At 45.1% G+C, this 142,830-nt stretch overlaps 4 protein-coding genes and 1 long non-coding RNA gene across 10 annotated transcripts; 1 reads left to right on the plus strand and 4 right to left on the minus strand.

Annotated features, from left to right (window-relative positions):
* Positions 1–10,560: 10,560 nt before the first annotated feature.
* Positions 10,561–15,378, minus strand: LOC128418388 (ly6/PLAUR domain-containing protein 3-like). The gene is made up of 6 exons (XM_053398014.1): positions 15,217–15,378; positions 14,657–14,777; positions 13,524–13,661; positions 12,310–12,495; positions 11,436–11,567; positions 10,561–10,922 (listed from the first exon to the last, which is right to left on the minus strand). The coding sequence occupies exons 2-6, from the start codon at positions 14,733–14,735 to the stop codon at positions 10,636–10,638; spliced, it is 822 nt and encodes a 273-aa protein (XP_053253989.1). The 5' UTR covers positions 14,736–14,777; positions 15,217–15,378; the 3' UTR covers positions 10,561–10,635.
* Positions 15,379–29,269: 13,891 nt separating this feature from the next.
* On the minus strand, positions 29,270–97,775 carry LOC128418380 (ly6/PLAUR domain-containing protein 3-like). 4 transcript variants are annotated; one of them, XM_053397996.1, is made up of 5 exons: positions 97,544–97,740; positions 41,382–41,537; positions 35,260–35,445; positions 33,972–34,103; positions 29,270–31,112 (listed from the first exon to the last, which is right to left on the minus strand). In XM_053397996.1, the coding sequence occupies exons 1-5, from the start codon at positions 97,620–97,622 to the stop codon at positions 30,736–30,738; spliced, it is 930 nt and encodes a 309-aa protein (XP_053253971.1). In that variant the 5' UTR covers positions 97,623–97,740; the 3' UTR covers positions 29,270–30,735. The 4 variants fall into 4 exon arrangements, with proteins under 4 accessions (XP_053253971.1, XP_053253970.1, XP_053253968.1 ...); XM_053397995.1 differs by lacking the exon at positions 97,544–97,740 and adding an exon at positions 46,610–47,121 and having other exon boundaries at positions 33,972–34,100; XM_053397993.1 differs by lacking the exon at positions 97,544–97,740 and adding an exon at positions 46,610–47,120.
* Positions 51,679–84,399, minus strand: LOC128418386 (uncharacterized). 3 transcript variants are annotated; one of them, XM_053398010.1, is made up of 5 exons: positions 84,254–84,399; positions 58,091–58,246; positions 55,336–55,515; positions 53,925–54,062; positions 51,679–52,085 (listed from the first exon to the last, which is right to left on the minus strand). In XM_053398010.1, the coding sequence occupies exons 1-5, from the start codon at positions 84,330–84,332 to the stop codon at positions 51,760–51,762; spliced, it is 879 nt and encodes a 292-aa protein (XP_053253985.1). In that variant the 5' UTR covers positions 84,333–84,399; the 3' UTR covers positions 51,679–51,759. The 3 variants fall into 3 exon arrangements, with proteins under 3 accessions (XP_053253985.1, XP_053253984.1, XP_053253986.1); XM_053398009.1 differs by lacking the exon at positions 84,254–84,399 and adding an exon at positions 60,098–60,186; XM_053398011.1 differs by lacking the exon at positions 84,254–84,399 and adding an exon at positions 58,711–59,060.
* Positions 59,319–61,561, plus strand: LOC128418392 (uncharacterized). The gene is made up of 3 exons (XR_008331695.1): positions 59,319–59,547; positions 60,035–60,239; positions 61,389–61,561. It is a non-coding gene; the product is annotated as an uncharacterized LOC128418392 (long non-coding RNA).
* A 4,495-nt stretch (positions 97,776–102,270) lies between the features above and the next one.
* On the minus strand, positions 102,271–114,884 carry PLAUR (plasminogen activator, urokinase receptor). The gene is made up of 7 exons (XM_053398002.1): positions 114,583–114,884; positions 112,395–112,505; positions 110,438–110,584; positions 108,887–109,048; positions 108,614–108,751; positions 107,722–107,868; positions 102,271–103,504 (listed from the first exon to the last, which is right to left on the minus strand). The coding sequence occupies exons 1-7, from the start codon at positions 114,629–114,631 to the stop codon at positions 103,242–103,244; spliced, it is 1,017 nt and encodes a 338-aa protein (XP_053253977.1). The 5' UTR covers positions 114,632–114,884; the 3' UTR covers positions 102,271–103,241.
* Positions 114,885–142,830: the final 27,946 nt, after the last annotated feature.

Below are 142,830 nucleotides of genomic sequence, written 5' to 3' on the forward strand. Positions count from 1 at the left end.
CTCTCAATGAAGTTTTCCATTGTCGAAGGCTCGCTGCTCTACAGCACCGTCTGGTGTCACATTTTAATACAGTGGTACCTTGGTTCTGGAAGTCCGTTCCAAAACCAAAGCGTTCCAAAACCAAGGCGCACTTTCCCATAGAAAGTAATGCAAAATGGATTAATCCATGGGTAGGCAAACTAAGGCCCAGGGGGCGGATCCAGCCCAATCACCTTCTAAATCCGGCCCGTGGACGGTCTGGGAATCAGCGTATTTTTACATGAGTAGAATGTGTGCTTTTATTTAAAATGCATCTCTGGGTTATTTGTGGGGCATAGGGATTCATTCATCCCCCCCCCAAAAAAATAGTCTGGCCCCCCACAAGGTCTGAGGGACAGTGAACTGGCCCCCTGCTGAAAAAGTTTGCTGATCCCTGGCATTAATCCGTTTTAGACTTTTAAAAACAACCCCTATAACAGCAATTTAACATGAATAAATAGCAAAAACAATTTTACATGAATAAATAGCAAAATAAATAGCAAAAACAGGCAGACCTCAGCGTAACACTCAAAATGGAAGTGTGGCCCTCAAAACAGAAGTGTGGCCCTCAAATCGGAAGTGTAACACTCAAAATGGAGCATGTTTGGGTTCTGAAAAAGGTTTGTAAACCAGAACACTTACTTTCAGGTTTGCAGTGTTTGGGTTCCAAGTTGTTTGAGTAACAAGGCGTTTGAGAACCAAGGTACCACTGTAACACATTTTTAATGATATAAACAACCAGTGTAGATCCGTCGTTGGGTGGCTTTAAAAGAGGATTGGACAAATTCATGGAGGAGGAGGCTATCAAGAGTTACTTGCCACAACGACTATGCTCTGTCGCTAATAAGAGAGGAAGCTATTCAACAGGTGAAGCTGCAATTCCATGCCTGGGACAGGAGCACCTGTGAAATTTCAGCCTATCACATGGCTGTTGACAAAGTACAGTAACTCTGACCCCCTGCTCAGCAAGAAGCTGTGTTCCCAACAATTCCACAACTCAGTTTTGGGAACTCCAGGATGTAAATTCGAAGAAATTAACATCCTAGTTGCCTAGACAGGTACTGTTGTAATGATAAACCTATCTTTAAATTATTCACTTTAAGAAAAACAGCTGGAGAGGCTTTTTTATTATTGTTACGGGTTAGGGTTAGGGTTAGGGTTACCTGGCTGGCAGTTAAATCTGAACTGGTTTGTCTTGCATGTGTCAATGTGTTCCTCTGGGGTTGTGGGTGTGTGGGAGATAGAATGGGCCAAGGCTATAATCCTGTGAACTTTTCCCTGACAGCATATCCAATTAGACTCATTCAAACTGACTTCTAGGCTAATCTCATGTCCTACTTAACAGAGGCAGGTCCTCTGTTTTGAAGGACTCTCAGAGGACAATTCTCTGCTTGAAGATTTCCTCTTAAACTGTCCAGTTTAGATGTTATTTAAAGAGAAGGATAGAAAGGAGCAAAAATTATAGATAAGTGTATAGTATTGTGGAAAGTATGGGTCCAGTGATAATCCAGTGGCAATCTGGAAATGCCTGACACTGTTGGATAAATTGAAGAAGCTGAACTTGTATAGATCTGATTACAATTGGGATGGGAAGTCATTGACATCCCTAGGCACACCATGCTCAACACATCATACTGGGTTGTTTTCAAATTTAGACTCCTACTTAGAGTAGGCCCATTGAAGTTAATAGACATGTCTGACTTGGGTCCCTTAATTTCAACAGGTCTACTCTGAGTAGAACTTAGTGGACTACAACCCTTTGCCTGTATGGGCCAATCCCAGCTATGGTGACCTTTTTGAAGGATTTCCAAGCTGGAGGTGGGTTGTGGGGCAGTGAAGATGCCACTATAGCCAGGGGTGGGAGAGTGATTCTCCTACTGGCTTTTGCATCTCATGGGGCCAGGTGGGATCTTGGGAAGGTGTGGGATTGCAGGCCCTTTAAATGGGCTGGCTCTGCCATTGGCCTCTTGCAAGTGCTTCATGGATGATGGAAATGGCACATCAACTATCAGGGACTGGCTGGGTGACAAGGAGTGGTGGGAAGCTTCAGCTAAGGAACTCCCTAGGGAAGCCACAGAGGAAGAAGGGTCAGGCCAAGGGGAGGGGTGGTGGGGCACAGAAGACAGATCAGAGGAGGGTGGAAGTCGGGAGGTGAAAGAAACAGGGGGCTTGAGTGAAGAAGAAGAAGAGCCCCAGGCAGGGCCACACTTTATGCTCAGGAACTGAAGGAGAGGACAAGGAGGGGCCAGATGGTGCCACAGCTTAACAGCAGCTGCCTGGTCTCTCTGCATTGAGCTCCCTTTCCCCTTTGACTCCAGAGTTTTACATGTAGCTGAAAAGAAAGGTAGACAAGCTTGAGGCCCCCTCCCTCCACCTGCTGGAGTTTGTGCCTGCTTGGAAGACATCTGGAAGAGGAGGGTTAGAAGGAGGAGGAGGCGCCAAGAGCCAGTCTTGGGAACATCTTCACGGAGGCAGCTGTGCCTGAGTGATCTCTGCTGTATGCTAATTTCCTGAACAAAACTGCTGGCTTTCCTTTGAGTCACTGAGTCTTCCTTCTGACCTGTGGATGAACACACTTTCCTGCCAGCCCCTGACATCAACTCAACATTGACCCTTCACCAGTTACCATTTTCCCCATCAGTCAGAGATTAAGGGTTGAGACCAGCAGGGGAACCTGTTGGACAGCTTCTGCAGCACCCAAAAAAGCACTCTTGCTTCCTCTAGCTCCTTCCTCCAACTGTTTTGCATCCAAGGCTATTTCCAGTAACTTGGTGTCTTCCTTCCTTCCTTCCTGATGGAAAGGTAATTGTTGTAATTAGGAGTCATTCTATCTGTTATACAAAACAGGAGGAAGTAGACCCAGGCTGAGGAACATTTTCCAGCCTGCCAGACACATTCCTTTGTGAGCAAACTTCTGGGGGCTGCATTCCAGTGGCGGGTAGGATCAGATGCAGTGGTGGTTGGTGGCTATTCAGACTGATAGGACAGAAGACAGGGAGGCCATTGGTAGATGGAGCCAATGAGAGGCACAGCCAAGTAATTCTAATTTTTCTCTCCTTCTCCTCCTTCTCCCTGCAGAGTTCTACAAGTAGCAACACTGAGCAAGTCTAAGAGAAATGTGCTGCAGAGATGCTGCTCCCTGGGCTGGTTGTAGGTGGGAAGGCAGGCAGGTGGGGGCTCGCTGAGGGCAGATTGAGGTTGGTAAGGGATTGGTGCATTCCTCCTAATGGACTAGTCTCCATTGGTCAGATGTAAAAGTGGGCAGAACGATAGATGTGAGAGCATCAATGTACAACCTCCCAATACAGGGTTGACTTCAGGTGTTTTCTAAAAGTTGTGTAATTCTTTATCTCCGTGGCATTTGAAGGGAGGGTGTTCCACAGGGAGGGCACCACTACCTAGAAGGCCCTCTTCCTGGTTCCCTCTTAGCAAACATGTTCTTTCTTACTACTGTGAGGTACAACTCATCTCTTGCCAGAAGTCTGTCCTCAACAATGTTAAGACCATGGTCCAAGAGGCCAAAGCTTTCCTGATAGCAGCACTTGCCCAGCCAATGATTTAATTTCAGTATTTCCCCCTCTCTTCCTGGACCGCAATCTTCAACAGGAAGGAGTGATAAAAACCCACCCGTGCCCCAAGGCCCTTCAGCTTCCTGCTCTGTCTCATTTGCTATACATTGAAAGCTCTATCTGGCGGTATCATTTGTATCTACATGAATCATTAGGAAGGGGTGGTGGTCAGTGGACTTTATAAAACTTGAGAACTTCTCTGTCTCAGTCCCTCTGTCACCTACCACAATCACACATCTCTTGTGCAGAAAAGGCAGGTGACTGAGTTGGATGGGGCTGAACAATGCAGCATAAGCTTTATAGGAACAGTATTTTCATTCTGACATCACAGATCCTTTGATGTAGTAGGAATGGGGAATCTGTGGCCCTTTGGATATTGCTGGGCTACAAATCTCATCATCCTCTGACCAATGGCTGCCTTGGCTGGGTTGGAGACCAGCAACAACTTGGCAACCACAGGTTCCCTGTCATTGCTTTAATGACTTTAAATCCACCATTGGATGGAAGAATGTTTTTAACTTTAATTACTTTTAGGGTATTTTTTTAAATAAAAGTGCTTTTAGGTTTTTGTCATTTTTAAAAAGAATCTTTTAACTGTTTTAGAATACTGTTGCTTTGTTTTTATTTTAAAATGGTGCATTTGTTGCCCTGGGCTCCTTGGGGAGGAAGGGCAGGATATAAGTTCAATAAATAAATATATTTAAGCTCAAAAAATAATATAACTCAACAGATGTGTCTTGAAATGGTTGCGTCTAAATGAATGTTTTGTTGTTTTTCTTTAAAAAAATACACTTTAATTAGTTTATTAAGGCACTTCATTAAACCAATTAAATATTTATATTGTAAGTGGTGTACAAAAAGCAGTGAAGTAATAACTGTCAATTATAAAGGGGGAAAGATAAAATCAGCAGACTTTGAAAACAGGTATACATAACCAAATGCCATTTGCTGGGAATTACAAGTAAAGAGAGTTTCAGTGCTCAGGTTCTGCTTGCAGGATTCCCAGAAGCAGCTGTTTGGTCTTGATTAGATGGACTTTGGGCCTGATCCAGCGAGGCTCGTCCTATGCTCTTAACTAAATTATATGTCTGGACCGGCTTGCTGAAGTAAAAAAAATAAAGCTTATAGCAAGTGTCTAAAACAGTGCAATATTTTTTTTAAAGACATGTGCTCTGCTTCTTTTTCAAGTGGACACCCAAAGCAAAAGAGAAGAAATTAAGATACATGTGGAACAATCTGTTTGCTAGTGGAATCCATTAAAAAACCCAAACCTGATAAAATGAAATTTTATTATTGAGATATTTGTAGAATAAATGTGGAAGAAATTCTTCCATTCTCCCCCTTCTTCTTCTTCTTCTTCTTCTTCTTCTTCTTCTTCTTCTTCTTCTTCTTCTTCTTCTTCTCCTCCTCCTCCTCCTCCTCCTCCTCCTCCTCCTCCTCCTCATTTTTTCTTTTCTTTCCTTTTTCTTTCTTGTTTATATATGTGTGTGTCTGTGCTTATCTGAAATATATATGTATATATGTATTTGTACTTTGTAATAATTATGCTAAATAAAATTTAATAAAATAAAAAAACTAAAACTAAAAAAAACACCTGCCAGTGAGCCATAAAATGTGGGCCAAATTAGATGAGATATTGGTCTCTGAAGCTAGTTGCTTTTTTCAATTCCATGCAGCTGTTAATTAAAAGAACAGGAGCCTCTCCATCATCCTTTGCAATACTATTCAAGACTGTGCTGCATGCATTTTGGGGCAGGTGTGGCCTGACATGCAAGAAAAAGATAAGCTACAGAACCATTAGAAAACAAAAAAACAGGAGCCTTTTTCCTCCCTGTGCCTCTGGCCGCCACATTTATCTGTGACCCAGACTCACCCAGGTAGTACAGGAAGCTGCGCAACTTGAAGTATGTCCTCAAGGAGCCTGTGAGAAAAGGACAGGTTTGGATTGAGTCACTTCTGTGCCCAGAAGCTGACGTGGTGAGGAAAAAGAAAGGCGCTGTTGTTTGAGATGTTAAGTAAGAAAGCCCAGCCAGAACTAACCTCCTCCATCCCCATGATGAGTGTGTTCCAGTGGAAAGCAAAGCCAAGCAATTGTCAGTCTGGAGGCGGAAGGAAGGAATTGGAAATGTCTGGAAAATAATACAGCTGAAACCATGTAATGCAATTATTTGAAATTTTGCGCTGCAAACAGGACTAATGAGTATGGCTGCTTGTCCTTGAGCTCCACAGTTTATTCTAGTTTTAATTTCTCTTGAATAGTTTTAAAGTCAGTTGTCTCGGCAGTTAATGTTACTTGCATACAGGCAAGGAGCATATCTGTTTTATCTGCTTTACTTCAACGTGGGCTTAAAAACCATATATTTTAATTGGAGGATGGGAGCCGGGAAAGCAGCTGTTTTGGCTCGACATTTTTAACTAATAAGAAACTGGTAAGAAATTCTTAGAAAGCCATCTTTGCCAACAGACACTCTGCAGTTTTAACATGGCTGTTACATGAGCACAGGCCTGTATCACTTCAGTCAAAACATCCAGAACTCCATTGCCAAATTTCGTCCAGAAATCTATGCTGGACTATTGTCACTCAACAAGGAAGACAGAAGTAACGGCAAAATGATTGTGGCAAGATGAAATTAATATGTCCTATATGGACAGCCCTGGTCCTTTACATTGTGAGTATTCCAGTAATGGGGCTGGAGAGGCCTTATCCCAAGTACTGTATTGGCCCGAATATAAAACGCACTTCCCCCCAAAAAAAATTTCAACTGTGAAAAGTTAAACTGTGGCTTAAATTCATGACCTTACAAAAATTGGCTTTTACGATATCGCTCCCGTCCTGTCCCGTCCGGAACTCCCCCAGCCTTCCCCAAAGCTGGGTAGGAAAGAATGCGGGGAGGGGGAAGACCGCCGGCATCGCGGCACAGCTCCCCCTCAGACCTCGGGTTAAGAACTTTGCTTCAAGATGAGAACAGAAATTGTGCTCCAGCAGCGCGGCAGCGGCGGGAGGCCCCATTAGCTAAAGTGGTGCTTCAGGTTAAGAACAGTTTCAGGTTAATAATGGATTTCCAGAATGAATTAAGTTCTTAACCCGAGGTACCACTGTACTCTCCTCAGGCCCCACTCCTCATCACTAGCGGAGGAAGAGGGGGCAGGGGGAGCACACTGCCCACAGCACCACAATCCATCATCGCGGCTGCCCCCCCCCCGTGCTGGGCGCTGCGCCCCTGGTACATGCACCACACACCTGCAGGCGGCGTGACACGCCCCTGTGGGTGCTGTGCCACACCCCCGGGATGCACGCCCCACCCCAGGATGTGCACCAGCCACGCCCCCGCCTGCTCTACGCCCTCTGTGCTGTAGCATGAAGCTCCGCCACTGCTCCTCACCAGCCCTCAATATGTCATTGAATTCTGCAAATGCCTCTTGTTTGTCCGGATATAGGACAGAGGAGGATGTGTGAGTGTGTGCAGAAACTAGCACACTGTGCAAAGATAATGTTTACATTTGTTGACCCACCAATAGGGCTGAGTCATGATATATCACCAGCTAACACTGCGATATACTGATATATCTGAAATAATGATGGAAATATGGGGAGGCAAGCAGGGCAATGTCCTAACAACTGCTGTTCTTTAGAGGTCTAAAACTGATACATTTTTACTTACCTGTAACATATTGTTACAACTGTTATTTTATGTTGTTGTTGTTGTTCAGTCATTTAGTCGTGTCCAACTCTTCATGATCCCAGGCACTCCTGTCTTCCACTGCCTCCCGCAGTTTGGTCAAACTCACCTTATTTTATAGTACAGAGCAATAGGGGCGGCAGGAATCATGAGAGAAGTGATGGTCAGCTTCGCAGTTTTCCCCACATCATGATTTTTTACATAGCACACACACACATGTTGATTCATGATATATTGCCACGTTGAATATTATGAAAGCGTTACCACGATGTGGACAGCAAACTGATTTTGGCAATGTAAACACATCACCCAGATCTACCCACCAATGTCTGCCTCTGGCCTGCCCACCAATGGCACATGACCCTCCGAACGTGGTCAGGATAAGGAAGGTTCCCTTCCACTCTTTGAAGGGCTATTAGAGGACAGTGATATACCAAGGATGTTGGTGTTGTTTAGTTGATTAATCGTGTCCAACTCTTCGTGACCCAATGGACCAGAGCACGCCAGGCACTCCTGTCTTCCACTGCCATCTCGTCCTCTGTCGTCCCCTTCTCCTTGTGCCCTCAATCTTACCCAACATCAGAGTGTTTTTCCCCAGAGAATCTTCTTTTCTCATGAGGTGGCCAAAGTATTTGGGCCCCAGCTTAAGGATCTGTCCTTCCAGTGTTGATTTCCTTCAGAATGGATAGGTTTGATCTTTTTGCAGTCCTTGGGACTCTCAAGACCTACCAAGGATGGGGAACTGCAAACATGGACTGTCTCGGGCAAGTAGGAACAGTTGGGGCATATGCTTCCCTGTTGGGTTTCCACCTTTCAAATCACTCAAGATTTGTGATCTTCCAGATGTTGGTGGACTCCAACTCCCATCAGCCTGGGCCAGCATGGCCAACAGGAAGGGAGGATGGGATTTGTAGTCCATTAACAGCTGGATGGCCACAGCCCTCCACCCCTGCTTTAACGAAGAGCACTCCCAGAGGGTAACATTCAGATCAGGCATAGAAACCCGCCTGGTAAACTTGAGAAATAAACTTGCCTGCAAGTGAAACCTGTCTCTTTCGAACATGCCGTTGCGTAACTTGTGCAACCTGACATCTCAGGCAGCTGGCCCTGTTTCAATCAAATTAAAAGTGCTTACTTTGATTAATGGCTTCTGGTTTGGAGCTGAAAATTCTGAAGACATGGCTAGTGAAGGAAGACTGAACTAGCACTGTGACCTAGCTGAGCAGGACAGAGTTGGGGGACCCCTCCTGCTGCCCAGAACTGTATTCCTTAGAAGGCAACCTGGGGAGGTATTTATACCAGTGGTGGGCGGAGCCAGAGGCAAAGAAGTGGGAGGAGCAAGGAGTGTGAACTACATTCCAGCTGTGCAAAAGTCATTCAATCTCCACATCCCTGTATACACACATCTCCACCCTTCCTCCAGAAAAACAAGAGGCATTTCATAGTTCAAGTGTACATGTCATTCCATCACTTGAGGAGGGTGCGAGTCAAGAACAGTGAGGGCTGCAACCTGAGGATAAGGAGTACAGCCTTTGGAAAGTCCTGGGGGCCACACAGAGACATTTGGTGGGCCGCATTCAGCCACTGGGCCTGAGGTGCCTCATGTCTGTAGTGGAGCAATACTTGTCTTGCCTAAAATCACTGCTGAACAGAGTCTGCTTCTATCCCCCCTTGGTGAGTAAACATTTTGTCCCTCTTGTGGCATTTTATTTGCAGGGCATTTGCAATTATTTCATTGCATCTGTTCCGCTTAACAACATTATATTATTCTTGTCTCTCAGTCTTACTCCTGTTTGAAGAATATGATGTAGTTTTTATTGCATTGTGTTGAGTGAAGAGTGGATTTTTCAAGGAAGGAAGGAAGGAAGGAAGGAAGGAAGGAAGGAAGGAAGGAAGGAAGGAAGGAAGGAAGGAAGGAACATCTTCCATGTGTTACCTTTGCCCTCTAGTTGTAGGAACATAGAATCACAGAACTGTAGTATAGATTACCATTGTTGGAAAGGATTACCATTCTTGATATTGTCACAAAAGTTGTCCCCCCCTATCTGTCGAGCAGTGGCAAGAGCCCATGGGGTTCCAGGCACTGACTCAGAGTCTGTGGTCCTTTGGAGAATTGAGACATGACGGAGACTGTTGTAACTTTAATAAATATGCTTAATTCACCTATTTACACCTTAAATCTGCATGGAGGGAGCCCAGATCTTACAGAAGAGTCCTTTCAAGAGGAAGTCCAAGGCATCTCTCTTCCCCAGCCTTTAGCCAGCCTGTCCAAGATGGATGCCAGTCCTTCTTCCTTCTTCTTATTCCCAGCAGCATTTGCTCAAAACTCTCTTTTCCTGTCACCTCACACCCGGTTCCCCTGACAACCTTCCAAACCCCCAGCCTCTGTTCACACCTCAGGGCAGGGGGGAAGGACAGTTCTCTTGGCCCTCTAGAGCCCCCTTTTCTTCCTTAATGGCCCTAGCTTGGCTAGGTCATTTTGCATAGGCTAGGTCTGTAATTCCTCTGCAGCTTCAATTCTCCCTTCATATCCCAAATAATCAACATCTTAGCATTTATTAATGTCTAGGGGTCCACCAAAATCTATAACAATATTACAATATTGAAGATGTAGTTTATGGGTTGTCTCCAATGCCAGTCCTATGGAGAGTAGTCCTATTGAAGTTAATGGGCAAGGCTATTAACTTCAGCTATACCAGAAGGAGCGTCTCCACTCCCGCTGTTCAGCCTGGACACTGGTCCAGCGCCGAGGGCCTTCTGGCGGTTCCCTCACTGTGAGAAGTGAGGTTACAGGGAACCAGACAGAGGGCATTCTTGGTAGTGGCGCCTGCCCTGTGGAACGCCCTCGCATCATATGTCAAGAAAATAAGGTTCTATCTGACTTTTAGAAGACATCTGATGGTAGCCCTGTTTAGGGAAGTTTTTAATGTCTGAAGTTTTATTCTGTTTGTAATGTTATGTTGAAAGCTGGGGCTGGGGAAACCCAGTCAGATGGGTGGGATAGAAATAATAAATTATTATTACTATTACTATTACTATTATTATTATTATTATTATTATTTATTTCCGTGGATCTGCTCTGAGTAGAAGTTAGTTGGGTATAGCCCTTAGTATTTTGCCACCACAGCCCAAATCTGTGGGGTCTTGGGAAGCAAACAAATTGCTTGGTTTTGGGAGGGAGAATCAGACCCCAAGGTGGTAGTTATCCAAATAAAATTTTATTTTATAGATATGAGCTATACATCCAATTGGTCACTGTCTTGGAGCCCTAACTCCCTCCCTCCCTCCCTTCCTTTCTGCTCCACAACACATCCTTGCCAAACCCAAATGCAGGTTCCAGCAGTTCAGGTGCTCCCAAACCCCCTTCATCACCCCCATATCCCGAGCATGGTGGCTCCCAGGACTGCCAGGAAAGGGCAAAGTTGAAGACTGAGCCCTTGGAAACCTGACCCATAATGATCATAAGACAGGTATGGGTTGGTGGTGCTCCTCACACCATAATTGGTTGGGTTAATTATCTGACTATTGCAATTGCTGCCAGAGCAACACGACCCCCACTCGCTGGTGATATTTATATTACTGGTGAAATCAGTTCTCATATCAATGCAGGCTGGGCGCTGGCAGGTTCTGAAGATCATTGATGTTCGGAGGCCTCCTGTTGATGTTTGGAGGGAAGGGAAGAAAAGAAAGGCACAAAACGTTAGGCATGAGGGGTGTTGCCCCTCTTTTCCCAGCATGCAGTGGGACGCCACAGGGAATTGTGAAGAACATGGAGCCTGAGGCGTAACCCACACCCATGAGTTCTTAGGGGGCAGGGCCCCCTTCACCTCTGAAAAAATGGCCTGTTTTGCCTTAGAGTGGCAATTCTGAGGGGGGAATCTGTGGGAGGAAGTTAAATTCTACAAGGGAGTAAACTCTTAACTGACATAACGTTTGGTTTTAAGAACTATTTTAATTATTTATTTTATCTCTGTAATGTATTTTATAATCTTTTATGTATTTTATCTTCTGTAATGGCTTTGGCCACACACTCATAAATCATATTTGCATAGGTTGGGAGGTTGAACAATTAATTGCAAAGAATGCTTCCCAACAAGTCCTGTTAAGCAGGGGGCAAAATGTTTTGTAGACCAGGAGCTGTGGAATAAATTTCCTAGGGTGAACTCACCTACTGAAATGACCTTACTGCCATTGTAACATCGGTTGTAGCCCCTGCCGCATCTCATAGTCTGCTGGAATATTCCGTAGTAGGAATGATCAAAGCCTGAGTAACACTGGTTGGAGCTGCTTATTTCAGCTGCTGCAATAAGAAATCAAAATGAAGAGCAAGGGGCCCGTTGAGCATCACTCACCCCATTAAGCTGCTAATGTGGGGCTGGGTTGAAAAGGGTGGCTCCATAGGAGGCTCCCCCATTATTCTGTCTCTTCAATAATGATTGGGGGGGGGAATCTTTCGGTTTGCTTTGCATATCAAAGTGAACCTACTTAATTTTCCCTTTACAAAGCAGTCAGTACCTTAATTGTACTCAGGGTAAACCCATTTAAATGAATACATATGAGCATAGGTCAATACGTGAAGAAAAAAAGCTATCCTTTGAAACCCAAACTTTCTCGAATTTTGCATTGCAATTCTCTAAGATAGAATGTGTGCGAATGTTTGCACATACTAGGAGCTGCTGCCCTAGCCTTTCTCCACTTGCCAAACCTGCCAGACTCTTTGTCAAACCCCCACACCTGAGCACGTCCCCTCCCTTTACCCCAGCTCACCCCTCCCCTACAGCGCACCCCATGTTCCCACTCCGCCAAACCTTTCCCGTGCTCTCGCAGCTAAATTACACCCTAAAGCACACCGTCCTGTACATTTCTTGAGAAGCGGGGTTACCTTTTCTTTGGCATAGGAGCCCAAGAGTTGGGGAACAGGGCTGCTTGCCTTAGAAATCTCCAAAATTGAATTCTTCAAGCCTCCCTATTGACAACCAACCACCCAACAAGTGAAACTGTGAGTTTTCACTTAACGGTCAGGTGGCCTTTTAAAAAAATACCTGTGTCCTCGATAGGGGTCTTGGGAACCTTCCACTTTATCGAATGCCCGTTGCAAAGGTCACCAAGACAGTAGCTCTCATCGTACTGGACGGCAAAGTGTTGGTCACCAGAGAAACTTGATATGGGTCCATCCCAAAGGTCCTTGCTGGCGCAGCCTTTGTAGCCCATTATCAAAAGGTCTTTATCTAAAACGAGGGTGGATACATATATACAAACAATAGATTGATGCAGTGGCAGGGTGTTCCAAAGATCTTACCTTGACCATTTTTACTCTGGGGGTGAGGTGATTTGGGTTATGTGAGTGCCCCTTGAAACTGCTGACACAGTTCTTCCTGCTTTCTGCTTCTGCCTGTTTTTTGGGGGGGAGAGGGCACACTTCCTGGCTGTTGTTATACCTCAGAAGCCTAATAACAGGGTTGGAAATCAGCCCACAGAAAATCAGCTAAGAATTTTCTTTATTAAAAAAGAAAGAAATGGAGTACAGGGATTTGTACAACAATCTGCAAATAGAAAATAAAATGAATCAAAACATGTTTTGAGCACCTCAATTCTGAAAGCATGCAAAGCATCATTTCAGGCCCCAGTTAATCCCGCTGGGAATTTGAGGGGTTGTAAGTAATTTCATGAGGGACGCGGGTGGCACTGTGGCTTAAACCACAGAGCCTAGGACTTGCCAGTCAGAAGGTGGGCAGTTCGAATCCTTAAAGACCTTCTTTGGAGGTCTTTAAGCAGAGGCTTGACAACCATATGTCAGGAGTGCTCTGATGGTGTTTCCTGCTTGGCAGGGAGTTGGACTCGATGGCCCTTGTGGTCTCTTCCAACTCTATGATTCTATGATTCTATGAATCCCTGTGATGGGGTGAGCTCCCATTGCTCGGTCCCTGCTCCTGCCAACCTAGCAGTTCGAAAGCACGCTAAAAGTGCAAGTAGATAAATAGGTACTGCTCTGGCGGGAAGGTAAAAGGCGTTTCTGTGCGCTGCTCTGGTTTGCCAGAAGTGGCTTAGTCATGCTGGCCACATGACCCGAAAGCTGTACTCCGGCTCCCTCGGCCAATAAAGCAAGATGAGCGCCGCAACCCCAGAGTCACTCACGACTGGACCTAATGGTCAGGGGTCCCTTTACCTTTACCTTTAAGGTAAAATCCTTTCAAAAATCTATTCCTCTTAATAATCTAGCAGCCACACAGGATCCATCTGACAGAGCAGCACTTACCTATAGTTAATGTAAGTTGTGCAATTATGCAAACATTCTCAGCACTGGAGCAGTTTCTAATGTACTGCTCTGATGTATAGAACTTGAATGTGGGATGATCTATGTAGCTGTAGTGATAACACTCCAAGGCAGAAATTCCTGAAAAGAAGTGTGGGGAGAAAGGGTATGAGATGCTGGAGAAGCTATTAGCAATGTCTTTCTGCCTGGAAGTCATCAGGGACTAGAAATAGGTTTCCCCCTTTAAAGTGAAAGCAGAAGTTCTTAGGGGGCAGAAATTTGTGCCAAGTGCCTGTTCTGAACCGCAGGCCCAAAGGAGGGGCCTGAGTGAGTGGTTTCATGTGTAGATATCAAAGGAGGATGCAAAACTATCCCAGAATGGTCAGTCCTAGAGCTTTATTAAATCAGAGGTGGATGGGACTAGGAGGGGCATCTAGCCCAATGCCAGATGTTGGGTTCCAACTCACACCAACACAAGTCAGATGTAAACTGACAAAACAGAACAATGCAACCAAATAATAGGCATTAACACACACCCCCAAAAAGGTATTGTAGTTAACCAGAACTTAACCTAATACGTTATTTATAAAAATGGGGGTGGGGTGAAGTTTTCTACATGGGTACTCATATTTTCTTTTCCTTCTTCATTGTGTCTTATCTTACTCTGTGCACTTGTAATTATGTACTTTATATCTTTTAATGAAGAATATAGAAAATAATAATGGAAAAAACCTACAGCACAGTGTAGGTTTGAAAGTAAAGTTTGAACAAATAAAAAATAAAAAATGGGTGGAGGCAGACAGCTCCATGGGGACTGCTTTTACTGCCCTTGCTTAGAGGCAGGATACAGATTCTTGGCTGACAGCTGTCACGCAGAAGAAAGAGCTGAAACATCCCCTCCCCACTACTCCCTCTTCAGCGGGAGGGGAGCAGAAGGCTCAGGTCTTCTTCATTTTCTGCTTCTCCATGGGAAAATTTTCCCACAATTTCAAAAAACACTACACTAGGTTCCCCCTTTCTGAACTTTTTCCATACACCTTAGGATTCCTTCTTGTTTCTCCGTGCAAATCTAGTTGGCTCCCACCCAACCACCCAGGTCTGCAACTAGAGGACATCCCAATAGCATTAACTGGTACCTGAAATAAGAAAGGTCATTGCCAGAAGTCCTTGCAGCACAACTGTTGCAGCTCTCCATCTCAATGCGACACCCTCCATGGTCTGAAGCCGAGAGGCCCTCCAAGCCAAAGAACCAGTTTCCTGATGAGTCGTGGAGGAAAAGGAAAAGCAGTCTATGATCTAAGAGAGTTGGGCCGTTTTGTTATATATATATCAGTCACAAATGTGCTAGGTAGAGCTTCACAGGAGGAAATTCCCGAGGAGATAGGAGCAGTTCTGGTGATGGCAGGATTACGCAAAGAAGAAAGCAGCTGTGCAATAGGGGCAGACCCATATTTTCATATTTATATGGAGCCCCATGTGAGCCCCTGAGTGATGGCCAACTAGCTGAGATGGTGCAAAGGGAGGCTGGCGTCTCTTGCTCTCCTCGCCCACTTCTCCCATCCTATCTTCCTCTCTTTTTCTTCATCTAATGTTCTCTCCATGACAGAAAGAAATTAAAAATCACAAAAACAGTCGGGCGGATGTCTAGGGGTTCCCACTCCCACTCCCCTTTCCCACCCCTCTTCCCCCTTTCTACCTATTTTTCTCAAGCAGAAAGACAAATTCAAAGCTTCAGAAATCCTCCCCTCTCTTTCCTCAATCTCTTTCTCCAAAACAAAAGAAAAGCAGTAGACTTTTAAGACATGGGACGATGCAGAAGGAAGATATCAGTATGAAATGGCATTGCCAACAGGAACTGTACCTTGTAATAATTGGACTTGACAATCTTTGGACTTGACTATCCTTGGACTTTATGACAATAAAAACATATAATAGTAATATGATATCTTATTGCCACCAGGAACAGTGCTTTGCAATTTTTTAATGACGATTAGATTACAGTTTCATTATATATAATGTTATGTTACTTTACAGCCAGTTACGTGTGTGTTGTGGTATTCTGAACTTGATTTATGCAATGAGGCAATTGTGGTGTGTGTTGACCTAGTCATTTGCCATGGCTGTTTCTATTGATATAATTTAGGTAACCAATGAGGTCACATATTAATCGTTTGATTATTACAATATAAAAAGTGGAGACAGCAATGACTATTTAGCAGGTGAAATCTATTTATGATTAATTTACACTGGATAAATCTTTAAAAAGCTAAGAAATACTAATGAAGATGTAAAAAACTTAATGTACTAGATCTCTGCTAGTTGGATATCATTGCGATTATGTTCCTTTAAGAATGGTAGATTCTAATTGCCTGTACCTATTGATTATTACTTAGAATATTTTTGATTGACTTTGGTGTTCCTGGGGTATGCATTACTTATTTCTTCTATAGATATCCTGTGTTGTCTGAATTACTGCAAAGAAGGTATCCTTTCTTGTAACAACAGGTGTTTAGGTAATTAATGATGTTACAATCTCCTAAGATTAATTTATACTTTTATGTTCAACATTAGGAAGTGGAGACCGCAATGACCATTTGCCATATGGGATCCATTGATGATTAAGCCTCACTGAATAAGTTTGATAAAGTTGTAATAGTGTATATAAATGAAGATGTGGAATACTTATTTTAAACGTTGTGAGTTTTATTCTAGTGTCTTTCTGTGTTTACAATGGTTCTCTATATATGATATGAATTTACTCCCTTCTCTCTGGAATGCTTGGTCACTCTAGTTCCGGATTCTCCCGGTGAGCTTTGACAGTTCCGCATATTCCACCAGCATCGTCTGCCATTCTTCGATTGTTGGTAACTCCTGCTGTTTCCATTTTTGGACTAATAAAATTCTAGCAGCTGCTGTGTATACATAAACAATTTCTGTTCAACTCTTGATATTTCCCCACCTAGCATTCCTAACAGAAAAGCTTCAGGTTTCTTTGGGAAGGTGTACCTGAACATCTTTCTTAATTCATTGTAAATACTGTTACAAAATAGTTTAACTTTATCACACGTCCCCCACATATGTTATAAATCCCCTTCTTACATTTCCAAAAATGCTTATTACTCATTCTATACATTTTTGCTAGTTTAAAGGTAAAAGGACCCCTGACCATTAGGTCCAGTCATGACCGACTCTGGGGTTGCGGTGCTCATCTCGCTTTACTGCCCGAGGGAGCCGGCGTACAGCTTCCGGGTCATGTGGCCAGCATGACTAAGCCGCTTCTGGTGAACCAGAGCAGCGCACAGAAACGCCGTTTACCTTCCCGCCGGAGCAGTACCTATTTATCTACTTGCACTTTGATGTGCTTTCAAACTGCTAGGTTGGCAGGAGCAGAGACCGAGCAACGGGAGCACTCACCCCGTCGCGGGGATTTGAAGCACCAACCTTCTGATCGGCAAGTCGTAGTTGGTAGTGATCAAATACCATCTATATATCACTTTCATTATATTTTCATTCAATGTCATGCCTGCAGTAAATTTCATACCCGTATTCCATAACCTTGACCATTTATCAAAGTCAAAGTTATGGACAATGTCTATTGGCCATTATATCATTACTTCCTTAGTTTCCTCATCTTTTGTATGCCATTCTAGAAGTAACTCATACATTTTAGATAGGATTTTTGTATTACTTTCCAGCAATTCGGTTTCCAGCTTGGATCTAAATTTCTCAAAGCCATTCTTCCTTTTTTTCTTTTTCAAATACATCATTAATTTGTTGGTACTGTAACCAACCTGTTAGCTTATCACATGTTTCATCATATGGTTTCATTTTTAACACTTTATCCCTTTCTATTAGCAACTCCTTATATGTGGGCCAATTACCTTTCATCTTTAACTGCTTGACTGAAATTGCTTCTGCTGGTGAAACCCACCATTGGTGTTTTATGTTCTAATACTTCTTTATCCATACTTCATACAACGGTTTTCTTATTGCATGATTCAGGAAGCCTCTGTGAACTCTGACTTTATCATACCACAAATATGCATGCCACCCAAATCTGTTTCCATAACCTTCTAAATCTAATATGTCTGTATTTTGTAGTTTCATCCAATCCCTTAACCAAGTCAACAAGATGCTTCATAATATATATTTAAATTCGGCAGTGAGAATCCGCCTCCTTCTTTTTTATCTGTAAGAAGTTTATACTTTACTCTAGGTTTCTTCCCCTGCCAGATAAATCTTGACAATGCTTTTTGCCAAACTTTAAACTGTCCTGTTCCACTGATCATTGGGACTGTCTGAAATAGAAATAGCATTTTGGGTAGCACATTCATCTTTATCACAGAGATTCTTCCCCAGAATGACAATTTCAGTCTATCCCAAATTTCTAAATCTCTTTTAATATCTTTCCACACAGGTACATAATTGTCTTTAAATAGGTTTATATTTTTGGGAATCAACCAGATACCCAAATATTTTACCTTTTTGACCACTGTGATTCCTGTTTTATCTTGTAATTCTTTAATTTGTTCCTGATTCATATTTTTAACCATCATTTTTGTTTTGGCTTTATTTAATTTAAAACTTGCCTATTGCCCAAACTCTTCAATCACTTCCAGTGCTTCCATTACACTGGCATGTCACTCTTCTAATGTTCTTTCTCTTCTAACTATATTTCTCTCATTATCTTTCAATTGGTGCCCAGGAAGAAAGTGTTGGGATACTGCCAGGGAGATAAAGTCCATCTGATGCCCCCAAGCTCGGTGCCGGACGATCCATCAACCTCCCGTAGTCAGGCAATATCAGCAATTCAGCGACACTAAGCCTCAGGCTTAGTGCACACTATAACAGCAGAATTCACACAGCAAAAAGTTGCACAAGCATGAGAGCAGGACATGCATATTTACAGTTTATTAGGCGTTGGTCAGAACAAAGGAGACATGACCGTCTGCTCCGACTGCTCAGGCAAGACAGCCAAAAACGAAACGAACTTACAACATAAACATCCTGTGAGACAGGAACTTACGCAGGCTGTTATACAAACATCCTGCTCCCTTTTAAGGTGGAACGGAAATATCCTAACATCCTCCCCCTTTCCGTGTAACCTGTAGTACCTGTGGTTCAACCCAATTGCAACCTTTGTGCGTAAACCTTCAGTTGTTCTCTGTTAACAACCTTAGACAACAGATCAGCAGGAATTTCATTTCCTGGCATGTAGGACACCTGAATGAGTCCTTTCTGAATACACTCTCTTGCACGATGTAGCTTAATCTGCAAGTACTTGGTTCTTTGCTTGCAACTCTCTGAGTTCAGCAAAGCCAAACAAGATCTATTGTCTTGATACACTTGTATAGGACATTTCACAGAAACCCCAATGTCCTTAAACAGTTGCATCAACCATTCACAATCCATGAGTGAAAATGACAGAGCATTGAGTTCTGCTTCACAGGAACTTAGGCTAACTGTTGTCTGCTTTTTGCACAACCAGTCAAACAGGCAGTGGTTGTACATGTAGCATACTCCAGAAGTGCTTGTACCATCCGTGGTGTCACTTCCAAAACTTGCATCTGCAAAGATTTCAAGACCTCCAGTCTTCTGACTGGTGAACCTCAGCCTGTAGTGCATAGTCCCTTTCAAATACCGGGCTATGCGCTTCAGAGCTTTCCAATCCTGAACAGTAGGATTGTTAGCATGTCTGCTAAGCAGGTTAGTGCTTACAGCAATGTCAGGTCTTGAACATCTAGCAATGAAATTCAACTTGCCTAGAATGCATCTGTACAGCGTTGTGTCAGAAAACGCTTCAGCAGTACTGTCTACCTGGTAACCTGTCACCATCGGTGTGTCTGCTGGGTTTGCATCAACCAAATTCAACCTGGTTAATACATCAGCAATTTTCTGTGTTTGGTGTACCAGAAAATTACCTGCTTGGTCCCTCTCCACCTGCAGAGAAAGATAGTGGGATACCTCACCAAGATCCTTCATGTCAAAGTGCTCCTTCAGCTGAGCTAGGGTGCTTTGGTAGAAAGCCTGATTCTTCCAAAACATCAGAAGATCATCAACAAAACATAAACAATACAGTTTGTTTTGCCCCTCCTTCTTGACAAACACACATGGATCAGCTTTGCCCTGGTGAAAACCTAGAGAAAGCAACGTTTCAGTGAGTTTTGTGTTCCAACACCTGGCACTCTGCTTGAGACCATACAAGGATTTCCGCAGTTTACAGACCATTCCCTTCTGTATCTGCATCCCGTCAGGTGGAAGCATGTACAGCTCCTCCCCCAAAATCCCGTACAAAAAAGCTGTATTAATGTCATGATGGGAAACATGCAGTTTCTCCTCCGCAGCGATCTTGAGCATCAGCCGAATGCTCTCATATTTGACCGTGGGTGAGTAGGTCTCGTGGTAATCCTGCCCTGGTACCTGTGAAAAACCTCTGGCAACCAATCTGGCTTTGTGTCTGACAACCTTGCCATTCTGGTCTGTCTTGGCCTTGAAGACCCATTTGCTGCCAACCAGTCTCATTCCTGGGACTACCGGTACCAGTTCCCAAGTTTGGTTCCTATTCAAGGAATCAACTTCAGCCTTCATGGCATTAAGCCAAGGCTCAGCATCTTTAGAGGTTAACTCCTGGACCTCTTTGAAGCTTGAAGGTTCCCACACCTTCTCTGAGCTACTAAGAACAGCAGTTGCCATCTTAGCAAACTCATCAGCAAATCTCTTTGGAGGTTTGCCTTTGGTCGCCCTTTCAGACCTGCGAACCAGACGCAAGTCTTCTGGACTCATCTCCTCTTTCTTAGGAGAAAAGTGACCAATGGTGAACAGTGGTTCTTCCAGTTCATTGTCAGACTCGTCAGATGGTCTGACTGAGGCCTTTGCGCTCTTGTAGTCTGCTGTGTCATCACTGTCACTGACAGCAGCAGCAGCGCCGCCCACTGAACTGGAATCCGAACTCTGATCATCATCATCATCATCATCATCATCATCATCATCCTCAGTTTCCTCAGCTTTCTCAGCATGATCTGCTTTCTTCACATCACCTTCATCCTCCTCTGGGTAACTCTGGAAAATTCCCACATTTTCCCCCCACTTAGGATTGTACTCAACACTCCTTGTGAACTTTATGGATTTAGAGTTAGTCATCCATACCCTGTATGCACCTTTTTCGTACCCCATGAACAAACCATGTGCCCCACGCTTCCCAAGCTTGTTGCTTTGTGGGGTGTGTACCCACATGTCAGAACCAAAGATTCTCAAGTGCTTGGTGTTAGGTTTCTTACCAAACATCTTCTCATAGGGAGTGCAACCAATAGGTGATGACAGTCTGCGATTAAAACTGTAAACAAAATTCGAGAGAGCTTCCCCCCAAAACTTCTCAGGGAGGTTGGCATCATGCAACAAGGTTTTTATTCCTTGCAGCAACGTTTGATTTGCTCTCTCCGCAAGCCCATTCATCCATGGCGATCTAGGCGTTGACAAGTCATGCTGGATTCCCTTCTCAGTCAGGAAAGCTTCAAACTGCTGAGAAGTGAATTCCCCGCCTCGATCAGTAAACAGACAACCAATACGTTTACCGTGAGCATTCTCCAACCAAGCACAGAATGCCTTGAACTTAGGAAATGCTTGCGATTTCTGCTCGAGCATAAACACATGAATGTACCTGGAAAAAGAATCAATTAGAACCATGAAGTACCTTGCTCCTCCCAAAGAGGGCGTTAGAGGACCTACCAGGTCTGCGTGAACTAGCTGGTAGGGTTTGGAAGCCTGCCTGCTAGACTCCTTGCCTTTTGGAGCAACCTTCACCTTGTTCTCTGCACAAGATACACATTTCATGTGAAATTTGCAAGGTTTGATGTCCAAACCTTCAACCAACCCAGGCATCTTGGCTAGCGCTTGCCAAGAGAGGTGACAAAATCTGCGATGTGCATCATGAATGCATCCTGCATGAAGAACCTTGTTATTTTGTGCAACACAACAAGTATCAGCATTAGACATAGCAACACCATTGTCATCATAAGTTAGACAGAACAAACCATCCATCAACTTTGCATGCAAAATGTCCTCTTTGCCTTTTCTGATGACACAGACAGTCCTCTTGAAGGTAATTTCAAAACCACGCCGATTTAGCTGTGGGACACTAAGCAAATTGTCCGCAGCTCCTGGAACAAAAAGTACATTGCTAATGGTCGTATTCAGACTTGCAAGTTTCACAGTTCCAACTCCTGTAGCTTGCAAAGTCCTTCCATCAGCCAGCTGGACCTCTCCATCTTGAGGTGTGAAGGAGATAAACAGATGGCGGTCTTTGCTGAGATGGCGCGTGCAACCTGAGTCGACTATAAACCTGGCCTTCCCCTTCGAAGCAGATTTGCTGGCAAACAAAACCTTGTTTTCCACCAGCGTGGGCTGTTGCAGCTTGCCTTTAGCCTTTGGTGAAGCTGTGCCAGCTAACATAGCCTTGTTTTCCACTGGCGAGGGCTTTTGCAACTTGCCCCCCTGCTCCTGGCCATCAGACGTGCCTTTAGCCTTTGGTGGAGCTGTGCCAGCAAACATAGCCTTGTTTTCCACTGGCGTGGGCTGTTGCAACTTGCCCCCCCGCTCCTGGCCACCTGCAAGCATCTTGCTCTGTTTACATTTGGTCTTCCGGCCTTTGCATAGGCTCTGACCTTGGTTCTCACGAGAAACAGAGCTCTCAGCTGCCGACTCCTTGGCTCCCCCTGGAGGCTGGAATGCTGCCTGGGATGACGTTATAGTCTGCTCCCGCTGCAGCTTGCAATCGGTGCCCTCAGCATCCCTGCATTCACTAGCATTCTGGGAAACAGCCAGGACCTCCGATGCATTCAAACACTGGGCTGGGATTATTGGCTGGTGGGCCTTTTTCAAAGCATCCCACATGTCACGTGCCGTGAGATTTCCAGCAAGCGTCTTTATTTCCTCCAGAGAGACGGATAAGACAATAATATCCATGGCCTTCGAATCCTGGCCCTGCCATTTCTCTGTCCGAGGAACTGGAGTGGCCTCAAATACAGTATGCCAGACTCCAAACTGGCGCAGCAAACTCTCACACCATCTTGCCCAGGTCTCATAATTGTCCCGATTTAATTTAGGACACTCAGCAGCTTCAGAGGCTTGGAAAAACTCCATTCCAGCTTTTTACTTTAGCCGTGAGCCTTTATGCGTTCTAAGACTTCTTATCTCGGCAGCCCATAAATCACGATGCCTCTGGCTCGGCTCCCAGGCCAATTAGGCCAGCCGGACATCAAAGAGGCTGCCGCGGCAACAGAAAAGCCTCTGCTTTCGCTTTTCCCACACATACCTCAGCAGACTGTCGCAGTCTTGCTCTCCTGCAAGTGCCGTGAATCTGGGCCCGAAACCTGTTGTTGGGATACTGCCAGGGAGATAAAGTCCATCTGATGCCCCCAAGCTCGGTGCCGGACGATCCATCAACCTCCCGTAGTCAGGCAATATCAGCAATTCAGCGACACTAAGCCTCAGGCTTAGTGCACACTATAACAGCAGAATTCACACAGCAAAAAGTTGCACAAGCATGAGAGCAGGACATGCATATTTACAGTTTATTAGGCGTTGGTCAGAACAAAGGAGACATGACCGTCTGCTCCGACTGCTCAGGCAAGACAGCCAAAAACGAAACGAACTTACAACATAAACATCCTGTGAGACAGGAACTTACGCAGGCTGTTATACAAACATCCTGCTCCCTTTTAAGGTGGAACGGAAATATCCTAACAGAAAGTCCACTTGTCAGAGACATGGTTGGCAGAGAGGAGTCTGCAGAGGGGGAGGAAGAGGCAGAGGAAAACAGGAACTTGAGTTGTTCTCACAACAAAAGTGAGATAAGCCCTCCTCACTCTGGATTGCTGCCTGTAAGTTTTTGCAGCAGCACAGAGATGAAGGAGCAGGATGCAGGTGGTAGTAGAGGACTGGATTCAACTCCAGAGGAGGAGGAATTGGCTGCACCTGAGTCTCCAAAGAAGCAGGAGGTGGAGCAAGTGATTAGAACAGAGGAAGACCAGCAGGAAGTGGGGGCAGGCTTGGAGTATATCTGGCCTTGGAAGGGGCCGGAAGCCAGTCAAGTCAACTGACTCTGACAGTGAGGACTGAGTTGTGGGAAGCTCGGATTGCTGAAAGCCTGTTGTTGAGAAATAAACTATTCAAATTGCTAGCGTGTCGCGTCTTGTGTGAGAGAAGTGCTAAAGAAGATTGATCTTTACCTTTAAATTCCAAAATTAAGGAATTATGATCCAAGAATGTCCTTGGCAATATCTCTGTACTTATTGTTCTTGGAGCTAAGTCCTTGGGAATCCAGACTTGGTCTACTCTACTAGAACTGGATTTGAATCAGAGAAAAATGTGAATTGTTTTATTAATGGGTTTTTTAAGTCTCCAAATATCAATTAAATCATGATTCTCCAGCAATGAAAAAAGCCTTTGGGAGTTTCCCCAGGTTTCCCTCCCTTTTGCTTGACGTTCTGTCCATTTCTAACAACACCACTCCATTTAAATCACCCATCAAAATTACTTTCTGGTCCATATGGTCAAACAATTTTTCCTCCAATTCTTTATAAAAGTCTGATTTCTGCTCACTTGATGCATAGATCCCAACAATGATAAAGTTGTTGCCTTGCTGTGTGACTTGGACCCCTATCATTCCCCACTCATTGTCTTTAAACAATTCTTTTGCATTGTGTTTTCCTTTAATGTACAAAACCACTCCCCTTTTATTATTTACAGCTGAAGTTACAAATGCATTTCCCAATCTTTTATTTATTAGAACTCTTCTGTGTGTTTTTTAGCAACACGTGTTTCCTGTAAACATTTTTTAAAAATCAATAAATGTTTGATTTTATTTCTTTTCACTTTCTAATTAAGTCTATTAACATTCCATGATAATGGTTTCACCGCCATTTCTATATCCAATTAAAATAATTTTATTATTATGATTGGGATTCTTCCTCTTCCTCTTTATCTTCTTCCAACTGTTCTCCAAGTCCAGGTCTGTCCTCCTCCTTCCTCCCCAATTCTTTGGCATATTTCCTCCAAAATTTGGCCGTATCCTGTGGATTCCTGATCTTGAATTTCTTATCTTTGTAATAAAAGGAGATTCCTTCCAGGTACTCTCAACGAAATCTAATTTTATTCGCATTTAATGTTCCAGTAATTTCTTTATAAGAATTTCTTTTCTCAAAAATCTGTTTGGGATCTCCTTAAATACGATTATTATCTGTTCATTGATACATAACTACTTTTCCTGGCTCATTCTCAAGATGGTATTCCTCAACTCCATCGAGTTAAACATTACCAGGCAATCTCCTGGATATTTTTTTGCCTTAGCCTTGGGGGAATGTGACCTTTATTCTGAATGCATTTACTATGGTATAGTCAACATCTTCATCCTTTAACTCTAACCATTTTGCAATTTCTGTAACCAGTTTTATTCTCACATCCTTCCCTTCCTGTCCCAGGATTCCTTGAAATTTCAAATTTATTTGTTTCTTTCTCATCTCGAGAAATGCAAGATTGTCTCTCAGGACCGGTGTTATGTGGTTGGCAGCCACTCCCAGTCACCAGTCTAGCTGCCGCATTCTGGATTAATTGCAGTTTCTGGGTCACTTTCAAAGGTAGCCCCATGTAGAGTGCATTGCAGTAGTCCAAGCAGGAGATAACTAGAGCATGGACCACTCTGGTGAGACAGTCTGCAGGCAGGTAGGGTCTCAGCCTGCGTACCAGGTGGAGCTGGTAGACAGCCACCCTGGACACAGAATTAACCTGTGCCTCCATGGACAGCTGTGAGTCCAAAATGACTCCCAGGCTGTGCACCTGGTCCTTCAGGGGCACAGTTACCCCATTCAGGACCAGGGAGACCCCACACCTGCCCACCCCCTGTCTCCCAAAAACAGTACTTTTGTCTTGTCAGGATTTAATCTCAATCTGTTAGCCACCATCCATCCTCCAACCGTCTCCAGGCACTCACACAGGACCTTCACCACCTTCACTGGTTCTGATTTAAAAGAGAGGTAGAGCTGGGTGTCATCTGCATACTGATTAACACCCAGCTCAAACCCCAGATGATCTCTCCCAGCGGCTTCATATAGATATTAAAAAGCATGGGGGAGAGGATGGAACCCTGAGGCACCCCACAAGCAAGAGCCCAGGGGTCTGAACACTCATCCCCCACACCACTTTCTAGACATGGCCCAGGAGAAAGGAGCAGAACCACTGTATAACAGTGCTCCCAGCTCCCAGCCCCTCTCGACGGTCCAGAAGGATGTTATGGTCAATGGTGACAAAGGTCGCTGAGAAATCCAGCAGAACTAGGAAACAGCTCTCACCTTTATCCCTAGCCCTCCGGAGATCATCGACCAGCGCAACCAAGGCAGTTTCAGTCCCATGGTGAGGCCTGAATCCCAACTGGAAGGGATCCAAATGGTCTGCATCCTGCAGTCTTCATTGGAGTTGTTCAGCAACCACCCACTCAATCACCTTGCCCAAGAATGGAAGATTTGAGACTGGGCGATAGTTGGCCATACTGGCCAGGTCTAAAGATGTTTTTTTAAGAAGCTATTTAATGACCACCTCTTTCAGCGCGTTTGGGAATGCTCGTTTCACAGAGGGAAGCATTCACCACTCCGCAGAGCCCATCGCCCAGCCCTTCTTGGCTTGCTTTTATTAGCCAGGATGGGCAAGGATCAAGGAGACAGGTGGTTGGTTTCATGCATGCAAGCAGCCTGTCCACATCCTCGGGGGTAACGGATTGAAATTGATTTCACACAACTTGACCAGACAGGGGTCTAGCACTCTCACGCCCCGACCCTGCTCCCACGGAGGAGTCTACCTCCTTCCGAATCTGAGCAACTTTATCTGCAAAAACTTTGCAAAAGCATTGCAGGAGATCTTGGGGTCCCTACCAGGCCCCGGTGAAGAAGGTGGTTCCAATAGATTGCAAATCACCTGAAAGAGTCTCCTGCTGCTGTTTTCTGCAGATGCAATAGAGACGGTGAAGGAGGCCCTCTTCGCTGTTGCCATTGCCACATGGTAGGCTCGACGTTGAGCTCTAGCCCGTCTGATTCAGAATGAGTTTTCCACCACTGGTGCTCTAGCCATCTCAACAATTATTTGATTGCCCTCAGCTCCAGGGAAAACCATGGGGCTGCCCGGGCTCCATGCAATCGGAGAGGGCGCTTCAGAGCCAGACAGTCAATAGCCCTGGTTAACTCCACATTCTAGCGGGCCACCAGGGAATCAGCTGAAAGGCCATCAGCTTGGGATAAAACATCCCTCTGGAAGCCAATTGGATCCATTAAGTGGCGGGGGTGGACCATCCAAATCAGTCCCACCTCCCTGCAGAGGGGAAGGGTCACGGAGAAGTCCAGTTGCACCAGGAAGTGATCTAACCATGGCACTCCTTTTATTTCGCTTTTACTTAGTGTCAGATCACCAACATCCGTAGAGGTAAACACCAGGTCTAAGGCATGTCCGCGGCTATGAGTTGGGCCAAACTTATTCAGGGATAGCCCCATGGAGGCCACGCTTTCCACAAAGTCCCCGTGGAACCTGCCCCAGCCATTCTATTGGCTGAGGCCCTCTCCCAGGCAGCCTTAACCCTTCCCCTTAAAAACCCCAATTGTTCAGCCAAACCTTTTGTCCCTCTTGGGGGGTTTTATTTGCCAGGCATTTGCAATTGTTTCATCACATTTGTTCTACTTAACAACATTATATTATTCTTGTCTCTCAGTCTTACTCCTGTTTGAAGAATGTGATGTAGTTTTTATTGCATTGTGTTGAGTGAAGAGTGGATTTTTCAAGGAAGGAAGGAAGAATTCAAGGGTCATCTTCCATGTGTTACCTTTGCTCTCTAGTTGTAGGAATGTGGAATCACAGAACTGTAGAATAGATTATCATTGTGGAATGGATTACCATTCTTGATATTGTCACAAAAATTGTCCCCCTCTATCTGCCAAGCGGTAGCAAGAGCCCATGGGGTTCCAGACACTGACTCAGAGTCTGTGTTTCTTTGGAGAATTGAGACATGGCGGAGACTCATAGCTTTAATAAATATGCTTAATAATTTTTACACTTTAAATCTGCATGGAGGGAGTCCAGATCGTACAGTAGAGTTCTTTCCAGAGGAAGTCCAAGGCATCTCTCTTTGCCAGCCTTTAGGCCGCCTACCCAAGATGCATTCCAGTTCTTCTTCCTTCTTCTTATTCCCAGCAGCATTTGCTCAAAACTGTATTTTCCTGTCACCTCACACCCGGTTCCCCTGGCAACCTTCCAAACCCCCAGTCTCTGTTCACACCTCAGGGAGGGCGGAAGGACCATTCTCTGGCATTGCCACTGGCCCTCTAGAGAAGCAGGTAGCAGCAGGAGGCCCCATTAGCTAAAATGGTGCTTCATGTTAAGAACAGTTTCAGGTTAAGAACCGACCTCAGGAATGAATTAAGTACTTAACCTGAGGTACCACTGTATCTGTTTTCAAAAATGAAAGAAAAGCAATGGCCACCAGTATTTCTCCAGTCAGAAGAGGTGTCCAGCTCCTCTGCCTTAATTTGCAACACAGAGAGCAGAGCAGAGAACCCAGGAGTCCTGAGTCTCACTCTTCCCCAGCCGCTAGTCTCCACTCCACTCCTTTCTCAACAAGTAACTTAGTGCCTGATTCAGTACTCAGAAGCAAGCCTTGCTTTGTTCAGTGGGACTTAATACCCAGACATCAGAATGTAAGAAAATGGCCCCATCGAGGCCAGCATCCTGTCCTCACAGTGGCCAACCAGAGGCCTGTGGGAAACCCTCAAGCAGCAGCCAAACAAAAGATGACTTTCCCCTTCTTCTGTTTGCAGCAACTTTCAAAAGAGAAGGTCCTCAGTGGTGTGGGGAAAGGCACTCTGTGTATGTTCAGAGGCGGTCCATGTAAAACTTCCCTAAACAGGGAGGAATCCTAGGCCAGAGGTCCAAATTCAGCCCTCCAGAGCCCTCTGTATCGGTTCCTTATGACCAAGAGTCGGCAAGGTTTACCTCGCCTGGGCCAGTTCACTCCAGCGGTGATCCTTCTGTGGGTCGGAATATGTGTGTGTGTGCGTGTGATTTTCAGTGTGTGATTTTTGGCATCTGTGTCTGTGCAGACGTGATTTTCGATGTCTGAGCAAGCGCAGACACAATTTCCAGCAACATAGAAGTATGTCCCTGCTCCGCACTACGCCGGTTTACCGCGGCGCACGGGGACTCTCTGAGCAGGTGGCTTGGTTTGGGGGCAGCTCATGGGCCGGTTAAATAACCCCCATGGGTCGCTTGTGGACCATTGGCCTTAAGTTGCCGACCCCTGCTTGTGACTCTCCCCAGACGGCACTCCTCACCAGCCCTGCTTCAAATTCTCCTTGGTAGAATCTACACACATCTAAAAAATACTGTGAGAATGCTTTTTTTTAAAAAAAAGTTTTGCATTGCCAATGGCCCTCTAGGGCCACCTTTTGTTCCTTAACGGCCCTAGCTTGGCCAGGTCATTTTGCAGAAGCTAGTCCTGTAATTCCTCTGCAGCTTCTATTCTCCCTTCATATCCCAAATAATCAACATCCTAGCATTTATTAATTTCTAGGGTTTAGGGGTACCACAAAATCTATAGTATTATATTGAATGTGTAGTTCATGAGTTAGTCTCAAATGCCAGTCCTATGGAGAGTAGTCCCACTGAGGTTAATGGGCATGGCTAACTTGGGTCCATTGATTTCAGTGGCTCGGATCTGCTGATGAATGAATGAAATCTTTATTGGAAAAAGCTATAAGCCATCACAATTGGTCACGATGCGTAGAATACAAATAACTGATTTAAAACTGAACAACAACAACAATAGCAAAGCATACATACAAAAATGCAAAAATTACACCTGCATAAGTTAAGCACGCCACTTCTCACATTCCCCTTATGATACCTGTCTTGGTGCCTAGCTCTCAACTTACTTGCAGCCAAGGCAAATTTTGCAACCAGTGCAGTAGTAAATAAGTTATTGCCAGCCAGCAAAATAGAGATTCGCTCAAGGGGAGTTCAGTTAGAAAGAAAGCAAAGGATGCAATCGAGGAATTCTTGTCTAGGGGACAAGGGCTTATAAAGGGCATCATAACAAATAGTGTTGAATGTCCTCCATGTCTCACGACTCACAGATGCAGAGCCTTTGGTACACAGGGTATTCCCATTAGATATGCAGAGGGCGTACAATGAAGACGCAGAGCTGTAAATGCTTTTCTAAATGGTTCCAGCATGAGATTAATAAAGTCCTCCTCCAGCCCAAAATATGTTTTATATATTGGATACCACGATGTGTATGCTATCTGGGAAAGTGAATGAAGGTTCCTCTATTTAGAGTCAGAATAAATTTTTTCTTTGATGTGTTGTTTGACTCCGTTAGAGGCAAAATTTGGTAGGGATTCCACATCAATCCCATAATAATGGAGAATCTTACTTACTGCCCAAGAGCTTTGGGGCATAGATTGCAATTGCTCTAAGAAGCATTTTTTAGGGAGCCTAGTATTACTCATGCTAGCCAACTTCAGCCAGTACTATATGCTACATGTACACTGGTTTGTCAGGAGATTAGCCCTGGTTCAGCTCTTAAAAAGGGGGCCGGTGTACCTTTGGGGACAATCAACAGTGACTTCAGGAAAGAGTTCTGCACCACTTCTAATGGGCGGCCATTACTATATCCCCAAATCTGTGCACCATACAATAATTGTGGCACAATCTTCTTTTGAAATACCTCAACTGTGGGGGCAACTATAACCCCCCCGAACTCTGGAAAACCATAATGAAGAGTGAGAGGATTTCAATTTAGCTGTGAGTAGGTGTGGCTTCCAGGACAGTTTTGAATTAAAACCCAAGCCCAGGTACTTATAATAGCATTGTTGTTCAATAGGTTTATTGCCTGAGTAGAACTGAATTGGGTATAGCCCTTAGTATGTTGCTATCACAGCCCAAATATGTGGGGTCCTGGGAAGCAAACAAATTGCTTGGTTTTGGGAGGGAGAATCAGACTCCAAGGTGGTGGCCATCCAAAATAAAAAAATTATATATATATATGAGCCATACATGCAATTGGTTGGGATTGATCACTGTCTTGGAGCACTAATTCCCCTCCCTTCTTCCTTCCTCTGTGCTCCACAACACAGCCCTTCCAAACCCAAATGCTGGCAGTTCAGGTACTCCCAAACCCCCTTCCTCACCCCCATATCCCGAGGATGGTGGCTCCTAGGGCTGCCAGGAGAGGGCAAAGCTGAAGGCTGAACCCTTGGACACCTGACTGCACGGGGCCAAGCCATTCTGTACGTACGAGTTTATCACTCTCATCCTCATCCTCATCCTGATCATAAAAGAGGTTTGGGTTGGCAATGTTCCTCACATTATAATCTATTTTGACAGGAGCTGTTGGGTTGATTCCCTTGTTCAGAATGCCAACCTCCTCCTCGTTGCAATTGCTGCCTGAACAACAAGACCCTGACTCGCTGGTGATATTTATAGGGCCAAAGGATTGGCTCTCAGACACATCGCAGGCTGGACGCTGGCAGGTCCTGAAGATCATGGATACGAGAAGGGGTCCTGTTGTGGGAAGGGAAGGGAAGACAAGAAAGGCACAAAATGTTAGGCATGAGGGCTGTTGCCCCTCTTCTCCCAGAATGCAGTAGGACGCCACAGAGAATCCTGAAGAGCGTAGAGCCCAAGGGGTAGCCCACACCCATGAGTATAGTGTGACCAAGGCTCAGACAACGTGCCTAACTTTTTATTAGGGGGCAGGTCCCCCTACATCTTTGAAAAAGCGGCCTGCTTTGCCTTAGAGTGGCAATTCTGAGGTGAAAATCTGTGGGAGTAAGTTCTTCAGAGAAGCAAACTCTGAACTGACATAATGTTCGGTTTTAATTATTTTAATTTTAACTATTTTTAAATTAAATTAAATTAATTATTAAATATTTATTCTAACTGTGCAATGTATTTTATTCTCTTTTATGTCTTTTATCTTTTGTATTGGTTTTGGCCACAAACATAAATCGTATTTGCACATAAGTTGTTTATTTTAAAGTTATTGTGGCTTTTTTTTTTTTACATTTGATCAGATTGTTCTTATTAATGATTGATGTTTCATTACTGTCAGGGGCTCAGGAGCAGAAGCACAGGGGAGAGAGGAAATGGAGAGCGAAGGGGAAGAATCCGAGGGCAGCGTAGGGGAGTATGACAGTGACCCGAGAGATTCCATGAGCTTCTCCAGCGAATCAGAAGATTCCCAGAAGGGGGCGCCAATGGTCAGGGCAAGGGGGGTCCCAGGGGGGACGCACCAGAAACAAGGGGCCAGCGGGGACTCCCAAAGCAGCAGCGGGGGATCAGGACCAGCTTCCCCACCAGAGCGTAGTGGGGGGGAAGAGTCACATGTGTCAGGACCAGCGTCTCCTCCAGCGGGGAGAGAAGATGAGTCAGGGCTGACCACGCCTCCATCGGAGAGTGGGGGAACGGAGGGGAGGTCAGTTACAGCTAGCCTCCCCGAAGGGGGAAGCAGTGACAGCAGCAGTGAAACGGTCAGGAGGAAGGTTGCCGGCTGGGCGCGCACGCCAAGTTCAAATGTACAGGCAGCAGACAGCAGGAAACCCGGATTGGGAACCAGGTCCTAAAGCCCGCCGGAGGCAGGGGGAAGACTCAGGGGACTCAGCATCAGAAGAGTCTAGGAAGGGCAAGACCCCGACGGACAGGCGGAACCAGAGGAGGAAGGAGCAGAGGAAGAGGTGAAGCAAGGCTAGAGTCTTAAACTGGTGTCTGGGGGGAGGAGATTCAGACGGAGCTTCAGCAGTCTAGAGTTTGAGACGTAGAGCTGCACGCTGCGGCTGTGAAAGCGAAACTGAACTTCAATAAAGACTTTTGTACTTAACAACGAAACGGCGTTGGTCCTTTGTGAGCTGGGACCTCAGGCAGCTCTGACAATTACGTTTTTATATGTCCTGGAAGCTGCCCAGAATGGCTGAGGCAACACAACCAAATGGGTGGGGTATAAATAATAAAATTGTTGCTGTTGTTGTTGTAGTTACATGAAAAGGAATACATCTATGTCATCTCCATCAAGGGGCCTCAGGCACATCTGAACAGGGGTGAGATACATTTATTTCATTTAGAAGCAGCTTGTCACATCCCAGTTTTCAGTGTGCCAATATTCTCAAAGTAGGTTGCAGGTGATGATATTATTATTATTATTATTATTATTATTATTATTAGGCACCATTAAGATGCCACATCATCAAAACACCCCCTGCAATCAGTGGATCAACCTCAAAGGGGAATAAATCAGCAGACAATTGCTAAACTAGAGAGAGTACCACAGTGAAGCTGTAAATCTGGCTTCACTAATTAGGTGCCATTCATATGTCATGGACTCAAATTGCCATCAGCCCCAGCCAACTTCTAGAGGGCACTAGAGCTTGCAAAGGCTGCTGTCAAGAAAGCAGTCTTCAAGTGAGAAGAAGGCAGAACAGTTTGCATTCTGCATCTGCTATCGGCCACTTGCGACCAAGTGCCAGGATGGCACCTGACATCTCCAACAACTGGAGGAGGTGTATGCCTGAGGATCATTGGATCTCTACTGTTTCCACACACTAATACCACATCCTGTAGAATTCTGTCCGTTATATTTTATCTGCACAATCAGAATGAATTTCAGGAACCAAAATGCTTTTTCAGGAGCAGGAGCAGCGAACAACGTTCTAGCTAATTGTTTTCGCTTGTCTTCACTTACCTCATCCCACTGCCCTGCTCACTGCTGTGAAGAATATTCTTACGTTACAAATGACCTGTGTCACCATTAAGAAAAAGAGGTAGGAAAAGGCCAAGATATATGTGGACTGTCCCTAGATCTAGTCAGATGTTTAACTGAGAATCAATCACAGTCAGTCCATCATTTGAAGACCAAGACTTTAGAGCCGTCTTGCCCCCAAATGGAAACCGGACATTCCTTTTTTGCGACTGTCACCTTGGTTTAAGGAGCCATTTGGCACTTTGATTATATATCTTGAGTTTCTAACACGTGGGCAGGTGAAATTGTTTTGACTTTGTGCCTAAAACTTAGGTGCATTCCATAACCAATTTACCATCATGCAGAAGGAAGGCCTTGTTTCTGGTCACCAACCATCACTTCTTGAATTAAAGCACAAACACACCCTTTAAATAATGTATTTAGAAGAGAAGGAGGGCATTGGTATGGTAAAATTAGAGGATGTCAGGAGATGAGCAATTTCAGGCTCCCTCTCCACTTTCTCCCATAATTTGAGCATTGCACCCACCTAATCTCCAAAGGAAAAGACACCTTCATAGGTTGGGATGTTGAACAGTTAATCGCAAGGCATGCTTCCCGACAAGTCCAGCAGGGGGCAAAATGTTTTGTAGGCCAGGAGCTGTGGAATAAATTTCCTAGGGCGAACTCACCTACTGAAATGCTCTTGGTGCCATTGTAACACCGGTTGTAGCCCCTGCTGCATGTCATAGTCTGCTGGACGGTTTCACCGGGGCCCCAAGCAAATCCTGCGTAACACTGGTTGGAGCCGCTTGCTTCAGCTGCTGGAATAGGAAATCAAAATGAAGAACAAGGGGCCTGTAGAGCAACACTCACCCCATTAAGCTGCTAATGTGGGGCTGGGTGGAAAAGGGTAACTCCCTTTTATAGGATTCCCCCCCCCCCTATTATTCCGTCTCTTCAATAACGATTGGGGGTGATATTTCGGTTTGCTTTGCATATCAAAGTGAACCTATTTAATTTGCGCTTTTCAAAGCAATCAGTACCTTAATTGTACTCAGGCTACAATTGTACTCAGAGCGAGAGGACATTCGATACAAGATGTTAATAAAGAATGGATAGTATTTAAATATTATCTCAATAGTTACTGTGATAACTAAAGTCTCCTGGCAGATATTGAATGAGTCTTGTAACATAATGTAACGGTGGAGGTGGAAACTATGTAAAAAACAAAATCAAAATGCAAAATAGTACAATGGGTATAGTCGGAAGGTTTCTTTTTTCTTAACATACTTTTTCTACTTTTTCTTTTCTTTTCTTTTCTTTTTCCCCTCTTTTCAATGTTTGTACTTTGTTGTATTATTTGTGGTGTGCAATGTTTGTATTTTGTGTATTTTATGTTATATGTACAATAAAGGAATTTTAAAATAAAAAAAAAGTGCTCAGGGTAAACCCACTGAAATGAATGTGTATGAGTATAGGTCGATGTGTGAAGAAAGAAGGAGCTATCATTCGAAATTCACACTTTCCCAAATTTTCCAAGGCAGTTCTCCAACTTATAAGTGTGTGCTGACGCCCTTGCCTTTCTCGACTTTCCAAACCCACCAGACCCTTCATCAAGCCCCACACCTGAGCAAGTCCCCTCCCTTTACTCCTCACTCACCCCTCACCTAACCCCCCCAGCTCATCCCTCCCCTACAGGTCACTCCATGTTCCCACTCCCCTCACAGCTTCCTCCAAACCTTTCCCATGCTCTCACAGCTAAATCACATCCTAAAGCACACTGTTTTGTACATTTATTGAGAAGCGTGTTAGCTTTCTTTGGCACACAAGCCCAAGGGTTGGGGAAGCGGGCCATTTGCCTTAGAAATCTACAAAATTGAATTGTTCAAGCTATTGAAAACCTATTGGCCATCACCCACACAACAAGGGAAACTGTGATTTCTCCCTTAACGGTCAGAATTCCTACTAAAAAAATACCTCCGTCCTCAATAGGGGTCCTGGGAGCTTCCCTCGTTTCTGTTTTCGCATTGCAAAGGTCATCAAAACAGTAGCTCTCGTTGAACTGGATGGCAAAGTGTCGGTCACCAGAGGTTATAGATTCTGTTTCATTCTTAAGGTCCTTGCTGGCGCAGCCTTTGTGGCTCACTATCAAAACTTCTTTATCTAAAACAAGGGGAGATGCATATATACAAACAATAGATTGATGCAGTGGCAGAGTTTTCCAAAGACAATTTTTGCTCTGGGTGGGGGTGATTTATCATGGAACTTTGAAGTGTCAGGCATAGCACTAATGGCTTTAGCCCAAACGTAGCAGAGTTTTCCTGCACAGCGAAGAAGCTAGTTGAGGTGGAAATGACTAGTCAGCTAGACTCAGAATAACTATTTACAGGATTTATTAAAAGGAAAAAATAAAACCAGCAGAGTTTCTGCATACAAAACAAAGCAAAATAAATCCTTCCTTTCTCTCTCTCTCTCTCTCTTAACCACACACAGCACTCCTACTCCTAACACACCCCACATCACACTGTCCTAGCAATCCCTAGATAACAGAGTTGAGTGCTGGTCGTTAACCAATCAGAGTAAGTAGTTTCTAGGTCAAGTTGACCTTGGCTTTCTGCCAAGAGTAAATTGACACTGCCTTGAGTTAATTGTGTGAAGCCAGAATCTGTAAGTTTCCCATGAGAACCAATTAACAGAAACTCAACACCCCCTCACAGATTCTGCTGGACAATTAACATCAAATACACCTATGTAGGAGATTATTTTTCCAGCAAACCTAAACCCTTGCACATTCGTTTGTTCTTTACCTTTGCCAATGGTTTAGTTAACACATCTGCTACATTTTGTTCACTTGATACATAAGTACAGGTGATTACATTGTCTTGTACACAGCAACACACATTTTGGTATTTTACAGAGATATGTTTGGAACGCGATTTGAAACCCTCTGTTTTACTTAAGGTTATACAAGCTTGATTATCAATGTGAACTTGTACTGGTTCTCCACAATTTACATTTAAATCTGTTAACAAATGCTTGAAATAAATCACCTCATTGCACAATTCACTCAACGCGGCGTACTCTGATTCCGTTGATGACACACTTACAACGTCTTGCTTGCGTGACCGCCAGCTGATTAAAGCTCCACCGACCATTATGACCAGTCCTGTGACAGATTTTCTATCCGGCAAATTTCCCCAGTCACTATCACAGTAGCAACTCAACATTTCATCCTCTGAAGAATTTAATTGTAACATATAGCCAATTGTCTGTTTGAGGTATCTCAGAACTTGTTTTACCCCTTTCCAGGCATTTAGTGTGGGTTTTGAGACCAATCTACTTAATATGCCTACTGCATAGCTAATATCAGGTCTGGACCACTGTGCTAGATACAATAAACTTCCAATTACAGAATGATATACATCAGGATGTTCAAATTCAGGACTCTCATCTGTATGAAGTGTTTTTATGAAACCTGGATCCATAGGCACCACTGCCCCTTTGCAATCCTGCATCCTGTATGTAGTCAGTAGTTGTTTAACTTTGTTCTGCTGACTAATTAGGCAGCTGCCATCTTGGGCCCAGCACACTTCCAACCCTAGATATGTCCTAACCGGGCCTAAGTCTTTCACTTTGAACTTACTGGACAATTGCTTGGCAAACCTTTTAGTTTGTTTATCTGTTTTGCAAGCATACAATACATCATCTACATAAATCAGACAAAACTCTTGATCACTGCCTGTACCACGTACATAAACACAATTGTCAGCTGTACTCTGCTTGAAACCAAATGACACTAAGGCCTCATGGAAACATTTGTTCCAAGACCTTGCAGCCTGTTTGAGACCATATAGAGCTTTGTTTAATTTCAACACTCTATTGGAACCTGTCTCATAACCAGGCGGTTCGGCTAGATACAGGTCTTCTGATATTGATGCATGTAAATATGCAGTCTGGATATCAAAATGGTTTAACAGGAGTTTTCTCTTTGCTCCAAGCGTTAAAATCAGCCTTACACTGTCCCCCTTAGCAGTAGGGGAAAAAGTCTCGTCATAATCTTTTCCAGGCCTCTGAGAGTATCCTTGAGCCACTAAACGAGCTTTGTATTTGTACTTTCCTGTCACCAGAGGTTTAAGTTTGTACACCCACCTGCAGCCTACAATCTTTGCCCCCTCAGGCGCTGCTACTGGTGTAAAAACCTTGTGCTCATTCAGAGAGGACATCTCTTCCTCCATTGCCTGTTTCCAGAGCTCTGCCTCCTCTTTTGGTAACTTTAACACCTCCTGAAAACTCTTGGGTTCTGCAATCACACTAAACACATTTGCAGTATCTGGAGAAAAACGCACTGGAGGCACTCCTTTGTTTTGTCTTTTAGATCTTCTGGGAGAAAATTTTTCTTCTGACCCACTTTCCTCCTCAGAACTATGACCTCTCTTTTGTTGCTTAACAACTGGTCTTTGGGCAACTCCACTTTCTTGAGAGCTCTTATCTGAACTTTCCTCCCCCTCAGACTCTGATTCTCTATGTTTACCTTCAGAGTCATGAAGCTCCTGGGAAGGTTCAAACCAAACCTCAGTATTGGCATGTAGTCTCTCCCAGCTACTATGTTCACAAAAACTGGCATTCCTGGAGATCACAATGCCATTTGTCCCTTCAGCAAAGCGGAAACCTTTTCCCAGCTCCTGGTAACCCACAAACACTAACTGTTTGGTCTTAGGATCTCCCTTCTTCCTCATTTGTTTTGGAATTAACACCCAGGCTTTTGATCCAAACACATGCAAATGGTCAATTTTGGGTTTTTTCTGAAACAATTTAAAGTACGGAGTTGTACCTATTGTTTGATGAAAGAGCCTATTTTGGAGATAACACGCGGTGAGCATGCTCTCCCCCCAATAAGACATGGGCAAATCAGCATCATCAAGCATGGCAAACATCATGTCTTGTAAAGATCTGTTTTTTCGCTCTGCAACGCCATTCTCCTCTGGGGAAAAAGCGTTCGTTTTTCTATGCCCAATGCCACGCTTTTGTAACCAATCTCTAAAAGCATTTGACATAAATTCGCCACCTCTGTCCGTCTGAATCCTTTTGAGTTTAATGGACAGAAATCTTTCCACAGATGCCACCCAGCCTTTAAACTTAGTGAACACGTCACCCTTATTCTTCATGGGAAAAACCCAAGAATAACGCGTGGCGTCATCCACAATTGTTAATGAAAAACACGATCCACCCCTGCTTACAGCAAACGGACCAATTACGTCCATGTGAACCAGCTGTAGCGGTGACTCACTAACTCTGTCACTTCTGGGGTAAGAGACTCTGTGGGTTTTAACCTTTTTACAAACATTACAATCAAGGTACTTGTTACAACTCTTTAAATTACCCCCATCAGCCAATTCAGACATTTTTAGTACACTTTTCCAGCAAGCATGCCCCATTTTCCTATGCAATAAGTGCACACAGTTGTCATGTATAGCTTTGTTATTCACTGCAGGCTGAGATTTACTGACTACTGCTGCAACTTGAGATCCTGCTTTAAGCCAAAACAAGCCTCCCTCTGACTTAGCAGTGCCTAAAATCTCACCAGCCTTCTTAATAATGCAACTGTCTCCTTCAAAATGCACTTTAAACCCAGCTTTTAGCAAACAATCTACAGACATCAGATTGCTCCTTAATGACGGCACACAAAGTACATTTTGCAGGCATTCACGAAGACAAGGAACAAAAACTGCACCCCCCGAAATCACTTTGGAAGTACTTCCGTCTGCTAGAGTCACCTGGCTGCGCTGTGCTGAGTTCTTGGAAACAAACAATTCATCTGAATTTACGATGTGCCGAGACGCTCCCGAATCGACCACCCAGACAGCTTGTTTCTCATCAGCAATCTTGACCTCGGCGGTCACCAGCTGAGCCGACTGTTTTTGTTTGAAGAACTTCTTTTTCCGCTGCTGCTGCTGCTGCTGCTGCTGCTGATCTCGTCTCTGCTCCTGCACCGGCAACTGAGACTTGACCAACTCCGGACATTGTCGTTTTAGATGCGCTGAAGACCCACATCGGAAACAACGCCTAACAGCAAACGCAGACTCCTCACCGGCACGCTGCTCTTGCTTCACCCCTGGCACGGCATGAGAACTCCTTCCAAACCGCCCGCCTGTAGAAGCCTCTGCAGCCAACGACCTTTCTTGCCTCTTCTGCCATTCTTCAATCAAACGCCCAGTAACGTAACTGATTGATAAATCACGCTCCTGTATGCCTTCTAGAGACAAAACTAAATTATCCCAGCTTTCCGGGAGAGAACTCAAAATAATAGCCACCTTCTCCTGCTGGTCTAATGCACAGTCTCTTTCCTGTAGCGCAGCAAACTTTAACTGTAAACTGTGTAGGTGTTCCTGCATTGTAACCCCAGGCTGTAACATTGCCTTGTACAATGCCTTGCGAATGAACAGCTTGGAAACCGCTGTCTCACGCACATGGAGTTCTTTAAGTGCTTGCCACACACCTCTAGCTGACTTGATTCCCCTCACATACGGCAACTGGGAATCTTCCAGCCCCAAGACAATTGTGGCCCTTGCTCTTTGGTCTTTATCGAGGTCTTCATCATCAGGCTTCACAGGAAACTTACTCACCACTTGCCAGAGACGATCCCTCTGCAGCACTGCCTGCATGCGTTCCGACCACAGCAAGTAATTGGAGTCATTCAGACGCTCAAAAGCCATCTGAACTGGTTGTGAGGCCATCTTGAGAGCGATGTCCCTGGAACCCGGAACCAGCTACTCACGACCACCGAGAGAGAAAACAGGAACCACAGCACCCAGCACTCACACGCTGCAGCTGTTGTCCTTGTGTCCGCTGCGTCACCAGCTCACCACAGTCAGGAACCAGCCAGTGTCCATCTGCTGCACCAACAGGAACAACAACTTCTGGAACTACTGGAACCAACGCCGTTGATGCTGACACCACCGCAACTCAGGCTGGCAGCACAATGCCCATAACCTCATGGAACTTTGAAGTGTCAGGCATAGCACTAATGGCTTTAGCCCAAACGTAGCAGAGTTTTCCTGCACAGCGAAGAAGCTAGTTGAGGTGGAAATGACTAGTCAGCTAGACTCAGAATAACTATTTACAGGATTTATTAAAAGGAAAAAATAAAACCAGCAGAGTTTCTGCATACAAAACAAAGCAAAATAAATCCTTCCTTTCTCTCTCTCTCTCTCTCTTAACCACACACAGCACTCCTACTCCTAACACACCCCACATCACACTGTCCTAGCAATCCCTAGATAACAGAGTTGAGTGCTGGTCGTTAACCAATCAGAGTAAGTAGTTTCTAGGTCAAGTTGACCTTGGCTTTCTGCCAAGAGTAAATTGACACTGCCTTGAGTTAATTGTGTGAAGCCAGAATCTGTAAGTTTCCCATGAGAACCAATTAACAGAAACTCAACAATTTATACATTATTTGGTTTCTGCTATCACATTTGAAATAGGCATAGTTCTCTGTGATGTCAAAACCCAGACAAACTTACAGAAGGTCACTCTTGTAACACTACATTGTGGACAGGAATCTGTCCCTCCAGATTTAATAGAATTGTAGAGTTGGATAGGACCACAAGTGTCATCAGGTCCAATGCCAAATATTGGATTCCACTCACATCATCCCCAACCAGCATGACCAATGTTTAGGGATGGTAGGGGTTGAGATCCAACAAAATCTGGAGGGGCCAGAGGTCCCCTGTCTCTGCACTAAACTCTGGCTTAGTGTTACATCTGAACTGGGTCTGTGACAATTCTTAACAATAGCTATGGGTTTTTTTATTATTATTTAAAAAGAAAGCAATGGAAGAGAGGAGTTTGTCCAAAAATATGCAAATATAAAATAAGAGGAATCAAAGCACATTTTAAGTACCTTAATTCTGAATGCATGCAACGCTTCATTTCAGGCCCCAATTCAAGCCTGAAATGATGCTTTGCATGCATTCGGAATTAAGGTACTTAAAATATGTTTTGATCCACTAGGAATTTTAGGGGTTGCAAGTAATTGCATGCTTTTCCTCTGTCAAAAATCTTGCAGCCACACAGGATCCATCTGGCGGAGCAGCACTTACCTATAGTTAATGTAAGTTGTGCATCTGTGCAAACGTTCTGAGCACTGGAGCAGTTGATAATGCCACCCACTGCGGAGACATACACTGTGGTGTTGCCCTTGTGCGGAGTGAAATGATTCACGGTGTTGGAGCTATGACAGCTCAAGGCAGAAATTCCTGAAAAGAAGTGTGGGGAGAAAGGGCATGAGATCCTGGAAAGGCTATCAGCAATGTCATCCTGCCTTGAAGTCACCAGAGACTAGAAATTGGTTTCCCCCTTTTAACATGAAAGCAGAAGTTCTTAGGAAGCAAAGATTTGCACCAAGTGCCTGTTCTGAACCGCAGGCCCAAAGGAGGGGCCTGAGTGAGTGCTTTGATGAGTGGATACCAAAGAAGGATGAAGAAAAAAAAGCCAGAATGGCCAGTCCTAGAACTTTATTAAAGAAAGATGTAAGCTCACAGCACAGTGTGCAGAGCCTCACTGCCTTCACAGATGTGGGACGGACTCTGCAACAGTGAAATGTTGACATGACTAGTCCACACCCAAGCAAACTTTCCTACAGAATGGATACACAAAGCAGCATGCATCAGTTTTCTCCAAATGTCCCATCACACCTGGCCAGCAAGGCCATAGGTGGCAGCTATTGAAAGCTTCTCCTCTCTCAGTGCGTGTTGGTGTTTGAAAGCTCAGTGGCACCTGGTGCAATGCCAAAATTTGGCACCTCCCTGCCAACAGCCTTTGCTTGGACTTCATTCAGCACCTTGAAATATACTGGAATCCCTCTTTGTCCATGTACTGGCATCTGCGTGCAGATGCAGCAATCATGTGAGTCAGTGTTTGCTGCTGAACAATACATCCAATTGCAGCAGAAACCTTTGCTGTCTCCTTCACGACAGCCAAACACCCCAAGCTCCAAGTCCACATGTGGTATTGGAACATCCTGGCACAATGGAGACAAACCAGCTTAGGAGTTCCAGGGCCACGCACAGTAGGATAACAATGACCACCGCTATCTGCTCAGGGGCAGCCTGCTAATGGGCAAACATATATTGGTTAGGCTCAATCCTACATCCTCTGCCAGCACCAGCATTGCACTAGTAGCTGTCCCAGCCATGCTCAGAATTTCAGGGGCCAGCAGTTGGAGTTCAGCCCAGTTCCCCCAGCCTGATAGGGCAACGTCTGCAGAGCTTGCAGGATCAGTTTTGTTGTTGTTTAGTCGTTCAGTCATGTCTGACTCTTTGTGACCCCATGGACCAGAGCACGCCAGGCACTCCTGTCTTCCACTGCCTCCCGCAGTTTGGTCAAACTCATGCTGGTAGCTTCGAGAACACTGTCCAACCGTCTCGTCCTCTATCGTCCCCTTATCCTTGTGCCCTCCATCTTTCCCAACATCAGGGTCTTTTCCAGGGATCAGTTTTACTTCTCCTCAGTAGTTGGGGTCTATGATGCACCTGAGTAGTTGCACTCCGTCCAGGGCCCATATAATCAATTGTACACCAGGGTGCATTTTCCACACTCGAATAATAATAATAATAATAATAATAATAATAATAATAATAATATACCCCACCCATCAGATTAGGTTTCCCCAGCCACTCTGGGTGAACCCAACAAAATATAATAATAATAAAAAAGTGATAAAACATCAAACATTAAAAACTTCCCTAAACAGGGCTGCCTTCAGATGTCTTCTAAAAGTCAGATAGTTGTTTATTTCCTTGACATCTGGTGGGATGGTGTTCCACAGGGCGGGTGCCCCTACCGAGAAAGCCCTCTGCCTGTTTTCCTTCAACATCACTTCTCTCAATGAGGGAATTGCCAGAAGGCCATCGGAGCTGGACCTCAATGTCTGGGCTGAATGATAGGGGTGGAGATGCTCCTTCAAATATACTGGCCCGAGGCCATTTAATATACAGGAACTGGAAAAGCCTTTTGCTCTTCCACGGCGGATCCCCTCCCAGTCTGTCAATTGTTCAGCAGCCATACCGCATCTTCCAGAATGGGGGCCCACTCCTTCAGGGATTTGGGTGACCCAGGCAGAATTCGGAATTGCTGTTCCAATAATACGCTCATGTATTCTGTGGCTCTAAAGCATGATACACAGTACACAGCTGCTCTCCGAGAAGTGGGTACCGGGTTTCAGTTCCTTCGAGGAGCTGTTGCTGAAATGCACCCAGCCCACTGCTCATTTTGCCCTCAGCGAGAGCCTGCAAATGAGTAGCTTGTAAAACAAGGGCTTTTGCTTCCAGCAAGTTTCACAAGCTGCTACAATTCTTTCACTTTGTTTCCAGAAAAATGCCCATTGCAACCCATCCTTTCTTTTCTCTATACATCTGTTGGGTGCCACCCTGTGCCCTACTATATGTCCCCCAGGACACACATAGAATAAGTGTACCCTTATTTCACCTCAATGGTCCTTGACCTTTGCCCAACTGCTTGGCACTGCAGGCGGTCTTGCATATCGTTAACACACCAATCCAGAAAAGTTAAATCATCAGAGACAAGCATGGCATACGATAAGGAAACATAACTGACCTTGGGGCAGGGCTTGGAACATCCCTAGAAAAAGCGAATAGGTTTTGGGACTCATGAGCAAGGTGAATATACTAAAAAAGAAAGCACTACCTAATTCATCTACAATCTGGGAAATTTTAATGTGCCCCCTGCTCCAATGTAGTTGCTTGGCTGCCGCAATTTTAAAAGCAAAACTTGAAATGTTTGTAATTTTTTTCTGTATTTCTGTAATTGTGTATTCACGTGTTAAGAGTTCTTGGCTTTTAATTACTGTTTTACTGAAAGGTTAGAAGTATGATTTGGGTCAAAATAATGAGAATAAATTTGAACCAAAATAAAAAATAAAATAAAAATGAGTGGAGACAGACCGCTCCATAGGAGCACGCTTCACAGTTCCTGGTCCGACTGCTTTTACTGCATTTGCTTAGAGGCAGGATACAGAATCTTAACTGACAGCTGTCACTCAGCGGAAAGAGCTGAGACACCCCCTCCCCACTTGTCCCTCTTCAGCAGGGAGGGGAGCAGAAGGCTCAGGTCTTCTTCATTTCCTGTTTCTCCCTGGCTAGGTTTTCCCACAATTTTAAAAACACTACATCAGGCTGCTTAGCATTGCCTCTCTACTGAGTGCCAGCATGAAGCAAGTCAAACCACATTCACTTTCCGGGAAAGCTCCTGGGGGACATGACTCCACCTTCTCTTTACTTGACGCTGCCCAGACCTTCTCCTCCTTGCAGACAGGGCTAAACTGACGTCATAAAGACACTCCCCCCCCCCCCAGCAGCAGTCCCAAAACAGACAGAGGACCCTCCCACTGGGGTGTGGCTGCTCATAGAAGATTAGTATGCATCCCAGCAGAAAAACAGATTTCAGCACAGACAGGAACAGCCAGCCCACCATGACCACTGTGTCCCTTCTCCCACAAACTTCAGTTGTCAAACTTAGTCCCTTGAAGGCAGTGGTTATGGCTGCTGGATCTGGCACGACAACGAACCAGTCCAATGCTTTCAGCTTAGTCAACCGCTGACTCCCAGTCCAGCCAGATATTCGCCACCCAGCTGTTGCATCCCCTAGCCCACCCCATCCTCATTTTGGCATCCTGCCAACTACGTCAATTGTCCTGAACCGCAGGCTCAGAGGAAGGCCTGAGCAATTGGTGTGACGCAGGGATACCAAAGAAGGATGCGCCAAACAATAGAATGACCAGTCCTAGAGCTTTATTAAAGAAACTGATAATACAACATGCAGAGTCTCACTGCCTTTACAGATGTGGGACGGATAGTGCAACTGTGAGAGGTCGTCATGACACCCAAGCGTTCAGCCCGGACACTGAGATCCAGCGCTGAGGGCCTTCTGGCGATTCCGTCATTGCGATAATGAAGGTACAGGGAACCAGACAGAGGGCCTTCTCGGTAGTGGCGTCCGCCCTGTGGAACACCCTCCCATCAGATGTCAAGGAAATATGCAGCTATCCTATTTTTAAAAGACATCTGAAGGAAGCCCTGTAGTTTTTAATATTTAAAGCTGTATTGTTTTTAACACTCGATTGGGAGCCGCCAGAGTGGCTGAGGAAACTCATCCAGATGGGCGGGGTATGTATAAACAAACAAACAAACAAACAAACAAACAAACAAACAAACAAACAAACAATAAAACATTCACACAGCCTATATGCGCAAAGCAACATGGGCTAGTTTGCCTAGCACCTCCCATCAAACCTGGCTGGCAAGGCCATAGGGGGCAGCTATTTAAAGCTTCCTCTCTCTCTGGACCAGCATCCCACAGCCCACAGATGAGCACAGCATCAAAGCAAGCGAATTGCCATATATCAGAGCAAGTGAATATGAGCATATAGGAGCTCATTCTCTCAAGAATTGCCAATTATTTGGGGGGCCGACTACCAATACAGCATTTGCAGGCCTTCTGGAACACTTCTCCTTTGGTGGTTCAGCATAATGCCACACCCATTAACATGGATGTGCGGCACAATCACAGAGTACACACAAAGTCATCTGCTTTCTCAATTAATGATCAGTTACAGCTCTTTCCTTCTTTAAAGAGCTGAGCATCAAAACATAGTGTCGTGGCACTTCCAGATGGGCTAGTTGTCTCAGTGTCCGGCTGTTAACCTGAACTTCCTAGTGCATTAATCCTGTCATTTTTCTAACCATGCAAAACGTCTCCTTAGTGCTCCATAAACTGATTTTATTTTGCATTAAGAGTCTCATGCTCTACCAGCTAAGCTGTCCAAGCTCTTGAGAAGAACAAGAGAAGTCAAGCTGAAAGGCAGGTGGGTGGACATCCCTGTCTCCTGTAGTTTAACTTTGAACTGTGTGAAGAAGGTCTTTTATCTGTCCGGAATCTGCCAACTTTCAGTCTCGCTGGGTGTCCACGATTTTTAGTGCTTTGAGACACACACACACACACACAGAGAGAGAGAGAGAGAGAGAGAGAGAGAGATGGTTCTCTACCCACTTTCTCCATGCCACACACAATTCTTGAGCTTCTATCCTTTGAACTCTTTCTCATATTTTCTCTAAACTAAAAAGTCCCTAGTGCTGCAAATTTTCCTCATAGGAGCGTCATTCCACCCCCATGAACATTTTTGGTCATCCCTTTCTGAACCTTTTCCATTTACCTTGGAATTCCTTCTTGTTTCTCCGTGCAAATCTAGTTGGCGCCCACCCAACCACCCAGATCTGCAACTGGAGGACATCCCAATAGCAATAAGTGGTACCTGAAAGAAGAAAGGTCATCACCAGCAGTCCTTGCAGTACAACTGTTGCAGCTCTCCATCTCAATGCAACACCCTTCATGGTCAGAAGTTGAGAGGTCCTCTGAGCCAAAGAACCAATTTCCTGATGAGTCGTGGAGGAAAGGAAAAGCAGTCTATGATCTGAGAGAGTTGGGTTGTTTGGCTTTATCGTGCACAAATGTGCTGGGTAGAGATTGACAGGAGAAACTTCCCAAGGAGACAGGAGCCGTTCTGGTGAGGACAGGATTACGCAAAAAGTAAGAAGGTTGTGCAACAGGGGCGGACCCATATTTTCATATTTATATGGAGTCCCATGTGAGCCCCTGAGTGATAGCCAACCAGTTGCGATGGTGCAAAAGGAGACTAGCCTCTCTTGCTCTCCTCGCCCTCTTCTCCCATCCTATCTTCATCTCCTTTTTCTTCATCTCATGTTCTCTCCATGGCAGAAAGAAATCAAGAATCAGAAAAACAGTTGGGCAGACCTCTAGGGATTCCCACCCTCCTTTCCCTCCCTCCTTTCCCCTTTCCATCTATTTTTCTCAAGCAGAAAGACAAATTTGAAGTGGGGGGAGGGGACTGCCCAAAACAGCTTGCTGCTACCACTTCTGTCTCATCTCCCTGGCTCAGTGTCCTGTGCTGGGGAACTGCCCACCCTGGTCTAAATCCAGCTTTGACAACGGACTTCAGCCAACAGACCAGGAAAACAAGAGTTGTTAGAGGCGAAACATTTCTGCCCAGAAAAGTCAAGTAAATGAGCATGCACACAAGTGGTGTTTAGCCATAACGTTGTGTTGGTTGAGGATCAATAAACTTTGTTGGAATCCTTGGGATTCTTTGGGTGCATAGCTTCTGGATAGCTCAGCTGGTTAGAGCGTGGTGCTGTCAATGCCCAGGTTGCAGGTTTGATCCCCATTTGGGATAGCTGCATATTCCTGGACTAGATGATCCTCAGGGTCCCTTCCATAGCTTCTGGATAGCTCAGCTGGTTAGAGCGTGGTGCTGTCAATGCCCAGGTTGCAGGTTTGATCCCCATTTGGGATAGCTGCATATTCCTGGACTAGATGATCCCCAGGGTCCCTTCCAACTGTACCATTCCACAATTCTATGAGAAAGGTAAGTGGCTTGTTCTGGGTGGGGGCCGCCCTGTCTCTGAAGGAGTAGGTACAATGAGCAATGAATACTCTGCAGTTGGAACCGTTTTTACATGCCTGCTACATGAACATAGGCCTGTAGTGCTTCAGTTAAAGCATCCAGAACTCCATTGCCAAATTTAATCCAGAAATACATGCTGGACTGTGGTGATTCAGCAAGGGAGGCAGAGGTAAGTATAAAGCAATTGTGGCAACAGAGACTGTGGGATGCCTATCCTGGCTGCTTTATTTACCACCATAAATAGCACGAGCCAAATGCCCTCTGGATAGAAAATGTGTATGATAACCAACTCTGGAAAGCAGCTTGTCAATATGTTTTAGGTTCTTCTTATTTTCCAGAACTGAGTTCTGCTTTGACTTTGAATAAGTGTCAACTAAGGGATTGGCTCTTCTGGATAGAATCCAGAATGGACCTACAACTTGTAGGAAACACCAATTTCCCCCTTGGTATCAAGGGCATTTTAGACCAAACTCTCACTAGTTTCCTTAAGAAATGCCTTTATTGAGCTGCATTTCTAAGTGATACCCACCACACAAACAAGCAATATTATTAGTAGTATTATTATTTATTGAATTTATACACCGCCCTATACCCAGAGGTCTCATGGCGGTTCACAGAAAAGATCAACATAAAAACCGCACATATATAATCAAAATAAAAACAACAACCCAATAACACCTTCCCCCCCCCCCAAAGAGCCACATTTTAAAAGGGCATAAGATGTCAATCAGAACAACCAAAGGCCTGGTTAAAAAGGAACGTTTTTGCCAGGCGCCCTAAAGGTGTATAGTAAAGGCACCAGGCAAATTTCCCTGGGGAGAGCATTCCACGGTTGGGGAGCCACTGCAGAGAAGGCCCGTTCTCATGTTGCCACCCTCTGGACCTCTTGAGGAGCAGGCACATGAAGGAGGGCCTTGGAAGATGATCTCAGGGTCCTGGTGGGTTCATATGGAAAGAGGCGGTCCTTGAGGTGTTGGCACAGGTGTTGCAGGTCACTGAAGCAGATCTCCCACCCTCCATGTCTCTTGGTCCTATGAACACCGTGAGACAGTACTCCAGTCCCTGCTCAAACGATCCTGCTAAACAACCTTGAAATGCCTTCATTTGCGAGGCCTGTTTGTGAATACTTGAAATAAATAAATAAATAAATAAATAAATAAATAAATAAATAAAGCTTTTGAGAACTCCCAATAGCAGCAATGAGCATAGATACACAGAAAATAGTAGCTCTAGATTAGGGTCTGCCATATTTCAAAAACTGAAATTCCAGAAATAAAAGCTTTATTTATTTTTGAAAAATATAAAAATAAAATTTTGATTTTCAGCTATTTTTAATGCAATTGGCCGAAATCTAATCTCATACATGCAGATTTTCCCAGATATTCCAACACTTTCTGCCCGGACACTGTTTACGAGGGCCAAATACCGGCTGTGTCTGGGAAATTAGACGGGTGTGTGGCTATGAGGATCCATAGCTGTGTAACTATCACTACTGAGTGAAAACAAGAGCATTGCTATGCACAGCTGTCCCTATTTAATCATGCTGCAAATAGGGATGTTCTGTCACTTTCAGTTTTCTCCATTGCCCATTTATCTATGATTAAATTCAGCTCTCCACTTTACAGCTAGCCTTTTATTTCAGGGGCGAGCGATCCTAGGCCAGAGACCTCTCTATCTATTCCTTATGACTCTCCCCAGACTACACACATCACCAGCCCTGCTTCAAATCCTCCTTGGTGGAATCTACACACATATTAAAAAATGCTGTGAAAATGCTTGTTTTAAAAAAGGTTTTGAAAAAAAATACATCAAATTTTCCATAGCTCACCATCACCATCTAGTGTGAAATTTCTTTACTGCACTTTACAACACACATTTTCTTTTGTAGCTATATAGCTGAGCCCCTTGTCTGTTTTCGCCTGGCTGGAATGTGTCCCTGGACTGTGTTGGGTAAGTAGGAACAGCTGGGACATATGCTTCCCTCTTGGAAGCACACCCAACCTGAGAAATAAACAGCAAACTTGAGAAATAAACTTGCATTATAAAACATCCATTGTGTAACTTGTGCAACCTGACATCTCAGCCAGCTGGCCCTGTCTTAATCAAATTATGGCTTCTGATTGATGACTTCTGGTTTGGAGCGGAAGATTCTGCAGACGTCACTGGCAAAGCAACACTGATCTTGCACCATGACCTAGCTGAGCGGGACAGAGTTGGGGGACCCCTCCTGCTGCCCAGAACTGTATTCCTTAGAAGGCAACCTGGGGAGGTATTTATACCAGTGGTGGGCGGAGCCAGAGGCAAACAAGTTGGTGGAGCCAGGAGTGTGAACTACATTCCAGTTGTGCAAAAGTCATTCAATCTCCACATCCCTGTATTCACTCCACCCTTCCTCCAGAAAAACAAGAGGCATTTCATAGTTCAAGTGTACATGTCATTCCTGCAAAATCACTTGAGGAGGGTGCGAGTCAAGAACAGCAAGGGCTGCAACCTGAGGATAAGGAGTACAGCCTTTGGAAAGTCCTGGGGGCCACATAGAGACATTGGGTGGGCTGCGTTCAGCCACCAGGCCTGAGGTGCCTCATGTCTGTAGTGGAGCAATACTTGTCTTGCCTAAAATCACTGCTGAACAGAGTCTCCAAAGGCTGCTTCTATCATTGTAAACCCCAATTGTTCAGCCAAACCTTTTGTCCCTCTTGTGGAGTTTTATTTGCCAGGCATTTGCAATTGTTTCATCACATTTGTTCTACTTAACAACAACATATTATTCTTGTCTCTCAGTCTTACTCCTGTTTGAAGAATATGATGTAATTTTTATTGCATTGTGTTGAGTGAAGAGTGGATTTTTCAAGGAAGGAAGGAAATGTGTTACCTTTGCTCTCTAGTTGTAGGAACATGGAATCACAGAACTGTAGAATAGATTACCATTGTTGGAAAGGATTACCATTCTTGATATTGTCACAAAAGTTCTCCCCCTCTATCTGCCAAGCAGTGGCAAGAGCCCATGGGGTTCCAGGCACTGACTCAGAGTCTGTGTTCCTTTGGAGAATTGAGACATGGTGGAGACTGTCACAGCTTTAAGAAATATGCTTAATTCACCTTTTTACACCTTAAGTCTGCATGGAGGGAGCCCAGATCTTACAGAAGAGTCCTTTCAAGAGGAAGACCAAGGCATCTCTTTTCACCAGCCTTTAGCCAGCCTGCCCAATATAGATGCCAGTCCTTCTTCCTTCTTCTTATTCCCAGCAGCATTTGCTCAAAACTCTCTTTTCCTGTCACCTCACACCCTGTTACCCTGGCAACCTTCCAAACCCCCAGTCTCCATTCACATGTCAGGGCAGGGGGGAAGGGTGGTTCTCTTGCATTGCCACTGGCCCTCTAGAGCCCCCTATTGTTCCTTAATGGCCCTAGCTTGGCCAGGTCATTTTGCATAGGCTAGTCCAGGAATTCCTCTACAGCTTCTATTCTTCCTTCATATCCCAAATAATAATCATCCTAGCATTTATTAATTTCTAGGGTTTAGGGGTCCCCCCAATCAATAACATTATATGGAATATGTAGTTTATGAGTTGTCTCCAATGCCAGTCCTATGGAGAGTGAGACCCATTGAAGTCAATGGGCATGGCTAACTTGGGTGCATTGATTTCAGTGGGTCTGCTCTGAGTAGCGCTTAGTTGGGTATCATTAGGGTTGCCATACATCCGGCAACAGTCGGCAGCAGTGTCTTGTCGGAAATAGGCAAAATGTTTGGGAAAATCCGGGTGTATGGCAGCCCATGTTGGCAGTGCTGTTTTTGCAAATTATCCATAAGATTAGCTCAAAAAGTCTGGATTTTCAACATTTGAAATATGACAGCCCTAGCTATAGCCCTTAGTATTTTGCCATCACAGCCCTAACTCCCTTCCTTCCTTCTCCACAACACAGCCCTTCCAAACCCAAATGCAGGTTTCAGCAGTTCAGGTGCTCCCAAAGCCCCTTTCTCAGCCCCATATCCCAAGAACAGTGGCTCCTAATGCTGCCAGGAGAGGGCAAAGTTGAGGGCTGAGCCCTTGGAAACCTGACTCCAGGGTGACAGGCTCTGTTGCATGTCCAAGGTTAACATCCTCATCCTGATCAGAAAAGAGGTTTGGCTTGGCAGTGCTTCTCATATTGAAATAAAAGCCATCATCCTTCCAATTGCATTTGCTGCCGGAGCAGCAAGGCCCCGACTCGCTGGTGATATTTATAGGGCCGAAGGACTGGCTCTTTATAACATCGCAGGCTGAGCGCTGGCAGGTCCTGAGAATCATCCGCACGGAGCTGGATCCTGTTGTGGAAGAGAAGGGAGGACAAGGAAGACACAACATGTTAGGCATGGAGGGCATTGGCCCACTTCTCCCAGCATGAATTGAGATGCCACAGGGAATTGTGAAGTACATGGAGCCTGAGCGGGTAACCCACATCCATGAGTTATTAGGGGGCAGGGCCCCCACACCTCTGGAAAAAGAGGCCTGTTTTGCCTCAGCGTGGCATTTTTGAGGTGAAAAGTTTGTGTGAGTAAGTTAAATTACTCCGGGAGGCAGATTCTGACATTGCAGCTGGTTGAACTAGATGACCCTCGGTGTCCCTTCCAATTCTACAATTCTATGTTCTATGATTCTGTAATGTTTGGCTTTAAGAAGTATCTTAATTGTTTATTTTAACTGCGCAATATATTTTATTCTGTTTTCATTCTGCTTTGTGTTTTTTATCTGTCACATTTGAATCTGAGTAAGATCCATTTATTTCATTTAGAAAAAGCTTGTCACATCCCATTTTTCAGTGTGCCCAAATCCTCAAAGCAGCTTGCTGCAGATTAATAATAATAATAATAATAATAATAATAATAATAATAATAATAGATGGTATAATTAAGACATCATCTCACCAAAAGGCCCCTTGCAATCGACCGATCACGCTAAAAAGGGAATAAATCAGAACACCATTGCTAAACTTGAGAGGGAGCCACAGTGAAGCTGTAATTCAGGTTTCACCAACTTGCGGCTGTCCATATGTCATGGACTCCAACTCCCATCAGCCCCAGCCAACTTCTAGAGGACATCAGGGCTGGCAAAGGCTGCTGTAAAGAAAGCAGTCTTCAAGTAAGACGTGGGCAGCAGGGTTTGAAATTAGCCAGGCACGTTTTGCACCTGCTATTGGCTACCTGCGACCAAGTGCCAGGATGACACCTAACATCTGCACCATCTGGAGGTACCAGGCTGGGGATCACTGGATCTTGACTGTTTTCACACACTAATACCACATCCTGTAGAATTCTATCTGTTATATTTTGATCTGCACAATCAGAATGAATTTCAGGAACCAAAATGCTTTTTCAGAAGCAGGAGCAGCGAACAACATTCTAACTAATTGTTTTCGCTTGTCTTCACTTACCTCACCCCACTGCCCTGCTCACAGTTGTTAAGAATATTCTTACGTTATGAATAGTTCATGTCATCATTAAGAAAAAGAGGTAGGAATAGGCCAATATATATGTGGACTTTCACTGGATGAAGAGATTTTTCTTCTTTGAGAACTTAAAGTTCTTAACCTAGCTCAAGGTGGTCATCTGAACTAGCCAGGGGTTTAACTGAGAATCAATCACAGTCAGTCCGTCATTTGGAAAATAAGACTTTAGAGCAAGTAGACATTTTGTTTTGGCAACTGTCACCTTGGTTTAAGGAGCCATTTGGCACCTTGATTATATATCTGAGTTTCTAACACGTGAAATTGTTTTGACTTTGTGCCTCAAACTTAGATGCATTCCATAGCCAATTTACCATCATGGAGAAGGAAGGCCTTGTTTCTGCCCACCAACCATCACTTCTTGAATTAAAGCACAAACACAGCTTTTAAATAATATTTTTAGAAGGGAAGCAGGGCATGGTATGGTAAAATTAGAGGAGGTCAAGAGTGAAGCAACTTTATCCCATAATCTGAGCATTGCACCCACCTAATCTCCAAGGGAAGAGGGGTGTTGAACAGTTGATGCCAAAGTATGCCTCCTAACAAGTCCTAGCCTTCCGCAACCACCAGGTTCTGATGGTGGAAGTGAGCCCAGCTGGTGGAGACGGGGAGTATTTTGGAGGGCAGGAGCTGTGGAAGAAATTCCCTAGGGCGAACTCACCTCCTTCATCTAGTGCAATAGTAATGTTCATGCTGCCTTGGTAACACCGGTTGTAGTCTTTGCTGCATTTCATAGTCTCCTTGATGCTTCCACTGGAGCCCCAACCAAAGATAAAGTAACACTGGTTGGAGCCTGTTACTGGAGTAAGAAATCAAAATGAAGAGCAAGGGGTCTGTAGTGGGTCTGTAGTGGGTCTGGATCAAAAAAGGCCACTCCCCTTTGTAGGAGTCTCTCCCTGCCAAACCCTTTGCCAAACCCCACACCTGAACAAGTACCTCCCCTTTACCCTCACTCACCCCTCGCCTATCCCCCCCCAGCTCACACAACCCCTGCAGTGCACCCTATATTCCCACTCCCCTCATAGGTCCCTTCAAATCTTTCCTCATGTTCTCGCTGCTAAATTACACCCTAAAGCACACAGTCTTGTACATTTCTTGGGAAGCAGGGTTACCTTTTTTATAGCACGTAAGCCCAAGAGCTGGGGAACAGGGCCGCTTGCCTTAGTAAAGATAAAGGGACCCCTGACCATTAGGTCCAGTCGTGACCGACTCTGGAGTTGCGCGCTCATCTCGCTCTATAGGCCAAGGGAGCCGGCGTTTGTTTGCAGACAGTTCTGGGTCATGTGGCCAGCATGACTAAGCCGCTTCTGGAGAACCAGAGCAGCACATGGAAACGCCATTTACCTTCCCGCCGGAGCGGTACCTGTTTATCTACTTGCACTTTGACGTGCTTTCGAACTGCTAGGTTGGCAGAAGCAGGGACTGAGCAACAGGAGCTCACCCCGTCGCAGGGATTCGAACCGCCTACCTTCTGATCGGCAAGTCCTAGGCTCCGTGGTTTAACCCACAGCGCCACCTGAGTCCCTAGCCACTTGCCTTAGAAATCTCCAAAATTGAAGACAGTGGTACCTCTGGTTAAGAACTTAATTTGTTCTGGAGGTCCGTTATTAAGCTGAAACTTTAGCTAATGGGGCCTCCTGCTGCCGCCGCGCTGCCGCCGTGCTGCTGCTGCGCGATTTCTGTTCTCATCATGAGGTAAAGTTCGTAACACGAGGTACTACGTTCGGGTTAGCGGAGTCTGTAACCTGAAGTGTCTGTAACCCAAGGTACCACTGTACTTCAAGGCAGCCTCCCTATTGACCACCTCCTGCCGAACAAGTGAAAATGTGAGTTCTCATTTAACGGTCAGGTGGCCTATTAAAAAAATACCTCTGTCTTCTATAGGGGTCTTGAGAACTTCCCTCATTTCCGTTTTCGCATTGCAAAGGTCATCAAAACAGTAGCTCTCGTCGAACTGGATGGTAAAGTGTCATCTTCAAGCTTCCCTATTGACAACCACCCACCCAACAAGTGAAACTGTGAGTTCACACTTTCCTCTCTGGTGGCCCTCAACACCCCCCCCCCAGAAATACCTTTGTCCTTGATAGGGGTCTTGGAAACTACCCTCGTTTTCGCATTGCAAAGGTCACCGAAACAGTAGCTCTGGTCGAACTGGATGGCAAAGTGTCGGTCACCAGAGGTGATTGATTTTGTTTCATCCATAAGGTCTTTGCTGGCGCAGCCTTTGTAGCTTATTATCAAAACCTCTTTATCTAAAAGGCGGGGGAGGGGGAGAGATGGATAAATACAAACAATAGATTGATGCTTTGGCAGGGTGTTCCAAAGACCTTACTTTCACAATTTTTGCTCTGCGGCTGATTTATTTTGGTGGGGTTAGGGTTGCCATATTTCAAAAACTGAAAATCTGGACACAAAAGTTTCTGTTTGTTTTTGGCCAAAGTTGTTAAGCCTTTTTGTTTTGCCCAAAGTTGTTGATGCCCGGATACAGTCGTACCTTGTTTTGTGGCTGGGATCCGTTCTGGAGCCCCGGCTGGTAGTCGAAAAGGATGCAGGGCAAAGCGCCGTGTCTGCACACACACGTGGAGTGGTTTGCACTTTTGTGCATGCACGAAGCGCGATTTAGTGTGTCTGTGCATGCGCGAGAAGCAAACTCAGAAGTAACCCATTCTGGTACTTCCGGGTTTGCCTCGGACATTCGCCAGAATGGATGCTAGACAAGGCGGACGTTCATGGAGGTATTGCTGTATTCCAGTGATTTCTACCCAGACACTGTTTGCGACGGCCGAATTCCAGGAATGCCTGGGAAATTCCAGATGTATGGGCAACTCAATGCAGGGTGGGGTGGCTGTCAATCCCCCCTTCCCCTCCCGCTGGTTCATGTCTAGCTTGGTGCCATGGGTGGGGGTAATTTTGGTCATGTGAGTGCCCCTAGAACATGCTGATAGTTCTTCCCACTTCCTACTTCTTCCTATTTCCTCATGACACACTTCCTGGCAGCTGTTTACCTCAAAAGCCTTATACAGCTGTGTTGGAAACCAGCCCAAGACTGTGACCAAGCATCTGTGGGCCACCTGCCTGTCCTGTGACGCAAGGGGCAGAAGGAATACTGGATGGTGCAATGTGTGTGGCTCTTCCCATAGAACGGCAGTCTGCATTCTACCCATGCAAAATCCAGAGCTTTTCTACACTCTCACATCTCCAAATCCTCCTCTGAGGCAAGTAAGATGCATATTCATTTCAAGCATGCAGAACACAAGGAAGGGCTGGAGCCAGAATGGCGCTTTCCCAGAGGAGTAAAGAAAATGCTGAACCAACTTAGGAAGAGTGGCTGATTAAATTGATGGATTATACTGAAATGGCAAAAATGATGGGTGTAATAAGAAACTGGGGGGGGGGGTAAAGAAAGGGGAAAATTTGTAGAATATCTGAAAAGTTCTGGCATGCTAATAAGTTCATTAGTAGGATTAACGTAAATATTACTAAGATAAATGAAAGAATAACTTTAAAATGGAGTAAAGTGGAACATGCAGTGTTAAAGCTAAAGTAGAAAAGGAACCACAAAAGGGGTTGGGGAAAATAATATATGTGTTTGTAAGGTGTGTATTTGTAATCTTGTGAAAACTGAAAATAAAGTTTATATATAAAAAAAGAACACAATGGAAGTCTACACCAGCTTCCCTTATCCTTTTCTTTTCTTTTCTTTTCTTTGTGCCCAGGAACTGTGGTTTATTCTAATAAACGAGGACAGTGGCCTCTGTCCTTCTTTCTTTCCTTCCCTCCCTCCTCTGATGTGCCCTCTCTCGTCTCTGCCTCCCAAAGGCTTGCACAGCTGTTTGTTGCAGCAGCCCTGGCTATAAGCTCCCCAGATGGATGGTGCCTCAGGGGCTGGCCAGGTAGTGCTTGTTGCCAGGAGCTGAGACGGCCATGGAGTAAGCAAGCAAGTAGGTGAGGGAGCCCAGCCAGTCTACCAGCCCTTGCTGCTGAGAGTGGACAGACTAGTGGGAGGCCAGGCAGCCAGGCGCCACGCTGGCCTTTCTTGTGCTTCCTGTGTACAAAGCTTGCCTGGGAGCTAAGTGCCTGTTGCTGTCACTGCAGCCTCCCAAGGTAAGGTGCTGTCCTCACGTTCACCTTTGGTCAGTCTCCATTGGGCCACTAAGGCTGGAGGTATCCTCTTCCCAGGCCCCTGTGGGGCAGTGTGAGAAGGCAACTCTCTTTGGAGTGGGAGGGAGTGACTCAGACATCAGTGGCTACCAGAAGCAGGGGCGAAGGAAGGCATCCTGACACCTGAGGCAGGGCGTTGCTACATAGGGCGCATGTGCGACATAGCTATGTATGACTCGGTAGCGACGCTGCACATGCGTTGTAGATAGCGGTTTGCCGGCGACGGTGCTCCAGCGCCGTATGGACAGTGCTGGGGTGCTCTGCTCATGGCTGCAGCTGCAAGCGGAGGATTGTTTGCATGTGGCTGTAGCAGCGAGGGAGGGATCCCACCGCTGTCCGTAAGGTGATGGAGCAGCGCCAGCAGCAAACCACTTTGTACAGCGCATGCGCGGCATCGCTACGTACAGCACATGCGGTGTATGTAGCGATGCTGCACATGCGCTGTGCAAAGTAAAAACAAAAACAAAAAAACCCCAACATGTGCAAATAGAAAATAAAATGAATCAAAACACATTTTAAATACCTCAATTCTGAATGCATGCAAAGCATCATTTCAGGCCCCAGGTAATCCTGCTGGGAATTTTAGGGATTGCAAGTAATTTCATGCTTTTCCTCTCTCAAAAATCTTGCAGCCACACAGGATTCATCTGACAGAGCAGCACTTACCAATAGTCAATGTAAGTTGTGCATCTGTGCAAACATTTTCAGCATGGGAGCAGTTTCTAATGCCACCTCCTGTGTAAGTATTTGACGTGGTGTTGCCCTTGCGTGGAGTGAAATGATTCATGGTGCTGGAGCTATGACACTTCAAGGCAGAAATTCCTGAAAAGAAGTGTGGGGAGAAAGGGTATGAGATGCTGGAGAAGCTATTAGCAGTGTCTTTCTGCCTTGAAATCATCAGGGACTAGAAATTGGTTCCCCCCTTTCAAAACGAAAGCAGAAGTTCTTAGGAGGCAAAGATTTGTGCCAAATCCATGTTCTGACCCGCAGGCCCAAAGGAAGGGCCTGAGTGAGTGGTTTAATGTGTGGATACGAAAGACGGATGTCAAAAACGCCAGTCCTAGAGCTTTATTAAATGATAGAGTTGGATGGGACCACGAGGAGAATCTAGTCCAATGCCAGATATTGGATTCCAACTCGCACCAACAACAGTCAGATGTAAACTTACAAAAGAGAACAATGACAACCAAATTATAGGTATTAGCCCCAACCCCAGCAAGGTATTGTAGTTAAACAAAACTTAACCTAATACTTTATTTATAAAAATGAAAAAAAAAGTTTTCTACCTGGGTATTCTTTCTTCTCTTCTCTTCTTCTGTTTTGTGTCTTATCTTACTCTGTGCACTTGTAATTATGCACTTTTTATCTTTTAATGAAGAATATAGAGAATAATAATGGGAAAAACCTACAGCACAGTGTAGGTTTGAAAGTAAAGTTTGAACCAAAAAAATTTATGGGTGGAGGCAGACAGCTCCATGGGAGCACACTTCACAGTTTCTGGTCTGACGGCTTTTACTGCCTTTGCTTAGAGGCAGGATACAGATTCTTGGCTGACAGCTGTCACTCAGAAGAAAGAGCTGAAACACCCCCTCCCCACTTCTCCCTCTTCAGCGGGAGGGGAGCAGATGGCTCAGGTCTTCTTCATTTCCTGCTTCTCCCTGGCTAGGTTTTCCCACAACTTTATAAACACTACATTAGGGTGCTTAGCCATTGCCTCTCTACTGAGTGCCAGCATGAAGCAAGTCAAACCACATTCACTTTCCGGGAAAGCTCCTGGGGGACATGACTCCACCTTCTCTTTACTTGATGCAGCCCAGACCTTCTCCTTTTCGCAGACAGGGCTAAACTGACGTCACAGAGAAACTCCTCCCCACCAGCACTCAGAAAACAGACGGAGGACCCTCTCACTGGGGTGGGGCTGCTCGTAAAAGCTTAGTACGCATCGCAAAAGAAAAGCAGATTTCAGCAAAGACACGAACAGCCAGTCCACCTCGGCCGCAGGGTCCCTTCTCCCACAGATAGAGAACCCACATCATAGAGACACTCCTCCCAACCAGCAGCCCCAAAAATGTGACTTAAGCAAGTCATACGACGTTCACTATCTGGGAAACATCCGAAGTAGGGTATGTAGTAGTAGTATGTCCTCTTTTTCCTTGAAATTTCTGTCTGGGAGGATTTTTAAATGTCCAGGTTTCTCTTTGTTACTTTGTTTACATTAATCTAAGAAAAAATTCTAGTGTATTGGACTCAGATCTAAGGCACCCGGCTAAGAGAATCACAACAGAGCAGCAGCTTAAACTGGCTACATACTATATCATTCATTTTTCTTGTTGCTGAACTAAAAGGATGCTGGGTCAGCTTCAAGATCTTGAAGAAGGAGTCTGGAAGGGCAAGAGTTAACATCCCCCTGCCCTTAAGGAGAGTCCTTATGTACATGTTAAATGCAGGAATCCTTTGCCCAACATGGGGCTCAAACCCATGACCCTGAGATTAAGCTTCTCATGCTCTACCAGATGAGTCATTCCACCCCCTTGAACCCTTTTGGTTGCCCCTTTCTGAACCTTTTCCATACACCTTAGGATTCTTTCTTGTTTCTCCGTGCAAATGTAGTTGGCACCCACCCAACCACCCAGGTCTGCAACTAGAGGACAACCCAATAACAATAACTGGTACCTGAAATAAGAAAGGTCATCGCCAGAAGTCTTTGCAGCACAACTGTTGCAGCTCTCCATCTCAATGCGATACCCTTCATGGTCTGAAGGTGACAGTTTCCTGATGAGTCGTGGAGGAAAAGGAAAAGCAGTCTATTATCTGAGTGAGTTGGGCTGTTTGGTTATATATATATATCGTGCACAAACATGCTAGCTAGAGAATAACAGGAGGGACTATCTGAAATACGAGAGCAGTTCTGGTAAGGACAGGATTACATAAAGAAGCAGGCAGCTGTCCAACAGGGGCGGACCCATATTTTAATATTTTAATAATGAATGATAGCCAACCAGCTGCGCTGGTGCAAACGAAGGCTGGCCTCTCTTGCTCTCCTCGCCCACTTCTCCCATCCTATCTTCCGCTCCTTTTTCTTTGTCTGATGTGCACTCCATGGCTGAATCACAAAGACAGTCGGGCGGATGTCTAGGGGTTCCCACCCTCCTTTCCCCTTTCTATTTTTCTCAAGCAGAAAGACAAATTCATAGCTTCATAAATCCTCCCCTCTCTTTCTTTTTTCCTTTCCTTCTCCTCCTGCGATGAGGCTACATTTTAATATTTTAATGTTTTAATATTTTAATGTTGTATTTTAATTTTGTTTTAAAGTTGTAATCATTCAACTTGTTTTTATTTTTTTAAAAGCTTTTTATTAAGTTTCAAAAGTTATATAAAGACATAACAGAACAAAAAATACAATAGTACAAAAATAGAAACAGACAAAAACAGAGAGAAAAACAAGAAACAAAAAAGAACAAAAAAAACCACAAGTATACTTTCTAACCCTTGTTTTCTTATAACTTACTTCCCCGACTTCCTCATACCTCCCCTTTCTGTATTCCAGATTTTAATTTGTTAATTCAGCAAATCCTTTCCCTAAATTTCATTTAAATTTTTAGCTTTCTTTTCTTTTTACTTATCCGTTACAGCTGAAAACCACATATATTCTAAACCAGCGTCATACTAACATTCATTGATTTTGCAATGTTTCTTAAGATAGTCCTTAAATTTCTTCCAATCTTCTTCCGCTGTCTCTCTCCCCTGGTCTCGAATTCTGCCAGTCATTTCTGCCAGTGCCATGTAGTCAATCACCTTCATCTGCCATTCTTCATTCAACTTGTTTTTATTATTGATTGTAAGCCGCTCTGAGCCCGGCCTTAGCTGGGGAGGGCGGGGTATAAATAAAAATTATTATTATTATTATTATTATTATTATTATTATTATTAAATAAAAAATCTAATGCAAAGCAATTTCCTTCAGCTTCCAGTCTCCAAACCTGCCTGGAGGAGATGCTTTTAGGATTTCCAGTTCCTTCTGCCCATTTTGTCCGTTTTCAGACAAATCTCACTGTGAACTGTAAGGTGGAGGATGGGGGGAACTGTCAAAACAGCTTGCTGCTCAAAACCTCCCTTACCTCTCCCTGGCTCAGTGCCCTGTGCCTAAATCCAGCTTTGACAACGGACTTCAGCCAACAGACTATGAAAACAAGACTTGTTAGAGGCGAAACGTTTCTGCCCAGAAAAGTGAAGAAAATGTGCATGCACACAGCTGGTATTTAGATATAACTGTGTTGGCTGAGGATCAATAAACTTTGTTGGAATCCTTAGAAGAAGCGGCTCTTTGGGTGCATAGCTTCTGGATAGCTCAGCTAGAGTTTGCTGCTGTCAGGGACGGTGGGGTGAGCCCCCCGCGGGGTGCCTTTTTGTCACCCCCTCAGAAATGGCACCCAGGGCAGCCCGTCCTCTTCCTCTGCTACTGTCCTCAGCCTCTCTGGTGGACGATCACAGCATCAGAGAAAGGCAGCACTGCTGTCTCTCCCAGGCTTCCTCCCCCTGGGTCTGCTGCTGTCGCCCATGCGCCAAAGCCCAGCCCCAAAGTCCAGCCCAGACGCAGCTTCCCTCGATGGGAACTATAGGTGGGGGCACAAAAAAATGTGCCTGGGGCAAAGGCCCCAACAGCCACCCTTCTGTTACGCCACTGTGTCCAAAGTCTGCAAACAGCAGATCATAGGCACCAACTCCTAGAGGCCGAGGTATATTTGTTGCCCTCCATATTATATTTGAGGGGGCTGTTGGCTCCCAAAGTTGATGGGCTTAAAAGAGAAGACTTATTTACCACCATAAATAGCACGAGCCAAATGCCCTCTGGATAGAAAATGAGTATGATAACCATCTCTGGAAAGCAGCTTGTCAATATGTTTTAGGTACTTCTTATTTTCCAGAATTGAGTTCTGCTGTGACTTTGAATAAGTGTCAACTAAGGGATTGGCTCTTCTGGATAGAATCCAGAATGGACCTACAACTAATAGGAAACACCCCCTTGGTATCCGGACTTGAGAACAGAGCATTTTAGACCAAACTCTCACTAGTTTCCTTAAGAAATGCCTTTACAGCAGTACCTCAGGTTAAGTACTTAATACATTCCGGAGGTCTGTTCTTAACCTGAAACTGTTCTTAACCTGAAGCACCACTTTAGCTAATGGGGCCTCCTGCTGCTGCTGTGCCGCCGGAGCACGATTTCTGTTCTCATCCTGAAGCAAAGTTCTTAATCTGAGGTACTATTTCTGGGTTAGCGGAGTCTGTAACCTGAAGTGTATGTAACCTGAAGCGTATGTAACCCAAGGTACCATTGTATTGAGCTGCATTTCCAAGTGATATCCACCACACAAACAAACAATATTATTAGTAGTATTATTTATTGATTTTATATACCGCCCTATACCTGGAGGTCTCATGGTGGTTCACAGAAAAGATCAACATAAAAACTGCAACATATATAATCAAAATAAAAACAACAACCCAATAACACCTCCCCCCCAAAGAGCCACATTTTAAAATGGCATAGGATGTCAATCAGAACAACTAAAGGCCTGGTTAAAAAGGAACGTTTTTGCCTGGTGTAGAATGAAGACGCCAGGCAAATTTCCCTGGGGAGAGCATTCCACAGTCAGGGAACCACTGCAGAGAAGGCCCGTTCTCGTGTTGCCACCCTCTCGACCTCTCGAGGAGCAGACACACGAAGGAGGGCCTCAGAAGATGGTCTCAGGATCCAGGTAGGTTCATATGGAAAAAGGCAGTCTTTGAGGTGTTGGCACAGGTGTTGCAGGTCACTGAAGCAGCTCGCTCACCCTCCATGTCTCTTGGTCCTATGAACACCGTGAGACAGTACTCCAGTCCCTGCTCAAATGATTCTGCTAAACACCGTTGAAAAACCTTCATTTGCAAGGCCTTTTTGTGAACACTTGGTTGAGAACTCCCAGTAGCAGCAATGAGCATAGATACACAGAAAATAGTAGCTCTAGCTTAGGGTTTGCCATATTTCAAAAACTGAAATTCCAGACACAAAAGCTTTATTTATTTATTTATTTATTTATTTATTTATTTATTTATTTGATTTTCAGCTATTTTTAATGAAATTTTCCCAGACATTTCAATGCTTTCTGCCCGGACACTGTTTACGAGGGCCAAATACCGGCTGTGTCTGGGGAATTAGAAGGGTGTGTGGCTATGAGGATCCATAGCTGTGTAACTATCACTACTGAGTGAAAACAAAAGCATTGCTGTGCACAGCTGTCCCTATTTAATCATGCTGCAAATAGGGATGTTCTGTCACTTTCAGTTTTCTCCGTTCCCCATTTATCTATGATTAAATTCAGCTCTCCTTTTATTTTTAAATTCAGCCAGCCTTTTATTTCAGGGGCGAGCGATCCTAGGCCAGAGGCCTCTCTATCTATTCCTTATGACTCTCCCCAGACTACACACATCACCAGCCCTGCTTCAAATCCTCCTTTGTGGAATCTACACACATATTAAAAAATGCTGTGAAAATGCTTGTTTTAAAAAAGGTTTTGGAAAAAAAATACATCAAATTTTCCATAGCTCACCACCACCATCTAGTGTCAAATTTCTTTACTGCACTTTACAACACACATTTTCTTTTGTAGCTATATAGCTGAGCCCCTTGTCTGTTTTCGCCTGGCTGGAATGTGTCCTTGGACTGTGTTGGGTAAGTAGGAACAGCTGGGACATATGCTTCCCTCTTGGAAGCACACCCAACCTGAGAAATAAACAGCAAACTTGATAAATAAACTTGCATTACAAAACATCCATTGTGTAACTTGTGCAACCTGACATCTCAGCCAGCTGGCCCTGTCTTAATCAAATTATGGCTTGTGATTGATGGCTTCTGGTTTGGAGCGAAAGATTCTGCAGACGTCGCTGGCAAAGCAACACTGATCTTGCACCATGACCTAGCTTAGCGGGACAGAGTTGGGGGACCCCTCCTGCTGCCCAGAACTGTATTCCTTAGAAGGCAACCTGGGGAGGTATTTATACCAGTGGTGGGCGGAGCCAGAGGCAAACAAGTAGGTGGAGCCAGGAGTGTGAACTACATTCCAGTTGTGCAAAAGTCATTCAATCTCCACATCCCTGTATTCACACATCTCCACCCTTCCTCCAGAAAAACAAGAGGCATTTCATAGTTCAAGTGTACATGTCATTCCTGCAAAATCACTTGAGGAGGGTGCGAGTCAAGAACAGCAAGGGCTGCAACCTGAGGATAAGGAGTACAGCCTTTGGAAAGTCCTGGGGGCCACATAGAGACATTTGGTGGGCTGCATTCAGCCACCAGGCCTGAGGTGCCTCATGTCTGTAATGGAGCAATACTTGTCTTGCCTAAAATCACTGCTGAACAGAGTCTCCAAAGGCTGCTTCTATCATTGTAAACCCCAATTGTTCAGCCAAATCTTTTGTCCCTCTTGTGGAGTTTTATTTGCCAGGCATTTGCAATTGTTTCATCACATTTGTTCTACTTAACAACAACATATTATTCTTGTCTCTCAGTCTTACTCCTGTTTGAAGAATATGATGTAGTTTTTATTGCATTGTGTTGAGTGAAAAGTGGATTTTTCAAGGAAGGAAGGAAGGAAGGAAGAATTCAAAGGTCATCTTCCATGTGTTACCTTTGCTTTCTAGTTGTAGGAAAGCCATTTCCGAACTAGAGAGGAGAGGGGGTTGCGGGCTAACCCCTCCCACACTCCACTTGCGGGGGCTGGCCTTTTGCCCCCGCGAGAACAGGGGAATCCCCGGGCGTGCCTGCAACCCTGCCCGCCAATCGGCGGGCCGGGGAGGCATGGCCTAGCCCATTTAAGGCCAGGCACGACCGGGGACCGCCCTCTTTGCCCCATTCCAGCTGACCGGTTTTCCCATCCCACCCACCCTTTAGGCTTAGCTAGGTATGACCTTGCTATGGACTCCGGTTGGTTGCCACAAGGGGCCTGGTAGGAATTTTTCCAACTTGGCGCACTTCCAGCCTTTTGGTTTTTTCGCCTACCTCGTAGCAAACGTCACAACTTCCTCGGTATTGGCGGTTAGGCATTGGCAGGGGTAATTGTTATGCAAATGAGGGGGGAAGGAAGCGCCATCACCTTCCCCAATGAAAAGGGGAAGGGTAGAGGACTCCGGGGGGCGTTGCCTTGTCCGAAACCTAGGGAGGTAAGGGCCTCCGGCACGCCCCTGAGCGGTGACACCCGTGGGATCCTAGTTGGCGTACTTCAACAGGACCCCCACGGCTTGTGGATAACCCTTCCCGGTCTCCATGCCGGGTAGTCGATAGGAGCCAATGCCTAAGGCCAATACCTTTCAATTCTGTAATCAATAAAGTTGTGGCCTTTTTAAGCCCATTAACCTTAAATAATGTGTCCCGTGTCTTTATTTCACATGGGGGAGGGGACTTGCCACGCAACATGGAATCACAGAACTGTAGAATAGATTACCATTGTTGGAAATGCTATAAGATATGTGGTGGATTTTTTGTTTATGTTTTTCCTGTATATATGTGCAAATATGAATAAAAATTTATTAAAAAAAGAAAAAAAGAAATGCCTTTATTGAGCTGCATTTCCAAGTGATATCCACCACACAAACATTATTATTATTATTATTATTATTATTATTATTATTATTATTATTATTCATTGAATTTATATACCGCCGTATACCCGGAGGTCTCAGGGAGTTTCACAGAAAAGATCAACATAAAAACCACAATATATATAATCAAAATAAAAACAACAACCCAATAACACCCCCCCCCCCAGAAAAGAGCCACATTTTAAAAGGGCATAGGATGTCAATCAGAACAACCAAAGTCCTGGTTAAAAAGGTATGAGTTTGCCTGGCGCCTAAGGGTGGTTTAAGGAAGGCACCAGGAGAGAGCATTCCATAGTCGGGGAGTCACTGCAGAGAAGGCCCGTTCTTGTGTTGCCACCCTCTGGACCTCGCGAGGAGGAGGCACACAAAGAAGGGCCTTAGAAGATGATCTCAGGATCCCGGTAGGTTCACATGGAAAGAGGCGGTCCTTGAGGTATTGGCACAGGTGTTGCAAGTCACTGAAGCAGCTCCCTCACCCTGCATGTCTCTTGGTCCTATGAACACTGTGAGACAGGACCCCACCCCCCAACTTCCCTCTAGGGCCCCTATTGTTCCTTAATGGCCCTAGCTTGGCCAGGTCATTTTGCATAGGCTAGTCAGGAATTCCTCTGCAGCTTCAATTCTCCCTTCATATCCCAAATAATCAGCATCCTAGCATTTATTAATTTCTAGGGTTTAGGGGTCCCCCCAATCAATAACATTATTATATGGAATATGTAGTTTATGAGTTGTATCCAATCCCAGTCCTATGGAGAGTAGTCCCATTGAAGTTAATGGGCATGGCTATTAACTTCAGCTATACCAGAAGTAGTGTCTCCACCCCCATTGTTCAGCTTGGACACTGAGGTCCAGCATTGAGGGCCTTCTGGCGGTTCCCTCACTACGAGAAGTGAGGTTACAGGGAACCAGACAGAGGGCCTTCTCGGTAGTGGCGCCTGCCCTGTGGAACACCCTCCCTTCAGATGTAAAGGAAATAAGCAGCTATCTTATCTTTAAAATACATCTGAAGGCAGCCCTGTTTAGGGAAGTTTTTAATGTTTAAGTTTTATTCTGTTCTGCTGAAAGCCACCCTTAGTGGCTAGGGAAACCCAGTCAGATGGGCAGGATAGAAATAATATATTATTATTATTATTATTATTATTATTATTATTATTATTACTGATTTGAGTGATATTATTATTACTGATCTGCTCTGAGTAGAACCTGGTTGGGTATAGCCCGTCGTATTTTGCCATCATAGCCGAAATCTGTGGGGTCTTGGGAAGCAAACAAATTGCTTGGTTTTGGGAGGGAGAATCAGACCCCAAGGCGGTGGTTATCCAAATAAAATTTTTATTTTATAGATATGAGCCATACATGCTATTGGTTGGGACAGGTCACTGTCTTGGAACCCCAATTCCCCAGCTTCCTTCCTTCCTTCCTTCACCACAACACAGCCCTTCTAAACCAAAATGCAGGTTCCAGCAGTTCAGGTGCTCCCAAACCCCCTTCCTCACCCCCATATCCTGAGGATGGTGGTTCCCAGGACTGCCAGGAAAGGGCAAAGTTGAAGGCTGAGCCCTTGGAAACCTGACCCATAACGATCATAAGACAGGTATGGGTTGGTGGTGCTCCTCGCACCATAATTGGTTGGGTTCATTATCATGCCATTGCAATTTCTGCTGGAGCAACAAGACTCCGACTTGCTGGTGATATTTATGGGTCCAAAGATTTGGCTCTTTATAGCATCGCAGGCTGGGCGCTGGCAGGTCCTGAAGATCATAGACATTGAGAGGGTTGCTGTTGTGGGAAGGGAAGGGAAGGGAAGAAAGGCACAAAACGTTAGGCATGAGGGCTGTTGCCCCTCTTTTCCCAGCATGCAGTGGGACGCCACAAGGAATTGTGAAGAACATGGAGCCTGAGGAGTAATCCAAACCCATGAGTACTTAGGGGGTAGACCCCCCTACACTTCTGAAAAAGCTGCCTGTTTTGTTTTAGAGTGGCAATTTTGAGGGGGGAAATCTGTTAAATTCTTCCGGGGAGCAAACTCTTAACTGACATAGCGTTTGGTCTTAAGAACTATTTTAATTATTTATTTTAATTGTGTCATGTATCTTATTCTCTTTTATGTCTTTTATCTTCTGTAATGACTCTGGCCACACACACATAAATCATATTTGAATAGGTTGGGATGTTGAACTGTTAATGGCAAAGCATGTTTCCCAACAAATCCTGTCTACCCACAACCACCAATAAAGACCAGCAGGGGGCAAAATGTTTTGTAGGCCAGGAGCAGCTGTGGAATAAATTTGCTAGGGAAGAACTCACCTCCTGAAATGTTGTAGGTGCCACTGTAACACCGGTTGTAGCCCCTGCTGCATGTCACAATCCGATGGACGGTATCATCAAGGCCCCAATCAAAGCCTGAGTAACACTGGTTGGAGCTGCTTCCTTCAGCTGCTGCAATAAGAAATCAAAATGAAGAGCAAGGGGCCTGTTGAGCATCACTCACCCCATTAAGCTGCTAAAGTGGGGCTGGGTTGAAAAGGGTGGCTCCCCTTTATAGGAGGCTCCCCCATTATTCTGTGTCTTCAGTAATGATTGGGGGGGGTGATCTTTCGGTTTGCTTTGCATATGAACGTGAACCTACTTAATTTGCCCTTTTCAAAGCAGTCAGTACTTTAATTGTACTCAGGGTAACCCACTGAAATGAATGTGTATGAGTATAGGTCTATGTGTGAAGAAAGAAGGAACTTCCGCATTTTTCGCTCCATAAGATGCACTTTTTTCCTCCTAAAAAGTAAGGGGGAATGTCTGTGCATCTTACGGAGTGAATTCTTACGGATGGCGGGGGATCCCGCTGCAGTCGCCAGCCGAGGATCCTTCCTTCCCTCCTCCGTGGCTTGCTTTGAAGCAGCAAAGCAGGAGAGGAGCCGTATACACGGGTGTAAGCGGCTCCTGTCTGGTTGGCTGCTTTAAAGTGAGCGGGCTCTTTCTCTCTCTCCTCCCCAGCTCAGCTCGCTGAAAAGCAGCAAAGCGGGAGAAAGGAGAGGAGCCTCTTACACCTGTGTAAGCAGCTCCTGTCCAGTTTGGCTGCTTTAAAGCGAGCGGGCTCTCTTTCCCTCCCTCCTCCCTGGCTCAGTTCGCTTTAAAGCAGCAAAGCGGGAGAGGAGAAGAGCCACTTACGGAGGGGAAAGCATCATGTCCTTCCTGCTAATTCCTTCCTAGTCACACTGTGCGCAGGCTCCAGCCCACCTGGCTCAGCTTCTGGCGGCTAGGATTGCAACCGACAGCTGCCTCCATCGCCTCTTTGTGCTCCGGTGCTGCTGCTGCTGCGTCCAGGGAAGCGTGCTAGGGATGCGCAGGGAGCCGGAAAACAAGCAGGTGGGGGAGAGCAACAGGGGGCTGGCTTGGGGGGGGGAGAACTTTTGCCTTCCTTTCCTCCATCCCCTTAAACCCCTCTCCTGCATTGTTAGCCGCCTCCTTCTCCACACACCCCATGGGTGCTCCTTGACCCTTCAGTGTTTTTCCTTCCCTCCCCACTTAAAACGTGGTTACAAAGCATGGATCCGCATGGATCCTCAGGATTTTTGCATTGGGTCACCCCAGATTCACCATCAGATCACATAGCATGTCCATGTCTACAGCCTGCACCAAAAAAATCACGTACCTACTGTTGCCTGGGGCCACAGTGGCGCAAAAACATGGTTACAAAGCACAGATCCACATGGATTCTCAGGACTTTTGCATTGGGCTACACCAAACTCACCGTCCAATCACATGTCTGTGGCCACAACATGAACCACAAAAACCATACATCCACTGTTTCGTTTGGAATGTTTTTTTTATTGTGTTCCTCCTCTAAAAACTAGGTGCATCTTATGGCCAGGTGTGTCTTATGGCGTGAAACCCACACTTTCCCGAATTTTGCAATGCAGTTCTCCAACTTATTGTGTGTGTGAATGTTTGCACATATTAGGAGCTGCCACCGTTGCCTTTCTCCACTTGCCAGACTCTTCACTCACCCCCAACTCACCTCTTCCCTACAGTGCACCCCATGTTCCCACTCCCCTCATGGCTCCCTCCTAACCTTTCCTCATGCTCTCACGGTTAAATTACACCCTAAAGCACACCATCTTGTACATTTCTTGCGAAGTGGGGTTACCTTTTCTTTGGCAAATGAGCCCAAGAGTTGGAGAACAGGGCCTCTTGCTTTAGAAATCTCCCAAACTGAATTCTTCAAGCCTCCCTATTGACAACCACCCGCCCAAAAAGTGAAACTGTGAGTTCTCACTTAACGGTCAGGTGGCCTATTTAAAAAATACCTGTGTCCTTGAGAGGGGTCTTGGGAGCTCTCTATGTTTCCGAATTTGCATTGCAAAGGTCACCAAAACAGTAGATCTGGTTGAACAGGATGGCAAAGTGTTGGTCACCAGAGTTGATTGGTTTTGTTCCATCCACAAGGTCCTTGCTGGCACAGCCTTTGTGACTCATTATCAAAACTTCTTTATCTAAAATGAGGGGGGTGGGAAAAGATGTATATATACAAACAATAGAACAATGCAGTGGCAGGGTGTTCCAAAGACCTTACCTTGACAATTTTTTCTCTGGGTGTCATTTATACATGATCTGGCGGGGTTAGGGTTGCCATATTTCAAAAACTTAAACAAAAACCATTTGTGTCCGGGTTTTGTTTCTAGGTTTTTGGCCAAAGTTCTTGATGCCTGAAGATTTCAGCAATTTTGACCCAGACACTGTTTCTGATGGCCGAATCCTGGAAATGTCTGGAAAATTCCGGATGTACGGCAACTCTGTACAGGAGGGGGCTGCTAAAGCCTCCTGCTTTCCCCCCTCTGGTTCATGTCTACATTAGTGCCAAGGGTGGGGGTGATTTTCTTCATGTTAGTGGCCCTAGAAAGTGCTGACAGTTCTTCCCACTTCCCACTTCTTCCTGTTTCTTCATCACACATTTCCAGGCAGCTGGGTTGGAAATCAGCCCACTTCCGGAGTCGGCGCCATCGGCAATGGCGGATTCCCTCTAATTTGGAGGGAGTTAGCTCTGCGGAAATCGGGTCTTGCCGCTGCGGCGAAGCGGGGACCCTTCAAAAAACCACAGGCGGGTGAAGCCTGTGACCGTGGGACTCGGCGGGCACCTTCAGCGCCCCCCCAATTTGCAAAGAAACCCAGCTACGGGCTCCGGAGCGAAACGGGGTGAGCGGTGCGGTGCTGAGAGTCAATTGCTTCTTCCGTGGAGTGAAGCCGCACAGCTGTTGTCGGAGAGCGCTGACTTTTTTCCTGTGACAATTCGGTCATCAAAACAACTACCGTGAGTAGGTTGAATTTAAAGATTTGAAAATAAGGGAAGAAAAAGTACTAATTTGGCACCGAAACGGGAAGGTGTAAACAGGAAGTCCGCCTTCCGTTTCTTGTAAACAGATCAAAGCACAGACTATTTAAACTAAGACCTGGAAAATCGCCTTAAAAGGACTTAAATCCTAACATCAAGACAAGAGATCTCCCTCCCTGAATTGCAGGAGAGGGGAGGGAAGAGGGAGAAGTATTTTTGCCTGCAAAAAGAGAGGAAAAGAAACAAAGACCACCACTTAATGCCTGGGAACGGGCTGTCAAGTGTTAATAAGATTGCCGTACTGTGAATCGCGCTGTTTATGGAAATTGTAACCTTTTGACAGTTAACTCTGCAAGGGAGATACTTTTGATTCTGACTGGCTTCTCCGGACTTTAAGGAACTGTAAAGTAACTGAAATTGAAATTGAAATGGTTGTTTACTTTGTTAAATGGGGGACTTGGAAAAGCTACTTTAATGCAACAAGAATTGACTGTTACTGTGTCCCCCTAGAGGAACTTTGAAATTGTTACAACTGGCCAGGGAATTTTCCACTTTAAACTGGCCAGGGGAATTTTCCACAGCAAAACAAACTCCGGCCGTGGGATTGACCTTGAGCTTCAGATAAAGTGTTATAGCAGACCTGTCTCAGGAAAAAAACAACAAGATCTGGTAAAATTCGGCAGCAGCGAAGAGCATCAGCATCTGGCCCTTCTGCACCATCAGGGGCAGCATCTGTTCAAGTTGGGCCAAAAGGAATGGCATCTGAAGATGTTTTAGCTGTGGCATTAGGCAAAATTAATGAATCTTTGGAAAAACTGAGTAAACAAGTAGCTGAAGCATCAACTATAATTGACCAGAATACTACAAGCATCAATAATTTGGGACAGAAGGTGAATTCTAACACAGAATCTATTGAGAAATTGCTGCAGGAATCTACTTTGACCCCGAAAGACAGCTGAAGAAGCAAAGGAAAAAGCACTGGCCGTAGAGGAAAAGATACCACCGATGTGTAGGCAACTTGAGGACCACAGGTCGATGTTATCCATGATTGAACTGAAGGAAAGACAGACAAATTTAAGGATCAGGGCGGTACCTGAACTTGAGAAAGATAACCTAAGTGACTTTCTTATGCATGAATTTGCAGACTTTTGGAACCTAGACTCAGAGAAGCAAGATATCAAGATAGTAAGTGCTTTCAGGCTCGGAAGAGGGGGGAGAAAGAACAGGGTGAGAGACTGTTTGATTACCCTCCAAACAAAAGAGAGAGACAAAATATTGAGTCTGCATTTTCAGAAGACCTTGGAAATACATCAATCAAGAGCGGAGATATTCAAAGACATTCTGAAATACCTTCTGGATCTTAGGTCTAACTACGGAGACCTGGTGACCCTGTTGAGAAGTAATAGAATTGTTTTCAGGTGGGAATTCCCTCAAGGCCTATCTTTTACTTTCAAAGGAAGAAAGTTAAAAATAAGATCAGTGGAGGATAAAGAAAGATTTTTGAAAGATCACGAAGAATATTTGCAGAAAGAATCTGAAGAAGAGCTAAGAGCACTAAAACCAGGAATACTAGACATAGCATCACAATCCTTTGGATTGGACAACTCAGAGAAAGTGATACCACCGACAGAACAAGAACAATTGCTGGGTGCAGTTGGAGGAAAAGCAAAGTAACCACGCCATGGCTCTGCAACTATTAAGTTGGAATATTAATGGTTTTAACTCCCTGGAAAAGAGGAAAAAAGTCTTTCATTTATTGAAAAAGGAACAATTGGACTTGATTTGTCTACAGGAAACACATGTGATAAGGCTACACAGGAAAGTATTGATCAATAAAAGATTGGGCCAAGAGTTTATTTCATCGGATAAGGTAAAAAAAAGAGGGGTAGTGATTTATGCAAAAGAGAGCCTATCACCGAAATTTATGTTTAAAGATGACCAAGGAAGATTTGTGGCAATTGAAATTCAAGCACAAGGAGAGAAATTTCTGATAGTAGGAGTTTATGCACCAAATGAGGGGAAATCGGAATTTTTTAAAAAGTTGCATGAGACATTGCTGGACTATATGGATTATAAGATTATCATGATGGGAGATATGAATGGAGTGGTATCCACAAATATGGATAAGGCACAGAGACAGGTAGTTACTAAGGATGGCAGACTACCAAAAACCTTTTTTGAGATGACTGACAATATGGACTTAATTGATATTTGGAGAACAAAGAATCCCCTGGGTAGAGAGGGAACTTTCTTCTCTGAAGCCAAAATGACATGGACAAGAATTGACCAAATCTGGATAACTAAAGGACTGGCTCCTAAGACTTGAAAAGTGGAAATTTGCCCTAAAATTTGCTCCGACCATAATGTTGTGAAAATGGAGATGAAACTAACACCAACTGGTTCCTTCAGATGGAGGATGAATGACACCCTGTTTAGAGATGAAGAGGTTACCAAGAAGGCCAAAAAAACCTTGAGAGACTATTTCGAGATAAATATGAACACTACTATTGAAAAAAGAGTAATCTGGGATGCAAGCAAAGCGGTTATGAGGGGGTTTCTAATTCAACAGAATGTATTAAAGAAGAGAACTCAAAATGAGAAAAAAGACAAAATTTTGGAAAAAATAAAAGAGGGTGAGAAGAAACTGAGAGCGAAACCAAAGTCACAAGAGATTCTGAGAGAAATAAAGTTATATCAAGTTCAATATATGAAAATGATGAACCAGGAAATAGAATGGAAAATTAAACAGATGAGACAAAGGACATTTGAATCGGCTAATAAATGTGGAAAACTGTTAGCTTGGCAAATGAAAAAAAGACAAAAACTTAACACTATTACTAACTTGGAAGTGGAAGGAAAGAATATTCAGAATCCAGTGGAAATTAGAAAATGTTTCCAGAGGTATTTTAAACAGTTATATACACAAGGGCCACAGAAAGAGTTTGATATAGACCAATTTTTAAAAACAAATGGACTACAAAAAATCTCTCAAGAAAACAAGCTAATGTTGAACCATAAAATTACAGAACAGGAGGTAGAAGGTGCCATCCAGAATATGCAGTTGGGCAAATCTCCAGGGCCGGATGGCTTAACCTCAAAATACTATAGATCTTTGAAAGATTGGATAATTCAACCACTAAAGGAGGTTTGTAATGAAATTTTGGAGGGGAAAAAAGTGCCAGAGTCGTGGAAGGAAGCTTATATTACACTTATACCGAAAACTGAGTCTGAAAAGACACAACTTAAGAACTACCGCCCCATATCCCTGCTTAACGTGGATTACAAAATTTTTGCAGACATTTTGGCTAAAAGATTTAAAAAAGTATTAGTGGAGGAGATACATAAAGACCAAGCTGGCTTTCTCCCGGGCAGACACTTGTCTGACAACACGAGAAATATAATTAATATTTTGGAAAAACTGCAAGTGAACATTAATACTAAAGCAGTCTTAATATTTGTAGATGCGGAGAAAGCCTTCGACAATATTTCTTGGAGTTTTATGAAGAAAAATCTTCAGGGGATGGGGGTTGGTCAAGGTTTTGAAAACGGTATAGGTGCAATTTACTCAGAACAAAAGGCCAAACTGATTGTTAACAATGTGGTGACAGAGGAATTTAAGATAGAGAAAGGGACACGACAAGGCTGCCCAATTTCCCCATTGCTCTTTATTTCGGTACTGGAGGTTTTGCTAAATATGATCAGAAGGGACCAACTGATTAAAGGTATACAGGTCGGAGCCAAACAGTACAAATTGAAAGCTTTTGCAGATGACTTAGTACTGACGTTACAGGAGCCAGAATCTAGTACTAAAAGAGTATTAGAACTGATTCAAGAATTTGGTCATGTGGCAGGATTTAAGTTGAATAAGTTAAAAACTAAGGTTCTAGAGAAAAACTTAACACCGATTGAGAAAGAGAGGTTTCAGAAGGAGACAGGTTTAACATTGGTTAAGAAAGTAAAATACCTGGGGGTTAATATGACTGCTAAGAACTTAAATTTATTTAAAGACAATTATGAGAAATGTTGGTCAGAAGTGAAAAAGGATCTAGAAATATGGTCAAATTTGAAGCTTTCCTTGTTAGGTCGAATTGCTGTTATAAAGATGAATGTATTGCCAATAATGTTATTATTGTTTCAATCATTGCAAATTTTGGACAAAATGGATTGTTTCAAGAAGTGGCAGAGAGACATTTCTAGATTTGTTTGGCAGGGCAAGAAGCCCAGAATAAAATTTAAAATACTAACTGATGTAAAGGAAAGAGGTGGCTTTGCCCTGCCAGACCTTAAACTCTATTATGAATCAGCAGCATTCTGCTGGTTGAAAGAATGGCTGCTTCTTGAGAACACAGACATTTTGGATTTAGAAGGTTTTAATAATGTTTTTGGGTGGCATGCATATTTGTGGTATGACAAGGTTAAAGCACACAAAGCATTTAAAAACCATATTGTCAGGAAAGCATTGTTTAATGTCTGGATAAGATAGAAGGACCTACTTGAAAATAAAACCCCAAGGTGGTTGTCACCGATGGAAGCGAAGGCCCAGAAAAAGCTCAATATGGAGGCCAAATGGCCGAAATATTGGGAAATTCTGGAACAAGAAGGAGATAAATTGAAATTGCAGAGTTTTGAGAAATTAAAAGATAAAGTGCGAGACTGGCTTCATTATTATCAAATAAGGGAGGCCTACAATTTGGACAAAAAAATTGGCTTCCAGGTGGAAAAATCAAAATTGGAAACAGAACTGTTAGACCCCAAAACTAAGATACTATAAAGAATGTATAACTTGCTGTTGAAATGGAATACTCAGGATGAAACGGTGAAATCTACATTTTCAGAATTGGTTACATTACAGGCAATTACATGAGATATGTAAAGAAGACAAAAAAAAACCCGGATTTAGTTATGCCACTTCTAAATTTCAAAAGGAAGTCATAGAAGAGAAAGTGAAGTTGCTGAAGGGTGCATATAGTATTCTGCTAGAATGGGAAACAAAAGATGAGAAGGTGAAATTGGTCATGATCAAATGGGCACAAGATATAGGACATAATATACAATTTGAGGATTGGGAAAAATTGTGGAAAACAGATTTCAAATCTCCATTATAAAGACTTAATAGAACAAAAGACACCTTGGTGGCTCTCACCAATTGAAGCTTGGTTGCTCAAGCCATTGGGCTCACATATAGTGATTTATTAAAAGACCAAGAAGGAAAATTTACAGACTGTTCTCTTTTGAAAGAAATTACATGAAAATGATGTATAGATGGTATATAACACCAGTACAGATTGCAAGAATGTACAAAACCGGGTCAAACGTATGCTGGAAGTGTAAAGAAAAAGAAGGGACTTTTTACCATATGTGGTGGAAATGTAGAGAAATTTTAAAAAATTGGGAAATGATAAATAATGAGTTGAAGAAAATGTTTAAATTCACATTTGTAAAAAAACCAGAAGCATTTTTGTTAGGGATGGTAGGAAAAGACCTGCCAAGGAAAATAAAGAATTTATTTATGTATGCTACAACGGCGGCAAGAGTCTTGATAGCACAAGGATGGATGAATGAGGAAACCCCGACAAAAGAACAGTGGCAAGAGAAATTGATGAATTATGCAGAACTGGCGAAACTGACATACAAATTGCGAGACAAGGACAACTGTGACTTTCAAAGAAGGATGGGAACTTTTTACAAACTACTTAAAAAGACAACAAAATGAAATGGACTCCTTGGCAGGTTTTGAATAAACATACACAAATTTATTGATTGTTAACATAATAGACAGATAATGTTAGGATTTATATAATTTTACAATATGCAAAGAATAACATGTATTGAGAAATCAGAGAGAGGAACTGAGGGAAGTCTCGGGGGAGGGCTCTTTGGGGAGGGGGGAGGGGGAGAAAAAAGGGGGAAATAATGAAGATGATATGTTTTGATAATTTGTTATGTTGAAATAGTTAATAAAAATTATTTTTTTAAAAAAGAGACTGGTCACTGCCATGGAGCCCTAACTCCCCTCCTTCCTTCCTGCTCCACAACACAGCCCTTCCAAACCCAAGTGCAGGTTCCAGCAATTCAGGTGCTCCCAAAGCCCCTTTCTCAGCCCCATATCCCAAGAACAGTGGCTCCTAATGCTGCCAGGAGAGGGCGGGCCCTTGGAAACCTGACCCATACTGATCTTAAGACAGGTTTGGTGTGCTCCTCACACCATCATTGGTTGGGTGGATTATCTTGAATGAAAAGCCATCATCCTTCCAATTGCATTTGCTGCCGGAGCAGCATGGCCCTGACTCACTGGTGATATTTATAGGGCCAAAGGATTGGCTCTTTATAACATCGCAGGATGAGCGCTGGCAGGTCCTGAGAATCATGGGCACGGAGCTGTATCCTGTTGTGGAAGAGAAGGGAGGACAAGAAAGACACAACATGTTAGGTATGGGGGGACGTTGGCCCACTTCTCCCAGCATGCATTGAGACGCCACAGGGAATCATGAAGAACTTGGAGCCTGAAGGGCAACCCATACTTAGGGGTGAAAAAGTAGCCTGTTTTGCCTTAGAGTGGTGATTTGGAGGTGAAAGGTTTGTGTGCGTAGGTTTATTTAATTATTCGGGGGGGGGATTCTTACATCGCAGGTGGTTGGACTAGATGACCCTTGGTGTCCCTTCCAACTCAAAAATTTTATGTTCTCTGATTCTATAATGTTTGGCTTCAAGATGTATTTTAATTATTTATTTTAGCTGTGTAATATATTTTATTCTGTTTTTTTTATCTGCTTTATGTCTTTTATCTTGTGCAATGGCTTTGGCCATACACATAAATTATATTCATATTGGTACATGTAAAGGAATACACTTGTGTCAAGGGGCCCCAGTCACCTCTGAACCTGGTCAGATGCATTTATTTCATTTAGAAACAGCTTGTCACATCCCATTTTTCAATGTGCCCAAATTCCCAAACAGCTTGCTACTGATATTATTATTATTATTATTATTATTATTATTATTATTATTATTATTATTATCATCATCATCATTATTATTATTATTAACAGATGGCATTATTAAGATGTCACATAACCAAAAGGCCCCCTGCAATCAATCGATCACCCTAAAGAGGGAATAAATCAGCAGACAATTGCTAAAATAGGGAGAGAGTCACAGTGAAGCTGTAAAACAGGCTTCACCAACTTGGGCTGTCCATACGTCATGGACTCCAACTCCCATCAGCCCCAGCCAACTTCTAGAGGGCAAAGGCTGCTGTAAAGAAAGCAGTCTTCAAGTAAGACATGGGCAGCAGTGTTTAAAATTAGCCAGGCACATTTTTCACCTGCTATCGCCACCTGCGACCAAGTGCCAGGATGACACCTAACATCTCCAACATCTGGAGGTACCAGCCTGGGGATCACTGGATCTTGACTGTTTTCATGCACTAATACCACATCCTGTAGAATTCTATCTATTATATTTTGATCTGCACAATCAGAATGAACTTCAGGAACCAAGATGCTTTTTCAGTGCAGCCTGAGCAGGAGCAGTGAACAACATTACAGCTAATTGTTGACACTTGTCTTCATTTCCCCCACCCCACTGCCCTGCTCACGGTTGTGAAAAATATTCTTATGTTGTGTATAACGTAATATATATGTGGACTTTCCCTGGATCAAGAGACTTTTCTTCCCTGAGAACTTAAAGTTCTTAACCTTCGTCTAGATGGTCATCTGAACTAGCCAGATGTTTAACCAAAAATCAATCACAGTCAGTCCATCATTTGGAAAACAAGACTTTAGAGCTGTCTTTAGGGCTGACGGATAGACATTCTGTTTTGGCAACTGTAACCTTGGTTTAAGAAGCCATTTGGCACCTAGATTATATATCTGAGTTTCTAACACTGGTGGGCAGATGAAATCGTTTTGACCTTGTTCCATAGCCAAGTCACTATCTTCACCAACCAGCACTTCCTTGAATTAAATCACAAACACACCCTTTAAATAATGTATTTAGAAGGGAAGCAGGGCACAATATGGTAAAATTAGAGAAGGTCAGAAGTGGAGCAATTTAAGGCTGTGGAAGAAATTCCCTAGGGCGAACTCACCTCCTCCATCTAGTGCAATAGTAATGTTCATGCTGCCTTGGTAACACCGGTCGTAGTCTTTGCCGCATTCCATAGTCTCCTTGATGCTTCCATTGGTGCCCCAACCAAAGCCCGAGTAGCACTGGTTGGAGCCTGTTACTGGAGTAAGACATCAAAATGAAGAGCAAGGGGTCTGTAGTGGGTATGGATCAAAAAAGGTCACTCCCCTTTGCAGGAGTCTCCCCCTTTTTTCTGTCTCTTAAACAATGATAGGGGGGAATATTTCGGTTTACTTTGCATATCAAAGTGAAGCTAATTAAATTGCCCTTTTCAAAGCAATGAGGATCTTAATCGTACCCAGGGTAAACCCACTGAAATGAATCAGCGTGTGTTTATGTGGATGCATTAAGCGAGGTATTATCCTTCAAAATTTTGTGAGGCAGTTCTCCAATTTATAGGTGTGTGCGATTTTTGCACATATTAGGAGCTGATGCCTCTGTTTTCTCTGCTTGCCAAACCCGCCAGACCCTTTGCCAAACCCCACACCTGATCAGGTCCTTTACCCCCCACTCACCCCTCGCCTATCCCTCCAGCTCATACAACCTCTGCAGTGCACCCTATATTCCCACTCCCCGCACAGCTCCCTCCAAATCTTTCCCCATTCTCTCACCGCTAAATTACACCCTAAAGCACACAGTCTTTTCTCATTTCTTGAGAAGCGGGGTTACCTTTTCTATAGCACGTGAGCCCAAGAGTTGAGGAACAGGGCCGCTTGCCTTAGAAATATTCAAAATTGAATTCTTCAAGCCTCCCTATTGACAACCACCCTGCTAACAAGTGAAACTGTGAGTTCTCACTTTCCTCTCAGGTGGCATTCAACACCCCCCCCTAAAAAAAATACCTCCGTCCTCGATAGGGGTGTTGGGAACTTCCCTCGTTTTCACATTGCAAAGGTCACCAAAACAGTAGCTCTGGTTGAACTGGATGGCAAAGTGTCGATCACCAGAGTTGATTGGTTTTGTTCCATCCACAAGGTCTTTGCTGGCACAGCCTTTGTGACTCATTATCAAAACTTCTTTTTCTAAAATGAGGGGGATAGGAAGAGATGTATATATACAAACAATAGATTGATGCAGTGGCAGGGTGTTCCAAAGAACTTACCTTGACAATTTTTGCTCTGGGAGTCATTTATACATGATTTGGCGGGGTTAGGGTTGCCATATTTCAAAAACTTAAAACCTGGACAAAAAAGGTTTTTGTTTGTTTCTAGGCCAAAGTTGTTGATACCTGAACATTTCAGCAATTTCGGCCCAAACACTGTTTCCGATGGCCGAATCCTGGGAATGTCTGAAAAATTCTGGACATACGGCAACTGTGTACAGGGGGATGGGGCTGCTAAAGCCTCCTGCTTTCCCCCCCTCTGGTTCATGTCTACCTTAGTGCCATGGGTGGGGGTGATTTTGTTCATGTGAGCGGCCCTAGAAAGTGCTTACAGTTCTTCCCACTTCCCACTTCTTCCTGTTTCTTCGTCACACATTTCCTGGCAGCTGTTTTACCTCAAAAGCCTTATATAGCTGGGTACTCATAGGATGGTAGCCTGAATTCTAGCTATGCAAAATCCAGAGCTTTTCTACACCCTCATATCTCCAAATCCTCCACTGAGGCAAGTAAGATGCATATTGTATTTTTAGCATGCAGTCCAGCTTAACAAAAGATCACAAGGAAGGACTGGAGCCAGAATGGCATTTGCCCAGTGGTGGAAAGAAGATGCTGTACCAACTTAGGAAGAGTGGCTGCAAGTACCGTATTTTTCGCCCTATAGGATGCACTTTTCCCCCTCCAAAAATGAAGGGGAAATGTGTGTGCGTCCTATGGGGCGAATGCAGGCTTACGCTGAAGCCTGGAGAGCGAGCGCACCGACACCTCTCGCTCTCCAGGCTCCAGGAAGCTATCTGCAAGCCTTGCACGCCCGGGGGGAGTTCCCCCAGGCGCGCAAGGCTTGCGGGTGGCAGCCTGCAGCGCGGGGCACGGGGCGCCCTCCGGAGGACGCCCCGTGCTTCGCGCAGGTGTCGACAAGCCTTGCGCGCCCGGGGGAGATCCCCCCGGGTGCGCACGGCTTGCGGGCGGCAGCCTGCAGCGCGGAGCATGGGGCGCCCTCCGGAGGACGCCCCGTGCTTCGCGCAGGTGTCCGCAAGCCTTGCGCACCTGGGGGGAGATCCCCCAGGACGCGCACAGCTTGCGGGCGGCAGCCTGCAGCGCGGAGCACGGGGTGCCCTTTGGAGGACGCCCCGTGCTTCGCGCAGGTGTCGGCAGCCTGCCACCCGGCACGTAGGGCGCCCTGAAGCAGAGCGCCCTTCGCGCCGGGCAGACATCGGCCAGCCCCACAAGCTCGGGGGACAGCGGGGAGGCGCAGCGCCGCCATCCCACTGTTCCCCGACCTGGTTTTGGGGGGGAAATAAAGGAATTTTTTTTCCTTTATTTCCCCCCCAAAAAAGTAGGTGCGTCCTATGGGACGGAGCGTCCTATAGGGCGAAAAATACAGTAAGTTCATTAGTAGGTTTAACTTAAATCAGCACTTAAAAATATTACTAAGATAAATGGAAGAATAACTTTAAAGTGGAGTAAAGTGGAACACGCAGTGTTAAAGCTAAAGTAGAAAAGTAACCACAAAAGAGGGTGGGGGAAATAATATATGTGTTTGTAAGGTGTGTATTTGTAATCTTGCGAAAAATGTTTAGTTTATAATATAAAAGTTTATATATAAAGTTTATATATGTTCAACTTTGACCGGTCTCTGTTGAGCCACTAAGGCTGGGGATATCCTTTTCCCAGGCCCCTGTGGGGCAGTGTGAGGAGGAACCTCTCTTTGGAGCGAGAGGGAGCAACTCAGAGACCAGTGGCTGCCAGGAGGTCTCCCAAGGAGAGGGGAGAGGGGAGGAGGCTGAGGGAATACTCTGCATGGAGGGTGTTCACTAAAAGGGTGAGAAATTGCTACCTCTGCAGACAAAGGATGACATAACTGGCTCCTGAGTCCTACAGTTAATTGGCTCAGCACAGGCAAGTTGCAGAAAGAATGTGCAGTGGTACCTCTAGATACAAACTTAATTCGTTCCGGAGGTCCGTTCTTAACCTGAAACTGTTCTTAATTAGAGGCGTGCTTTTGCTCATGGGGCCTCTTGCTGCTGCTGAGCCGCGGGCACATGATTTCCGTTCTCATCCTGGGGCAAAGTTCTCAACTTGAGGTAACTCTTCCAAGGTAATGGAGTTTGTAACCTGAAGTGTTTGTAACCGGAGGCATTTGTAACTTGAGGTACCACTGTACTTGTTCAACAGGGAGCCGTGGACTCAAAAAGGTTTAAAACCTCTGAACTAGGATATCAAACTGAAAGAACAAGACAAGATTTATAAACTATGCTCTTGTAACACTTTACTGGTAGCAGGAATCTATGCTCCTCCAGATTTCATAGAAATGTAGATATGGATGGGACCACAAGTGTCATCTAGTCCAATGCCAGATGTTGGATTTCACTCACATCAGCCCCAGCCAGCGTGACCAATGGTTAGGGGTGGTAGGAGTTGAGATCCAACCAAATCTGGAGGGATGGGAGGTCCCCTGTCTCTGCACTAACCTCTGGCTTAGTGTTACATCTGAACTGGGTCCGTGTCAACTCTCAGAAACAGCTAGGTATTCTTTTTATTAAAAATTAAAGAAATGGAGGGCAGAGGTTCGGAAAAAAATCTCCAAATATAAAATAAAATGAATCAAAACATATTTTAAATACCTCAATTCTGAATGCATGCAGAACATCATTTCAGGCCCCAGGTAATCCCCCAGGTAAGTAATTTCATGCTTTTCCTCTCTCAAAAATCTAGCAGCCACACAGGATCCACCTGGTGGAGCAGCACTTACCTATAGTGAATGTAAGTTGTGCATCTGTGCAAACGTTCTCAGCACCGGAGCAGTTGGTAATACCGTTTACTGGGGAGGCATTTGATGTTTTGTTGCCATTGTTTGGAGTCATAAGATGGACGGTGTTGGAGCTATGGCACTTCAAGGCAGAAATTCCTGAAAGGAAATGTGGGGAGAAAGGGTATGAGATCCTGGTGAAATTATTAGCAATGTCTTTCTGCCTTGAAATCATCAGGGACTAGACATTGGTTTCCCCCTTTTGAAGTGAAAACAGAAATTCTTAGGAGGCAGAAATTTGTGTCAAATGCCTGTTCTGAACCGCAGGCCCAAAGGAGGGACCTGAGTGAGTGGTTTGATGCATAGATACCAAAGAAGGATGTCAAAAATGCTATAATGGCCAGTCCTAGGGCTTTATTAAATCATAGAGGAGGATGGGACGACGAGGGGCATCTAGTCCAATGCCACTTGTTGGATTTCAACTCACACCAACACCAGTCAGATGTAAACTTACAAAACAGAACAATGACAACCAAATCATAGTCATTACCCGCCCCCCAGGCAGCCTATTCCTCTTTTAAAGCCATCCAGGTGGGTGGCCATCCCTGTCTCCTGTGGGAGGGAGTTCCATAGTTTAACTTCGCACTGTGTGAAGAAGATCTTTCTTTTAGCTGCCCTGAATCTGCCAACTTTCAGTCCACAATATCTAGTGTTTTGAGAGGGAGAGAGAGAAATGTTTCTCTAACCACTTTCTTCAGGCCACACATAATTCTTGAGCATCTATCATGTGAACTCTTTCCCCTACTTTCTTGTTTCTCTGTGCAAATCTAGTTGGCGCCCACCCAGCCACCCAGGTCTGCAACTAGAGGACACCCCAATAGCAATAACTGGTACCTGAAATAAGACAGGTCATCGCCAGCAGTCCTTGCAGCACAACTGTTGCAGCTCTCCATCTCAACGCGACACCCTCCATGGTCTGAAGCCGAGAGGCCCTCTGAGCCAAAGAACCAATTTCCTGATGAGTCGTGGAGGGAAAGCAGCCTATGATCTGAGAGAGTTGGGCTGTTTGGTTGTGTATATATATATATATATATATATATATATATATATATATATATAATGCACAAATGTGCTCAGTAGAGATTGGCTGGAGGGACTTCCTGAAAGACAAGAGGAGTTCTGGTGATGGCAGGATTACGCAAAGAAGAAAGAAGCCTATGCAAACAGTAAACAGCAACAGATGTGGAATCTGGCAATAAGGTAAAGGTAAACGGTTAAATCCAGTCAAAGGTGACTATGGGGTGCGGTGCTATTTGAGGTATGGGAGAGAATGAAGGAGAGAACTATAGAAAGAACACCATGGTGGACCTCTCCAATAGAGGCAACCTCGACATTAAAAAAATATTATACATAAAATATATATTATATATAAAATATTATATATAAAATATTATATATAAAAATTGCCTGGCCAACTTATAGAGATTTAGTAGAAGGAATGAATAAAAACATCAGATTAAAAGAATATGAAGAACTCAAAATATTGGGAATAAATTGGTTAGAATATTTCCAATTTAAGGCTACATATGAGAAAGATATAAAAATAGGGGATTTGGGAATAAAATATCAACATTAGAAAGAGAGGTTTTACAAAATAATCAAAAAGCACTCTCTAAAATGTATAGATTATTAGATAAAGTCCTCCCAGATCAAGAAGTCAAAGGAGAGAATATGCTAAAGTGGGAACAGGATTTAGGATATACAATTGATTCTGAAGATTGGAAAAAGTTTTTTTGGGGGGAAATATAAATTTTACGGCCTGCTATTCATTAAGAGAGATGCACCACAGATGGTATATGGCAAAAATTAGGCCACAGACTGGCAAAATTTGCCACAGACTGGCAAAAATTAATAGATCGAATAGTAATAAATGCTGGAGATGTAATAGAATGAAAGGCACTCTATACCACTCTATACAGTATTATGTATTGTTCTTTGTTTCTGTTTCTCTTTCTTTTCTTGTAAAAATAAATAAAAAGGTGACTATGGGGTGCGGCGCTCATCTCGCTTTCAGGCTGAGGGAGTTTGTCCACAGACAGCTTTCCGGGTCATGTGACCAAGACGACTAAACCACTTCGGTCGCAACAGGACACCGTGATGGAAGCCTGAGCGCATGCAGACGGCGCTTACCTCCCCACCTCAGCAGTGCCTATTTATCTACTTACACTGATGTGCTTTCGAACTCCTAGGTTCAATATTGCAGATTCTGGCAATATGGAGCCCCAAGCTAGTACAAAATTTGGCACCTCCTAGCAATGGCAAACCAGCTGTGCTGGTACAAAGCGAGACAGGCCCTTTCTTGCTCTCCCCATCCTCTTTCCCCATCCTATCTTCCTCTCCTCTTTCCTACCCAGATGGTCCCTCCCTGGCAAAAAGAAATTAAAAATCACCATGACAGTTACAGCCCTTAAGATATTCAAAGATGGCTCCTCTCAATATATATATATATAATAAGCAAATTGTCCAGTAGCACCTTAGAGACCTTGGAAACCAACTAAGTTTGGTTCTTGGCATGCACACGAAAGCTTATACCAAGAACAAACTTAGTTGGTTTCTAAGGTGCTACTGGACAATTCATTATTAATTATTTAATATATTTTGATTGTGTCTCCTTTTTTCCTAGGCTAAACATACCCAGCTCCTTCAACTATTCCTCATAAGGCTTGTTTTCTAGAACCTCCTGTTCCCTTCCAACTTTATGAGTCTATGATTCTGTATATTACTGTATTTTTCGCCCCAGAGGGCGCACCAGCCCATAGGGCGCACCTAGTTTTTTTTGGGGGGGGAATAAAGAAAAAAAATATTTTCCCCCCAGGCGCAGGGATGGGGTGGGGGAAGCCCAAGCTTCCCCCGACCCCAGCCCCCAGAACAGGCTGCTATCCGCAAGCCTAGGGAGCCCGGCGGGAAGTCGCGCCGGTCTCCCACGGCTTGCAGAGAGCTGCCCGAAGCCCGGAGCGCGCTTCTCAGTGTGCCCCGGGCTTCGGGATGCAGGCAGCTCTCCGCAAGCCTTGGGAGACCGGTGGGAACTCCCACGGGCTCCCAAGGCTTGCGGATAGCTTCCTGAAGCCTGGAGAGTGAGAGGGGTCGGTGCGCACTGACCCCTCTCGCTCTCCAGGCTTCAGCAAAAGCCTGCATTTGCCCCATAGGACACACACACATTTCCCCTTCATTTTGGTAGGGGGGAAAGTGTGGCCTATAGGGCGAAAAATACGGTATTTATTTATTGCATATTATTTATTTGTTGCATTTATTTACTGCATTTTTCTCCAAGGAGCAGAAGGTGGCATACAGGTTTCCCCCTCCCCCATTTAATCCACACAACAGCCCTGTGAGGTAGGTTGCACTGAGAGACAGTGACTGGCACAAGGCCACCCAGTGAGTTTCATGGCTGAGTTGGGGCTTTGAACCCCAGTCTCCCAGGTCCGAGTCCTCCTCTCTAACCACTACACCACACTGCTTCTTCTCGAAGCCATTGGAAGTGGGATTGGGAGCATCAATAATGCCAGCTGCATTAGAAAAGGCTGCACAGGCTGTGGACTGGGAGATACAGTGGTGGTCTGGATGAGTGCCAATAAATCGAGACTGGCAAGACAGAGGCACTATGGGTAGGTGGTTCTCAAATTTGAGAACGTAGGAGCCTGCTCTGGAGAAGGCTGCCCTCCCCATGATGAAACAGGTGTGCTGTCTGGCAATGTTCCTGGAACCAAAGGCAAATGGAAAATTTCCAAGAAATCTTTAAAAGTTTCCTGTTTCTCTGGTGTTCCCTTAAGGCACGGCACCATTCATACAGCTCTCAGATGTGAGCAAAGTTCCATTGGGCATCCGAACCCAGCTTGCTTCACTTTATTTCTTCAAAACAATCAACCCAGGAACTTGCCCAACAGCTTAATGTTTCAAAAGCAAGACTGCAGCCCCCAAGGTATATTTCAACACCCCCTTCCTACCTTACATGGTGTCAAATTTCTGTGCAGTGATCGGTGAATATAATAAAATAATAGATACCTCTAAATAGAATATAAAGTGTTATCCTTTAGTGACTGTAGTACAGAGGGAGGAGTAGGAAAAGCAATTTTCCCAGGGGCACCCCATGTTCTTAAAACAGAAATGCAGCCATAAGGAGTATAAAGGCCATAAGTGCCTTGCCACCTGTATATATGTTGGTTTGAAAAGCAACCCTGTGAGGGGAAGAACAACTCTCAGCTCCCTTAAGAAACTATAGCAACCAGGATTATTTGGAGGAGAAGCCAGGGCTGTTTAAAAGCCAGGGCTATGAGGTAAAGGTAAAGGGTAAAGGGACCCCTAACCATTAGGTCCAGTCGTGGCCGACTCTGGGGTTGCAGCGCTCATCTCACTTTATTGGCCAAGGGAGCTGGCATACAGCTTCCAGGTCATGTGGCCAGCATGACTAAGCCGCTTCTGATGAATCAGAGCAGCGCACGGAAACACTGTTACCTTCCTGCCGGAGCGGTACCTATTTATCTACTTGCACTTTGGCATGCTTTCGAACTGCTAGGTTGGCAGGAGCTGGGACTGAGCAACGGGAGCTCACCCCATCGCGGGGATTCAAGCCGCTGACCTTCTGATCGGCAAGCCTTAGGCTCTGTGGTTTAACCCACAGTGACACCCGCATCCCAAAAGTGCTATGAACACTGCTTTAAATATACAGTGCAGATAGGCAAAGGAAAGGATGCCTGGTCAGTTAAGCCCAGTCAAAGGTGACTATGGGGTTGTGGTGCTTATCTCACTTTCAGGCCAAGGGAGCCGGTGTTTTTCCACAGACAGCTTTCTGTGTCATGTGGCCAGCATGACTAAGCCACTTCTGGTGCAATGGGACACCGTGTCGGAAACCAGAGTTCACGGAAATGCCATTTTCCTTCCCACCACAGCTGTACCTATTTATTTACTGGTGTGCTTTTGAACTGCTAGGTTGGCAGGAGCTGGGACAGAGCAACAGGAACTCATCCCATCGCGGGGATTGACCTTCTGATCGGAAAGCCCAAGAGGCTTAGTGGTTTAGACCACGGCTCCACCCGCTCCCCTAGTGCAGATCGGACCTGTGAGTGTGCATAGGTAATGCCTTTTGATCCAGCTGGGCTACAGGGCTACGGTGTCTCTGAGTGGTTTAACAACCAGTCCCTCTTCCCTGGGAACTCTGGGGACTGTAGCTCTCTGAGGGGAATAGCACTCTTAACAGACTTCACTGCCCAGGTTTTTTATAAAAAAAGCATCCTCAGAACTTTATTTTGTTAAGGTTGCTGATAATTGTTAGGGGACCCTTCACAGAGTTACAATTTTTTCATCATCGTTTTTAATTTGTATACTGTCTTTCTATCTTACAATACTGAAGGCGGTTTACAAGCTGAAGAAACAAAAAATGTACATCTTATAACAATATAATGCAGTACAAAAATGTGATAATAAAACATAACTTTAAAATAAGCAACCTACATCAAAAAGGTAGTATTCAACAATCATTAGAACAGTATAAAATTACAATATTAGCATATAAAAGTTAAACAGAAATTCACCCTTGTCAGTTATGATAAATAATTTCTAAACTATAATCAATAAAACAAGGGCAAAACACGGTACATAAAATAATACAATAGAAATTGAGAAGCAGAGACTAGAGGTTGGAGCAAGGCAGGTGGAAGAAAGCCTTGCCTGATTAAGTCTCTCCCCTCACAGTTCTTCCTCCAGGAACAGCTCCCTTCTGAGGACTCCTAGGGCCGGATGGTGGGGTAAGGCAGGTGGAAGGAGGCCTTGCCTGATGAAGTATCTTCCCTCACAATTCCTAGCACCCTCAACAAACTACGGTTCCTACTATTCTTCACAGGAAACTGCAACTGTTAAAGTACTATAAATGTATTCTTCCTTGGCGATCACTTGTAGCCAAGTAAGATTGTCTTCCATAAACACGGTTTTAACAATGAGTCCGTAAATGACTGTAGAGGCCAATTCTGGATCCACACGTCCTTCCACAGTGGGGACATTGGCGGGAGTTGATCACGGTGTGAATTTGCCAAGTGTGCCTTCCTCTTAGCACGTTTCTCCCTTGCATCCTGAGTTTGAGTGTCTTCAAAGCCCATGACACCTTTGGTAAAGGCTGTTCTCCAATTGGAGCGCTCACAGGCAAGTGTTTCCCAATTGTAGTTTATACTACATTTGTTTAGATTTGCCTTCAGACAGTCTTTAAACCTCTTTTGTTGACCACCAGCATTACGCTTTCCATTTTTAAGTTTGGAATAGAGTAGTTGCTTTGGAAGTTGATAATCAGGCATCTGCACAACATGACCATTCCAACGTAGTTGATGTTGAAGAATCATTCCTTCAACACTGGTGATCTTTGCTTTTTCCAGTACGCTGGTATTAGTTTGCCTGTCTTCCCAAGTGATGTGTAACATTTTTTGGAGAGACCATTGATGGAATTTTTGAGGAGTTGGAGATGGCATCTATAAGTGGTCCATGTTTCACAAGCATGCAGTAAGGCTGGTAGTACAAAAAGCATTTTGGTTTCCCTGAGAATGTCCCAGTCCTCAAACACTGTGCAAAAATCACTCTACCTCCACATCCCTGTATTCACACATCTCCACCCTTCCTCTACACAAACAAGAGGAATTTCATAGTTCAAGTGTACATGTTGTTCTTGCGAAATCACTTGAGGAGGGTGGCATGTCAAGGTCAGTGAGGGCTGCAACCTGAGGATAAGGAGTACAGCCTTTGGAAAGTCCTGGGGGCCACACAGAGACATTTGGAGGGCCACATTCAGCCACCGGGCCTGAGGTGCTTCATGTCTGTAGTAGAGCAATACTTGTCTTGCCTAGAATCACAGCTGAACAGAGGTCTTTAAAGCTGCTTCTGTCATTGTAAACCCCAGTTGGTCAGCCAAATGTTTTGTCCCTCTTGTGGGGTTTTATTTGCCAGGCATTTGCAATTGTTTCATCACATCTGTTCTGCTTAACAACATTGTATTATTCTTGTCTCTCAGTCTTACGCCTGTTTGAAGAATATGATGTAGTTTTTATTGCATTATGTTGAATGAAGAGTGGATTTTTCAAGGGAGGGAGGGAGGGGTAGGAACATAGAATCACAGAATTGTAGAATAGATTGCCATTGTTGGAATGGATTACCATCCTTGATATTGTCACAAAAGTTCTCCCCCTCTATCTGCCGAGCAGTGGCAAGAGCCCATGGGGTTGCAGGCACTGACTCAGAGTCTGTGTTCCTTTGGAGAATTGAGACATGGTGGAGACTGTCACAGCTTTAAGAAATATGCTTAATTCACCTTTTTACACCTTAAGTCTGCATGGAGGGACCCCTGATCTTACATAAGAGTCCTTTCAAGAGGAAGTCCAAGGCATCTCTCTTCCCCAGCCTTTAGCCAGTCTGCCCAAGATGGATGCCAGTCCTTCTTCCTTCTTCTTATTCCCAGCAGCATTTGCTCAAAACTCTCTTTTCCCGTCACCTCACACCCCATTACCCTGGCAACCTTCCAAACCCCCAGTCTCAATTCACACCTCAGGGCAGGGGGGAAGGGCGGTTCTCTTGCATTGCCACTGGCCCTCTAGAGCCCCCTATTGTTCCTTAATGGCCCTAGCTTGGCCAGGTCATTTTGCATAGGCTAGTCCAGGAATTCCTCTACAGCTTCTATTCTTCCTTCATATCCCAAATAATCAACATCCAACCAGTTATTAATTTCTAGGGTTTAGGGGTCCCCCAAAATCTATAACAATATTATTATATTGAATATGTAGTTTATGAGTTGTCTCCAATGCCAGTCCTATGGAGAGTAGTCCCATTGAAGTTAATGGGCATGGCTAACTTGGGTGCATTGATTTCAGTGGGTCTGTTCTGAGTAGCCCTTAGTTGAGTATAGCTAGTGTTGCCATACGTCCGTCAGCAGTTGGCAGCCATGTCCTGACACAAATCGGAAACAAGTTTGGGAAAATCCAGATATATGGCAGCCCATGTCGGCAGTGCTGTTTTTGCCAATCATCCATAAGAATATCTCAACAAGTTTAACAACTTTGGCCAAAATCAAAGCGCAACAACTTTTCTCTCTGGATTTTCACTGTTTGAAATATGACAACCCTAGCTATAGCCATTAGCATTTTGCCATCGCATCCGAAATCTGTAGGGTCCTGGGAAGCAAACAATTTGCTTGGTTTTGCAAGAGAGAATCAGACCCTAAGGTGGCGGTTATCCAAAATAAAATTTTATTTTATAGATGTGAGCCATACATCCAATTGGGACAGGTCACTGCCTTGGAGCCCTAACTCCCTTCCACCCTTCCTTCCTTCCTTCCTTCCTTCCTTCCTTCCTTCCTTCCTTCCTTCCTTCCTTCCCTCCTTCCTTCCTTCCTTCCTCCCTCCCTCCCTTTCTTTCTTCCTTACTCCCTCCCTCCCTCCCTCCCTTCTTCACAACACAGCCCTTCCAAACCCAAATGCAGCTTCCAGCAGTTCAGGTGCTCCCCAATCCCCTTCTCACCCCCATATCCTGAGGATGGTGGTTCCCAGGACTGCCAGGAAAGGGCAAAGTTGAAGGCTGAGCCCCTGGAAACCTGACCCATTATGATCATAAGAAAGGTATGGGTTGGTGGTGCTCCTCACACCATGATTGACTATCTTGAATGCAAAGTCACTCTTCTTCCAATTGCAATTGCTGCCGGAGCAGCAAGGCCCTGACTCGATGGTGATATTTATAGGGCCGAAGGATTGGCTCTTTATAACATCGCAGGATGAGCGCTGGCAGGTCCTGATGGTCATGGGAAAAGTGCTGGATCCTGTTGTGGGAAGGGAAGGAAGGACAAGAAAGACACAACATGTTAGGTATGAGGGGCATTGGCCCTCTTCTCTCAGCATGCATTGAGATGCCACGGGGAATCATGAAGAACATGGAGCCTGAGGGGTAACCCACACCCATGAGTTCTTAGGGGGCAGGGCCCCCTACACCTCTGAAAAAGCAGCCCATTTGGCCTGAGAGCGCAATTTTGAGGTGAAAAGTTTGTGGGTGTTAAGTTAATGGGGGACAAATTCTGACATCGCAGGTGGTTGGACTAGATGATCCTTGGATTCCCTTCCAACTCAACAATTCTATGTTCTATGATTCTATAATGTTTGGCTTTAAGAAGTATTTTAATTATTTATTTTAACTTTGTAAGATATTTTATTCTGTTTCTATTCTGCTATGTCGTTTACCTTTTGTAATGGCTTTGGCCATACACATGAATAATATTCATATTGGTACATGTAAAGGAATCTCCATCAAGGGGCCCCAGTCATATCTGAACCTAGTAAGATGCATTTATTTCACTTAGAAACAGCTTGTCACATCCTATTTTTCAGTGTTCCCAAATTCTCAGAGCTGCTTGCTGCTGATTTATGATCATTATTATAATAAAAAGATGGTATTATTAAGACGCCACATCACCAAAAGGCCCCCTGCAATCAACAGATCACCCTAAAGAGGGAATAAATCTGCAGAGAATTGCTAAATCAGCTTCACCAACTTCATGGACTCAAATTCCCATCAGTGACTGCCAAGTTCTAGAGGGCACCAGGGCTGGCAAAGAAAGGGGTTTTCAAGTAAGACATAGGCAGCAGTGTTTGAATTTAGCCAGGTGCCAAGTTCTGATACTGGAAGTGAGCTCAGCTTGAGGGGAGGGGGTGTTTTTTGGGGGGCAGGAGCTGTGGAAGAAATTTCCTAGGCAAACTCACCTCCTCTATCTGAAATAGTAATGTTCATGCTGCCTTCGTAACACAGGTCGTAGTCTTTGCCACATTTCGTAGTCTCCTGCATGAATCTAGTGGAGCTCCACCCAAAGCCTGTGTAACACTGGTTGGACCCAGTTACTGGAGTAAGAAATCAAAATGAAGAGCATGAGGTTGGGGGGGGGCTGGATTGAAAAAGGTCACTCCCCTTTGTAGGAGTCTCCCCCTTTTTCTGTCTCTTAAATAATGATAGGAGGAGAATATTTCGGTTTGCTTTGCATATCAAAGTGAGCCTACTTAATTTGCCCTTTTCAAAGGATTGGTTTTCTTAATCATACTCAGAGTAAACCCACCAAAATGAATTGGTATGTGTTTATGTGGATGCGTAAAGTGAGGAGTTATACTTCAAAATCTGAACTTTCCTGAATTTTGCAAGGCAATTTTCTAACTTAAAAATGGGTACAAATCTTTGCACATATTGGGGGTTGTTGCCCTTGCTTTCTCCACTTGTCAAACCTGCCAGACTCTTCACCAAACTACACCTGAGCACGTCCCTTTCCTTTACCCCTCACTCACCCCCCAGCTCACCCCTCCCCTACAGTGCCCCTCATGTTTCCAGTCCCCCCACAGCTCCCTCCAAACTTTTCTCCGTGCTCTCGCTGCTAAATTACACCCTAAATTACACCCTAAAGCACACCATCTTGTACCTTTCTTGAGAAGCGGGGTTACCTTTTCTTTGGCAAATGAGCCCAAGAGTTGGGGAACAGGGCCGCTTGCCTTAGAAATCTCCAAAATTGAATTCTTCAAGCCTTGCTATTGACAACCACCCGCCCAACAAGTGAAACTGTGAGTTCTCACTTTCCTCTCAGGGGATCCTTAAAAATAAATAAAAAAAATACCTGTGTCCTTGATAGGAGTCTTGGGAACTTCTCTCGTTTTCGCATTGCAAAGGTCACCAAAACAGTAGCTCTGGTCAAATTGGATGGCAAAGTGACGGTCACCAGAGGTGACTGATTTTGTTCCATCCACAAGGTCCTTGCTGGCGCAGCCTTTGTAGCTCATTATCAAAACATCTTTATCTAAAACGGCGGGGGGGGGGAGAGATGTATAAATACAAACAATAGATTGATGCTGTGGCAGGGTGTTCCAAAGACCTTATCTTGGCAATTATTGCTCTGGGGGTGACTTATACATGCTTTGGCGGGGTTATTGTCATTGTTTAGTTGTTTAGTCATGTATTTCAAAATCTGAAAGTCCAGATACAAAAGATTTTTGTTTGTTTCTTTGTTTGTTTTTGCCAAAGTTTTACACAAAGTTGTTGATGCCCAGACATTTCAGTGATTTCTGTTTCCAATGGCTGAATTCCAGGAATGTCTGGAAAATTTTGGATGTATGGGCAACTCTATACAGCGTGGGGTGGCTGCGAAAGCCCCCTGGCCTTTTTCCCCCTCTGGTTTTTTCCCCTCTGGTTCATGTCTAACTTGGTGCCATGGGTGGGTGGGTTTTTGTTCATCTGAGTGGCCCCAGAAAGTACTGAGAGTTCTTCCCACTTCCCACTTCTTCCTGTTTCCTTGTGACACACTTCCTGGCAGCTGTTTTACTTCAAAAGCTAGGTTGGAAACCAGCCCAAGTCTGTGGCCAAGCATCTGTGGGCCACCTGCCTGTGACAGAAGAGGCAGAAGGAATCGTGGGTGTGGCTCTTGCCCTAGGACGCAGCCTGCATTCTAGCCATGCAAAATCCAGAGCTTTTCCACACCCTCACATCTCCAAATCCTCCACTGAGGCAAGTAAGATGCAGATTGTATTTCAAGCATGCAGTCCAGAATATCTGAAAGGTTATGGCATGCAAATAGTTGAAACTATTTCAACATTAGTTGAAACCTTTCAACATTAGTTGAAACCTTTGAACTAGGAGATCAAAAAGAAATAACAAGCCAAGATTTATAAACCTGCGGAAGGTTGCTCTGTTAACACTACATTGGTGGCAGGAATCTATGCCCCTCCAGATTTCATAGAATTGTAGATCTGGATGGGACCACAAGTGTCATCTAGTCCAATGCCAGATGTTGGAGTCCACTCACATCAGCCCCAGCTGGTTAGGGGTGGTAGGAGTTGAGATCCACCCAAATCTGGAGGGGCCAGATGTCCCCTGTCTCTGCACTAACCTCTGGCTTAGTGTTACATCTGAACTGGGTCTGTGTCAACTCTCAGAAACAGCTAGGGATGCTTTTTATTAAAAAAAGAAATAAATGGAGGCCAGGGGCTTGTACAAAGATCTGCAAATATAAAATAAAATGAATCAAAACATATTTTAAATACTTCAATTCTGAATGCATGCCAAGTATCATTTCAGGCCTCAGGTAATCCCGCTGGGAAATTTAGGGGTTGTAAGTAATTTCATGCTTTTCCTCTCTCAAAAATCTAGCAGCCACACAGGATCCATCTGACAGACCAGCACTTACCTATAGTTAATATAAGTTGTGCATCTGTGCAAACGTTCTCAGCACTGGAGCAGTTGATAATACCGCTTTCTGGGGAGCTATGAGATGAGGAGTTGCCCTTGTGTGGAGTGGTAAGATTGACGGTGTTGGAACTATGACACTTCAAGGCAGAAATTCCTGAAAGGAAGTGTGGGAAGAAAGGGCATGAGATCCTGGAGAAGCTATTAGCAATGTCTTTCTGCCTTGAAATCATCAGGGACTAGAAATTGCCCCCCCCCCTTTTAACATGAAAGCAGAAGTTATTTGGAGGCAGAAATTTGCACCAAGTGCCTGTTCTGAACTGCAGGCCCAAAGGAGGGGCCTGAGTGAGTGCTTTGATGAGTGGATACCAGAGAAGGATTCAAAAATGTCAGAATGGCCAGTCCTAGAGATTTATTAAATCACAGGGTTGGATGAGACCAGTAGGGGCATCTAATCCAATGGCAGTTATTGGATTTCAACTCACATCAACACCAGTCAGATTTAACTTTCAAAACAGAACAATGACAACCAAATTATAGGCATTACACACACCCCAAAAGGCATTGTAGTTAACCTGAATTTATCCTAATGCGGTATTTTAAAAAATGAAAAAGAATTTTTAAAAAACCAACAGCACAATTCAGATTTGAAAGCAAAGTATGAACCTAAAAAAGAAAGAAAGAAAAACAGGTGGAGGCAGGCAGCTCCATGGGAGAGTACTTCACAGTTCCTTGTCCCAGTTATTTCTCCCAGTTTCCCACAGTTTTGAAAACACTACATTAGGCTGCTTAGCCATTGCCTCTCTACTGAGTTCCAGCATATTGCAAGTCAAACCACATTCACTTTCTGGGAAAGCTTTTGGGTGACATGACTCCACCTTCTCTTTCCCTGACACAGCCCAAACCTTCTCCTTCTTGCAGACAGGGCTAAACTCACCTCAAAGACACACTTCTCTCCACCAGCAGTACCCAAAAGGTGACTTAAGCAAGTCATAGCACATTCACTTTCCGGTAAACCTCCTGTGTAGGAGGATTGCAATATGTCCTCTTTTTCCAGGACATGTTCTCTTTTTTTCCTGGGCACATCCTCTTTTTCAGGACTGAAATTTCTGCGTGGGAGGATTTTTAAAATTTGACTAAATGTCCTGGTTTTCGTTTGTTTGCTTGCTTGTTTACAAAAATCTAAGAAAAAAATCCTAGTGCATTAGACTCAGATCTAAGGCACCCGGCTAAGCAAGTCTGCAGCAGAGAATCACAACAGAGCAGCAGCTTAAACTAGCCAAATACTCTATCAATCCTTTCTCTGATCTAAAAGGATGCTGGCTCAGCTACAAGATCTGGAAGGAGTCTGGGAGGGCAAGAGTTAATATACCCCTGTCCTTAATAAGAGTCCTTATGTACATGTTAAATGCAAAAATCTTTCACCCAACATGGGGCTCAAACCCATGATCCTGTGATTAAGCCTCTCATGTTCTACCAGCTGAGCTATCCCAGCTCTTGAGAAGAGCCAGAGAAATCAACCCGAGAGGCAACCTATTCCTCTTTTAAAGCCATCCAGGTGGGCCCATCCCTGTCTCCTGTGGGAGGGAGTTCCATAGTTTAACTTTGCCCAGTGTGAAGAAGGTCTTTCTTTTATCTTTCCTGAATCTGCCAACTTTCAGTCTCAGTGGGTGTCCACTATTTCTAGTGCTTTGAGAGGGAGAGAGACACATAATTCTGGAGTATCTATCATGTGAGCTCTCTCATATTATCTCTAAACTAAAACATCACAAATAATGCAAACTTTCCTCACAGGACAGTCGTTCCATCCCCTTGCACAGTTTTGGTTGCCCCTTTCTGAACCTTTTCCATTTACCTTGAAATTCCTTCTTGTTTCTCCGTGCAAATCTAGTTGCACCCACCCAACCACCCAGGTCTGCAACTCGAGGACATTCCAATAGCAATAACTGGTACCTGAAATAAGAAAGGTCATCACCAGCAGTCCTTGCAGCACAACTATTGCAGCTCTCCATCTCAACGCGACACCCTCCATGGTCTGAATCCGAGAGGCCCTCTGAGCCAAAGAACCAGTTTCCTGATGAGTCGTGGAGGAAAAGGAAAAGCAGTCCAAAATCTGAGAGAGTTGGGCTGTTTGGTTATATATATATATCACACACGAATGTGCTCGGTAGAGATTGGTGGGAGGGACTTCCTGAAAGACAACAGCAGTTCTGGTGATGGCAGGATTACGTAAAGAAGAAGGAAGCCTATGCAAACAGTAAACAGCAACAGATGTGGATTCAGGCAATAAGGTAAAGGTAAACGACCCCTGGATGGTTAAATCCAGTCAAAGGTAACTATAAGGTGCGGTGTTCATCTCGCTTTCAGGCTGAGGGGGCTGGCAATTGTCCACAGACAGCTTTCTGAGTCATGTGGCCAAGATGACTAAACCACTTCGGGTGCAACAGGACACCGTGATGGAAGCCTGAGCGCAGGCTGACGGCGTTTACCTCCCCACTATAGCAGTGCCTATCTATCTACTTAAACTGACGTGCTTTCAAACTGCTAGGTTCAATAGCGCAGATTCTGGCAACATGGAGCCCCAAGCTAGTACAAAATTTGGCACCTCCTAGCAATGGCAAACCTGCTGCACTGGTACAAAGCAAGACAGGCCCTTTCTTGCTCTCCACACCCTCTTTTCCCATCCAATCTTCCTCTCCTCTTTCCCAGCCTAATGTTCCCTCCCTGGCAAAAAGAAATTAAAAATCACCAAGACAGTTATATCCCTTAAGATATTTGAAGATGGCTCCTCTCAATATATATATATATAAAATATGCAAATTGTCCAGTAGCACCTTAGAGACCAACTAAGTTTGTTCTTGGTTCTTGGCATGCACATGAAAGCTTATACCAAGAACAAACTTAGTTGGTCTCTAAGGTGCTACTGGATAATTTTTTAAAAAATATATGTATTTCAACTACGTCAAACCAACGTGGCTATCTACCTGAATCATGTCTCCTTTTTTCCAGGCTAAACATATGCAGCTCCTTCAACTATTCCTCATAAGGCTCGTTTTCTAGAACCTCCTGGTCCCTTCCAACTTTATGATTCTGTGTATTATTTATTTATTATTATTTATTTATTCTACTGAGAAACTGCTGCAGGAATCTACTTCGAATCGAAAGACAGCTGAAGAAGCAAAGGAAAAAGCATTGGCTGTAGAGGAAAAGATACCACTGATATGTAGGCAACTCGAGGATCACAGGTCGTTGCTGTCTATGATTGAATTGAAAGAAAAACAGACAAATTTAAGGATCAGGGCTGTACCTGAACTTGAGAAAGATAGTTTGAGTGATTTTCTTACGCAGGAATTTGCAGACTTTTGGAACTTAGACTCAGATAAGCAAGATTTCAAGATAGTAAGCGCTTTTAGACTTGGAAGAGGGGGGAGAAAGAACAGGGTGAGAGACTGTTTGATTACCCTCCGAACAAAAGAGGAGAGAGACAAAATATTGAGTCTGCACTTCCAGAAGACTTTGGAAATACATGAATCAAGAGTGGAGATATTTAAGGACAACCCGAAATACCTTTTGGATCTTAGGTCTAATTACGGAGATCTGGTGGCCCTGTTGAGAGGAAATAGAACTGTTTTCAGGTGGGAATTCCCCCAAGGCCTATTTATTCCATATTATTTATTTGTTGCATTTATTTACTGCATTTTTCTCCAAGGAGCAGAAGGTGGCATACAGGGTTCCCCCTCCCCCATTTGATCCACCCAACAGCCCTGTGAGGTAGGTTGGACTGAGGGGCAGTGATTGGCACAAGGCCACCCAGTGAGTTTCATGGCTGAGTTGGGGGTTTGAACCCCAGTTTCCCAGGTCCGAGTCCTCTCTAACCACTACACCACACTGCTTCTACTCGAAGCTGTTGGAAGTGGGATTGGGAGCATCAATAATGCCAGCTACATTAGAAAAGGCTGCACAGGCTGTAGAATGGCAGATACAGTGGTGGTCTGGATGAGTGCCAATAAATTGAGACTGGCAAGACAGAGGCCCTGTGGGTAGGTGGTTCTCAAATTTGAGAACGTAGGAGCCTCCTCTGGAGAAGGTTGCCCTCCCCATGATGGAAGAGGTAAGCAGTGTTCCTAGAACAAAATGCAAATGCAAAATTCCCAGAAATCTTTAGAGGCTTCCTGTTTCTCTGATTTTCCCTAAAGGCACGGCATCATTCGTACAGCTCTCAGATGTGAGCAAAGTTCCACTGGGCTTCCAAACCCAGCTTGCTTCACTTCATTTCTTCAAAACAATCAACCCAGGAACTTGCCCAACAGGCTGATGTTGCAAAAGCAAGAGTGCAGTCCCCAAGGGATATTTCGACTCCCCCTTCCCATCTTGTTGTTTAGTCGTTTAGTCGCGTCCGACTCTTTGTGACTCCATGGACCAGAGCACGCCAGGCACTCCTGTCTTCCATGGCCTCCCGCAGTTTGGTCAAACTCATGCTGGTAGCTTCGAGAATACTGTCCAACCATCTCGTCCTCTTCTCCGTGTGCCCTCCATCTTTCCCAACATCAGGGTCTTTTCCAGGGAGTCTTCCTTCTCATGAGGTGGCCAAAGTATTGGAGCCTCAGCTTCACGATCTGTCTTTCCAATGAGCACTCAGGGCTGATTTCTTTAAGAATGGATATGTTTGATCTTCTTGCAGTCCATGGGATTCTCAAGAGTCTCAAGAGTTCCCATCTTACATGGGGTCAAATTTCTGTGCTGTGATCTGGCAATGTAATACAGTGGTACCTCGGGTTAAGAACTTAATTCGTTCTGGAGGTCTGTTCTTAACCTGAAACTGTTCTTAACCTGAAGCACCACTTTAGCTAATGGGGCCTCCCGCTGCCCCCGCGCCACCGGAGCACGATTTCTGTTCTCATCCTGAAGCAAAGTTCTTAGCCCGAGGTACTATTTTTGGGTTAGCAGAGTCTGTTACCTGAAGCGTATGTAACCTGAAGCATATGTAACCCGAGGTACCACTGTAAAATAATAGATACCTCTAAATATGATGCAAAGTGTTATCCTTTAGTGGCTATAGCACAGAGGGAGGCCTTGGAAAATCAATTTTCCCAGGGGCACCCCATGTTCTTAAAACAGAAACCCAGCCATAGGCAGTATAAAAGCCATAAGTGCCTTGCCTCCTGTATCTATGGAAATACCATTTCTAGGAGAAATCATAAGAACACAGGAAGCTGCCTTATCCTGAGTCAGAGTGTTGGTCTATCTAGCTCAGTAGAGGCAACAGTGACTGGCAGTGGATCTCCAGATTTTCAGGCAGGACTCTTCCCTAGTCCCACTGGAGGGGTCCTTGGGTACAGTTTGGCCCCACACACCTACTGCAAAATTGGGAGCTGCCTTGATAACTTTATCGTAGAGTGGCCATTCTACAAAGAAGAAGAAGAAAGAATTCTTGGGAAATGGTTTGTTTGCTATGCATTTAGATACCTCTTAAGACACCATAGCCAAATTGGATGGTGAACAGAACCTTTCAAAACTGCACTGATTTTGACCAGTGATTTCCCGGGGTTCCTGATCAATGCCAGGTGCAAGCCTGCAATAAGAAATGAAGTTTAAGGGGCCATAAGGGGGCATTCATGCCATATATTTAAAGCACTAGCATAACACTGTAAACAGTCTTGGGTGCCCCCAGAAAAGCCTGGGAGCTGTAGTTTGCTAAGGATACTGAGTGTTTTTAGGAGACACCCTATTCCCATTACAGTGCTACAGTTTTCCAGAGTGGTTTAACAATAAATCCCTCTTTCCTGGGGACTATAAGAACAGCAACACTGTGAGGAGAAGAGGGGTCTCCTGACAACTCTCAGCACCCTTAAGAAACTACAACAACCAGGATTCTTTGGAAGAGAAGCCAGGACTGTTTAAAAGTGCTTTGATCACTGCTTTAAATATGCAGTGCAGATAGGTAAATGTAAAGGACCCCCGGTTGATTAAGTCCAGTCAAAGGCAACGATGGGCCGCGGCGCTCATCTCGCTTTCAGGCCGAGGGAGTTGGCATTTGTCTGCAGATAGTTTGGCCAGGATGTGGCCAGCATGACTAAACCACTTCTGGCGCAATAGGACACTGTGTTGGAAACCAGAGCACATGGAAATGCTGTGTACCTTCCCACTGCAGTGGTACCTATTTATCTACTTGCACTGGCATGCTTTCCAACTGCTAGGTTGGCAGAAGCTGGGTCACAGCAATGGGAGCTCACTGCATCGCAGGGATTCGAACCACCGACCTTCTGATCAGCAAGCCCAAGAGGCTCAGTGGCTTAGACTACAGTGCCACCAGCTCCCCTAGTGCAGATAGGACCTGTGAGTGTGCATAGGCAATGCATTTTGACTGATCCAGCTGGACTACAGGGCTACAGTGTCCCAGAGTGGTTTCACAATCAGTCCCTCTTCCCTGGGAACTCTGGGAATGTAGCTCTCTGAGGAGAATAGTGATCTCCTAACAACTCTCAGCACTCTTAACAGACTTCACTGCCCAGGTTTTTTGGGGGATGGCATAACTTTTTAAAGTGGTATCATAATGCTTTAAAGGTACATGTGGATGTGGACAAAAGGAGGGACACACATACACACAGAGGTCACACGTACACATTTTAAACACACTAATACTTCTTTAACATCATTTAAAACGGCTGAAACACGAGCTCTTACTTTAAATAATATAAAAATAGTTTATTAAGATAAATAATGTTCAAACGCACGCATATATAAGGATAATAAAATAAAGGGCAGTGACCACATCCTGTGGTTAACAAACTTCAGGAAGTCCAAACAGGAGTTGAGTCTAGATGGTGCCTTGCACAATTTCCCATGTCTGATGGAACTTCTGGTTCTGAACAGTCTTGTGTTGGAGGAGCAATTCCCAAAAGTGCCTTCCAGATCTTAAACAGCCAATGGGACAAATCCTTGTTTCTTGAAAGAGTCCAACAGTCCTCCACAGCAGTGCAAAAAGAATAAATAATAAGGCGGGACGTTTCTGTTTTGCATATATCTGTTTTCATAAATGAAAAAAAGTAATGGCCACCAGGATTTCTCCAGTCAGGAGAGGTGTCCAGCTCCTCTGCCTTAATTTGCAACACAGAGAGCAGAGAAGAGAACCAAGGAGTCCTGAGTCTTGCTCTTCCGGAGCCGCTATTCTCCACTCCACTCCTTTCTCAACAAGTAACTTACTGCCTGCTCCAGTACTCAGAAGCAAGCCTTACTTTTGTTCAGTGAGACTTATTACCCAGACATCAGAATGTAAGAAGATGGCCCCATCGAGGCCAGCATCCTGTTCTCACAGTGGCCAACCAGAGGCCTGTGGTAAACCCTCAAGCAGCAGCCAAATAAAAGATGACTCTCCCCTTCTCCCATTTGCAGCAACTTTCAAAAGAGAAGGTCATGGAGCTTGTGCTTGCTTAGAACTTCAACCTGGAAGGTCTGCATCTTAATCCCCAATGTGTTATAGGAGTGGGCTGTAGTTCCTCAGTGGTGTGGGGAAAGGCACTCTGTGTATGTGCAGAGGTGGTTCATTCTTATGTCACATGTTTTCTTCACAGCTGCATTCTAATATTGGAAGACGGGGAGAAAACCCTGGAACATCCTGGCCTGGAATATGCCCTGATCTTAGCCGTGGAGATCAGGAGCTCTCTGAGGAGAGGAGAAAGGTCAGAAGGATCAAAAGACCCATTGAAAGCAAAGTGTGTTGGGCTGAGACTCGGCGGCTGGCTTGGCTCCTAGGGGATGGTTTCAGCGTCCCGTCGACAATCCAGTTGTTGCAGAGGTCACCAGTGCAGCAGCGGCTGTAAATAGCACCCAGGTTCTTGTAGACGGACGTGTAAGGACTGTCACACCAGGATGGCGAAGCACAACCCTTGACGGCAGAGATTTGCCCAGTAGAACCTGAATGTGGAAATGAGCAGTGGTTAGTGACAGATGGGGAGAAATTGGTTTCAGTTCTCCTTCAAATGACACTTTCTGAAACAATCTGAGAACCAAAACGCAGCCATCTTCTGGAATGCACACTTCTCCAAATGTCGTGATGCAGTTCTCCAATGGGTACAAAAATGCATGTACATACAAATGCATATATTAGTGAAAAGAACATGCAAGCATGCATTATAAGGAATGGTTGAAGGAGTATGTTTAACCTGGAAAAGAGCAGACTGAGAGGAGATATGATAGCCCTCTTTAAATATCTCAAGGGCTGTCACATGGAAGAGGGAACAAGCTAGTTTTCTCCTGCTTCAGAGGGTGGAACTTGAAGCAATGGCTTCAAGCTACAAGAAAAGAGATTCCAACTAAAAACAGGGATATCCTTTTGATGGTAAGAGCTGTGTGACAGTGGAATGTTCTCCCTTGAAAGGCTGTGGACTCTCCTTCCTTTGGGTTTTTAAGCAGAAGTTAGATGGCCATCTGTCATGGATGTTTTAGTTGCAATTCCAGTATTGCAGAGTGTTGGACTAGTTGACCCTTGGAGTCCCTTCCAACTCCACAATTCTAGGATTTTATTAGGGGAAATATGCTTTGCCAAAATGTGTACTTCAGGCAAAAATGCATTAAAAGCATGTATATAAAGACAAATCCATGCTAAAATGCTGGTGGCTTCTCATGAGGACTTTACCAAAAACAAATAAACAACCCTCTCAAACTGGTGTGGAATGTGGGGACCTGAATTTAAGATTGGGGAAAAATGAAATAGATAGACTCTGACTAGAAGCCTTTTTGGAAGTCCTCTCCTGCCTGTTATCTCATCATCTGACTCTTGCTGACTACTTGGAATACTTTGCTGCTAAACCAAAAGGTAAGTTTATGTTGTGGAGGATTTCCACCTTGCGCATGTGTGCATGCCCCCCTGTTCCATGAACACCTGTCCAAAGAGAGACATTGAGCAGGTGAAACTTTTCTTAGACTTTCCTAGTGGAAGTCTGAAATCTGCTTGGCAGGCCTTAGATGTGAGCTACATAGGAACTCAGCAGGAATTTTGTTTCCTGGCATGTAGGACACCTGAATGAGTCCTTTCTGGATACACTCCCTTGCACGATGTAGCAAAGCCAAACAGGACCTGTTGCCTTGATAAACCTGTATAGGACATTTCACATTAACCCCGACGTCCTAAAACACTTGCAAGACTTTTTCAGGTGGTTCACAATTTAGCGGAACCACCTGTAACATCGGGGGCCCAGTACGGGCCACATGTTCTCCTGCAATGATTTTGCAAAGTTTTTTGCAGATAAAATCGCTCAGATTCGGGAAGAAGTAGACTCCACCGTGGGAGCAGGGCCGGGGCGGGAGAGTGCTAGAGTTCTGTCTAGTCAAGTTGAGTGGGATCAATTCCAATCTGTTACCTCCGAGGATGTGGACAGGCTGCTTGGACGAGTGAAACCAACCACCTGTCTCCTGGATCCTTGCCCATCCTGGCTTATAAAAGCTAGCCGGGAAGGACTGGGCGATGGGCTTCGTGGGGTGGTGAATGCTTCCCTCCGTGAGGGAGCCTTCCCAGACCCGCTGAAAGAGGCAGTTATTAAACCGCTTCTTAAAAAACCATCTTTAGATGCGGCCACGATGGCCAACTATCGCCCAGTCTCAAATCTTCCATTCTTGGGCAAGGTGATTGAGCGAGCGGTTGCCGAACAACTCCAGGCACGCCTGGAAGAAGCGGACCATTTGGATCCCTTCCAGTCGGGATTCAGGCCTCATCATGGGACTGAAACTGCCTTGGTCGCACTGGTTGATGATCTCCGCCGGGCTAGGGACAAAGGTGAGAGCTGTTTCCTAGTTCTGCTGGATCTCTCAGCGGCGTTTGATACCATCGACCATAACATCCTTCTGGACCGTCTTGAGGGGCTGGGAGCTGGGGGCACTGTCATACAGTGGTTCCGCTCCTTCCTCCTGGGCCGTGTTCAGAAAGTGGTGGTGGGGGATGAGTGTTCAGACCCCTGGGCTCTCACTTGTGGGGTGCCTCAGGGTTCTGTCCTCTCCCCCATGCTTTTCAACATTTACATGCAGCCGCTGGGAGAGATCATCAGGAGGTTTGGGCTGGGTGTTCATCAGTATGCGGATGATACCCAGCTCTACCTCTCTTTTAAATCAGAACCAGTGAGGGCGGTGAAGGTCCTGTGTGAGTGTCTGGAGGCGGTTGGAGGATGGATGGCGGCTAACAGATTGAGGTTGAATCCTGACAAGACAGAAGTACTGTTTTTGGGGGACAGGAGGCGGGCAGGTGTGGAGGATTCCCTGGTCCTGAATGGGGTAACTGTGCCCCTGAAGGACCAGGTGCGCAGCCTGGGAGTCATTTTGGACTCACAGCTGTCCATGGAGGCACAGGTCAAATCTGTGTCCAGGGCAGCTGTTTACCAGCTCCATCTGGTACGTAGGCTGAGACCCTATCTGCCTGCGGACTGTCTCGCCAGAGTGGTGCATGCTCTGGTTATCTCCCGCTTGGACTACTGCAATGCGCTCTACGTGGGGCTACCTTTGAAGGTGACTCGGAAACTACAACTAATCCAGAATGCAGCAGCTAGACTGGTGACTGGGGGCGGCCGCCGAGACCATATAACACCGGTCTTGAAAGACCTACATTGGCTCCCAGTACGTTTCCGAGCACAATTCAAAGTGTTGGTGCTGACCTTTAAAGCCCTAAACGGCCTCGGTCCAGTATACCTGAAGGAGCGTCTCCACCCCCATCATTCTGCCCGGACACTGAGGTCCAGCGCCGAGGGCCTTCTGGCGGTTCCCTCATTGCGAGAAGCAAAGCTACAGGGAACCAGGCAGAGGGCCTTCTCGGTAGTGGCGCCCGCCCTGTGGAACGCCCTTCCAGCAGATGTCAAAGAGATAAACAACTACCTGACATTCAGAAGACATCTTAAGGCAGCCCTGTTCAGGGAAGTTTTTAACGTGTGATATTTTACTGTATTTTTGGTTTTTATGGAAGCCGCCCAGAGTGGCTGGGGAGGCCCAGCCAGATGGGCGGGGTATAAATAATAAATTATTATTATTATTATTATTATTATTATTAACAACCATTCACAATCCATAAGTGAATATGACAGTGCATTGAGTTCAGCTTCACAAGAACTTAGGCTCACTGTTGTCTGCTTCTTGCACAGCCAGCCAGTCAAACAGACACTGGTTGTACATGTAGCACACCCCGGAAGTGCTTGTACCATCTGTGGTGTCACTTTCAAAACTTGCATTGGCAAAAATCTCAAGACCTCCAGACTTCTGACTAGTGAATCTCAGTCTGTAGTGCATAGTACCTTTCAGGTAATGTGCTATGCGCTTCATAGCCTTCTAATCCTGAACAGTAGGATTGTCCAAGAGGAGTGGGGAATGATTATGGCTCTACTATGTCTTGTTGGATCTGGCCCCGACTAAGCAGCATGACCTACCCCTTCCCTATCCTTCTGGCAGACTGTCTGCCTCCCCCTGCCAGTTTTGAAAGCAATGAAATGATGTGCATTCACCTAAATGGATGTTATTGTTCCCACCCCTTCAAAGAACACATAATTGTCCTGTGCCAGTGGTTTACAACTAGTGTTCTGTGCTACCCTGGGGTGTCTTGAATGATGGTCAGGGGTGCTGCAGTCAACACTGGTCTCTGTCCCTCTTTCTTTCCTTTCCTTTCCTTCCCTCCCTCCTCTGATACTCTCTTGTGTCTCTGCCTCCCAAAGGCTTGCATAGTTGTTTGTTGCAGCAGCCCTGGCTACAAGTTCCCCAGGCAAATAGTACCTCTGGGGCTGGTGAGGGGGTGCTTCCTAGGCCCCTGTGGGGCTCTGTGAGGAGAGAAGGGAGGGCAGCTCAGAGACGAGGAGTGGCAGCAGCAGCTGGCCAGAGGACTCGCAAGGAGAGGGGAGAAGAGATGGGGGAAGACTCCACAAGGGAGGGTGTTTTCAAAAAAGGGTGAGAGGCTGCCAGCTCTGCAGGCAAGGGGTGACATAACTTGGCTCCTGAGCCCCACAGGGGTGCCGCAGAAAGAAGGTACTTGGTCAAGGGAGCCGTGGACTCAAAGGGGTTGAAAACCTCTGCTCTATGCCTCTTTCTGTTGGGATTAACCTGGAACCTGGTCACATTAAACTCCAGGTGGAGGGAGTGAGAAGGAATGACTAGATGATACTCACCATGTATCCCTGAGGCCTCTAGGCATTGGTTCATCACACCCCGGCACTGCACCTTAGTGATGTCATCTGGGGAACAACCGTGGGTGGAATTCCCCTCACAACTGAAACACGTGACCCCATTTGGGTGGGGTGGGGTATCCTTGTAGTCTGTAGGCAGAATAAGTGAATACTCTCAGTACCATAAAGTTCATCCCAGGCTGTGTGCACCAAGGCCACATATTTATGGCTTTAAATTTGGGTCCTTTTAAAAATAAAAATAAAAATGGAAGGCATTATTAAAAGGATGGAATGGCACAGTGTAGCACTATCCTAGGGCATCATGTGTAATAAAAGAAAGAAATTGCAGGCGCCAGCCCAGCAGCCACCTGGAAAAACAGTGCATGACTGGCTTAAGCCATGGTTTGTTGAACAAATTTTGAGGTAACCATGGGTTATTTCCCCCAAACTTGTTTTCCCAAAGTTTGGTTTCTTTTCCAGCTGTTCCTACACCATGTCTTTGTAGCTGGGGTAGGGTGGTCAAAGAAACTATGCTTAGGGTTGGAAAAAGAAAATAGAAAACTATAAGGGTTTGGGGGAGTGAATTGACTTGCTACAATTTATAGTATCACATAGAACTATGGTGGAATCTGGACACATAAAAAAAAAGTTGTGAAAATGCTTTTTAAAAGATGTTTTGAAAAATATACTGAATTTGCCATAGCTCGCCATCACCATCTAGGGTCACATTTGTATAATGCACTTTGCAACACACTTAAAATGTTTTATTTGCAGCTGTATAGCTGGGTCCTCTGTCTTCCCCCCTGAGCAAGAACAATGCCATCAGGAGTTGGGAAAACACACAGAAACATTTTGTTGCAGACCCAGTTGGTGCTCCTGGAATCCCAAACCTTACCTTGCGTGTCATCATTGCACTGGCTGGAATTGCAGCATTTGATCAGATGGAAACTGTTCTGGTTGTGGAAGCCCAGAGGCTCCTGGCAGTGGGTAAGCGAGCCACAGCCCTTGATGCGCTGTTCGTCCCCTGGAAACTCTGCCAGTTGGGAGAAAACAGTGACTGTGATTGTGGCCTTTTGTCTCTAGGAGGCGCTGGTGCAAATGTCATTGCAACAACCTCTCTTAGGAGGTTAGGAGGAACCCCATCAAACCATAGGCTACAAGAGCTCACCTTCTGTCTCAGTGAAGGATGTGATGTCTATGCACTTCTCCTCTGGCCGCGCACAGCGCATCTGCATATGGCTGGAGTTGTAGCAGGTCTGGTCGGCTGAGCTGCAGGAATAGCAATGCAAGGGATTTCGTGGGCGACCGCGAGCAGTGAGCATATCCACGACTGCAGTTTGAGGAAAGCAGCAGCAGCAGGGAGAGAAGCAGAGAGAAAAATGAGGGCTGAACTTATTAGGTGAATCACAGTCACAAAGCATTCAGATATATTTTCAGGAATCTCCCATCTGGCTGGGATCAAACAATTTTATATAGGAACATGGATTTAAGGAGACCAAGCCTACACAGTCATGGAATCTTTTATTTTGTCAGGATGTAAATTTTATTTTTTTATGTGCGCTCACTTTTTCCATTAAACAAAATAATACGAGTAGAAGGGAAAGCCTATATAGATGTACAGTGGTACCTCGGGTTACATACGCTTCAGGTTACATACGCTTCAGGTTACACACTCCACTAACCCAGAAATAGTGCTTCAGGTTAAGAACTTTGCTTCAGGATGAGAACAGAAAGCACACGGCAGCAGCAGGAGGCCCCATTAGCTAAATTGGTGCTTCAGGTTAAGAACAGTTTCAGGTTAAGAACGGACCTCCAGAACGAATTAAGTACTTAACCCGAGGTACCACTGTATTCTACTTTCTATCCACCACCACCCCGCTTTATTTATGTTTTTTGTTACTTTAAACTTTAAAGTGTTTTCAATTTGTTCTGATGTAGGAACCTACCCTGGGACTTTCCGGTAAAGGGCAGGCAATAAGTAAATAAATAATGTGTATCCATAGCAGTGCCCAGAGGAGGAATGACCGCTGGGAGGAACTCAGAGATAAGAAATGCCAGAGTACATCTGCAGCAGCACAACTGGACGCCTCCCTCTGCCCCAGCTGCAACCAAACATTTCTCTCCTGTATCAGTCTCTGCAGCCACAGCAGGTGCTGTAACTCTCCAGCGGTTTGACTTCATTGTCCTCCGTTGTCTCTCGAGACAGACGGATACCAGCCGGGCAATGCCAACTTGACGTTTAATAAATAAAATTTAATGCGGAGAGGGAAACACCAAGACTGAAACTGTGACCCGGTTACAGAAATTAGCAGATCTAATTGCATGAGGTTTAGTGGTTCAAATGCATGCATGTGAACGGATAGAAGAAAAAGGCTTACTTTGGGTTTGGGACCAGCCTTTCACAGCCTGATACCCTTGGGAAGCTGTTGGACTCTGGAGCCCCAGCCAGCATGGGATGGTGGGGTTTGCAGCTTCCCCACCCCTGTGATAGAGGAGTCATTTGGCATGGTGGTGATTCAGCTCAGCTCCAGGGGTGAGGCTGCTTTCACACCAAAACAGATGTTGGGGCAAAGGCTTACTGTCCCTCCCCCTGTTCCAAACCCACCCTCGCAGCTGCTTTTGGGGAAACAAAATTATCCCGGGAGTTCTGTTCACGGGGTTCCAATTTAATGTGCAGCACAGCCTGCAGAGCGAACCCTCTCTGCTCACATGGACTGACCGTTTAGCACCCCCTGGTTGCAGAGGTCAGTCCCGCAGTGCTCCTCCGCCAAGAACACGACCTGGTTGCCAGAGAGGTGGGAGATGGAGCTGTTTGGCTTCCCACCCACGTCACAGCCCTTCAGGATGTAACTGGAGATCTTAGATCCTGCAAGGAAAGAGAGAGAGAGGAAGTAAAAATGAAGGCACCATTCTTTTTTCTTTTCTTTTTTAGAAGGCAACATTCCTAAGTGCAGACTTAGCGCTCACGGCATTAATCCTGTTTCACAACTTAAGTAAAGGTAAAGGGACCCCTGACCATTAGGTCCAGTCGTGGCTGACTCTGGGGTTGCGGTGCTCATCTCGCTTTACTGGCTGAGGGAGCCGGCATACAGCTTCCGAGTCATGTGGCTAGCATGACTAAGCCGCTTCTGGCGAACCAGAGCTGCACACAGAAACGCCGTTTACCTTCCCGCCGGAACGGTACCTATTTATCTACTTGCACTTTGATGTGCTTTCGAACTGCTAGGTTGGCAGGAGCAGGGACCAAGCAACGGGAGCTCACCCCGTCGTGGGGATTCGAACCACCGACCTTCTGATCGACAAGTCCTAGGCTCTGTGGTTTAACCCACAGTGCCACCCATGTCCCTGTTTCACAACTTACAGATATGCAAACCAGATTAGCTCTCACTTTAGGTCTTCCCCTTGTGGTTCTGTTTGGTTGTCACAGACTGTGGCACATATAAGTTTGTACATAGTCATCCTTCGTTGAAATAAAATTTATCAACATTTTAAAAGTTGGTGCAAAGCTTCTCCGGGGTCCAGAGTGCGGGTGGCGTCACAAGCACTTGCCAATAGGTGCTCGTCACCACCACTGTCCACACGCAACATGCTATAGACTAGCAAAAGAGTGTGTTGCTGCTTCCTTCCCAGGGCTCACTTGGGTGTGTTAAGACATGCCTATGTTTCCACACCTGCAATGTTCCACCGTCTTTCAAATATTGCATGTCTTTTTCTGTAGGTCTGTCTACGCCTCTGTTTGACAGATTCCAGCAAACCCCATTGGGGTTGACTGGAAACCTAAGGTGCTGTTGCTTTATTGCTTTCCACACAAAAATGTTTTAGTAAATGTATCCATAAAATTTGCAAAGCACACACACAGAAGATATAAATACTGAGGGCTACCAGAGCTTCTCGCTCTGATAGCCAACCCCCACCCACCCCTTTGCCCTTTGGCCACCAGCCCTTCCCCCACACCTGACCAAACCCCATTTTATTCACTTGCGACACAAAAATACAGAAACATTACAAGCAGACCCCCACCAATACAAAAAAGAACAATATATCTCGAAAAGGAAACAATAAAGTAAGTTTCTTCTCCTTTTATTGGGTGATCTCCCAGTTCTGGTATCATGAGGAGAAGAGAGTTCTCCTTTTTCACATCCTTCTAGAAACCTCTATCTCGGGGTTTGGGTGTCTTTTCCCTTCCGAGGCAAGAGTTTCCTTTCTGGGCAACTTTCCAGGCACCGCATGACACTGGTGGGCAGGGCCAGAGGCAAGAGCAACAAAAGTGGGTGGAGTTACCTTTGTTTGGCTGGCTAGTTTCTACACCAGGCATAAGCAAACTTGGCCCTCCAGATGTTTTGGGACTCCCATCATCCCTGACCACTGGAGCTGTAGTCTGAAAACATTTGGAGGGCTGAGTTTGCTTATGCCTGTTCTACACCCTGCTCCTCCATCCAGCCAAGCATGAAGCATTGTCAGAGTTCAAGCCAAGCAAAAACCTTTGAGGAGGGTGCAACGCTGGGCTGATGAAGGGCATGATTCAAGAGGTGGAACGAGGGAGTTTGTCCTCGAGGGCTGCCTTTGACACCCATTCTGCCTAAGCTGAGGTTCCTCACCTCTGCTCTCCAGCTCCTTCTCATCTGCCTTGTCCTCCCTTTCCAATCCCCACAGCCTCCTCCTTCAAAAATACTCACGGGCCAGTATAGTCATTATGGTGGTGCTGCATTGCTCTTGGTACTCTTCGCAGATCTCCGTTTCCTGGCAGTCGCTGTCACCATCACAAGCGTAGCATTCAAGGCCGGCGACTGAGAGAAGGGAAGGGAAGCCATTAGCAAACCAGGTTCAGCATAATGCAAATCGGGGTGTATGTGTGTGTCGACCTTTTCGAATCTGGGGGCCAGGGAACTGCCGTAGTGGCCACAAAAATGCCCATTTCGCAGGAGAAATGCTGACAATCTGCCCAGCACCTATAGATGTGTAAAGATGGTGCCAGGTGAGCCTCCCTGGGGAAAACATTCCACAAGTGGGGGGCCACCACTGAAAAGGCCAGTTCTCATGTTGCCACCCACCTGACCTCCATCACACAGAGAAGGCCCTCAGATGGCATGTGTGGGTTCCAAGCCATTTCGTATGGAGAGAGGTGGTCCTTGAAATGCATGGAGCCCCTTCCTATGCCAGGTGAACATGCAGGTGTTGGCCCATGGCTATGGTGCACAACAGCATGGCATATTGAGGGGCTCACACACAGAGCCCCACAACTTCTTCCTGCATTCTTTCACATGTGGTGGTAGGGGTTTCCTCAGAACATGTGGACCTTGGAATTGAGCGCTCTTCAGGGTGAAGTTGGCCTCGCTGGGATCTTGCCTGTGTGGCATAGCTGGCAGATGAGAGGATGAGGGACAGCGAGACGGGGAGAGAAGGGGTCAAATCTTTGGGGCTCCATCCTTCCAGGGTTGGAGGCTCTGCTGAGCCAGGATTTTGTCACAAGGGTTGTGTGAGGACACAAGTACTGCTGGGGATGGGGAAATCCTTAGCCCCCTGGCATCACTCATCACGCCTTTTAAGGTTATGTTCCTGCCTGGCTGGGCATTTCCTTTCTTCTGCTTGGAAATGTCCAGCTCAACAGGATGTGAATATATTACACATCTGTCAGGTGTGAAGAAATGAGGTCAGGCGGCCAGGCTTTGGCAGACAAAGGATTTCTCCGGTTTAAAATTATGACTGTTTTTACTTTCATGTGACAGCTCTAGAAGCAATTCGACAGTTGATTTACTGCAGGGCTAGGAAGCCCGTGGCCCTCCCCATATTGCTGGACTAAGGTTGTATTCACATGTTTAGGGAAGCTTTTAATGTTTGATGTATCACAGTATTTTAATATTCATTTGGAAGCCGCCCAGAGTGGCTGGGGAAGCCCAGCCAGATGGGCGGGGTATAAATAATAAATTATTATTATTATTATTATTATTATTATTATTATTATTATTATTATTATTATTATATTATGTGCTCTCAACAGCAAACACCCAGATCCTCATAGTTTCCCCCTAAGATGAGATTCTCTCTCTATCTCCTATTAAGAATAAAACACCTTGTTCTCCTTTTGGTTTGTTTGCTCCAACCATTGCACTTTACTCTCCACCCAGAATTAGGAGCACCAGATCTTTGTGTCAACTTAGTATTGTCTATGCTGCCTGGCAGTGGGTCTCCAAGATCCTCTTCCACTCTTCCAGCTCTACCTTGGAGAGGCCAAAGATCAAACCCTGGGACATGAGATGAGGTTGAGACCAATATTTAATCCATGCAAGAGAAATGATGGTTCGCCAGCTTTTAAAATAATTTTCAGTATGTATGCTACTAAGTGAATTTCAGGGGGATCTTAACAAGTAGTCAAAGATATCTGTGTTTGTAGTTAAACTGCAGGAAACCATAATTTCAATGTAAATATACTGTACCATGTTTGGGGGCGGGGAATGCTTACAACGAAACTTTGACAGTTGCATGCCAGGCAAATGCTCTAACCACTTCTCTCTCGCCTTTTTGCCGTGGGTGATCTGCCTGCCAGTCAGCACACCACTTCTCCTCTGCTTTACACCTCTGGTCTGCACACCAGACCCACATTTTCTTGTAATGATACCAAAAATAAAAATCTAGGAAGTTTGAGAACTGAACGCCCTCCCTTCCCCCAAAAGTTACACATTCTGATCACCACTGAACTTTGCTCCTCTCCACTACTGGAAAACAACAACCGAGAATTCTAAAAAAGACATAACCACCATTCTGGAGAAAAACACACTCATGTGATATAGCAGACAGCCATTAGGCAGAAGATAATCTACATGAGACACACACACACACACACACACACACACACATGATACTTACTGTGAGCTACCATCAAAGACAAGGAGAAGCTGAACCAAAATAATTCCATGGATGTGGTTTGGAAGAGAAGTTATTATTTCTTTCTAATTCACAGATCTAGCTTGCTGTCCCTGGCTGATTCCTCTGTTCTGTGCAGGAAGAATGTTCTGCCAACCTCTCTCCCTCTCCCTCTCTCTGCTTATTCCTTCAAAAAAAGAAAAAGAAAACTCTTTTTCCCCTCTGGCCCCACCCCTGAAATCAATTGGAAAGGAACTTTTATCATTTCTGCTATGCAGAACTTCAGAGGGTGACGCAGTCGATGATGTGACTGATGCAGGAAGAGGAGAAGGGGGGGAACGGGGGGGAAAGTGGTGACAGTTTTCTTTTGTGTGCTGGGTATGTCTTGAAGGTTTCAAGGCTCTTCCCTGAAATGCACTCTCATCGTCAGCACAGAGCCCCGGAGAATGTGAAACCAGAATGAAGAGGAAGCAAGCCTCATCTCCACTGACTCCTTGCAGTCCTTGGAGGGAGGGAGAGAGAGAGAGAGATTAAATAAAAAGCAGGAATGGGGCAGGGTGGGGGGCAGATTCCTGGTTGGCCCATGATCTCGCCTTTTATACGGTTGTAGAGCTGGGGAAGGTCATCTCAGAGACGCCAACCTTCTGCCCCCAAGGAGCCCCGGGTGGCAAACTGGTGTAGCATTTAAAACAAATTCCTGCCCCCCAGCTCCCCTGGATATTCCAAGGAGGCCCCAAGTGAAAATCGTGCAAACAGGGGGCCACAGCACAAGGCTAGGGGTCCACAGAGGGAGGTGAGAAGTGAAGGGGGAAATCCTGATTGATGGGGTATCCTCTTGGCCAGTCACAAGTAGTAGAGGGCAGCCCACCAGGGCTAATGCTTCCCCCCTTTTTTGCCACATGTGTTTTCTTAGAGTAGTGAAACTTAATTCTCTCCTCTTAGGCAAAGATCATAAGACGACCTGGCTGGTAGCCAGATTCTGCGCCCAGATTTGTAGGCGCAGATCATCCTCTAGTATAAAATAGCTTACTAGGGAAATGCTGAAGTTTCCCTTTGGGGCGCCTCAGGGTCAATTTTTTATGGTAGGCCAAATCTCAGTTGGACGGTTGTTGTTGTTTTTGTGTGTGTGTGTGTGTGTACATTTTAACTCATGAGCTATTGCTGCAATCTGCTCCAATTGTATATTTTATCTTTATGAACTCTGTTTTTATTGTGTTGTGTTGTGTTGTGTTGTGTTGTGTTATGTGAGCTGGTCTTTGACCGTATTAAATTATCTATCTCTCTTAGAGCACTGCTGGTTTGTTTCCGGAGGGAGAGGGCAATTGCTGAGCCTCCCATTTTGACCAGCAGAGCCCGTGATCCAGAACCCCCAGATCAGGTAAATGCAGTGATGGGGTGGTAATGGGTAGGGCTGGGTGAGCCAGAGCTGCTTGTTGCTGCCGCCAGTGCTGGGCCCAGAGGATCAGCGCCTTTGGATGTTGCCAAGGGGCGGAGGGCCCATCAGCAACGTTGGCTTGGCTCTGCAAGCCGAGCTGGGTCATCTGGAGCTGCTGACTTACATCTAGTAAATAACTGTTTACTCAGAAGAAAGCCGATGGGACGCAGGTGGCGCTGTGGGTTAAACCACAGAGCCTAGGACTTGCCAATCAGAAGGTTGGTGGTTTGAATCCCTGCGACAGGGTGAGCTCCTGCTGCTCGGTCCCTGCTCCTGCCAACCTAGCAGTTCGAAAGCATGTCTAAGTGCAAGTAGATAAATAGGTACTGCTCCGGCGGGAAGGTAAACGGCGTTTCCGTGCGCTGCTCTGGTTCGCCAGAAGCAGCTTAGTCATACTGGCCACATGACCCGCAAGCTGTACACCGGCTCCCTCGGCCAATAAAGCGAGATGAGCGCCGCAACACCAGAGTCAGTCACGACTGGACCTAATGGTCAGGGATCCCTTTACCTTTACAGAAGTAAGCCGCACTGAGTTCAGTGGGCCTTACTCCCAGGTAAGGGTGTGTGGAGCGATAGTGTTTTACTGAGGCAGCCTCAGAATGACAAGACCTTTTTGCACCAGGTCAGTGAGGACCACTTGCTTTTTAAAATACTCCCATATATACACAACTGCCTGTGCGCCTTTTGGACCATATCTGTCAAATAACTTACAATATATTACAATTTATTTAAAACTCAATAAGATAGACAGCAATGCAATAGCATTACATCGGGGAAGAGTGCGTGTAAGTCCCACTGACCCCATTTTCTGATGTTCCAGCACATGCCAATTTGCAGCTGAGGTTTTGTACACACAATACATTTAAAGAACATTCAAAGCATAACATTTCCCTCAAGGAATTCTGGGCACTGTTGTTTATATCCCACAGAGTTATGATTCCCATCAACCCATAACAAACCACGGTGCCCAGAATTCCTTGAGCACTGTGATACCCCTTTGGATTTTCAAGGCCTTCCCCCAAAGAATTCTGGGAGCTGTAGTTTGTTAAAGGTGCAGAGACTTGTTTAGGAGACACCTATTCCCTTACCAGAGCTACAATTCTCAGAGTGGTTTGACAATAAATCCCTCTTCCTAGGGCACTCTGGGAACTGTAGAGGAATGGGGGTGTCCTAAACAAGTCTCTGCACCTTTAACAAACAACAGAAATCTTTGGGGGAAGACTTGAATGTTCAAAGTACTTTAAAAGTATACTGATTGTGGTCTATGTTTTACTCAGCACAGACTCACTGAAATTAATGGACCTAATTTTGGTGGGTCTACTCTGCATAGGACTAGCCTTGGAGCCAGCCCATAGTTTTCGTGACTTTTTGAAAGGCACAGCCAAGTACAGTCGTTCCTTGGAAGTCAAATGAAATCCGTTCCGGAAGTCCATTCGACTTCCAAAAAGATTGAAAACCAAAGCACAGCCAATCGGAAGCCACAGAAGCCCTGCCAGACGTTCAGCTTCCAAAAATAGTTCACAAACAGAAACAGTCACTTCTGGGTTTGCGATGTTCGGGAGCCAAAATGTTTGGGAACTAAGCTGTTTGACTTCCAAGGTACGACTGTACTTTGCAGTGCCTACTCAGAAGTAAGCCCCAGGCCCACTGAGTTCAAGAGGACTTGCTCTCAATAAGTGAGTGTAGGATTTCAGGTGTACATGAACAAGCACACAAGTGGAATCTTGATGACATAGCATGAATCACCGTCTATTGTGAGCCACACACACTGAGCACAGCATCTGACTCAGCCTGGCGAAGTTCCCTCAGGCCTACAAATTGAAATGGAAGGCAGCTGTTAAGGAAATGAGTGCTGGCACTGAATTTGATGGGTCTACTTGAAAAAGTATGTCTGTTTTAGGCAGGCACTGAAAAGAATACAGGGAAGGTGGCTGCTTGATCTCAAGAGGCAGGGTGTTCCAAAGTAGATCTCAATGGATGACTGTGTTTTGGCTTAAGTGTTCTTTCAGAAAGTGCAAATTAGGTAATTTTTGCATTTACAGTGGACCTTCTAGTTATGTACCGCTCTGGATACGTAACTTTCGGTTTACGAACGTGGCAAGCTGGGAAGTGTATACTTCCGGGTTTTGCCACACGCACATGCGCAGAAGCACTCAATCACACCGCACATGTGCGCAGAAGCGGCACCCCTGTCTACGGATGTTTCGGGTTGCAGGCAGACCCCCAAAATGAATTTAATTTGTATCCAGAGTGTCCACTGTAAAGGCAAACCGAAATGAATTCCTCCATAGTCCCTTACTGTGGCTAACCTTCCATCATTTAATTGTCTCTTTATGGTTGCCGATGGTGGTTTTAAAATTTCAATGGTTGGCTTTAAATGGTTAGCAACTTTTGAAATGCTTTTAGTTTTGAAGAGCAAGGTTGTTGTTGTTTTTAAAATAAGCTTGTGAAGATTACTTGATGCTGGGAATGGAGGAGAATTTTGAATCAGTACACATATGAATCTGAATCTATCAAATTTTCACTTTCTGAAGCATTATGTGAACCAAAACACAACTATCCTCTGAAATGTGTGCATATCTGAATTTTGCAATGCAATTCGTCAGCCAACCAATGTTCCAATGTTTACCCCCAAAAAAGCACATTTAGGGGAAAGTGTGCATAAAAATGAATAAATGAGTGAAAAATGACATGCAAACATGCATTATGTATGGAGAAATTGTTTGCAAGGAAACCTACATTACTCACAACTGCATATTAAAAAGCATTGCTTTTAGATGAAATTTGCACGAACGTGATGAATGTTCATGGGGTTTGTAAAAATAACAATTGCAAAATGTGAAGAACTGAATTTAAGTTTGGAACAATGGGAAACTGAGGAAACTGAAATTGACAGATCCTTCCATACCTACTCGATGCAAACACATTTGAGGAAATGCTTTTTCAGAGGAAACTACACAAAGCACTAAACTGAATGTTGTGACGTTCTTCAGACTTGCTGCTTATGAGGCAACTGGGGAAAGAGGAAGGCCACGTGGCAAAAGCAGACAGACTTCTTCCCCTTTATCTTGGATTCTCCTGGGCACTCTTAATCCCATAATTGTTTGAATCACTGCTGACTAAGCCTTCCCTTATACTGACCACATAGAGCAGCATTGAAACCCAAACAATCTGAATTCAGTTTTAAACCAGAAACCCAACTTTTGGGATGAGTTGAAGGGACATTGCCACTCACAACTGCTACCTCACAGAGCACAATGTTACTTATTGTTTGGGTAAAACGCTGGCTGTTTGGACAGGCCAGTTGTGGGCTTGAGTAGAGGGGGTCCTCTGGAAGGGGTTCCTTCTGTGGGAACCTTCAATGCACCCCCAAAGGCTACCCAGTAGCATCCATGCTCTTCTGAATGGTGCCAGGTGGGTGCATTTTAATTTCCCACACTGTCTTAAATGTATAAATCCACACAACGAAATCAAAGCATATCTAGGTAAGGTAAAGGTAAACGACCCCTCGATGGTTAAGTTCAGTCAAAGGCGACTATGGGCTGTGGCACTCATCTCGCTTTCAGGCCGAGGGAGTTGGCGTTTGTCCACAGACATCTTTCCGGGTCATGTGGCCAGCATGACTAAGCCACTTCTGGCACAACAGAACACCATGATGGAAACCAGAACGCACAGAAACATTGTTTACCTTCCCGCAGCAGCGGTACCTATTTATCTACTTGCACTGGCGTGCTTTCGAACTGCTAGGTTGGCAGAAGATGGGAGAGAGCAACAGGAGCTCACTCCATCGCAGGGATTCAAACCGCCAACCTTCTGATTGGCAAGCCCAAGAGGCTCAGTGGTTTAGACCACAGCGCCAACCGCGTAGTGCACATTTAAACCACATGACTCCCTCCCTGAAGAATCATGGGAACTGTAGTTTGTTTAGGGTGCTGGAAACTGTAGCTCTGTGAGGGGCAAACATCAGTTCCCAGAATTCTCTGGGGGAAGTCACAGGCTTAAAATTGCTGTTGAATATGCTTAAACCTTCTTCATACTGCCATTCACCCAAATTGCATCCAGAGAGGTTTGCACAATTAAATCAAATTCTTTAAGAAGAAAACAGGAGGAAGCAAGCTCTTGACGGCCTATTTTATGAGCAAAGAGTTTGAAAACAAGGCAATTATGCCACCTTCCCAATAAGGAGATTCATGTGGTGCTCTGCTCTGCTTCTGGGTTCCAGTCATGCTGACTCACCTCAGCCTTAGCGGACCTTTCTTGGGTGGCTCAGAGTCAGACCTCTGAAAAGAACAAGGTTTGCAAGTGATGGTTAGAGGGAGCGGGGCAGTTTCACACTCCTGACTAGGAATGCATTACCACCAATTTTGGTTTCTTTCCTTTTTTCTTTTTTCAAATCTTAAATTCGCTTCACCACATTTCCATCTCAGTTTGTGATTTTTTCTTCTTCTAAAGACCTCACAAAAATTCACCAGCATTTCAGAGTGCATTTCTTATCTAGCACATCCATAGTGGTTTGCAGTTTTGTTTAATTATACAAATTTTGGGCTAATGGTTTCCCTAACATAATGCAGTCCAAATTGCAGGGTTTCAGCATCATATAATTCTATTATGTTTGAATCTAATTAGTGCATATGAAGGTGTTAAACCTTGGAATAAGCTGTTTTGCCAAACTTAGCCTATGCCATGACCCCTCACCTTGAGAGGCAATGAGTTACCAAGTCTTTGCTATTTCTCTTCCTCCATATGGATTTCAGTATGTAAGGAGCTCTGAGCCAGTCACTCCAAACTCAACCAGTCTTTTTTGTTTCAGATCAGAAAGCCACTCCCAACATAAGGAGGGGGTGGAGTTGCAGGCTCACGTCCCCAACATCCGCGCGGGGCTGGCTGCAGCCCCATGCGACCTGGGGAATCCTCGGGCCGTGTCAGCCCCAGGGCCAGCCAATCGGCTGGCTGCAAGGGCGGGGCCTGGGTCATTTAAGGTCGGCGCGGCCCGGGAACTCCCCTTTCCGTCCTCACCCCAGCTGTGGTTTGTTGTTCCTTGCTTTCCTGAGTGGTTTTTCTCTGCTGTTGTTGTTGCCGGTGATCGTTTGCTTTATTTTGCAGGTTTTTCCTTGTGCTACTCAGGACTCCGACCAGCTTTTCTTCACATTCATTACTGGGAGCTCCGAAGCCGCTTTCTGGGGCCTGGGTCATTTAAGGTTGGCGCGGCCCAGGAACTCCCCTTTCCGTCCTCGCCCCAGCTGCGGTTTCCCACCCACCCTCCCTCTAGGTTTGCCCTCTGACTTTGCTATGGTCCTCAGTTGGTCGCTGCAAGGGGCCTGGCAGGAATTTTTCCACTTGGCTAATTGGCATTGATTTAAAGCCATTTGGTTTTTTCGCCTACCTCGTAGCAAATCGTCACAACGCCTTTGGTTTGGCGGTTAGGCATTGGTAGGGGTACTATTATGCAGATGAGTTGGGGGGGAGCGCCATCACCTCCCCCAAATATTTAAGGGGTAGTCCGATAAAGGATTCTGGGGAGCGTTGCCTCATCCGAAACCTATGGAGGCTAGGGCCTAAAGCATGCCCCCAACCAGTGACCCCTCGGGGAGTGCCTAGGGATGTGCATCTCAGGGGCTCCCCCTGCTGGTGTTAACCCTTTCCGGTTCTCATGCCGGTTAGTCTGATAGGGCCAATGCCTAAAGCCAATACCGCTCTTCCCTGTAACCAATAAAGTTGTGGCCATTTTTCACCCATTAACCTAAAATTATGGTGTCCTGTGTCTTTATTTATTCCAACTGGTGGGAGGCGGGAATCGCCACGCAATGGAGTCTGAAACTAGTGGGTTCCCTGCCCCCTATCTCAATAGTTTAGAAACTTTTGCCTTTTGTTAACTAAGCAACATTTTAACTGTCTGTGCATGTTTCCTGGCTGCTGCATGAAAAAGCACATGAATCTGACCTTTGAACAGTTTTGTAAGTAAACCATTTTATGTTTTAGTAAACATGTGGTCTATCTCTGTACTAGGGAAGTGGGAAAGCTACAAGAATTTAAAAGGGGATATTTTGGGGACTTACTCGAAGGGCACACTTTAAAGGTTTTACAGGTATTTTCACGCTTTTCTTTGCTGCATGTTTTGTAATGCTAAATCTCTGCTGGAGTTCTCTCCTCAAAGAGTGTATGGCCCAAATCTTGGCTTCCAGGATCCAACACAAATATGTACCATCCTTGCATGTTATTTTCATCCATATATGCATTCATACACAAACTTTGACTGTATGTCTCTGTTCCCAGCAAGAGGACACTCAAATGCAGTCAAACTGAGCAGGATTGAACCCCCTGCTCACCAGCTGTGTTTGCCAGCTGGCGAAACTGCACTTAGCAGGATTGATGCTCCTGCGCTCTGAAGTGTGGGCAGTATTGGCGAAGGAGACCTGACCGTATGTTTTAATAGGGTTTAAATGAGAGGACTTTGAAACATACATATCTATTTTTATTGGATTTTAAGTTGTATAGAGAGTTAAATTAGAGTTGAATTTAGGATTTATTCAGGATGTACCAGCCTACCCTATGTGCACATCTGATTTTGTTTTGGGTTTGCCCTGCTTTATCTATGATTCTATCCACCCTTAATGGAAGTGTATGGGCCAGACCCTCCAGCATTCCACAGCCGTTTGTACAACTCCCATCACCATGTTGGCTGGGACTAATGGAAATTGTAGTCAAACTCAATACCATCTGGAGGACACCAGGATGCAGGAGGCTGTACAGCTGAATCTGGCAGGCTTCCCTCCAACCTTCTTTTCTCACCTGAGTTGCCTATGAACAACCCTCGGGGATTGCAAGTCACATTCCAGAGAGGAACGTCACTGGGGTGGGCCAAGGAATGAGGCTGGGATTAGAGCAGGTATCTGAACAGGAGCCATGACGTAATTCGGGGGCTGAACAGAGAGGTGTTTTCACCCATCTCATAAGCATTTAAGGAATTTGCTGTATCACAGTGCCGAACCCTTAAGCGCCTCCTTGGTGGTTTCCAAACTCGCAGCTAAGCTTCCTAGAGTGAAGGAGAAACTACTGAATCAGAAAATAATGGGACTTCTATTATTTTTTCTTTTATTGATTGATTCCATTATAGCCCACCTTTCTTCCAAGATGCTCAAGGTGGCATACATGGTCCTCTCCCTCCCAATTTCCTCCCCACAACAACCCTGTGAGGTAGGGTTGGGCTAAGAGACAATGACTGGCTTGGTCCTCTTATGTTCTTAGAGCCACAGCTTCCTCACCCTTGGACCATACAGTTTCATCTGAATCCCTTTTGCTGGAAAGCAAAACCCCATTTCTTCCACTGAAGTGGAGTAGCTGCAAAATCCAGGAATGGCATGGTGCCAATGGTAGTTGCCCCCAGATGCCCTTTGGGTTTGGTGCCGTTTGGCTGCCTCTGCTGGCATGAGGATGGGGGAGAAAATAGGCTGGTTACACCAAGCATTGTCCTATTTCTCAGTGTCTTCAGATACACATGATCTGAGGGGAAAACAACAACCAGCTTGAATTAATCATCCTTCAAACTTCACCCTTCCTGGGGAGACTGATGGCTATTCTGCAAATGTTTCAACATTATTACTGGAAAGAGATGGCTGAGGTCACAGTTTCACACACCCATATAAGGAGGGGATGTGAGCTTTAGCCATTTGTCAAGTGGCATTCATAGTGCACTCCTAAGCGTATTTGCGCTTTCCAAAGCACTTTAAACAGTTACAGCTTTCTGGAAATATTCCTTCAAGCTGTAGTTTGTTAAGAGGTTGAGAGCTGTTAAAGGTAAAGGTAAAGGTACCCCTGCCCGTACGGGCCAGTCTTGACAGACTCTGGGGTTGTGCGCCCATCTCACTTAAGAGGCCAGGGGCCAGCGCTGTCCGGAGACACTTCCGGGTCATGTGGCCAGCATGACAAAGCTGCATCTGGCGAGCCAGCGCAGCACACGGAAACGCCGTTTACCTTCCCGCCAGTAAGCGGTCCCTATTTATCTGCTTGCACCCGGGGGTGCTTTCGAACTGCTAGGTTGGCAGGTGCTGGGACCAAGCAACGGGAGCGCACCCCGCCGCGGGGATTCGAACCGTCGACCTTTCGATCGGCAAGCCCTAGGCACTGAGGCTTTTACCCACAGCGCCACCCATGTCCCCTGAGAGATGTTAGCAGACCTCTATTCCCCTCACAGAGGTACCATCCCCAAAGCGGTTTAACAATCAGTCCCTCTTCCTGGGAACTGTAGCTCTGTGATGAGAACAGCCGTCTCCTAACAACTCTCAGAATCCTGTAACAAACTATTGTTCCCAGGATTCTTTGAGGGAAGTTATGACTGCTTAAAGTGATGCGGTACTGCTTTAAGTGCAGAGGGGGCCTCAGTTGAGTGTGTTTTACTCCCTAGCTAGAACTGTATTTAGAAATTCAGCCTTACTTTAGAATCTCAATATTAAACATGGTGGAGACTCTTGTGCCTTTAGAAATAGAGTGGTGCCTCGAAAGTCAAACGGAATCCATTCCAAAAGTCCATTCGACTTCCAAAACATTCGGAAACCAAGGCTTCTGATTGGCTGTAGGAAGCTCCTGCAGCCAATTGGAGGCCATGGAAGCCCCATCAGACGTTCGGATTCCAAAGAATGTTCACAAACCGGAACACTCACTTCTGGGTTTGCGGCATTAGGGAGTCAAAACGTTTGACTTGCAAGGCGTTCGGGATCCAAGGTACAACTATATGGTTTAATTACACATATTTACACCTTTAGTCTACATAGAGTGAGTTACAGCATGGTCATCTCAACAGGGGCTTGTTCCCCCACAGTGGATAACATAATTTTGAGAAGGGAAAAAAAACCAAATTAATCTGGGAGGTGTGAATCAGATCAATGCAAATGGGAATTTGTAAATATTACATTCCTCAGCCATTCCCACTCTCCACTAATACAGCTGTCTTTTCAGCGGTTGTTGTTGTTGTTGTTGTTTAGATCTTACAGTAAATATGTGCAGATTGGAGATAGAGCTTGCTACCACAATAATACACCCACACACCTCAGCAACAAGTGCTCACACTACAAGCTAAGAATGCCTGTGAAGGACTTCAGTCACAAAGGTGCATATATGACTTTTGTCTAGACCTAGAGAAAACTCTGTTTGCTGCAGCACTTGCAAACTCATTGAAAGCAAGGGTTCTATAATTAGCAATCCGAGAATTTAGCAGGGTTTCCTCCTCCCTAATTTAAGTTCATTCCGTTATGGAAAAGCCTTGGAGTTATAAATAAACAGAGCCTAGTTTTGTCCCACAGCATGGGGACATCCTCCTAGTTTTGTCCCACAGCATGGAAACTGAACTCGTTATATCATGCACCAATTGTAAATTAATTAACAAAGACAGAAGTAGGGAAATGCGGTTGCGGTTCTTTTCCTTAGGGCAATGGGACATGAGGCCCCTATGCACACAACACATTTATTTATGCCAATTTGAGAGTCGGGGTTCCTCCAAAGGAGCTACTGTGAATTGTAGTTTGCTGATGGCACAGATAATCTCTGCCTGTTTAGATTGTTGGCATCTCCCCATGAAACACTCCTTTGCAGAGGTCCCTGGGGAAAGGGACTCATGATTAAACCAGCTTAACTGTAGCCTTGTTGCCATGTTTCACTGAACACGGGTTCAGATTGTGTCTATACATGGAGATGTGTTTGCTTGAAAGAGTGTACACTTATTGACTTGTACAGCTTAACTGTTATGTAAAGAGGTATACAGATTGTACATGGGTTGAATGCTGCATGTCAAAAACTGTATTAACAACAACAAGAAGAAGAAGAACCACTTAATTCACCATCTCAAGGCAATTTCCACATAAGGTAATTAAAACAGTTACAAACACTAAAACAAAAAATAAATTTTAAACAAGAGGACACTCATGGTAAAAACCCATTTATCCTGCTGGAAAAGCCCTAGCTGCATTTTAAACCAGTAATGTGTACGCAGCTTGAATGTAAAGCTCAACTATTTGTGTGAACAGGCACATAGACTGCACACTCTTTAAATGTAATTTAAACATCGCTATTCCCTCAGAGAGGTCAAAATCCCTGGTGTGTAATAAATGTGAGGTAAATGGAGTTTGGTTGAGTTCTTGTGCTGTCTTGTGTTTGTGGCCTTCCAGCTGTTGCTGAATGCTGTCTCCCACTGGTTCTTGACAAGGTGGCCAAGAATTATGGGAATTAGAGTCCAGTAACATCTGGAGGGCCACAAGCCCCCCATCTAGAAGATTGCTGAACCTCTTGGGCTTCTGGAAGTTTAAAGAACCAATAGGAAGCTACAGACTAGATTTAAGCTCCTGGATCCAAAGTGGTTCTGAAAGTGCTGCGGACCAGCTTACTTTAATTTGACATTTCACACACACACACCAAAAAAAACTCAACAATTTTTGTGTTCAGATTTTCACTTTTTGAAATATGGCTACCCTACAACAATATCCATACTGAGGTCCAGCACTAGCAACCTCAGACAGCACCATGGAAGTGTCACTGACACTTGTCCTGCCTTCTCTTTTAAAAAACAACAGCAGCAGCAACACTCTTGCCAGCTCCCAGTGGCCATCATCTTTGTTTCTGACAACATCCTGAAAGCCACCTGAACTGTGGAACTTCAAATTGTTACGCACAATTAATTGCATGTGACTGGAGCATGGGTCGGATCCAGTCTTCAGTTGGTTCTCATCCCACTTGCACAGTCAATTTCCATATGGCAGCCAACGGGGCAATGGACACTCTACATTGGAAAGCTGCCTTTTCACATGTCCAAATCTAGCATGCACCAAGGTACGTAAGGAAGACTGTTACATTCCCAAGGAAAGATGCCTGGACTGTGTGCAACAAATTGGTACATATTTACATGAATCTGCCCTAAGATGAGTCATCGGGGGAAGGCCCTCCCTGGGTTTCAGCCATTCAGTTGTGGCAAACCAACCAATAATTTTATCTAGCTGCTACTCTGGGCAACGCTTTGACAGATGGCAGCAATGTTGCAATAGCTGTTTTGATGACCTAGAAAACGAGCACGCAATCGTTTTAATTGCAGTGTTAGTGTGTTGTTTTTAAAATAACATTGTTTCTTAATTGCAAGGGAGCTTGAGTACCCTGCCCTTTACCAGGCACTGGGCAAAGTGTTCTGCAAGGTCAAAGCTAGAAATGGGACGCTCCAAAGGCATCTGTGTTTAGGTTAGATCCATAGCAGTGAGAAAGGTGAGGCCTGCAGGTAGTGCTTAGTTAGTCTATATCCACATCATATATTTAAAGCAGTGTTATACCCCTTTGAACAGTCATGGCTTCCCCCAGAGAGTTCTGCAAGCTGTGGTTAGTTAAGAGTTCTGTGAGTTATTAGGAGACCTCCTCTCCCAGCACTGCAGTTCCCAGAGTTCCCTGTGAAGAGGGATCAATTGTTAAACTACTGTAGGAACTGGAGCTCTGTGAAGGGGACAGATAGAGATGCCATATGTCTGGAATATCTGGAACTGCGAAATTAGCATCCAGGAAAAAAAACCCTCAACAAGTTTGTGATTGATTCCCACCCCCCAAAAAAGATCAGTTTTTTGTGTCTGGATTTTTACTTCTTGAAATATGGCAACCCTAGGAACATGGGCTGTCCCCACAGCTCTCAGCACCCTAAACAAACTTTGTTTCTGTTGGGGAGAAGGATTGAGGGGTAGTTTGTGCTCTGTCTGTATTTATCTCAAGGAAAATTCCAAGTGTTGTGACACCGAACATCCTTTTTCTCTGGCTTATGCACAAAGCGGGGGTGGGAGGTGGGTTCCTCAGGATATTTGTCACATTTTGGATTTGGGTGATTTTATACCTTGGTCCCACTGTGCAACCAGAGCTCCCCCCCCCTTGACCGGCATTTTATCACAGGTGTGCTTTGAAACATGCTTTTGACCCAAGAGGGACGCGGGTGGTGCTGTGGGTAAAACCTCAGCACCTAGGGCTTGCCGATCGCATGGTCGGCGGTTCGAATCCCCGCGGCGGGGTGAGCTCCCGTCTTTCGGTCCCAGCTCCTGCCCACCTAGCAGTTCGAAAGCACCCTTAAGTGCAAGTAGATAAATAGGTACCGCTTTATAGTGGGAAGGTAAACGGCGTTTCCGTGTGCTGCGCTGGTGCTGGCTTGCCAGAGCAGCTTCGTCACGCTAGCCACGTGACCCGGAAGTGTCTCCGGACAGCGCTGGCCCCCGGCCTCTTAAGTGAGATGGGCGCACAACCCTAGAGTCGGACACGACTGGCCCGTACGGGCAGGGGTACCTTTACCTTTTACCTTTGACCCAAGAAAAGTGCCTTAGTGGTAGGTTCATTCAACTTTATTAGATGTTTTGTAATGCCTCCCCAATTCTACTACATGATTGCTCCCCGGAGGGACCACAGTGCAACAAAAAGTGGTACAAAAATAAACCAGAACATTGGTGATATAAATAGTTAAGGGGTTTCACCAGGTAGTTACAGGATATGCACTGATTAGAAAGGAAGCTGTGTGATCGCCCTAGAACTTTTGCATGTACAAACGGTACTGAAAGCAAGATCATGTCAGACTGCCCTGATAGTATCCTGAGCACAAGCCATCATGAATGCAGAATAAAAAATCATTTTAAAGCCCCCCCCCAAGTGGAATATGGATGATCCTCTCCATTTGCTGTATTTTGCAATTAGCCTTCACAATGCCTAGATGGGACTGAATTGACCCTGGAGCTCAGAGTCGCCTTCCTGAGCTTGGAGGAGCCCTGAGTTTTGTTTGTGACCAACTGAGCTTTGCTGTGTATCTGGAATATATATATAATTGTAAAAAAAAAATAAACATCCCATTGTAGATTTCCTAATAAATACAGTGTGTGTCAATGTGTGCTTGCAGCTGCCCATAGCTGCACATTATTGGCACAGCTGAATGAACTGTACAAACCTCACTAGCAGCATATGAAAACAAACAGACCTACCGATATGTTATGGGTTAACTGCTATACTTGTGTATCCTGTTGGTTATGTGGAATATATACTTCTCTAACTACATGTTAATATGGCACCCCACCTCCCGAATCAGTCCAGGAGGGGTTCCCAGCTCAGCCTGAATATAAGCAAGACTCTTCTTTTGGCCAAGGGTCTTGTAGGGTATATGAAACACACGGAGCCTCATCCCATTTTTCCTACCAGGAGGGAGCAAGATGCCATTTGTTTTATTCATTTGTGCATATTCTCACATACATCCATGCATACTTTCATGCAAAACCCAAGCATTCCAAATTTTATTCTGGATTACACTTCTCCTTTAAACCCTGTGTGGGTTTGAATGTTCTTTTATGAAAGGAAATGGCACTAGATAAAGGGGTGGACGGCCATACTCCTTGGTTCTAAAACCAGTGCTTTTTTCTGGGGGGGACACAGGGGTCCCCTAAACATTTTGTGAATCTAATGGAAGAAGAAACTATTTTTTTAAAAAAAAAATTAGTTTCTTCACTAGCACATTGCTACCTCTGATGGTGGCCTCATTTCCTGTCACAGTGTTCCCTGAGTCTCAGACAGAAGCGAGTGTTTCATGTATGAAGCAGGAGTTGGAATCTGGCATGGTGATTGGTCAGTTTCGTTGTTACCACCTCCGATGGCAGCTTCATTTCTGTTCCCGGTGTTTCCTGAGTCTCAGACGGAACCTCATGCCAGTGTGGAAGTTACTGTGAGCTGACAGCTGTATAATATGAGGTAATCCACGTTCTTTGTACTTTTGTCCATTTACTGTATTTATTTCCCCCTATTTGAACTATAAAATGGTGGTTTTCTTGAGTCAAAATGAGAGTATCCCAAAAGATTTTTTTCAGAAAAAAAGCATTGTCTAAAACAAATCAACAGACCTAACCCCAATCCCAGCCTCTGTGGGTTCAATGCAACAGGGCAGCCAACAGGAGAGTGAAACAGAAGAGGCCCAAGTTGGAGACAAGGCCCAAAGCCCCATTGTCAAGGCTGCCTTTCCCCCCTGCATTGAGCTCTGGCTGCTTAGCATCACTGAACAACGAGGGTTCAGGGTTCTTGGTGGCAGTGTCTTCCACGCCTCGGCTCTCAGCTCCAGGTGCGGATGCCAGGTTCACTCCGGGTCGGCTTTGGGGCCCAGGCCGCTTGCATGGGATCTTCTTCTTGGGGCGCGGAGTGCCAGCTGCCGCTCCAGAAACGAGGACTGCTCCAGCAGGACTGCTGGTGGAGGCTGGTGCGTTGGCAGTGATCACAACAGGGGCACCTGCCTCCACCTTTCCTCCCGTGGTGGAGCCACTGGTGGCATGGCCTGGCTGGGGAGTGCTACCGTCAACGGTGACGTGCTTGCCACTGGCATCTCCGTGATTGCCACCGACAGCAAAGGTTTCACTGCTAGTAGTAGCGTGGCCAGTGTGGTCCACATTGGTGTTTCCTGTGGTACCGACAGCAGGAGAGTGAGTAGACCCATGTGGCCGGGTTTCACTTTCGTAGAACACACCTGAAGGGTGGGTGGCGGCCGAATCTTCACGGTTTGCCTCCTTACCAGCCATGAACTGCTGCCCGGTGCTGACGGCCTCTTCTTCTGCCTCACATTCTTCATACTCATCATCGTCATCGCTGGAAGCCGCCACGACCATGTTGCCGGCGCTTGTTTCTGAGGAGGAAGAGGAGGTGGTGGTAGCAGTGGCAGAAGTGGCATTCTTCTTGGGGACTACGACGGGCACCAGCACAACAACACTGCCATGATTGCCAGAAGAGGTGGCGTTGGTGCCGGCGTTGCTCTCGTCCAAGTTTGTGGCAGCTGAGGAACTGCCCGCTGCCATGTCCTCAGAGTCTGTGGTGCCCGCGGGGGAGACAGTGTGGCCCTCTGTGTGATCGCCAACGATATTCTCATTGACCACGTGTTCGCCTGCAGTTGTTGAGTGGTTACGGTCGCCTTCATTGACCAAAGACTCACTCCCTTCCTTCTCATTGACCATCTGGGCTGTCTCATTATTGACGTGGCTCCCGGGAGGCAGGTCTGCACCAGCGGGGACGTGGGCAACCGCGACGCTGTCTTCATCCTCATCATCGTAGACACAGTCAGGATTTGGTGCAGTGCCAGATGGCATGGGGGTGGCGCACTCTTCCACCGTCGTGGTGTCAGCGCTGTCCGCAGGGACTATGCGCTGCGTCACCACGCCGTCCACGATGTGGTCATTGCAGAGGTTGCCTTGGCAACACATGACGTCGGCGTTGTCCAGCTCTTGTACCAAAGCCAGGAGAGAGCTCTGGCACATGGCTGGGGAGGCGCAGCCTTTGAAGGTCACTAGGCCCAAATCCCTACCAGCTGCAGGTGAAGAAAAGAAAAGGGAACAGAGACAATTAGTCAAAAGGGTTTATTGCTCCCTACAAGGCTGTTGTGGTTACTCTCCCCAGGCGAGTGTGAACTGCACCCCTTATCGCACACCTTAAATCTCATATGCCATGTGGCTGGAAAATGATTTGGAGAGCTCCTACAATTTCTTTTAGAGTGACTTAACCTTTGGGGGTGGGTTTTGGTGCCCAGTGCATACAACAGAACTTGCACACTAATCTCCTGAAACTGAAGCACCTCATTCTTTTGGTGTACCTAAACATTCAGCTCTGCAGCACATGGAGCAACAACTCAGAGTTTTTCTTGTGCACCTTCTCCAGAGGGGCCCTAGGGGCCAATCCTCAGCGTCTGACTCACCCCCCTTGCACTTTTTTGGACTGTAGTCAATGCAAAGGGTTGAAAAGACTTCTTCCCAGTGACTAAAAAGTTCCCATTTTATGCTAGTTGCGCAGCTCTCAGATGCTGGAGACAGGGACCCTAACACAGAAAGAGTATCAAGCCTTCAACCCTCACCCAACCTCAGACTACTACACCTTTGGATACGAACGGGGGGGGGCAAGTGTCCTGCCCACTTTTGACTCTGGTTTTGCTGTTTCTGGAAGGAATATGGACTTTCAAAAAAATGCTTGCCTCCTCTGCCTAACCAGGATGGCACCGGAACTTAAGTGTTGGGAGTCTTGCAGATCAACACTCACCTTTACGGCTGTTGCCAATCCCCTCCAAGCACATGTTGTGGATGCCTGTGCATTGCACCTTCGAGATTGATTTTTTGGAGCACCCGGACCCAGAGCCATTGTCATCCACACAGCTATAGCATTCTAGCCCATTCGTTGCCTGGCTTTGGACATGAAGATCTGGAAGGAGAGAGAAAAGTGAAAGAAACAGCCATGAGGCATGCCTGCGTCGTAACAACCAGGAATCCTCCTGCCATTTGCACAAGCAGCAGGTTGTGGACTGGACCCTCTTCCAGCTACAAGGAGTGTGTGCTATTTCCTTGCTGCAAGAGTGGACCTGGCTGCCTATTTTTTACCAGACCAAGTTATTGCATCGATTCACAAAGCCCTAAGCAATGGGGACAGAGTACCCAAAAGACTGCCTGATTCCTTTGTCAGTTTGCATTTCTTAGTGCAGAAGAAATCTTTCCTATTCTGATTAATTCAAGAGGGTTCTGGAAGCTTCTCTGTGTGAAAGGAACAAGCAGAAGGTTCATGATGTTTAGGTTATTCCTTCAGAGAAGCTGAGTACAGCTGGCTGAAAATGGTTCTGTTACCTCTTCTTCAAGGTCATGCTGACTATAAAAGAAGGATCCTGGGTTTTACTTTCTCTTTCTATCTCTCTTCCTTCTGGTGTGGTGTTCTGTATATAGCAATACGATTTAAACCTATTATAAGTTATTGTAAGTTTAAGTTAAGTCTGCTGCAACTGGACTTCTTATGGACACTGCCAATCCAGGTAGCCTGGCAGGGAAAAAGGGAGCTAGAGGAAAGGTCTTGCTCGCTCTCTCCTAACACTGGAACTCATGGGCATCCAATGGAGCTGAACACTGGAAGATTCAGAACGGGGAAAAGAAGGTTACTTCTTCATGCAGCGCATAGTTAAACTATGGAACTCGGTCCCCCAAGAAGCAGTGATGGCCACCAAGTTGGATAGGTCTAAAAGAGGACTTTGTCCATGGAGTTTTCTTGGCAGGGATACTGGAGTGGCTTGCTGGTTCCTGCTCCAGGTGAGAGCTGGACCATAAAGAAGGCTGATCGCTGAAGAATTGATGCTTTTGAATTATGGTGCTGGAGGAGATTCTTGAGAATCCCATGGACTGCAAGAAGATCCAACCTATCCATTCTGAGGGAAATCAGCCCTGAGTGCTCACTGGAAGGACAGATCCTGAAGCTGAGGCTCCAATACTTTGGCCACCTCATGAGAAGAGAAGACTCGCTGGAAAAGACCCTGATGCTGGGAAAGATTGAGGGCACAAGGAGAAGGGGACAACAGAGGACGAGAAGGTTGGACAGTGTTCTTGAAGCTACCAACATGAGTTTGACCAAACTGCGGGAGGCAGTGGAAGACAGGAGTGCATGACATGCTCTGGTCTATGGGGTCATGAAGAGTCGGACATGACTAAACGACTAAACACAACAACACAACAAAAAGAGGACTGGAGAAATTCATGGAGGAAAAAGGCAATCAATGACGACTAGCTATGATGGCTGTGCTCTACCAAGAACATTGGGAGGACACAAGGCCACACCACCACTGTTGCAGATGTATGAGATAAGGACTGAGGGTGGCTTAGCATGCTGGGGAACCCTCTGTCATAAGAAAACAAATTGATCCTATACCGTACAATTCTATATCTGATGCCCAGCTATCAAGTTTAGTAGTTACCTGGGTTGAAGGTATTGCAGAGGGCTGTTGAGCAGCAGCTGGCATGGATGGTTCGGTCTGCAGAGTGGAAGCTCAAGGTCTCCTGGCACCGCGGGAGGTTGGTGCAGCCCTTCATCTTCATGTTGTCATACTGACCTGCAGGCGTAATTGACAGCGAAAGACATAAGACACTGCAGAACCCATCATGGAGGAGGGGAAGTCTATCAGTGGCTGATGGTCATGGTGGCTATGTTCTGCCTCCATGGTCTGGGGCAGTAATGCTTCTCTCCTCCCACATCTCCACACATTCCTCCCATCATCACCTCCCTCTTCCGAAAAATACCTCACCTCTCTCCCTCCCCCACACATCCTGCACTGCCTACCGCCCCCACCACCACCAACTCACCCAGTTTTCCGGTGACGGCAAGATCCAAACACTGGTCCTGATCCCCAGCACAGCTGATCTGAGTGCGAGAAGCTTCGGGGCACCAGGCTCCTTGGGTGGCACAGCTGTGGCAGCGCATGTGATTGACAGGGGTAGGATGGGAGACTGGGGGGAGACAGGAGGTGGGGGTTAGCATGTGCTTAGGGAGGGAGAGCACAGTGAGATGGCAAAGGAGGGCGGGGGGGGTAGCATCCTATGGACAATCAGCAAAGGAACCTGGGAGTGTTTTTTTATTTTAAAAAATGACTTTCTTTATTTCATTTAAATCCTACCTTTCCTCCAAGGAGCTCAAGGCAGTTAATGAACTGAACAGAGTGAAAGGTTATGAGTCATGGGGGCGCAGAGATTGTGTGAATGAATTTAAGTGCTTAGTTTATATTTTCAGTTGCTATTTTGTGAAAGTTTTTAATATTGTTTTATAGATTCTAAATGCTGCATTGATTTGTTAATCACATGACTTGCCGTAATTGTGAGGTTTAGCTTATTTTTCAATTGATGTTTTAAGGGGTTGTTATAGATTGCAACTGTTTTATTGATAATTTGTTAATTATTTTATATGATGTGTGCTGTATTTGCGATGTGCTATTATGTTTTATTATGTTACGGTTATTTATTGATTGTAAGCCACTTTGAGATTCATTTGAATGAAGAGCGGAATAGAAATACAATCCATCCATCAATCAATGAATCCCCATTCTATCCTCACAACAACCGTGAGAGGTAGGCCAGGCTGAGAGTGAGTTGACTGGCCCAAGGTGAGCTTCATAGCTGAGTGTGGAGTCGAATCCTGGCCAAGGTCCTGGTCCAACATGCTAACCACTTTGAAGGCAAGGCAAGGAATGCAAACTTCACCCTTGTCATATTTATTCATCGCATTCATACAGTAGAACAAGTTCCTACACACCTCAGGTGAAAATGGGTAACAATGCTAGACCTCTAGGTAACTCTCTCTTGGAAATTTCATGTATCATCTCAATACACTTTCAGCCTCCCTCAAAATCCACCCCCCCCAAAAAAAAAAATTCAACCTGGTTTCATTTTGGGTGCCGGCAGCCACACGACTCACCAAAGTAGGTCTCATTGTTACAGCCATCCTCAGCACAGTAGCGTGCCTGGTACGAAAGAGACATGAGGTGAGAGTTGAGGGAGATGGATTCGTGGGGAAACAGCTGGGGGGCACAGCCTTTCCTCACTGACTGGAATTCCAGGAAGCCTGGACAGGGAAAGAAACAATGTTGTCGTTAACGCAGCATTTCACAAACTGGAACCCGAGCCCAGTTTTCCTTTTGCTGTATGAAACCCAGAGGTACCTTTCATTTCATTCCCACACTACTATATATTAGGGCAAATCAAGCAGGGGAACTCTCAGAAGTGACTCTTTGTGAGTCAGGCTGGTCCAAGAAGGGCCCTGCCTTAAGCCTGCTATGGTCACGCTCTGAGGAAGGTCTCCTTGGCCTGACCATTGGGCATCACTACCACCTCCACCTCTGCTGACCCACTTCTGCTGCCCATTGACACTTCTGCAAACCATGGATTTCCCCCAAGCTTGCCGATAGCTTGCTTTTGTTTCTCATCGCCTCTTTTCACTACAATCCTGCTGGGGGCCCATGAACTACAAACCCCAAATTTGGGGTCCTCTGCAAACCTGTGCCAAAGTTTTGCAGGGTTTTTTCAGGGGGCAGCAAACCCCCCACATTTTGTAGCACCCCACAAACTGAGTAACTGATATGTCAAGCATGGGGTTCCTACTTAACATTAATTACGAACCTCAAAGTTTGGGATTCCTGTTGGCACTTACAACTTGAGTTGGCTATTGCAAGGAGAGAGATGCACACACATGCTCAGCTCCCAGAACAATTGGCAGGCTTCAGGATAGGTTAGTTAGTATTGTTTTCTCATGCCCCAACCTCAAATTTGCCCAGAAAGCATGGTGATGGCATGGTGATAAAGGCAAGACCTGAAACCTCAGATTTCCTTCACTACACCCTCTAACAGCAACATTCTGCCCAACCCAACCCCAGACTTTTTATTGTTGATCACCAAGCCCAATATGAGGAAGAGTTCTGTGAAGCTCGAAAGCTAGCTCACTGGTTTGTGACTTTTTTTAGCCCCGATCACAACATTAGAACACGGTTCTAATTTGTTTGTTTTTAGAACGAACATGTTTTTTGTTTATGGATGACCCACAGGATTACAAAACAAACAAGAAGTACGCATGACCACCTCTAAAAATAATACTTACCGACATAAGCCTTTCGGACAGATGTTGAGCAGCTGGCTGAAGGGTCTTCACACGTCACATTCTCTCCTAAGCAATCGTACTCACCATGACACGTGTTGCATTGCAAGGAAAAGGCTGGAAGAGGACGGAGAGAAATTGGTCAGGTCTAAGGCTGCTTCTTCCACTCCATCCTTTAGCATCTGTGCAACAGGCAGATATTCAACAGGTGTGCTATTCCCCAATATGGGGAGACTTTGGGCTCATCCATACTTTTGTTTGACTTTTACTTTGATGCATACTGATAAATTCCCCCAGATCCGGAATTGCAGAGTTGAAAGGGACCACGAGGGTCATCTAGTCCAACCCCCTGCAATGCAGGAATCTTTTGCCGAATGTGGGGCTCGAACCCACGACCTGGAGATTAAGAGTCTCATGTTTGTGGGTCGAACCCTTTGCGAGGGAAAACTGTGCCTGTTGGATGCCATCTGCTGGCTGCTCTGCTGTGGAACTGAGTTACGCAACGAGGAGCACGTTGGGAATATGTCATGCAGGCTCATCAGATTTTAATCTTTCTCATTACACACCACGAGTATCACTTCCACAGTTCTTTGCATAATGGATTTCACTTGCATCACGTGCAGTTTAAAATAAATAAGCAAGAGTCGGCAAGCGCAAAGTGCTTATCTCTCCAAGATTTTTATTCCGGGACTGATATTGCAGTTTGTGTGTCGGTCAACAGCAGGCATTGTAATCCTTAGTTGATGCCCAATGAACATCAAATGAATGCATTGAACCTCTGTGGAATGCCTTTGTGGAATGGTCTGAAAAGTGACAAGAAAATGCTATCCCAGAAAGCATGGGATAACCATCCCGCTTTATGTAACTTCCCCACGATTAAATCAGAATGAATGCTGAATAAATAGTTGGCCAGTGTCTAGGTTCTCCATAAAATGGCTTCTCCTCCATGGAATCCTGGGAGCTGCAGTTTCTTACAGGTGCTGAGAGCTCTTAGGAGACCCCAAGGTTAAGTCCCCTGGGATGAAGGGTTTATTGTTAAACTGTTCTGGGAATTGTAGTTCTGAGGGTGGAATAAAGGTCTCTAACAACTCTCAGCACCAGTGCTATTTTTCTAGAAAAAGAGGGGCTGGAGCTCACCATGAACCCTTGTTCCCATATAATAGCAATGGCAGTTCCAGTGAGTTCTGGCTGGGGGGGAGCCCTGCTTGGCACCCTTAACAAACTACAGTTCTCAGGACTATTTGGCGAAAGCCAGGACTCTTTAAAGTCATTGGTTGTGTGCATGAGTCCCCAGTTCAGTAGGACTTACTTCAGAATAAACACCCAGTGCAGGAAGATGTTAAAGAGAAATTAATCCCCACATAGTGAACTTTTAACATGCAGCTTTGGAAATTTTGGGAGCAGAAACATGGCAAAGGCAGGCTCCCCTTTCCTTCTCAATTAGAGAGGGCAGGCATGGAGAAAAGGGGGGGCACTCAAGATACTTGAAGCAACACACACACCCCATCCCTGACCATTAGCCATGCCAGCTGAGGCTGATGGGAGTTTTGGTCCAACAACATCTAGAAGACACCAGGTTCCTTGTTTCTGCTATAGTGGCTCCTCCCATGAGGACTAGAAACTTCGTCTCCTTTTTTGTTGTTGTTGTTGTTTCAAAGATTAGGCTCCAATTTTTAAAGACAACAAGAACAAAAGAGAATAAGTTTCTGGGACACATGTTTATGGGATGCATGGAACCGCACCCCACATTATTAGCCCTTCTGGTCTCCAGAATTCCTGGACCAGAGAACCCGGGAAGCCAGAGAATCACGTTGTTTGCTAATTGTCCTCTTTCCGTCATAAGGTGTTTTGTAAAATCCCTGTCCATGGAGGAGGAGGAGGAGGAGGCACCTTCTGGGTGTTTATGTCAAATTTGGGACAAGTCATTCTCAGGGTGGGGCTTCCCCACGCTGCCTCCCAGTCCTCTTTCTCTCTCCCTCTCCTTGCTACAGAAGCTACAGAAACAGTAAGGTGGCAGGTGGATTTGGGGAAGGAACTGTGGGGAATGAAAGGGAAGGAAGTGAAGATTGCCCAAACTGAAAGATAGGGAAAGAAAAGGAAAGCTCCCAGGCAAGAACTAGGAAGGTCTGCCATTTTCTGTACAGTGGCTAGGATTAAGCACTGTCATTGGCTACAGAAAATATAAGGTATTTGTGCATTGGGCTTTTTTGCATTTTAGTTACCTGGTTGCTGATTTTTGCCTCCCTTGTTTTTGATGCTGTTGCTGTTACAATCATCTGTATTTTTTTACGTATTTATTATAACACTTTAATAATAGTCCTGCATAGGACTAGATGCCCCCTTGGGATCTTTCCAATTCTACAGATCATAGAATCACAGCATTATAGAGTTGGAACTATCCTGACGATTGTCTAGTCCAACCTGAATATGCAGCTGTCCCATACGGGCATCGAACCTGCAACCTTGGCGTTCTCAGTACCATGTTCTAACCAACTGAGCTACCCCATGATTCTAACTCTTTCAGTATTTATGAGGTATAGGTATTACGTTGCGTGTTGACATTTGGGTTCTATGTTGCAAACTGCCCTGTGGTCTTCAGACAAAGGGGGTCTAAAATTTAGTTAATTAATAAGCTGCCTTAGACTGAGATGGACCTTAGAACACATGCTCTGCCACTGTTTTTCTCCAGCAAACACTGGTCCTCAATAGCACAATTAAAGAACTTTGAACTTTGCTGGAGAAGCAGGTCAGGTCTCAATGCAAGAAGCCTTATTTCATGATTTAGCTTGTCCACCTCATTGCTGCAGTAGCCTGGAGTGAACTGCATCTCTTTAGCCTTGGTTCACTTAGTTAGGGTTGCCAGCAGACTGGAAAAGCAACAAAGCAGTGAGGTCATAGCTCCTTAAGGGAGATTTGAATTGCAGGAATCCACGTCTGCACTAGCTACATTTCAAGCACTATTATACCACTTAAAACAGTCCTGTCTTCCCCTGCAGATCCCTGGGAGCTGTAGTTTGTGTCCAAAGTGCTGAGAGCTGTTAGGTGGCCCATATTCCCTTCATGGAGCTACTGTTCCCAGAGTGATTTAACCATCCATCCCACTTCCCAGGTACCTCTAGGAATTTAAATGCATTTAAGTGTGGATGATGCCAAACTCTGCTTGGCTAGAACTAAACAATATCACTGGGCAACTGCTGTAGATTCAACTGCTGTTACAGGAGCAGCTACCGAGGAGAGAATATTTTGGGCATCTCTGCATTACAGACTTACAGGGCAATCCCATGCATCACTGAAATATCTTATAGCAGGAAAAGCATGCCGAATGTAAGATTTAAGATGCCGTCAAAAGGATAAAAAAAGCAGGACTGATGAAAAACCGCTCATGATCCTGCAATATCAAACCTGCCCCCAGAGATGGATGAACTATTAAACAAAATGAGCATGTGCTAGGGTATCAAGGGGCACCACAGACATTTTCCACTGCCAGTTTTTCCATGGACCTGCAACTCTGCTTTTCAGTTTACAAATTCTGAGACAAAATTCATCTCTATTAATTAAAGCACAAAATTTGGCTGTAAACTAGTAAATAAATTGTTCGTATCATGGAATAAAGTGGAAGTATACAAAAACAAACATTATTTTTCATCTTACCATAGGTTTCCTTTCGAGAAATAAAAATATATTTTACGTTTTATTATTGTTTATGTTTTAAATCAGATATATATGGGGGCAACCAAAACCTTTTAAGTGCTTGGGGCCTCTAAAGGTCTTAATCTGGCCTTGCCTGCAGCACTGAAAGCTGAACTAAAAGTGTGCATTCTGCAACATAAAAATTAATAATAATAACAGCAATAGTAATTCCTATCAATCCATCTTTAGTTTACCTTGGTAGAAGAGAGCAGGTAGCAGCAAAATTGCCCAAGTCTTGGCCATCTTGAAACAGCTCTAAGCTCCTTGCTGTGTCCTGGGCCCCTGTCTCTGACCTGCTGCCTGGCACTGCCTTTAATAACCTCCTAAATTCTCCCACCCAATCCTGCCCTTCCGTAAGGACCGGCCCCAAACAAAGGTGCCACTTTGAACTCCCAATTGGTCTCCGGCTGGGCTCTTCTGCTTTCACAATGGCTGGGAGGGGACAGTGAACATGAGGGTTGCCAGCCACGTGAGCAAAAAGCGTGGCACCAGAGGACACGTTGGACCGGACCCACCTGGTATCAAGGTGAGTCACAGGCCAGGATTTCAGGAGGAGATGTTTGGAGCATCCCAGAGGATGGATGGGAAGGCGGAGATGTGTCAGGCTTGAGGAATCCAGCCAGTCTGGTTGGGATGGGAGGGAAAGCTGGAGGAAAGGATACAAAAAGCAAGAGAGAGGGAGAAGCTGAAGCAGGGAGAAAGAGAAAGGCAATCAGAACATAAGAAGAGACTGTTGGATCAGACCAGTGACCCACCTGGTTCAGTATCCTGTTCTCACATCGGCCAACTAGATACCTGGGGGGAAACCCACAAAACAAGACTCTAGTACTCTTCCCTCCTGTGGTCTCCAGCAGCTGGTATTCAAAAGCATTCCTGCCTCCGACTGCGGCTAGCAGCCATTAACAGCCCTCTCCTCCATGAATGTGTCCAGTCCTCTTTGAAAGCCATCCAAATATTTTTTTAATATGATTTTTATTAATTTTCCAATAAAGACAAATTTATAACATCATTAAACATCAAAAACTCATCACATATCTTTTTTTCTTTTAGACTTCCATCAACATGTCTGATAATTTTCCGTAATTATCACAAATCTTCACATTTCTTAATTTATATTGCACTATATATATCTTATCTTACCATGTTGTTTAAACAATATTTCTACCAAATCTTCTTACAGAGCTTCTTGAAAACTTACAAACATTATATCATTATCACAAATATTTTTAATATATTCTGTAAATTTACTCCAGTCCTCAGTGAATCTTTGGTCTCGTTGGTTGTGGATCCTCCCTGTCAATCTGTCCAGTTCCACGTAATCCATTAATTTCGATCTCCATTCTTCAATTGTAGGCATTTCTTCTTGTTTCCATTTCTGGGCCAAAAGAGTTCTGGCTGCTGTTACTGCATACAGGAATACTTTCTGATCGTTCCTTTTTATTTCACCACCTAATATTCCTAATAGAAATGCTTCTGGTTTGTTAACAAATGTATATTTCAGTATTTTCTTTATCTCATTATATATCATTTCCCAGAAGCACTTCGTTTTCTTACATTCCCACCACATATGATAAAATGTCCCTTCTTTCTCCTTACATTTCCAACATTTATTACTCACCTTATACATCTTACTTAATTTAACTGGTGTTATATACCATCGATATCTCATTTTCATAACATTTTCTTTAATTGTGGTACATGCCGTAAATCTCATCTCTTCCTTCCACAATTTTATCCAATCATCAAATTGAATGTTATATCCAAAGTCTTTGGCCCATTGAATCATAACAAAAGCCATCCAAATTCATGGCCATCACCACTTCCCATGGGAGCAAGTTCTATAGCTGAACTATGCACTGTGTGCTTCCTTTTATCTGTCCTGAATCTATGAAGAGAAGCAATGAGAAGCAAGGCCCAGATTCTCCAGCATCATTCACCACTAGACAACAGTTTTCTTTTGAGGAAGAGCTGTAGCTCAGTAGCCTTGCAAGCAGGAGAGCCCAAATTAAATTCCTGGCATCTCCAAGTAGGGTGGGAAGAAGCTCCCTGTCTGACACCCTGGAGAGGTGCTGTTGGTGAGTGTAGATGTTAATGAGCTGCATGGAGCAAAATCTGACTCAGTATAAGGCAGATTTCTATGTCCCACGAGGGAGTCTGACCAGAATGCTGTGTCTTGAAACACAATCAAGTGCATTGTGCAGTGGCTTCCCTCTGAATCTGCAGAACCTGCTGCCATTCAAGAAGTGTAGCTCAGCATCCCAAGGCATCTGAGTTCCAGAGATAAAAACTGAACCGCTCAAACACTGAGGTTGAACAGTTAGAATTATTACAGCTGTTGAGAAGATGAATGTCAAAATCTTGGGGCGTTGATTTACCTCTGGTGGGAATGTCCGAAAGAGGTTTTTGTAATCCTTTCCAATCTCTTCCACAGAGTTATGGAAATAGAACTGGGATTAGTTTTGCTGATTTACAGCGTGCAATAAAAATGTCCCTTGTAAGAGTCTGATAAACCACCTTCTCGTGGCAGTGTCCACAAAGCTCTATTTACATTGGAAAGATCCATACAGATGTACTATCCACAAGTGGTATGATACTTTGGCATCCAACCAAGTCATCTCATTTGCGTAAGGACTTTCTGCTCCATAGCGGAACTTGCCCTCCTTATTTTCTCCTTATGCCCCCCTCAAATCTGCTCCAGAAGGTTGGGGTGAGCCCAGAATAGATGGGGGTGC

Source organism: Podarcis raffonei, chromosome 8 (genome assembly GCF_027172205.1).
Source record: "Podarcis raffonei isolate rPodRaf1 chromosome 8, rPodRaf1.pri, whole genome shotgun sequence".
Taxonomy (NCBI): Eukaryota; Metazoa; Chordata; class Lepidosauria; order Squamata; family Lacertidae; genus Podarcis; species Podarcis raffonei.

Excerpts from the sequence above, each read along its gene's own strand:
- LOC128418388 (XM_053398014.1), bottom strand. The coding sequence starts at position 14,735 with ATGGAGGGTGTCGCATTGAGATGGAGAGCTGCAACAGTTGTGCTGCAA. Across the intron at positions 13,662-14,656 it reads AATGACCTTTCTTATTTCAG|GAATTTCTGCCTTGGAGTGT; the intron begins GTACCAGTTAAT and ends ACTTCTTTTCAG. Across the intron at positions 10,923-11,435 it reads CAGTAAGGTCATTTCAGTAG|GAGGCCTCCGAACATCAATG; the intron begins GTGAGTTCACCC and ends AAACATCAACAG.
- LOC128418380 (XM_053397993.1), bottom strand. The coding sequence starts at position 46,916 with ATGGGTCCGCCCCTGTTGCACAACCTTCTTACTTTTTGCGTAATCCTG. Across the intron at positions 41,538-46,609 it reads GATGACCTTTCTTCTTTCAG|GAATTTCTGCCTTGAGCTGT; the intron begins GTACCACTTATT and ends ACTTCTTTTCAG. Across the intron at positions 35,446-41,381 it reads ACAACTTACATTAACTATAG|ATAAAGAAGTTTTGATAGTG; the intron begins GTAAGTGCTGCT and ends CCCTTGTTTTAG.
- LOC128418386 (XM_053398010.1), bottom strand. The coding sequence starts at position 84,332 with ATGGAGGGTGTCGCGTTGAGATGGAGAGCTGCAACAGTTGTGCTGCAA. Across the intron at positions 58,247-84,253 it reads GATGACCTGTCTTATTTCAG|GAATTTCTGCCTTGAAGTGT; the intron begins GTACCAGTTATT and ends ACTTCTTTTCAG. Across the intron at positions 52,086-53,924 it reads TATTGCACTAGATGAAGGAG|GATCCAGCTCCGTGCGGATG; the intron begins GTGAGTTCGCCC and ends CTTCCACAACAG.
- PLAUR (XM_053398002.1), bottom strand. The coding sequence starts at position 114,631 with ATGGAATTATTTTGGTTCAGCTTCTCCTTGTCTTTGATGGTAGCTCAC. Across the intron at positions 108,752-108,886 it reads ATCCTTCACTGAGACAGAAG|AGTTTCCAGGGGACGAACAG; the intron begins GTGAGCTCTTGT and ends CCCAACTGGCAG. Across the intron at positions 103,505-107,721 it reads AGAGGCCTCAGGGATACATG|GTTCTACTGGGCAAATCTCT; the intron begins GTGAGTATCATC and ends TTCCACATTCAG.